Source organism: Gymnoscopelus microlampas, assembly GCF_963454915.1.
Source record: "Gymnoscopelus microlampas genome assembly, chromosome: 12".
Lineage (NCBI taxonomy): Eukaryota > Metazoa > Chordata > Actinopteri > Myctophiformes > Myctophidae > Gymnoscopelus > Gymnoscopelus microlampas.
In genome coordinates, this window is record NC_139949.1 from 36,749,641 (window position 1) to 36,877,873 (window position 128,233).

General features: G+C 42.8%; 2 protein-coding genes across 3 annotated transcripts in view; one reads left to right on the plus strand and one right to left on the minus strand.

Annotated features, from left to right (window-relative positions):
* The first annotated feature begins 8,840 nt into the window (after positions 1 to 8,840).
* dpysl3 (dihydropyrimidinase like 3) lies at positions 8,841 to 60,442 on the plus strand. 2 transcript variants are annotated; one of them, XM_084075131.1, is made up of 14 exons: positions 8,841 to 9,059; positions 23,255 to 23,343; positions 25,941 to 26,125; positions 30,490 to 30,654; positions 31,924 to 31,985; positions 33,221 to 33,301; positions 35,987 to 36,055; positions 38,162 to 38,282; positions 40,004 to 40,160; positions 41,581 to 41,722; positions 42,939 to 43,109; positions 51,261 to 51,440; positions 55,515 to 55,689; positions 60,287 to 60,439. In XM_084075131.1, exons 1-14 carry the CDS (start codon positions 9,012 to 9,014, stop codon positions 60,376 to 60,378), a joined length of 1,737 nt encoding a protein of 578 aa, XP_083931257.1. In that variant the 5' UTR covers positions 8,841 to 9,011; the 3' UTR covers positions 60,379 to 60,439. The 2 variants fall into 2 exon arrangements, with proteins under 2 accessions (XP_083931257.1, XP_083931258.1); XM_084075132.1 differs by having other exon boundaries at positions 8,843 to 9,059; positions 55,515 to 55,671; positions 60,287 to 60,442.
* A 7,998-nt stretch (positions 60,443 to 68,440) lies between these two features.
* stk32a (serine/threonine kinase 32A) overlaps positions 68,441 to 128,233 on the minus strand; it is a 115,041-nt gene continuing 55,248 nt past the window's right edge. Inside the window, exons 5-12 of the mRNA XM_084074901.1 lie at positions 119,004 to 119,041; positions 106,945 to 107,034; positions 96,680 to 96,783; positions 94,691 to 94,807; positions 91,039 to 91,164; positions 89,006 to 89,134; positions 70,172 to 70,236; positions 68,441 to 69,625 (exon numbers count right to left, since the gene is read on the minus strand). Coding sequence (XP_083931027.1) covers positions 69,508 to 69,625; positions 70,172 to 70,236; positions 89,006 to 89,134; positions 91,039 to 91,164; positions 94,691 to 94,807; positions 96,680 to 96,783; positions 106,945 to 107,034; positions 119,004 to 119,041 — 787 coding nt within the window. The 3' untranslated portion in view covers positions 68,441 to 69,507. The remainder of the gene's footprint in view (positions 69,626 to 70,171; positions 70,237 to 89,005; positions 89,135 to 91,038; positions 91,165 to 94,690; positions 94,808 to 96,679; positions 96,784 to 106,944; positions 107,035 to 119,003; positions 119,042 to 128,233) is intronic.

Sequence of the window (128,233 nt, forward strand, 5' to 3'; positions counted from 1 at the left end):
GCAACTGTCTACCAGCCAAACTACAAGGTATCATAAAGCGTCGCAACAAACTTGAAGATCAGCTATATTCACCAAATGTTCGCCTCTGAATAGGGATGCTTGGGTTAATGTTAAGGCCTCCAGGTTGCAGTGTATGGAGGATATCCAATATACAGTATCTTCCTTTGTAGTGGAGTAGGAGGTTGTGGAGATTCCCTCCTCTGTGGGGTAGATGCACCTTCTCTATTGCCACATATTTCAATGACGGAACAGAATGCCCTATATTATTGAAGCATATTATGGCCACTGGGCTTTCAGGATTTGTTGTCCTGATGTTGGATCAGTGTTCACTGATATGGGTCTTTAGGGCTCTGCTAGTTTGTCCCACATAGGCAAGACCACAAGGGCATTAGAGCATGTACTGAATATCATATTTCCCATTGCACATGTGATAGTAACCTTTATTTTGATTGTTTTTCCACTGACTGGATAATTAAAGAATTTTAGAAGTTTAGTGGTGTCCACATGAATTACATTTAAAATTACCACACCAGAATTCCTCAATGTTAATTTAACGCTGAAAATGTTGCTGTGCAGTGGGAGTTTTGTCTTAAAAGGTCCAGGTTCAAAGGGTTGTTGTGTTCCTACCAGGCCAGTGTGGATCTAATGTTGGGTTCTCTTTTTTTTAAACTTGTGGTGGCCCTTTAACCACTTGTACGCAAGCATATCCATTCTAGGTAAACATTCGGCGAAAATAGGTGAACATTCGGATGAAATAGCAGATCTACAAGCTACAGTAGCTTGTAGACCGGCTCTTTTTACCTAAGAGATTTAGTGTAGAGAGAAAAAAGATGGTGTAGACCGGAGGCGATTTTAATATAGGATAGTGAGCATAATAATGCAAATTATGTTGTTGATTTCCTTTCCCAATGGTGAATAAGTCGAGAAGAAGGGTCTTTTCTCCATCTCCACATTCTTTCTACTGGAGTTCAAGCACTGCGACTGGAAGATGTGATGGACTTTTTCCAGTGCATCATGTATCCATGTGTCAGGGTATCCTCTCTGTGTGAAATTCGTAGTCATTTCTTGACATTGTTCCTTGTAGGTGCGGTCTGTGCTACAAATCCCTTGCCCTTGTGGCCTCTATGAGGGAACAAAATTTATTAGGGCCTAAAGACACGTATCAGTGAACACTGAGCCAACATCAGGACAAAAAAAATCCCATAAGCCCACTGGCCATACAATTGAATAATATGGGACACTCCGTTGCGTCATTAAAATATCTGGGAAAAGAGAAGGTACAGAACATTTACCCCATTGAAGAGGGAACATCCACAACCTCTTACTACAAAGGGAGGTATATACGTAGGATATGTAGTGACTTCAACAAATTAGTCATATATAAGGTCAAATTAGTTAAGTGTAGTCAGACACGTGCACAATGAAACAATATGCAGAGCTCTTATACTTTTGATTTGGTGATCCATTTATTTATTACACACCTTTCAGGTTGGCATCAGCCATGATTCCTATGGATGTTTTTTCCCATTCTAAATCCCTTCAGGTAAAACAATATAAATATAGTTCACTCAACACTGAAACGCTGACATTGTCGAAAACTGTGTGGCTTTGCCAAATTTTGTGCACCATGTCCCAATTACCTATTGGGCAGGTGTATACCTATTCACCCTGTGGTGAACAACAGAATAACAGAATGACACATACACACCTAAATAACTAAGAAAAGGTTAATAATCTTATCTTTATTGAAGAGATCTTCATTATACAGCTTTATTCATCAGATGTACTGATCTAAATGTTGTCTATCAAAGCCCCCTGTTAAAGTGATTGCCCCCTTTACTTACAGTGCATTGTGAGTGCAATGCAATGCCATTATAAGTAGGAAGATTGCTTAGGACTGTTGTACACGCACATCCAAAGAGGTGCTGGGCTAGACGTATCAGTGGGAAAGAAATGTAAGAAATGTAAGTGTCTGTATGTCCGAAAGGCTTTTTAGAGCTGATGAAGATTTCTCATAGAAATTTCTCATAAAAAATGCTTTGCAGCTTGGATTCCCTATAGTGTGCACTCAGGCAGGGTCGCTTTACTTTTTACTGCTCTGAAAGAGGCTAAGCTGTCCATAAGAGGGTCTGTCTGTCTGTGTGTCTGTCTGGAGCTCCCAAATTTCTTGTGCACCAGGCTCTTGTAGATCCTCACTAATTGTTGTTCACATTATGTTCTATACACGTTTTGAAACAGCACAGCACAACACAAATGTATGCATTACTCACAAGATATTACGAATCTGTGGCTCATTAAGTCCTTCTCACTTCTTATTGCCCAGCGTGTTATTACTATTCAAATTATAGAATGCTCTCCTATGAATATATACGGTCGGCAAGTAAACATTTTTGTTATTAAATCCAGTGCTTAATGTTTTGATGGGAATTTTATGGTGTTCATTCACTGTCACTGAGCTCGAGTCATGTGACTTAGATTTTAGTGCGACTCAAATCAAAATTTTGTTGACTTTAGACTTGACTTGGAAAAACCAAGATCACTTGAGAACGTGACTTATCCTGGCATGTCTATGACTGGACATGGACTTGAATTTGGACTTGAGGTGGATGACTCAAGAGACTTGTTTTGGATGTTTATAGATACAAATGCAGACACAGTAAAATACTGGCCTATCAGGTGGATGGAAAACACAAATATGGATCTCGCATCATGCCTGTACAAGGACCCTATGTTTTTCCACAGAAGGCAGAAATGTGTAATCTGGGACTTGTAATTTGACTTGACCTGAACATGGTGATGTGGTTCTTTATTCGAGCCTTGCCCTTCATGACTTGCGACTTACTTGAAACTCAATGGTTAATACTTACAGTACAGTACTTACGATATGACATACAATATGACATACAGTACATACAGTGACTCCGTCTCAACTGCTGTCTGTCTTTTTAAGATCTCAGAGTTTGCACAAGTTCATGCTCTGGGCACCAGGAATGATGACTCATGCCATGTCAGTTATGATGACACACACCCAAGTAACTCACACTTCCACAGGCACATATTGTTGCCGTCGGGCAGAAACCTCTTATCTCCATGTTTCAACTTTTTTTTCTTTTTTCGTAAATGAATATCCTACTTTATCATACTACAGCGTTACACAAAAGTATCAAAAGAAGCAGATCTACAAGCTCAAAACGCGGCGCGAAGCGACGCGTTTTGAGCTTTTAGATCTGCTACTTTTGCTCCCTTTGAATTTGAATCCTGTAACAGACATGGACATAATGAGGTTTCCACCCGACAGAGGGGATATACTGTACACATCCACATGCACATACTGTGTACACATCCACATGCACATACTGTGTGCACTCACAAACACAGACACACACACACCAGCAAAGACACACAAAGCAGTTGTATCTTGGCGCAGAGAGGAGAAAAACCATTAGACTAAGTGAGAGTGATTACTTTGTCGTAAACACACATACACAAACACCCCCCGGCCACTGTCAACACCCCCCACCACTTTCCTTTCAGCTAGAAAGAATGACATGTTACACAGTTTCATGGAAGTAACAAACAATTCATAATTTAGTGATATGTCCCAACAACATGTCAACTTCAGTCTGAAATTATCAAACTGAACACACTACACTTGAGGAAACATGCCTGTATCTGTTTTGTGCTCTCTCTCTCTCTCTCTCTCTCTCTCTCTCTCTCTCTCTCTCTCTCTCTCTCTCTCTCTCTCTCTCTCTCTCTCTCTCTCTCTCTCTCTCTCTCTCTCAAACATGGCATGATCTGTATTCAAGTCTGCTATCATTAAAGCCAAGCTGATACAGTCTGAAACAGTGATAGCCAATGGCAGTGTAGCATCTGTCTGAGATCTCCACCTGCAGTCAATTAAATTCAGGACACAGCCTTTATTGTCATTGCTGGGACAGAACACACAATACACAATAACTGAGTGGTATATTTGGGGCATACTTTTTGACTCCATCGATTCTGTTTTCCATTTGGCTAAACGTAATGGCCTCACAATTTACCCCAGTTAATACTTGAAACCATGTTTTCCTTATAACTCAATGTCATCCAGGGTTAACAGTTTGTGAGTGGTTTTCTGTGAAGACACTAGCTAGTCCTAAGTAAGTAAGCCTTGCCGATGCCGAGCCATGTCATGTGGCCCATAGGGCCAGATCTCCTGTTTCTGTAGAGGGAGGCAGCTTGATGTCAAGTACATATGCTATATGTCGCAGCCGCAGGTGGGACTTAACTAGTCCTTAACATAAACTCATTTTGTTACCCTGTGAAAGTCACCCTTTTTCATTACCTTAACTTCAATAACATTTCACTCAAACTCCATTACATAATATAGTCCCTTGGACATGTCTAATGTGGCGTGCTGCTAGGTTCCCCCCATGTGGCCTGAGCATGAAACTGCAAAAGTGCATCTCCACAAGGGATGCTTGACTCAGCAGGAACAGACAGGGAGTGAGGCTATGAGTGTTTTTTGCTTGAATCAGGAACCATAATATGGTGTGAGGACATCAGACTGACAGCACGGACAGGGGGTAGCCTACTTATGTCATTGTTGTTTCCTTTCCCTTGGACTTGCATTGCCTTTCATGCCAAACGAATGACAAGTGCATGGGTCAGCATAGTGCCATCAGCAAAGTCTGTGTACTTTAAAGCAGTGGTTCTCAAACTTTTTTAATTTCAAGGGCCTCCATAACTGACTGTACAAATGGAGCCAACTGGACCCTTACGAGTTCATTTGGTTCCATGTGTACATGAATTAGCTAAATGCCTTGATATTTTGTGTGTGGGAATACCTATGTCAGGACAGTTTCTAGTCAAAGTTGGTATTCATACCGCACTGAAATGAACGGAATCCAATGGCTTACTCTAAAATCAAACAAACTGCAGCATGTTTTGGAAAATGGTCAGCAGTAATGTCAAATATATACTGTGAGTCATAGTCAATGGGCTAAACATGCCAGACCACTGGCATGGTCCTTGAGGCAGCCACCGGTTCTCAAAGTGGGGTCCGGGGACCCCCAAGGATTCTTTGAGGGGGTTCCAGGTGGTCCCCCAGCAAAAGGACAACAGCTTAAAACACTTAAAGCCTTATTACATTTTTTGTTCTGTGAAAATATTTTCAGAAAATGTTGACAAATGTTGACGAATCTTCTCATGTGGGGGTCCTGACACAAAATATTGTGCCTTTGGAGGTTTGTGGCCAAATACATGCTTTAAGCCCATTCAATTCAGAATGTCAGTTTTGTTACTGTCGGTCATATCTCACAGCAGTTTGTGTGTGGATTTTGTCCTAATGATGGAATGGAATAATTTGTGAGTAAAGTGGCACAGTTTACTGAGTTTAAAACTTGGACCACGTTTCATAGAAACCATGTGTGTGGTAATGAGATGATGGAGGCTGATGAGGAATGGCAGGCAGGCCCACAGGACCAGGGGAGGAACGGTCTCTTTGTCCTCTGTCTGTCAGGGTGTTGGTCCAGAGTAGGATGGGCCTTTACACACACACCACACACACACACACACACACACACACACACACACACACACACACACACACACACACACACACACACACACACACACACACACACACACACACACTGACCTAGAAGCAAGCCGTAAGTGTTCATTTGACTCTGTGTGTTTACTGTGCATGCGTATATACATGCACAAACATGCATTCTTAAACACGCAGGTTGCAAGTTTGCACAGACATACATACACATACAAGCATTCACATGTACTGCATGCAGAGACCACCCACACTCCCACATCCCACCACCAGCAAAACACGCAGACCACCAGATTTCCTGCCTGTTACTATGGCTATAATGGCCAAATAATACAGGTGCCAGAATACGTATTCGTAATCCAACAAACCTCTCAATGCTCCTTTCTGTCAATGTCCAGGTGGTTAGCTTGGGTTCGCGTGTTGAGGAAACGTGCACGCCAAATTGCCACGCTCATTGTTGATGCATTCTCCAGGGCCTGAGAATGCTGTGGTAGGCTAATGTCTCAATGTCTTACTGCCATGAAAGGACACGTCAGCAGACAGCAGGCTGGGCGCTAGAGGTAGCCAGGAGTGGAAGAGTAAAGTATCAACAAAACACTCACATATCAATCTTTAACCCATTAAGACCTGAGGCCGATTCTAAAAATGTTTTCTAAATTCTAGTTTTTTGAAAAACAATATATTAAAAAATATATATATATTTTGTTCCAGGGACCCCCAGAAGCAAAGATTTGAGTTACAAATGTTTGCTTTTAAAAATATATATTCAAAGATTTGCACACATTTTCACGATTTTTCAAAAATAGCAGATCTACAAGCTCATAGCACGGCACCGCCAAAGAAATCTAAAATGACACAGATGCGTTCCCGATCTTAATGGGTTAATCGATACCAGGTTGAGATGTCATTGCTGTCGGGCGTAAACCTTGCATCTCTATAAACATTTTCAACTTTTAACTTTTTTTTCCTCCTGTAAATGAATGCCCTACTTACCGTGTCACGCAAAAGTAGTGAAAATAGCCACAGCTGGTGAACGTGAACATTTTTTAAAGTGAAAGTGGTCAAGTCTGTCTGTAGGTCTTATAAATGTTTTACCAGTGAAAACTATTAACAAGAGCTGGTGACTAAATAATAACTACACTGAATCCTTTCCATTTCCAGAAAAGTAACAGTTTTAGACATACATGCGGTTTCCACCCTACACCAAATATATTCAAGATAGGTTAATGTAGCTGCACGCACTCAAACACACGCACGCACACGCGCGCACACACACACACACACACACACACACACACACACACACACACACACACACACACACACACACACACACACACACACACACACACACACTTTAATGACTTGACTATTTAAACATTATACCTTGAAGTTAAATCATCGCCATCTCTATGACTCGACAGCCTTATGTTACCATAATCTTATTTTATCTTATCATATGACTTTCTAGCCTATGATTTAGCAATTTATTAGTGAGCACTCATGTGTACGTACATACATTATACTGGCACATTCAACAGGACCTCATTATGGCTGCATTAATGACGTGTGTGTGTGTGTGTGTGTGTGTGTGTGTGTGTGTGTGTGTGTGTGTGTGTGTGTGGGGGGGTGGGGGGGTGGGGGGGGGGTTAATGGAAGGGGGGGGTTGGAGTAGTGTGGGGGGAGTAGAGAAGTGGGGCTGAGAGCCAGACAAAAGAGGCACATGGCTGGGTGGGGACGGGCAGTGTGTGTGTGTGTGTGTGTGTGTGTGTGTGTGTGTGTGTGTGTGTGTGTGTGTGTGTGTGTGTGTGTGTGTGTGTGTGTGTGTGTGTGTGTGTGTGTGTGTGTGTGTGTGTGTGTGTGTGTGTGTGTGTGTGTGCGCGTGTGTGTGCGTTCACGCGCGTGTGTGTGTGTATGTAGGGTGTGTACTGGGAGGACAGAGGGGCCAACAGCTGCTACTCCAGACCTCTCCTCTGAGTTCATCAAAATAACACTGAGCAGTCCAGACAATAATTAGCCAGATCACTGACACAAAAGATTTATAGACTACTCTCCCTTCAGATTATTAGGATTATATAATAATATAACAAGATCCTCTTTTGCTTTAGTTTTAATATTGCAATAATTGTGGTCGTTCTTTTTTTCTTTTCTTTCTTTTTTTTTCTTTTTATTTTTTTACAAACAATACACATTGTTTGCAAAACATTTACACATGTTTGTCATACATGTTTGTCATAATTGTTACTTCAGTAGCACAGTTCATAGATAGAGTATGAATTGGTCAAATTGCAATTTATTTAATTTTTTTAAATCAAAATGACCAAAACACTAACACAGATTGGGGAATCACGTGTAGGCTAACAGTAGACTACTATTATGCATAGTTTTGATTAGTTTCAGTCCACAGTTACTTGGCAATCAATCTTGGAACCCATTGAAATCTGTTTTGACAGATTACGAAGCCTTTGGTAAATGCTCATTTTATTTCGTTTCGTTGCCTGGTCAAGATTGACTTATTATTCATCGTGCAAGTTTCTTCACAGCTACAGTACACAGAGACGTCTCATTTTTGAACAGAGGCAATGTGGGCTAATCACTTTCTGAGTAGTCAGATTATAGCCCACTAAACCGGTTGCCATGGAGATGACCTTCCTACTAGTGAGTAGTGACAGGCCTAAGGGTCAATTAGATACTGTAACTGACAAGATGGACCCACATGCGGGTCATTAAGGAGACAAGTGACATTGCAGCTGCCACTGGGTGGAAGGTGATGAGATTTTATTTATTAGTGGTTCAACCATCCATATATCAAGTACATAGATTCCTAACACAGCAACAGAACCACACACAGGCACAGCATCATTTGATTATGGGGATAGTATCATGCTGTTCCTGCTGATGTCTGATGAAGATAATCGTGGTGGGCTGCTTCTGTTCTCGCCTATTTGTTACTCAGGAGGACCCCTTTGTCCTCCACTTGTCACCAATTCATCATCTCTGTAATGACTGACACAAATTAATCTTGAACAGATCTGTCCTGTGAACAATATTACCAATCCACAGTAAACCTACCAGGAATGTACGTTTACTATGCAGATAAACGTAGGCTACACAATGACTCAAATAGTTAAACGTGTGAGAAATATCTCTGAAAGACAAATGTGTGTGGGCGCTGTCCCATAGAATGGTCTGTTCTGGACGCCAGCTGCTGCACTGCGCCCTCGTGTGGAAAGATCGAAGCAGAGCAGCCTATTGAGGGAGGGGCCGGTGTTGGATCAGATCAGAGTCAGTAGACGCTCCTTCTTCAGCTCGTTGCGACTGAGACGCACTTTCCATCTGATCGCACCACCACCAACACACTGATTCTCCCATCCAGCCGAGGGCCCGCTCTGCAGCATCCACCCAGCAGGGAATATCACATTTTTTTATTTTATTATAAAGCGTCGGTTAAGAGGCGGCATTCAGCATGTCGAACATGTCGTATCAAGGCAAAAAGAATATCCCGAAGATCACAGTAAGTAGGCTACGACCAATTTATGCCTCAATGGCTCCATGTCTGTCAGTTAACTTGGATGTCTGCTCTGCTGTCTGTCTGTGGAAAACCACTGCATAGATGGTCTGGCTGCCCTGGTGCAACGGTGCTGCTGAGGTTGTTATAGAACTGCAATTATTGTGAACGACAGCAGCTGCGTTAATTAAAGAATTCGGGGGGTAATGTAATGTGTTCCTTTCTCTCTCCGTTGTCGCACATGCATGCATGGCTGAGGCAGCCGGTGGGGGGGGGGGGAAATATGCAGAATGTATATGAAATAGTGTTTGTCTCTGGCTGCCACAGTGACAGCCAGACAGACCCTAAGACAGCCGGCCAGACAGGGAGAGACAAGGCAAGGCGTTTTCTTAAAGGTACCCGGCATCCTTTGTTAAGGTGCGCGTTGCCATGCCATGCATGCACTGACTGACTCCACATGTGACTGACTGCCAATGAGAGTTGAGGGTCCATTTGGTTACATTGTAGCCTAACTAAGGATTTGACTGAGGCTAGGATTGAAAAAATGTGTGACCTCATAAATGGCAGTCCAGCTCTTTTAACGTTGTAATTAATCGTAATTGTAATTGAATCAGAATAACTCACATGATATGACAGAGTATAGAGGCCTTATTTTATGATAATCTCATAATGGTCTTATTTCTTATTTGCCGTCTGTCTGCCCGCCTGCAAGTGACAGCAAGACAAATATTAGAGGCCTACCTACGCATTAAAGTCAGTGCTGATACTATGCAGTCATGTGGAAACAAAAGTAACTGTTTGCTGCTTTAATACTCTTCTGGTCCTAAAGTCACTCTGACCTTGTTTAGCCTTATTAAATCTGATCTTTATCTATCTACTGTACCTACATGGTGCGGGGCTGCTGCTGCAGAGCATCTAGACTGTGTGCAGAGAGACCAGTGTTGCCAGGTTTTGCCAAAGAAACAAGCAACGAGATCTATGAGAACAAGCCCCAAAGAAGCGGCAATAGCCGATCTACAAGTTAACAACGCGTCACGAATCTCGCGATGTGACGTATTGTGAGCTTGTAGATCTGCTTTTTTTATTGATGAAAATGTGAACATTTTTGAAAAAAAATATTAATAACAAATCTCTTGTAGGCCTATGGGGTCCCTGGTATAAAATATTTTCATATGGGGGTCTGCACTCTGCAGACAAATACATATTAATTTGGTGGTCCTTGACATGAAAAAGTTTGAGAACGTTTAAGGAAGCAAACCCAAATAAGCAACTACACTTAAGAAACGAGCACAAAAAACCGCAACCCGCAAACTACCAATATTTACAAGCGACAGAAAAACGAGCCGCTTATAATAAGCGGACATGGCAACGCTGAGGGAGAGGAGACAGAGAAAGAATCTCCCCCACGCCCATGATGTGTCATGAGTTCAGTTGTGATAGAGCCGCTCCTTTAAACGGGCCACTTGGCCTGGAAGGCACGCTGCATCACTAGCTGCAGATTCCTAACGCATCGTGACTGACATTCATGCCGGTTGCAGTAGCGAGGGTCTGGGTTGGCTGCAGGGGCAGCGCGCTGTCCGTGGCGGATGGGTGGGTTTGTGTCGATGCGTCTGCAAGAACAGCCCCCCCCCCTGTGTGTGTGTGTGTGTGTGTGTGTGTGTGTGTGTGTGTGTGTGTGTGTGTGTGTGTGTGTGTGTGTGTGTGTGTACTACTTGTGAGGGCCAGATGTTAAGATAATGGTTGTTTGGTCGTCAACACAGACTTGGGGAGTTAAGATTCAGGTTGGGTGTTAGGATGGGATATTTAGAGGTTAGGTTTAGGAGTTAGGGTTGCAGAGTTATGGCCGACTGAACCAAAAATGTCCAAAAATATCAGCTATGTCTGGCTTTAGGGTTATGGTTAAAAATGTCAAAACCCAACAAATGTTCATGTTCAAACCTGTGTGTGTGTGAGTGAGAGAGACAGTGTGAGAGCAAGAGGGAGAGAGAAATGCTGGCCAGTACATTGTTGCAGCACAGGCTGCAACCAAACAGGCAAAGGGGTGTGTTTCTCCTCCCCGGGAAAGGGAGAAGAGAGAAAGAGAGACACCCTTTGTCTCTGCTCAGCTCTTCAGATTTTTGGGGAGAGACCAATTCAGAGCAGGCCTGTAGGGGTGTTCTAGCTTAGAACAGCATCACTGTAAGCTTCAGTGGTAGATCAAATAGGACAAGCACAGTGTGTTAAAGTAGATGCTGGTTTTCTATAATAAGCACCAGGTCAAAAATGTCCATCTATGTTTTAAAAATTTCATGAGAAAGGATGGAAATTGTGTTACCCTGTGGGGCAGAGGACAGGATATTCTGATGTCTGATGCAGCATAAAACAGCCTTCAGGGAGTGCCAAAATGGTATGGGGGCTATATTCCCTCCCTGGTTATATTTGTTTGTTTTACCTCTGGACCTACATCTGATGCTCCTAGCGAAGCTATGTCTATTATCCGTTAATAGGAGATTAAAGTAAATCATAAAATATTACTCTCATAGCAACTGCCCTGATTAAATCGTTGGATTTAAATGGTCCTCGTGTTTTCCAATCCAGTATCCCAACAACTCTCCACTCTCTGTCATCCAGAGCATTTCTGCCGCACAGCAGAAACATAATCCTGTGTAACAGGGACATTTTTTGCTGATGCACGTCCACAAGATGCATTCAGATCAGAGCCCGAAACACGATCTCCGCGTTTCACCAAGTCGACTACAATAAATCCACAGGGGATTTGTCGTGCTGGGTTTGGGGTTAGAGAGATCCAGAGATTACTGAGGTGCCTTGTCATGCGATCGTGTGATACATGTGTAGCATAGTACACTGCAAAACCCAGAGTGTTCATTTAACTCTGAGGGTATGCAAATGGACCCTATTCAAGGATTTTTACAGTGTACACGGACAGCAGAAGATTGCACACGGTGATAGTGCTAAGCCATAGAACTGACCGTTGGCTACACATACCGCTGGATGTGAATTTGGTTCCATTTGCGCACCCCACAAATTCACCTCCAGCACCCTAATCACCATGTACTGTATATCCTGGCGGTAGGGAATACAGGGCAGCACATCTGTTGCCATAGCGAGAGGACATTGACTGGCGAGCATCTTAGCCCGCACTCAATAATTTTCCTACTGCATTTGCCCGCGCCGCTGTTACGTTCCGTTCCAGCCGTTTCCTCACGTCTGCTCGGCTGCCACGGTGGCTCTGACTCCAAGGTGTGGCTCTTCCCTTTTTATTTATTTATTTATTTAATATATATATTTCCCCCCTCCTTCTTTCATTCGCTAACAGTAGCCACAGTGTTGTAGCATGCTGGTGCATGTCATCAATAATCCCTCCAGCTGGAAGAGAGCATCTGTGGGCAGAGGCAGGCGAGGCCGAGAGTGGATCTCTCTAAACCTCCCCCCTCCCCCTCCTCCCCCTGTTGGCGCGCCACAGAACTGGGGGTCCATGCCAGCCCCACGCGGGCTGTGGGGGAAAGCGGGGCTTGACTGAGAACGCAACGCACACCGCTGTGTGTGTGTGTGTGTGTGTGTCTGTGTGTGTGACCACCCACAGGTTGCCGTGCGACTCACCATGGTGACCGGCATACAGAACTGATGTCAGGAAAAATACACCACCCGCGTCTCAGGTCTCCTTGCGGGGGAAATGATGTGATGCACACACACACACACACACACACACACACACACACACACACACACACACACACACACACACACACACACACACACACACACACACACACCCTCATACTCAGACACACAAAGCCTAAACCTCAGACCACTTGAGAGAAAGTATCAGAACCAAATCAGGGCCTCCGGGTGCCCAGGCGACTAGGACACTTTCAGCCTGTCAGTGTGAGCCTCCAGATTCCTAAAACACCACAATTTATATGTGTGTGATTATATCTTATGTGAGCTTGCCTGAGCAACCTGATTTAGATTGATAAGCCTCATTGTTTTGACTTTTCCAGCATGCAAAAAAAGAAAAAAGAAAAAAAAAGAAAGAAATGAAAAAAAAAGTCAGGGAAAAAAAATCCCATGCGCTCTTGAGAAAAGTGTAAATATTTTGGGGTCACCAGGCAACAGGGCTGAAGCAGAAGCACTGGCGCGCATGCAGAATGACTTTCCTCTTCCACTTTTTCCCCTCCCCTGTGTCCTTGCCATCCCCACCCTGTCCATGCATAGAAATATCTCTCTCTCTCTCTCTCTCTCTCTCTCTCTCTCTCTCTCTCTCTCTCTCTCTCAGAGCTAATGGAGAACTTGTATCCTGTCACTGGCTTCTGGCTGTTTGTTTCTGGCACCGCTGTGTTGCAACATTAGCAGCAACACAGGACACGGTTGTTCTTATTATTTGTTTTGTGCCAGGGAGCACCCCCCCCCCCCCCTCCCCCCTCCCCCCAGCCCAGCCCAGCCCAGCCCCAGCAGCTCGTGTCCCAGTTTACGATCAGGCTTCTTGCTTCATCCTGGTGATAGATGTCACTGTGTATCAGCATACTACTGTACCAGCATATCCTGTGGTCTATTTTTTGATTGTGGTGCAGGGACGGTTTCCTGTGCCGCCAAAAGAGATGTCTTTGTTTAAAGTACATGACAAAACAATAGTTTAGTAAAATCCTGTCTTCATTTAACTCTGAATAGGTTTCAAATATCAGGTTGGTGCTATAGGCTGAAATAGGAGCCTATGATTATTGGAGAATTTCTACAAAAGGCTACTAATCTAAATCTTATGATTCTAGAGAGGTGAAGTGAAGTGAAGTACGATAAATCTAAATTACACTTGTCTTTATCTATAAAAACCTTTTAGTACTTGAGTTTACTTAGTTTTCTAACAAAGAAAAATGGGCTATATCTCAGTTATTCTGGTAAAATGGCTTTGTACTGGGATTTTGTGTTGAGAGTCTTTATCGGATGCAAACATTGACATGGATGTATATATTCATTGATGCATGCCTGGCGCTTACAGACAATCCTGTTGTCATGGCATCTGAACTGATCCTCTTCACCGTATCATAGTGGACTCAAATTCTGCTAGATCGGCAACATTCAAATTCCTTTATGAATGTAGTCTCTACTGTAGCAGCTTGCTCTGAAGGGCGATGACCTGCCTCTCATCACAGGCAGTGGTGGCCTGTTGAACGTTCACACCATTGCACTCTTATTGGTTGTAAAATAGACACTTTGCTAAACACTGGTGAACAGAAACACGCACAAAGGCCTTACAATGTAGAATTATTCTAGAGTCGACAATGTTTTGCCTTCCATTTCCCCTTTTCCTTTGGTTTAAATTGAATCTTGTATCACAAGACCTACAGCAGCCTAAAATACCATTAACCAATTTGTTTGTGTTCAGCGTTGTTTTGGAACAGAGCTTCGGCAAACCTGTGCGGTTGACTCAGAGAAGCTGCGATACAGAATCATGTTGTCCTTAACGATGATCCTTACACAACGTTCGAGTTAGTGGAAGAATCAGAAACATCAAGTCTTATACTGTTGTTCACTACTTAATCAATCAATGGTAGACACGGGCAAATCATTTGGGAAGAGCAAGGAATTTTAATAATCCTCAGGGCAAAAAAATATACTATGCCCACAATTTAGGAGTCGCATGTCATCTCTCAAAACATGGTTACTGTACGAGCACAAGCATTTGACTTATGAGCTTAAAATCCTCTTATGCGCTATATCGGGAGAGCACTGTCTTTGCATTGTTGCACTGCTGAATACTGTACATCATAGTAAATCATTAGTTTATGTGTTGCGGTATATTCCTGACAGTTTTCACATGTTTTGTGTGGGAATCGTAAAGAGTAAGATATTTGCCCTGCTTGTATATCCCTCTTTCAAGAGATGGAATAATGAGTGTGGCCTGTTCCTCTCCTGTGACTCGATATGTTTGAACGTAAATGTGCACTAACAGATGTTCTCCCAAGAGCCGCTGTGCCTTTCAAAGACCTGTCAATGGCTACGCCGACGAGCAACTGAATACCATTTGTCGCCAAACCCAAGGGAAACTGGACCGGTCTTCAATGTTTCCCTCTCTATGGTTATCGATACCCCCCAAAAAAGTGTTAATATACGAGATGACAGAGAAAACATTTTCAAATGTCTTCGATACATTTTCCTTGTCAAAAGCAATAGCCATCAGCCCATTGCTTCGCTATTGGCCCACTCAAGTGACACCAGATCATTTAAAACAATATTTTTGCTCCATTGTGGCTTTAATGCTTCAGCTTTTTTCTATCTTAAGTTTTTAAATCCATGGCAACTGCAGCCTGTGTGCTTGGCATGTTGAGCTTTGTGGCTTATTCTCTAATGGTGCCTTAAATTGTATGTCAAGGTTTTATATCAAGTTTTTGTTTCTCATTTATTTTTCTGTACAGTGTAGCATTTCGATGATTGACAGGCAAAGACATTATAGTTGATGACCTAGTCCTAGTCAAGGTCAGAGCAAATGACCAGCTGAAGGATCACTGATGATGTAATGGCTAAGTCCACTTAACCATGCCCACATCAGAAAGCCTGAGGCAACCTGGGAAAGTTGTTTTGGCTGTCTGGATCTACTGTTTTATACTTTGTAGTACGATGGTGTTACGGGGGAAATAGCTGATCTACAAGCTCACAAGATGAGATGTGTTGTGAGCTTGTAGATCGTCTATTTGGGATTAATGGAGTCTAGGCTGTGACACTGGGTCTTCTTTAAATGTTTCAAATGGACTGGGTGTACCAATACTATCAATAGAACAAACCAAAAAAAGCTGAATATACAGTATGTGTAGATTATGGCAAAATGCAGCACCATGCTGGATTGATAAGACTCACTGTGACAAACATACAGTAGATTGCAAATGGGTGGCTAAATCGTATGGTGGTAATAATGACAAATAATATATAAGTTATATCCTATTCACTCTTATTTAGCAGAAAGAAAGAACACATTCAGAAATTCATCTCATTCACTTTGTCACTTTCTGGAAAAAAAGCAGACTTAAGGCTACAGTTAGTGGTAACCACTTAAACTCTGTGTAGGATCTCCTATTTTCGCAAAATGTTCGCCCCCAGAATAGGGACGTTAGAGTTCAAGTGGTTAAAGGAGAATCATCCAACAAAAAAAAGGTGGAACACGTTCAAATGAAGAAATCTTTCATGGGTTGCACATCAGCAATATTTACTGTATGATGTCATAATGTCTGAATTGGCCATCTCTGAGCAGTGGCATGCCGTCCAAACACATCTGTGGGATTAGGACTGCTATCATGTGAAGCCCACACAAACCTCCATCAAATGCCGTCAAAACGTTCTGCCCGCAGAAAATTAAAAGAACGCTAAACCTAAGCCACTGCCGAATTGACTGGGCTGCTACAGTACATACATTCAGAGAGTGTATGACTCTTATATATATTATTGTCACCCTGTGGGTGATGCTTTGTTACATTTATGTTGTAACAAAGGGTGCATATTTCATGCAACTAACCACAAAGCCATTTCTCTGTAATAATGGTGTAGGGACTGAGGGAGAGGAATGTACTGCTTTCACGAATGAGGGAGTTTGGTTTACAGTTGAAACTGGCAGGAATTAACTAAGCATTATGATTAAACTTTTGGCCATTGCTTACATGCCTTTCTTAGCCAAAACTGCCTTGCAATAATGACTGCATTTAGCCTTTTCTGCCTCAGTGAAACTCTTAATATTATAATAAGAGTTACGTGCATGTTGATAGAAACTGGTATTATGAAACAGAATGTGATACAGTCCGATGGTTCTCAACGGTCCCCAGCTACTAAATGATTGATAATTAGGAACGAAATAGGCCCTTATGAGTCTCTAACTCTGAGAGTGTACACATGAAACCATGGTTTCGTTTGGAGTACAATGTACAATGGTTCCATTTGTACACTGTCAGAGTTCAATTAACACTGAGGACTTTACAGTGTAGATTGGGGAAATCATATCAAATAGGAGTCCATGGCCTAATTCATATCAAAAACCTTGAAATTAAAACTGTTGTGTTGTTTGGATACATTGTGCATAGTATAGTATCTATATCCATTTAGCCACTAACAGTAGCTAAATGGATGGCTGTCATGTGCGTATTATGAAAGGACAAGCATATCATGGTGTGGATGAAATTAGTGACATTTGATGCAGTTGTGACACATTCCTCCTAGAAAAGACACACTGCATGACAACTTTTATGATTGCATTTGGCGTTATTACAGTATGAAGTCTGATAGCAATGATAGAGATAGCAATGATAGAGATAACAAAATAAATGTGTCTTTAAAAAAAGCTCTGACAGTTTGGTCACCCCTCATTGCAGCTCAAACGAGCGACGGTATACTGTATCAATATAGTTGCACACATTTACTACTTGACAAATTGACATAGTTGTTTTTCAGTGCCTAATGAAATTATTTTATAATTCAAATAAGACTCAAATCCATTCCATACAAATTATAAATATGCATGTGATGAGTTGCAGTGAGTCAAAGAGGAAGTAATATTTCACTTAGCAGACTAAGGTTTACGGAGTTATAATGGTAATGGAAATATATTGATCTTTACAGTGACTGTGCTCTCTTTCATGGTGTGGTGGGGAGTGGGGGCTGTGCGTGTGTGCGTGCGTGTGTACGTGCGCGCACACACACACACACACACACACACACACACACACACACACACACACACACACACACACACACACACACACACACACACACACACACACACACACACACACACACACACACACACACACACACATGCATCTGTGAGGGCTTATTATGGCACTGCAGTATAAGGGACCCATGCATCGGGGCACACCCTCCACTGCAGCACAGTGCATCAGGGCCAAGCCTTATAGACGACCCCTCCATCAACCAGCCTGACGGCTAATGAAAGAGAAAGGGCTTGTACCCCTCCCAGGTACTCAAAGCCACACATATCCTCTAGCCAGCTAGATAAGAATTCATATATTGGATTCTATTGGCCTTTTCTTTTTCATGTGCACATGGACGAAACCATGTGTTAGTATACTCATTACTTCAAACACAGTAACACGTCTGTTAACCGTTTTTTTTACTATACTTTGTCTATATCAAGGGGTTTCTCTTTTCCACTGAATACATGGAAGTTATAGTTAACTATAACTAATTGTGGTGGTTGTATTTGGTCTCCCTGGTCTTCTGTTGAGAAATTGACGTCCAATTGTAGAGTCTGACAATTTCTCCCCTCAGTAAGTCTAAGAAGTTGTACTCTATTAGCTCAGTGTTGAAAGAAAATGTCAGCACTTGCATGGTGGATCCGGTTTCGAATCTTGGGTAGTAGGATATCAAGAGCAGCTTTAAGTGGTTAATTGTGTAGTATTCTGCTTGTCTTAAGCTGCTTTTCTTTAATGCTGTAGTGCAGGGTGCGATAACTGGAGCTGTCTACTCTGGGAGGAAATCAACTGTAACCTAATGAGGTTTAACATAGCTGATGATCTATGCTAGAGGGTTGGATGCTGTAATGTGGAGCTCCAGGGTGTGGTAGTCTGGGAAGGAGCGTGGATCTGTTTCACTGCGCTCCATCAGTATCACTTCTACATGCACGTACACACACACACACACACACACACACACACACACACACACACACACACACACACACACACACACACACACACACACACACACACACACACACACACACACACACACACACACACACACACACACCACACACTATCTGTGTAGTTGTGTTGTTTGTTGTGTGTGTGTGTGTGTGTGTGTGTGTGTGTGTGTGTGTGTGTGTGTGTGTGTGTGTGTGTGTGTGTGTGTGTGTGTGTGTGTGCGTGTGTGTGTGTGAGCTCACATCTTGGTCTTACATCACCACATGCAGTACAGTGTTGTGAGGTGTAAAGGGTGGGGCTGCAGACCCTCCTACTGACTCGGCTCCACAGCCCAGAAGACGTAAATCACTGCACACATGATGCACTCATGGGAACATGTAAAATGTGTGAACTGCTATTTCATTTCTGCTGTATTCTGAAAGTCAACTAGAGGTCATCTGATATGGATCTTTCAATGCCTATACCGATTCTGATATTTTGAAGAAGAAGGCTCTCTTTCAAAGAGTCTAATTAATGTAGCAAAATCACCCTAATAGGCATCCTTTTCCACTGTCTGTTTGCACGTCTTTCATTATAGGTTTATTGTTTACCCTATTTTATTTGAATTTTTCTTTTTTGAATGAATGAATTAAATAATTTTGAATTACACTGGATAGTTAACATCTTTATCAACAGTGTATAACGATCTATTTTGAAACAAACAAAAGCTTAGTTGAAATTTGAAAAACAACTGCCATATCGGCATATATGGCCGATATGGTACACCATGCAAATACTGTAAGTGGCCAAATGTAATGGACAACCTCTAAAACCAACCTCTTCAGACTGCACCTCAACCCCCTCAACCCGAGCAAGGGTTGTGTGCCAGGAGCGTTGTTTACCTGATCTCCTAAAATTACTGTCGTGAGTTACATATATGATGATGTACTGTACAGTCAGCAGGATTTTAATTAGAACAGTTACAGTCTGCGGTTCAACTGTTTATTCATCCATCTGATCTTACAGCCAGGAGATCGGCCAGCTGCCTAAACCACTCAGCCAAACCTCACTCAACTCACCATCCAACCCACTACCCTGCTAGCCATGTAACCATTTTCTTTCTACTCAGCAGGCCAGTATAAGCAGGCCACATGCAGTCAGTCAGTAGACTAAGCAGTCCCTCAGTCAGCCAGCCAGCCAGCCAGCCAAGACTCCCTAATGTACCTTCTCCCGGCTCTCCCTCAATGCAGCTAAGCTGTCACCATAGCAACGGCCTGCTAGTGGCCGTCTGCGGCGCAGCGGCAGCATCGCTAACGTCTGACTGTGTCTGTGTAGTCGTGGCAACGCCCCAATCACACCACATTATCCGATGGATGGTTGAAGAGCTGCTCGCAGCCAAAGATGCTGTGCTTGGTGCACATGATTATTTACTGTAGCCTACGTGTGATTCATACTCTTATAGGTGTATGGCCTTATAGAGGCCCTTTATTTACATAGGTACAGCACTGTTATTTATTGTTGTCAAAGGATGCATTTGAACATTTTAACCATTTAGACCATCTACTATACTTAGAAAACTGGACATGAGTTGCCTCTATACTTGGTGTGCTCTTTTTCCCTCTACACCAAATCTTTTTACCAAAAAATAGCCGATGCGTTGTTAGCTTGTAGATCTACATTTTTTTCCGAATGTTCCCCCCTGATTAGGGATGCTAGGGTTCAAGTGGTTAAATAAAAGGGTTGTTGAAAAATGAATCCCCAAAGGGGAGGAGTAGCATTTCTATTCGGTCTGTACTCTGTTAGCATATTAAAGTGAAGCCAGTGATGTATACTTTAATTAAGATCAGGATTTAGGTGTATGTTTTGGTGGATAAATCTCAGCCAGCCTGTAAAATCAACTCCCTTCCCTTGAACCTGTTGTCAGCCGCCCAAGACTATGACTGCTGTAGGTCTTATCAGACAACACCACGAGGAATACGCTTCACTGTAACATTGTTCACTGTTACATTTTAACAGCATTTTGAGAGCTTTTCTTGCCTTTATTGATATAGTTACAATATAGCGGGACAGGAAACAGTGAGAGAGTCAGGGAGTGGGGGGGGGGGGGGGGGACATAGACATAGTCACCTATGTGCCTTAACCGCTTTGGCTATCGGCACCCCATTACTGTAAAAACTTTATCGCTGAGACTGCTGTAGGTCTCATCCAACAGCGCCAAGAGGAACAGACTTTACTACTTTATGACTTCCGTAGGTCTTATTACAGGACACCACGAGGAATAGACATGACTGTAATAACCTTATCACTGTGGCTTTTGTGGGTCTCATCATACAACGCCACAGGGAATAATGGTTACTGTATAAACTGACTCATCATTGAGGCTTTAGTTTTTCTCACCAAAATGTTTTTCTAAAGTGCTTATTTTCCTCACATTTGTGCAGTTCACATTCCAAGGTGCAATCATATTACATTTATTTTCATATCACTTAGTAGGTTTTTACTACTTTATATAGAGCATTAATCATAAATAAAACAGGAGGAGCGAGATCCCAAACCGACCTCAAACCTCGTCGACCGACCGACCGAACAACCGACGGACCGACCGAACAACCGACGGTCGACGACGCTGCCATGGCAACGTCGAGGTCGGTTTGGGATCTCGCTGTCCCTCAAATAAAATGCATTTGATAGAAACTGAATGGTCCTCCATTTGACCACTTTTTATTACCACCTTTTGGTAATAATCTTATTGTACAAGATGATGATGATGATATCATGTGTCACTATATCCTCATTCAAACATTAAGATGCCAGCATGAGGTCATGTGTGAAGGATGATGGTGATTTCTCCATTTGGGCATGTTCTGTAACATAAAAAGACTCAAAGAGGCATGGCCAGTCACGTAAAGACTCAGAGGGGCGTGGCCCATCACAAAGACTCAAAGGGCCGTGGTCTGTCATAGTATGACAGGCCTTTATATTACAAAGACTGGAGTGAGTCGGGTCGCGGAGGTACCAGTTCCAGAAAAGAAACTCAGACTTCCCTTTCTGTGGAAGCCAGCTCTAACAGAGGGATCCTGAGGCATCCCTGGTCAGCATGTAGATATAATCCCTCCACCTGGTCCTCGGTCTGCCCCATGTTGTCTCTTCCCAGCCGGGGTTTGCCTGGAAAACCTCCCTGGGGAGGCGATCAGGAAGCATCCTACTAGATGGCCGAACCACCTCAACTGACTCCTTTCTATGCCAAAGAGCAGCGGCTCTACTTTGAGTCTCTCACGGATGACTGAGCTTCTTACCCTATCCGTAAGGGAGATGCCAGCCACACTCCTGAGAAAACCTATTTTGGCCGCTCGTATCCGCAATCTTGTTCTTTCAGTCATGACCCCAATTTCATGACCATAGTGAGCGTAGGAACGAAGATTGACTGATAGATCGAGAGCTTTGCCTTCTGGTTCAGCTCTCTGTCACATAATGGAGTTTGCATAGGACTGTGAAATGGGATTTACTTGGAATGTACTTACCATAAATCACAGCAACGACAATATGCAGAGTTTGGCGATATTGCAAAGTGTTACTCAAACGTCGGATATACCAAATATGTCTTAATGTTTTCACATTTACTCCCCTTAATTTCACAGTCTGTCATCTGAAATAGTTTGACTTTTGTGGGAAGATACAATGAAAATAGAATTGTGAATGATATCTTGATACTGAATGTTCCACACCATACATTTATGTTGGTATTCAATGGAATACATTTGCAATGACAGTAGGGAAAAGGCTGTGTGCGTGTGCATGCGTGTGCGTGCGTGCATGTGTGTGCATGTGTGTGTGTGTGTGTGTGTGTGTGTGTGTGTGTGTGTGTGTGTGTGTGTGTGTGTGTGTGTGTGTGTGTGTGTGTGTGTGTGTGTGTGTGTGTGTGTGTGTGTGTGTGTGTGTGTGTGTGTGTGTTTTGGATGGGGGGGGGGGTTTGAGGCAGGGCTGTGCATGACAACAGCCCAACTTCTCCCACTGGCTGCTAAGGAAACACCGTCCAAGAGCACATCTGCCGAGGGCGGAAAAAATAGCAGGAAATCAGAGAGAGATGGGGGGAATTCTGATGATGAGTAGCATGCACATCCAAAATGACCTCATCTGAGGCGCAATACAGAAGATCTCTGCACGTTGAAATCCTGCTTGAAGTGGTGGTGAAGTAAACCTCACGATAATTGTCAACACGACAAATGGCGAAAGTAGTCGATCTACAAGTGAAAATAACAATTCTGCAAGCTTGTAGGTCGGCTATTTTTTACCATTTAAAAAAATAATAATTTCAGTGTTTTAAAAATGAAAAATATTAATTTGTTTTTATGTTCTATAATATGCCCAAAATAGGTACGCCAGGTTTAAAGTGGTTAACCTGCACATGGTTTTAACTCAAAGTAGGTCAGTGTTATTAAGGTCGGGCTTATAATGGTTTCTCCCTCCATTTTGTCCCCTCTCTGGCTTACTCTCACTTCTCCTTCCTCCCCGACCACCTCTCCTCCTCTTCCTCCCCCGTCTGTCTGTCTGTCTCACACTGTCTCACTCTCTCCTTCTCTGCAGAGCGACAGGCTTCTGATCAAAGGCGGGCGGATCGTAAATGATGACCAGTCCTTCCACGCTGACATCTACATGGAGGATGGCGTCATTAAGTAAGACCACCACCATTCCCTTCCTCCTCTCCACTCTCATTTCAGCCGTTTCATTTTTATTAACAAAATAAAAATGTGCTTTCCATCTTTCCGCTCCTGCGGTATGGCCGATGTACTTTTGAGCGTGAACTTGATTGTGACCTTGTCTTTTAACGAATTAAGCTTGTCTTCGGGGGCAGCCTTCTAATAATTCTCAACAAGTTTCAGGGAAATCTAGCCATTCGTTATCAATGTTGACCATGATCTTGATCTTGACCTTTGACATTTTGGGCCTGCTTATCATTCATCATTGCCACAAGGCTTCATGGAAATCTGCCCTTCCTTTCTCTAGTTGTTATGTTATATTATATAGGAGGACCGCAGGCTGCACACAGTCTCGTAAGGGGTTAATAACTCCAGTGAGGCTATGATGTGCCTTAAAAGTAATCAGTACAATCTTAAAGCAATCCTAAAAAAGACATGCAACAAGTGAAGGGAAGTTAAAATAATATTAGTTTTAATAATGAAGTAATAATATGTTCTTTTCTCCTGGTTTTAGTTAAAGGTCTAGCAGCTGCCTTTTCTACAATTTGGAGCCTATTGAGTGTTTCTTTTTTAATTATTTTGCTTAAGACATGTTAAAACACCATTGCTAAGGCATGAAGAAATAAAAACATGTATGATGATTTTGGTGTTTTTAAAACTCAAAATTGATCTGATCCTGAATATATTCCTGACATAATAAATCGGGAGATGATTTCAACATCATGTCTATGTCAATTCTAGTATTATCTAGTATAAAGTCATAATTCTAGTATACTGTAAGTTAAACAGTTCTTTCTTTGTGAAGGAAAATGCCCCAAATATCCAACAGACTAGCATTCTGTTTTAGCTTTTTTTTTAGCTCATGATTAAATTTCACTGCACTCTGCTGTCAACTTAGCAAGAAATCCATCACCACTGTCTGTCTACTTGCGCAGGGTCCGATCTAACATTTTTTCCTAGTGATCACATCCACCATACAGCCTACACAGCAACGTGGGGTCCCGGGGTCTCTAAAGGGGTTCCTTGGAGCCCCCAGCTAAATGATTGATAGTTAGGAACCAAATGGACCCTTACGGGTCTGTAAATGTGTCGGTCTGTGGCCTAATGCATCTCAAACTGGGGGTCCTTGAAATTAAAACCAGGAACCTACAGGACTAAAGACTCATGTCTACTTCTCTGCCAATAGGGTCGTTGGGCCAGTTGCTGACGCCCAGCCTATAGTCCCTGTTTTCTATTTACCAGGGAAACTATTTATTTTACTGTCCCACCAGACAAGAGGGGTCGTCACTAGGAAAACATGCTTACTCTGCTCTGAAAGACACTCTCTCTCTCATTCTGGGTCCAAGTTCTCCTCCCTACCTCTGTCTCTGTCTGTCTCTGTTTCTCTTAGCCTGCCCCCCCCTCCCCTCTCTCTCTCTCTCTCTCTCTCTCTCTGCCTGGTTCCCTATACACACCCCCTTGTTCTTGTTCCCATTCCATCTGCCAATTAGGCCTTTTGTCCCCAGTGCCCCCCCACCACACCCATCTCTTCACAGAGGTTGGCGCACACACAGGAACGTCGGACTTGCATAATAATTAGTCTGGATTACTGCTATAGCGGTGGGCTGTTGGCTAGCTCCACGTAATGCTATACACTCACACTACCCTCTGCTTGTGTGTGGGTGTGGGGCTCTCTTCTTAAGCATTGCAGGGGTGTATTTTGTAACCACTTGAGCCCTATTTTTAAAACATTTTAAAACATTTTCAGAACTGTAAAAAAAGATATATGTATGAAAATGTATGAAAATACCGCAAACTAAGCGTTTTCTAAGAATGTATTTTATATGTTGCCTAAAATGACATGCCTTTGACAATAGGGATGTCAGAGTTAATGTGGTTAATGTGATGTGTTGTTGCATCAGGGTTAATTTGTTCCAGGTTCACCCTAAATTCAGCATCTTTCAACAACAAGTGATCGACAACCAATGATGACTTTACAATGTGCTTATTCTACCACTAAACACTCATTTACATTTTTATCCTGAACTACTTGAGAGTAACGAGTTGTGTCTTCTAACTAAGTGGTATACAGTACACAGTGCATTACGCATTGTACGTGTTACAAATATGACCAAGTGGAATACAGCTGGATTTTCCCATTTTGACCACTTCTTTCTTAAAGAGAAAGAATAGATGAAGGCAAGGCAGAGAGGTTAAATAAGAACTTTTATAACTCCATTGAGGTAGGAATTACACAGTGGTTCTCAATGTGGGGTCTGGGAAACCCTACGGGTCCATGAGGTGCTTCCTGGGGGTCCCCAGCTATGTAAATGATTGGTAGTTAGGAACCAAATGGACACTTATAAGTCTATAACTAAGAGTATACAAATCTAAAATGAACCGTTACAGGACAATTTGGTTCCATTTCTACACTCTCAGAGTTAAATTAACACTGACGATTTTTAAGTGTAGGTGGGGTCCCAGAGACACACAAAAACTATTCAACAAAGCCCCTCTGTTAACGTTTGTGTGTGTGCCCTCTGCTGGTGAATGAGCCCCTAAACAACTCCGGTTCTCCTGCGCTCCACCTCCAGGCAGATTGGAGAAAACCTGATCGTGCCCGGCGGAATAAAGAACATCGAGGCCAACGGGCGCATGGTGATCCCCGGGGGCATCGACATCCACACCCACTTCCAGATGCCCTACCGCGGCACCACCACCGCCGACGACTTCAACCAGGGCACCAGGGCCGCGCTGGTCGGAGGAACCACCATGATCGGTGAGCAGGAGGGGGATATAAGGGGAGAGAACGTGTTTTTAATCCCGTGGTGGGGAAATGTAGTTTCAGCTTCACCCAGCTGATAGCGGCTCAGATGGTCAGCTGTTAGGGGTTAGGTGTGTCTTGCTCAGGGAAACTTCTGCTTACCAGACAGCCTCACTAACCCTTATGGAGAAGTGACAGATAGGACTGGTGGGTCTATGAATGGTACAGTAGATACATACAGGACATAGCGGGAGGCGCTGCTTCTCTTTGGTTGTTGTGCAGAAGTTACTCAGACGATATTTACTCATCCATGCTAGCGTTTGATTTACAGCAGGCCTCCTTGGCATGCCAGACGGGTGGGCTTAGCCCCTTATTAGACCATATTTACCAATCCATTCTAGCGTTTGATTTACAGTAGCCTCCTTGGAGGGCCAGGCGGGGGAGGCTAGCCCCCCCCATCAGGCCAATGCAGACATGTCAGTCAGTCACAGACTTAGTTTTGTATGTGCCATTCCCTCCAAATTAAATGTGAAATTAAATTAGCTAAAATAGAGGTATAATAGCTGGAAAGACTATACATCACCCATATTTGGATGAGCCGGAAACGCACAAAAAGAGTGGGTGGGTGGGGTGGGTACGGGGGCAGAGCAGCCAGTCAGATGTCTGTTCCTAAAGGGGGCTGTTTTTACGGGCATCCATCCAAAAGACAGCACAAAGGACAGAACGGTGGGTGGTAGGATGTTTGAGAGACAGACTGGCAGAGACACAGACAGACAGGCCGACAAACTTTACCCCTATGGAAACAGTTTGTGTGTGTGTGTGTGTGTGTGTGTGTGTGTGTGTGTGTGTGTGTGTGTGTGTGTGTGTGTGTGTGTGCGCGTGTGCGTGTGTGTGTGTGTGCGTGTGTGCGCGCGTGCGTCTTAATGTTTGACATTAACGTCTGACATTATGTTTGTGTGTGTGTGTGTGTGTTGATCTGAGACCATGTCCTGGCTTAGCCGACAGCTGCCGGATGCTGCGGTCAGTCTCCTTTTGAACTGACCGCTACTGTACTGCCTGCCTGGCCTGTTGGTTCTGTGCTTCAACAGACAGCCATGCCACTGTAGTCTGGCCTATTCACTGCCTCCATCCATACTGGGATTCAATTCTTGTGTGTGTGTGTGTGTGTGTGTGTGTGTGTGTGTGTGTGTGTGTGTGTGTGTGTGTGCGTGTGCGTGTTTTCCTGGCCTCATGTATTGACAAATGTTGGACATTAGTCTAGGGAATTGGGGACAGCAAGTCAAATTAGGAACAAACTCTGTGTCCCCGATAGAGGCCTTGCACGAAATGTTTGAGCAGAGTAGTTCTCTACTAGCACGGCTGACTGTAACCATGGTAACAACTTTCCCAAAAGAAAATGCCTAATTTCTGTGCCTTGGTAGAGTAGGCAAAACACTGGAAAAGCATGAAATGGCTGTTCCACTGTGACTTGTTAACAAGATCCAGTAAAAAGACGAAAAGACAAATTATTATACTTATGTTGATATCTCATACATCAACACAGCAATAGGCTCTGTGCATAACTGTAGTCCCAGTTTCCAGAAGGTGACATACCTTTTTGCTGTTCCAGTTCATTTTCCCCGTTTGATCGGTTCGGCAGCAGATTTGAACTGGAAACACACATTAAGGTGTCATCAGGTGTTTCCCGTTCAAATCTGCTGCCGAGCCAATCAGACAAATCTACTGCAGTGAAACAGGAAACAGGTATGCCACCTTTTGGAAACCTGGGACATCCGTACAGTCATGCACAGAGCCCACAGTTGTTTTGCACGTTGTTTCTAAGCATTTTGTGAAAGGTTTTAGGGATTCTACTGCAGTTTCATTAAGGGTTAATGTTAGGCATGTATCTGTGAGGGTTGTAAAGGAAAGGTGTGTGTGTGTGTGTGTGTGTGTGTGTGTGTGTGTGTGTGTGTGTGTGTGTGTGTGTGTGTGTGCGTGCGCGTGCATGTGCACGTGCACGTGCACACGCATATGTGTGTGTGTGTGTGTGTGTGTGTGTGGTGTGTGTGCGCCTGTAGGAGTGCAATAGCATAATATGTCTGTGTTTGTGTGTCTTTCTGTGTCTTTGGGTCCACTCTGTGCACCCACATTGTGTGGGCCTGCATGTGCCCATTAATGAGAGCAAGAAAGTGTGTGTTTTTGACCACATGCAAGTGTGTTTTGTGTGTGATCATACATACTGTATCTCAGGGGTCGGCAACAGGCGGCCCGCGGGCCGAAATTGGCCCCCCAGAAATAATATCTGGCCCGTGAGATAATTTAAAAAAAAAAAAAAAAAAAAAAAAAACAATTTTTTTTTTTTAGAAAAATATTTTTTGATTTTTTTTTTGGGGGGAGGGATTTTATTTTTATACAGTATCAGACCGATATCTATTATATCCAAATACAGAAAGATACAGTATGAATGATTTACTGAAAAGTGTTATAAAAAAAGTATTAAAAATTAATGTTAAAATAATTATAAATACTTATTTCATAGAACCTGAACCCACTTTTGAAATCATGCACTCATAAACACGATGCATTTTAAAGGATTTATAACATTTTATAGCTAGATTAGAGGAAAATGAAGAAGAAAAAAAAAATCTCCAGAAAAATCGCCTGTGCTGATATTTAAACCGGAAAAAATGTTGATTTATATTGGTCAAACAGAACCGAATTAGACCCAAATTAGACCCGAATTAGACCGAGTTAGACCCGAATTAGACCCGAAAAATTTGTTTGTTGTGCGTGTTGTGCACGCACAGCATGTTCGCGGGGAGGCCCGGCCCGCGATGGAATGTCTGGGAGTGATATTGGCCCTAGGCTTATCTCAGTTGCCTACCCCTGCTGTATCTCATACATGTGCAACTGCGTCTCTCTTCTTAAACACATACTGACTACCCCGTCTCTATCAACGGTCCATTCCCTGTCATGTCTGAGCATCCTGGCGAACAAGACCGCAGTTCATGCCGGCTCCCATTGAAGACAAAGAGGGCCTTTCTTTGGCTGTGGCTTGCAGGCCTCATCCCATTAACATGCAAAACAGGCTCTAAGCTGATTGGGTCGTCTTTAATGGGATACAGAGGCTGGTCAGATGGTAGACCAGCAGGCAGCCCTGTTCTATACCGCAGAAGAATTGTGGTACTGTATGGTTACGAGGGGATGGCCGTTATCATGCACAACTTAACCGCATGAACCCTAGCGTCCCTAATCTGGGGGGCGAACAATCGGCGTAAATAGCCGATCTAGCTTGTAGATTAGTTGTTTTCGGTGAAGGGGATTTGGTGTTAAGGGAAAAAAGGATCAGACGAAGTATAGAGCCAGCCAGAGCCATGTGGGATCAATGGAGAGTTGGAAGCATACAGTATCAGGTCAATGGAGTATGTCAGGTTTATATGAATATGTTTGTGTATTATTTTCATTAAATGATTCAGCAAAAACCTCTTTGAAACTTTACAAACTTAAAGTGCAAGTAAAAGTGCTTTAGGGTAGATATTGTGACACTTCTGCTGTAGCGGACCACGTCTGTGGGTCCCCACAAATCATGTCAATGCTTTGCGATGTCGCCGGTAGCAGCAGTCCCAAATTCTTCAAGGAACTTAGTGTCAGCTGAGACAAAGACATTGTAAATGTAGCATGACATATGACAGGACTGGTTCCCACTGAGTGAACACTGCTGGAAACGCCGGAGGGTTATGTAAGATAAAAGAAACACCAGCCCACACACAAACACACGCACGCACGCACGCACGCACGCACGCACGCACGCACGCACGCACGCACGCACGCACGCACGCACGCACGCACGCACGCACGCACGCACGCACGCACATGCACGCACGCACCCGCATGCACGCACACACACACACACACACACACACACACACACACACACACACACACACACACACACACACACACACACACACACACACACACACACACACACACACACACGAACACACACACACACACACACACACACACACACACACACACACACACACACACACACACACACACACACACACACACACACAACACGCTGACATCAGCTTTTCTCTTCCCTTTCCTCTTCTGTGCCTCTGTGTTTCTCACCTCCCTGTTAATACCTTTACTGTCCATTTCTCCCTGTTCCATCCTCCTCTCCTCCTATTTATCTTCTTCTTTGTTGATCCTCCTCTCTCTCTCTCTCTCTCTCTCTCTCTCTCTCTCTCTCTCTCTGCACTTTCTCCTTTTCTATCACCCCTCCTTTCTCACTTCTCGCTTGTCCTTCCTGTCCCCCTAACAATGCCCTCTCCCTCATCTGCTACCGTGTTTCCTCTCATCCTCCTCTCCTCTCCTCTCCTCTCGTGCAGTGGACCATGTGATTCCGGAGCCCGGCAGTAGCCTAATCCAGGCCTATGACCAGTGGAGGCAGTGGGCGGATGAGAAGAGCTGCTGTGACTACTCCCTCCATGTGGACGTCACACACTGGAGCGACAGCGTCAAGCAGGAGGTGGAGACTCTCATCAAGGAGAAAGGTGGGTAGTAAATGTTCTCTGGTATCCCATGACCTTTGGGAAGTAAAGACAGAAACATGAATGAAACCACCACCACCAGCAGACCACTCAAGGGTCCTTGCCTGGTTTCCAGGGGGTCCCCAGCTAAACGACTGATATTATGGACAAATAATATCAGTCGTTTACAAATGGAACAAAAAGGACCCTTACGGGTCCTTTCGGTTCCATGTGTATACCATCTGAGATATGGGGGTCTGTGGCGTAATGCATACCTAACTGGAAGTCCTTGAAATAAATACAACATTTCAGAACCACTCTTTTAAGACATACTGCATTATGGGAGGATGATTCTTCGTCTCTGCTGACCACAAGTAGTAGGAAGGCCGCATTGGACAGTCCAGCCCAGCTCACAGTTGACGATTGATAACGTGACCTCAGCAGTGGAAGTAATCTGTGTGCTACTTTGCTGTAGGTTGAAATTGCCTTGGAAGCTCAGTTTGAATCCGACTCCCTTCTTTTGGACTTATTTGTTGAAATAAAAAGGAATCAAACAAATGCATGAGTTTCTACATCAGTAGAAACCCAGGCAGGTGCACTGACAGACAGTGGACTGGAGCTCCATGAGACAGCAGTGCAACGGCCGCCCGCACTGTCCACTCAGCTCTGTCCGAGTTGGGAATCAGTTCATTATCTATCTCCAAATTACACCTTTAGAAGATGGTGCAGTGGTTCTCAACATGGGGTACGGGGACTTCTAAATGTCTAAATGTTCTAAATCCTAACATTTTTCTGAAAAAAAACGTATGTTGCTGTAATATCAGTGGTTCTCAAATGTTTTCATGTCAAGGACCCCCAAAAGTATATGTATTTGGCCGCCGACCCCCATCTCAAAATATGTTGTTCCAGGGACCCCCAGAAGCAAAGATTTGAGTTAAAAATGTTGTTTCAAAACATATATGTATTCAAATATTTGCACAAAATAATGTAAAAGATTTTTCAAAAATAGCAGATCTACAAGCTCGTATTGCGGCACTCGGTCCCATGCTATGAGCTTGTAGATCTGCATTTTTTTAATAGCCAAAGTATAAGATAATGGTTATAGCTCAAATGTAAAATGACACAGATGCGTTCCCAGATTGAATGGGTTAACAGCAGCCTGTTGCAGCCATCAAACCAAAACAAAGATCTGGGGGCAAATCAACAAACACCACATGTGTACAATTACCACGGTGTGTGGTAAATGTCTTTCTCTCATAACTATCCCCCCTGTCCCACCTCCCACCTCTGCAGGTGTCAACTCCTTCCAGGTCTACATGGCGTACAAGGATTACTACCAGATGACCAACAGTGAGGTACGAAGTCTAACATCTAATCCATATATAGGACTTAAACTGACACTTATCTATAGCAGTGCCTCTCAAAGTGGGGTCCAGGGAACCTCAGTGGTTACATTTGTACACCCTCAGATTTATGGGGGTCTTTGAAATTTAAACTGACTATAGTAACTTACTGTAAGTGAGCAGGTAGGGGTTCAAGTGACACGACTCAAAAAAATGAGGAAGGGATCAGAATCTGGTTTTATTGCCAGGTTGGACATACAAGGAGTCTCAATGATGTTAGTGCATTACTATTAATAACAACTATTTACTCAAAATATAGATACATATGTTTGCAAGGATATATAAAGATATAAAGGTAAGCAGAAGTAGTTAGTATTTGTATTAATACACATGTAATAAACGCAATATACAATGTAACATGTATAGATCATGGGACAGTTCCTCCAGCAGTGATTCCGAAACTGTATGAAATTATATGCTTAGGATTTCATTGAAAGCTGAAAAGCTGACATAGATTTCCAGTTATTAATGATTTCAAGGTTGCACCTTGTTTTGACATCATGTGCTGCTGACACTGGCAGTGACCATATGCATTCAAATGTGCCCTCAGACATATGCAAGATGTAAAATGAACTTTTCTGTTATGTAAAGTGATTTATTATGTGTGATATTGCTGTCTAGCATCAATGATGATTTTCGATGTGTGTTTATCCATGAACCCATTGCCTTAGACATGTGTGTGTGACATCGTCATAGCAATTGCCCAAACAATATGACAACAGTAATGACCTGCCCCTAACAAAGGTCTCCTATAAACAGTAACCGGACCACAGAAAGTTAGACTGTATTGTTGTGTTTTCCCAGTCTCCCGTGACCTATTGACTCGCTCCGAGGAAGTACGTTGAGTGAACCATCCTGGAAATAGCGGTGCTTGAAAACTGATTTAATTCAGGATTTGTGGTTGAGCTGGATTATTTACAGCCGTTCATCCCACACAAATTCAACCTTTTCTGGAGACCACACAAAGTAATTGCAGTGCGCCACGGTAGACATCATGTAAATTGTGGGCTGTTTTAAATCCCTGGCTTAACAGTAAAAAGGAGTGTCCCACTCCTGAATAAACAATCTGAGCTTTCGTGGAAATGCTAATTTACTGACATCTCACTGTGTGTGTGTGTGTGTGTGTGTGTGTGTGTGTGTGTGTGTGTGTGTGTGTGTGTGTGTGTGTGTGTGTGTGTGTCCTCCAGCTCTATGAGATCTTCAGCTTCTTGGGGGAGAGCGGAGGCATTGCTCAGGTTCACGCTGAGAATGGAGAGATCATTGCTGAGGTAACAAAACTCAAACAAATTAACTTCTCTTCCTCCCGCACATTTCCTATTTTTTCCTGTCTTATATATTCCTCTCTGATCTAACCTTTCTATCCTACCTCCTCTGTGCTTGAGTTGAGTTGAGGTTATGTTAGTTTACCGTGCGTCAGTATAGTTTAGTTTTGTTACATTTTAGCTTAGTGTGCATCAGTTTAGTTAAGTTTAGTGTGAAGCAGATTAGTTTGGTACAGTTTAGTGTGCATCATCTTAGTGCAGGTTAGTGTGCGTCGGTTTAGGTTAGTTTATTATGCATCAGTACAATTTTGTATAGTTTAGTTCAGTGCAAATCAGTGAATTATTTTGTTCCCTTCCGTCCATTCCACTTCAGTTCAGTTCAGTTTAGTATAGTTAAGGCTTATCACAGTTCATCTCCACCGTCCAGTCATGCATTCCACCGTCGCCACAGACTAAACATACTGTTACTGATGAGAGAGGTACAGCCGGCTTCTTCCCTGACAGTAATGTGTGGGTGTAGTTTATAAAAGCCTGCGCTGTATCTGTGGGCAAATGAAAATGAACGGACAGTAATAGTTGTTGGATTGAAAGGGTTGGTATTAGTCAGAACTCCAGAGTATGTCTGGATTCTGTCTGTGTGTGTGTGTGTGTGTGTGTGTGTGTGTGTGTGTGTGTGTGTGTGTGTGTGTGTGTGTGTGTGTGTGTGTGTGTGTGTGTGTGTGTGTGTGTGTGTGTGTGTGTGTGCGTGCGTGTGTGTGTGTGTGTGTCTGCATCTGTCTGTAACTGTGTGGTGAGCATTGGGGTCTGAATCCCTGCAAATCAAAAGTTATCCTACCTAATCTAAACCTGGTACTTTGAACGTGTCTGATGCATATCGGCTTTTAAACCAAAACAATGTCTGAACCACTAGATTCTATCCTGACCCTGAATTACCTCCAAACTGCTCAGATAGGGGAAGTAGAGTACTGTACGTGTTTAAAGCCGTGTTAATGCACTTTAATCGTTGTAGATAACGTGTCAGAACACGCAGGGCTCACATCTTGCATTCACTTGTGAAACATACAAGTGTTCAGGCTTTCAGCCCAAGCACTAACTATAATAACTATAATAATAACTACTATATCGTTCACCATTGTCTTTGTTATAGTTGTGATGTGGACTCTGCCATTAACTTGACTTTAAATTGGTCCCTTTGATAGGCAACTGCTGGTAAACACTCTTTAATCATTATTCTTATTGATGCTTTAATAGATTTAAAGCTCTATTGCAGTGGAGAGAGACGAGAAAGAGAAGGTTGGGAACGGGGCCGGCACAGCTGGGTGCCCTGCAAACTTCATCTGTGCATTGCCTGTGAGACGGATGCAGAGAAAATGATGTTGTTGACATTTTTGGGAGGTGCATGTAATCCATGCAGACTTTTGGCCGAGCACGGATACCCATAAGGCCCAGCGTGTGGTCTGATGCAGATGTTCAAGGTGGCCTTATTCAGCAGATGTTCAAAACTGCTGTTTCGGTCCTCCGCACCCGACGGAAATAATAAAAAAACTCATTTTCGGTAGAACAATGAAGATTTAAACCAGTGTCTGTCAGCCAGTGGATCGGGTCACAAGCTGGAGAAGATCTCTCTGACAGGGTCATGGAAAAGGCAACACCTTTAACCACTTTCAACCTGGCATCCCTGTCTTGGGTATGTCATTATAGCTGAACATAAAAAACAAGCATAAGACACAGTCATATTATACCAGGTTGCTTATTTCTCTCGCTAAACATGGCAACGTTTTTAGATCCCATATTCTGAGAGGACATTGAGCAACAGTCTACAGACCATAAATATCATAGATATAGAAACCTAGATACCTCATTGGCCTCTGCAGTTCATTGGAGCGACCTGTATCGCAATACCCTTGTATTGCTTCCGCCCCTGGTCCAAGGAAGTTTTTCCCTATTCGTGTGTGTCACAGAAGGGGGCGTTCAGTAGGCCTCTGATTGGCCTACCGAACGTCCCCTTCTGTGACGCACGCGACTGAGGGCGGAAGCTGGTGCGCGCCCGAGATACAGACGCCTCAGAGCCAGAGGAGGCGTCTACCTTTATATGTCTATGATAAATATACATACAGTGGCCGAACACAGTATTGTGGGTCGTCTTTAGATCCCATATTCTGAGAGGACATTGAGCCCTCATTGGCTAGAAGACCAGCCAATGAGGAAAAAATGCCGCAAAAGTTACGACTAGCGAGTGTAGATGTAGACCAGGTTGCAACCTCGTGAAAATGGAAACCATTTTCCAAACATGGCTAAAGAATTCAAAATGTAAAAAAAAACTGAAAATAGCCGATCTACAAGCTCACAATGTGTCGCAACGTGTTGTGAGCTTGTGGACTAGCAAATTTAGCTATTTATCCTATGTCGAAGTATGGTTAATAGAGGAATATATTGCACCTGGTTGTGACTTTGTCAAAGATGCACGCATCCCAACATTCCAGTCTCTGCTGTGAAATTGGTTGAAAACGCTGAACTTTCCGCTGTCACAATTGACACATGTACCATGACCGATCTGTGCTGTGCTGTGTGTGTGTGTGTGTGTGTGTGTGTGTGTGTGCGTGCGTGCGTGCGTGCGCGTGAGTGCCCATGAACATATGTAACCATTCATCTGTGAGCTAACCAGCTGTTATCTACTTGTTTGTCCAACAGGAGCAGGCTCGCATGTTACAGATGGGCATTACAGGACCAGAGGGGCATGTTCTGAGCAGGCCAGAGGAGGTGAGACACACACACACACACACACACACACACACACACACACACACACACACAGACACAGACACAGACACGTACATGTACATGTACATGTACATGTACATGTACATGTACATGTACATGTACATGTACATGTACATGTACATGTACACAGACATACGAGAACACACACAGAACAAACACATTTCACTGCTCACCCGAGCTACGCTGAATTTTCTGGACTGGTCTACACACACACACACACACACATTGTTCTTGTTACACACATCTGCTTTCAAACCCATTAGTGTCCCAGTGTGAAAATTCCCTGGTTTCACCACTTGTTACTACAAATTTTATTTCAATAAACAACAGAATGGATACCACGTGGTCAATGTAAGCGCTCTAGCTGCGTGGATTCTCCCATGTCTGGGGGGTGAAGGGGGGGTGGAGTGGTTTGTGTCTGGGGGTCCTGGTGTTAGAGCGTAGTGCTGTGATAGCGTAATGGAATCGTGTGGAGTGGCGAGGATCAACACTTACGTCGTACACCATGACGTGACACTTCCTCCACAGTCCAAGGAGGAAGAGTGCAATTGTCTCCAGATTGTGTTGAGTCCACCAGAACACTGGAACCCATACAGGAAGTGTATGCAGCAGTGATTCCCAAACTGTCCTTATATAAACATTAATGTCAAAGAAATGTCATGGTATTTTTTCTTTCAAATGTTGAAAAATTAGTTTTCATTGTGATACTAATAAATAGGAGCTTAAAGTATGTTATGTTAGTTAGTTAGCTAGAACACAATCAATTGATTGATCCTTAAAATAAAGCGTGCTCTGATGGACACGGTCCACCCATCTGACCACTTAACACGACAACTGAATGGTTACTGTGTTAAGGTTGGGAACCAATACAGTATAATATATTGTATTGGTTCCCAACCTTTTATACAGTATACATGTGTGTTAATACAGTATACAGTAGCCTACAGTATGTACTGTATTTGCTAGTCCCAAGTGTTGCTTTTGCAGTGGTCTACTAGTACACTGTGTAGAGATTAGGGTTTGTCTTATGGACACACAGACTAATTGGATGAACATTGCTATAGGACCTATAGCAATGTTCATCCAATTAGTCGATTGGATCGATACTCGACTTGCCAGTGACAAAGAAAATAAACAAACACGCCAAAACAATTATAATGTTATTGGTATCGGCCCATTTCCCAATCGGTACATCCCTTGTCTCATCCTTTCTAAACTCTTCCATGTTACCAAAGGAGGCCAAACCTAACCATGGTTGCAGCTGCTATGGGCAGGTGGAAAACTGTAAACACCAGGCCTGTACTTTCATTTGAAGAAATGTTATCCAGTTGAAAACAAGGACAGCCTAGAGGTGTGGATAGTTGAGCTCTAACGCTCATTGCCAACCTTGAACTTTGTGCCCCAAATTGCACCATATGTGAGATATTGAGTCGGAGAGGTGGCTCAGGGGTAGAGTGGCAGGGTAGAGTGAACTGGAAAACCGCAAGGTTCCCAGTTCGATCCCGGGCTGGGGCGCTCCCCTAGAGTTAGTGTCGAAGTGTCCTTGAGCAAGACGCTGAACCCCTAATTGCTCCCGATGAGCAGATTGGTGCCTTGCATGGTTTCCTCCGCCATCGGTGTATGAATGTGTGTGTGAATGGGTTAATGGCACAATCAATGTAAAGCGCTTCGGATAGAAGCGCTATATAAAATGCACCATTTACCATTTACCATTTACATAAGTTGGAAATGTTATTGTGGGATCTTCACTATTTATTACTCCTCCCTGTTTTTTGGCTTTCCTTCATACTTTAAGAAGAAACCCTGTTCCAACTCTACAGCGTCCGGCCTACTTAGGACATGTCGGCTACCATTTAAATTTTGAAATAATTAGTACTTTAAGAGATATTTAACTTTTAAATTAAAGAAATCCCATTCATTTCAATGGGGAAATGCCATTTAGCTACAGAGGAGCCTAGCAACTGCTTGCTTTTCATAACTATTGTCTCTGGGAATTATTCTGACACTGGCCAGTCCCTAAGTGTAACCTCAGTGACTGGAGGTTCAGTAAGCCATGTGTTATGTCCTGTCCTGTCCTGTCTGCAGCTGGAGGCTGAGGCGGTGTTCCGTGCCATCACCATCGCCAGCCAGACCAACTGTCCTCTCTACGTCACCCGCGTGATGAGCAAGAGCGCCGCTGACATCATCTCCCAGGCCAGGAAAAAAGGTACAGCATGCAGCATTTGGTTCATTGAAAATAATTGAATTATTTTCAATAATTATGTCACTTTTGTGACTAACTTCCTTGTGTATTTCACATTATCATCGCTGTTGGGTGGAAACCGTGTATGTAGAAAACCGTTACTTTCCAGGAAATGGAAAGTAACGGTTCCAGTGGATCCAATGTAGTTATTATTTAGGTACAAGCTCTTGTTAATACTTTTCATTCCACTTTCGATTTGAAAATGTTTCAAAAACAGTGAAAACGTACGATCTACAAGCTCACTACGCGTCGCTTTGTGTGACATTGTCATAGGACAAATTTACGGTAAAAACATTAAAAGTTGAAATATGGAGATTTTGCCCGACAGCGACGACATCTTTGCACTTTTGTTTCGTGCAGCAGACAGCAACAAAAAACTATCGATAAAAAACAGAATGCTGTACAACATTTGCAGTCCCAGAACAAAAATTACAGTACTATTTTTTGTATAAAAAAGGCTCCAACCCCAGACCATCAAATGTTATAAAAGTGGAATGTTGTCCTTACTATAAAGGTATCTGACCTCACTTCAGCGGTGTTAGTTCCTTCCTGGTGCATTACTAATGCCAGGAATGCACATAACCCACACTTCATCCATGACCTTATATGAGGATTTAGCTATCTGTCCCCAGGCACCAGATAATACACAGTGCCTCTGCAAGCAGTCATGTGCAAAAGAGGCTACATTTAGAGGAATTCCTATACCTTTATCATTCAGGTCTTCTCCGTGGTCGAACTGTCACAAAGCTGTCTCTGTTTTCCCTCACAGGGAAGAGGATTGGGAAGGCCAGAGGCTCATACATGGGAAAATCCTCAGTGTTCATCTAACTCTAACTAAAAGTGTGTGTGTGTGTGTGTGTGTGTGTGTGTGTGTGTGTGTGTGTGTGTGTGTGTGTGTGTGTGTGTGTGTGTGTGTGTGTGTGTGTGTGTGTGTGTGTGTGTGTGTGTGTGTGTGTGTGTGTGTGTGTGTGTGTGTGTGTGTGAAATCAAAACAGTTGACTGGGGACAGGTTGCCTAATTGGGGACAGAATTTATGTCCCCAGTTTCATAAGCGTTAGGCATGTGTCTGTTTGAGTTATGGTTAGGGTTGTTCACAGATACTATGCAGATAGATGTATGTTGGATTGTTCACAGATGCTAAGAATGTTATATAGATATATGCTAGGTTGTAAATCATGAATTGCTTATGGTTAATGTTAGGGCAATCAGATATGGAATGAATGCAATGTCTCCAGAATTTTCCAGAATGTATGTACTTACTGTACCTGCACGTATGCGCATACCTAAGAGCACGTGTATAGGCACTTTTAGGACATACAATATGTGTGAGTTTGGCCATTTTAGTCTATTGCTTATGCTTTCCAGAATGTATGTCATCACTGGTTTGCTCAAATTGTGAGTTGTGAATATCTTGGCCAGATAAAGACAGGCAATGAGAAGTACAACTAAAAAAACAACTGCTTTAAAGTGCAAGTGAAGCTAACCCCCGCCTGATCCAGAATGGAATCCTTCCAAGGATGATATTAGGACTTTTCAGAGTTTGGACATCGTTGCTCCGCTACAGTATACACCATCAGACAGTTATCCCAAATACTTCAGTGAGATAAACCTTGTATAATCCCTATTGTTGAATTTTTTATTCAAATAGAATGCCACATCACCACCATTTTTTATTGTTTTTTCAGGAAACGTTGTGTTTGGGGAGCCAATCACAGCCAGCTTGGGCACTGACGGGACGCACTATTGGAGCAAGAACTGGGCCAAGGCAGCGTCCTTTGTGACATCTCCCCCCCTGAGCCCGGATCCCACCACCCCAGATTACCTGAACACACTGCTGGCCAGGTACTCACCACACTGACCCCTGCTGGTCACCTTTGTCAGTCCTGGTGCACAAAATGGAACGGCGACATGAACAAGTGCCCATGAACCAAGAACCATGCACAGTGCACACACACCATATTGTTTTGTTGTTGTTGATTCCGTTGTTGGGGATTACCCCATTCAAAGGGTGTTTTCTCCTATTTAGTTCAAGCTATGTAATTGTAATGTAATTGAGAAATGACTATCAGCCCAGGTTAGAAGGTTGAGATGGTTTGGACATGTGAAACGGAGGGATAAGGACATTGGGAGAAGGGTGCTGAAGGTGGAACTGCCAGGTAAGAGGAGAAGAGGAAGGCCAAAGAGGAGGTTTATGGACGCGGTGAGAGATGACATAAAGGTGGCAGAAGTCACGAGGAAGACGCAGAAAACAGAACCAGAAGGAAACTGATGATCCGCTGTGGTGACCCCAATGGGAATTTGCCGAAAGAAGAAGAAGAAGTTCAAGCAATGTAATCCATCGAGTAAATATGGACAATGATAAAATATGAAACAAAGAGGACATACTTCCATGTTGTAAGGCTAGGATCACTCCATGTATTTTCTGTTGCGAAATTTGCCAAAAGGGGAAATTATGAGGGTATAATATTCCCCAAGTGATCCCATTTGCTTTTCTGCAACTGAGTTCAAAATAGGTACGTAAAGGAAATTAGTAGTTAAAACCAAAGCCCTGTGTCCTTCAGGTCTGCTGACTAATCTAAATATATTGCTAAAATGGGATTGTTGGCTTGCCATCTCAATGATAAATGTACTATTATTCCACAAGTGGCTCTCTTCATCATCTGGTAAGAGAGTTAAAGTATGGTCTGGAAACAGAGAACACCCAACAGCCGTTTGTAGAGCAGACGAGAGGCTTTTGGCACGGGGTAACTCACCTATACTGTTGTCCAAGTTGTGTTCTAGTACATGAATCTCCAGCTGCGGTGAAGTAACCTTTTTTTCCAGCTTGGCCCTGTGGGAACAGCAATAAAACCTTTGATATAAAGTAGTTTTTTCCGGTTTGAAAGGATGAAGGATGAATTAATTGCTGTGTTTCATCTCAGGTAGCTTATGTGTCATTTTAATGTTTCTCGTTTTGGCACAAGGACAATGCACAGCTTGATAAACTATAAGGTAAGGGGAGGTTGCCATATTAATGGCTTTTTTGTTTTGTTAAGCATTTTCTAATCAACTTCTCTCTTTTCTCTTATTCTCTTTCTCTTTTCTGTCCCTGTCACACCACTTTTTCTTTATACCCTCCCCTCATTTAATCTCTCTCTCTCTCTCTCTCTCTCTCTCTCTCTCTCTCTCTCTCTCCCCCTCTCTCTCTCTCTCTCTCTCTCTCTCTCTCTCTCTCTCTCTCTTTCTCTCTCTCTCTCTCTCTCTCTCTCTCTCTCTCTTACAGTGGAGACCTGAACGTGACAGGCAGTGCTCATTGTACCTTCTCCGTGGCCCAGAAGGCCATCGGCAAGGACGACTTCACTCAGATCCCAGAGGGGGTCAATGGCGTGGAGGAGAGGATGGCGCTCATCTGGGATAAAGCTGTGGTGAGAAAAGACACGTCACGAATATTTCTTCCATCTGGGGCCCGTCCTGCAAAATGAGGATGTCAGAATCCACGTGAATTTATGGCCATTTCTTTCTGTGTGACATGAAGTATCTCTTTCCGTATTTGCAAGGTACAACAACAGCACAGACCTCAATAGATAACGGCAATATGCACGTTTTCAGTGACATCCAACCAACCACATTCACTTCCATGTTAATGGAATTGGAAAAAATGCTTTTTCTCTGCTTTCTGTTCCAATTGGCGAAAAAAAAACCTACATTCAACTGCCAATAACTATGGAATGGATGGCACACTTTTTTTTTACGAGACACGGATACCTCTTTTAAAGCGATCGGGGGATCGATCATACTGGAGATAAATATTCTAGATTAGTGAAAACACTTGAAAATCGCTGCCAGTGGCTTAGCAAACAATGTTTTATTACTGCCAGTCATCATTTAGGCATTCCTAGCTGCCACTGTTCAGAGTCATTTAGATCAAGTACAGGTCTTTCAAACTTATTATTTATATATTATATTACTTAATTCTCTCTCTCTCTCTCTCTCTCTCTCTCTCTCTCTCTCTCTCTCTCTCTCTCTCTCTCTCTCTCTCTCTCTGTCTGTCTCTTTCTCTCTCTCTCTCTCTCTCTCTCTCTATCTCTCTCTCTCTCTCTCTCTCTCTCTCTCTCTCTCTCTCTCTCTCTCTCTCTCTCTCTCTCTCTCTCTCTCTGTGGGTCTGTCTCTCTCATTCTTTTTGCACTGTCCTTCACCCCCATATACAGCACGTAACGATGTCTCCCATTACCAACCAGCATCCCCTCCTCAGTGTCTTGTGTTGTTCCCTGCAGTCTCTTTGCTAACAGGCAGGGGTTTGTAGATTTAGACAGCTGGTTGTTTATGTGTTTGGGGACTTGGTGGTACACCACTGTCTCTAAGGTTTAGCAACACACATACAAGGTAACACACACATGCATGCTTTGTTTGTGTGTATATCTGCATGTGTGTACTGCTGGGTCTGTATATGCCATGAATGTTGCTGAAACTCTCAAATATCCTCGCCACACATCCGACCTTGATATTTCTCCCATACACCATAGCTTTCAGACTAACCTAACCTGTGTATGTGTATTTGTTTGAAACAACCTAACCTGTTTATTTGTTTGAAACACAACCTAACCTGTGTGTATGTGTTTGTTTGACCCCCCCCCCCCCTAGACCACCGGTAAGATGGATGAGAACATGTTTGTGGCGGTGACCAGCACCAACGCGGCTAAGATCCTCAACCTGTACCCCCGGAAAGGCCGGATAGCCGTGGGCTCCGACGCCGACCTGGTCATCTGGGACTCTGACTCCGTTCGCACCGTCACTGCCAAGACTCACAGCTCGGTGAGTGTCCACAGGTCCAAGAACACGAATTGTGGGTGCTTCGGTCCCCATAAAGTCATATAAGAGGGTATAAGAGGGTGATTACTCTGAGACAGGTCGCTACAGGAGCAGATGTTTAGCAACCTCTCGGCAAACAAAGGCCACAGAACGTTTTTTATGCTGCCAGTGCTATGCTGTACGTGCAACTCCTCGCCTGAAAACTTTCATGCACGTCAAAGGCAATGATACGGATTAAAGGGAACTAAAAACTAGCAATTTTCTGTGAAAAAGGTACCAGTACACCTTTGAATGTATGTGACCACGAAGATAAACAAACGTAACAATTGAATCATGTGATGGACTTGGAAAGGTCGGTACTAAGGTTTTACTTATTTTCTGGAAATGCGCTTCATCCACTTCATTCAATCCAATTTATCCAATTTAATAAGCAGACATTATGCGATATAGACAGGGTCAGGCTATACGCAACACCCTGCACTGTATGTGATAGTTGGCTAACCAGCCTACAAAAAATATTAACTCGTTGTAGAAAATGTTCATTCACAATTAGCACAGTGCACAGTGGAAAATGTTTGTCTTTCACAGTGTTGAAGCCATAACAGTTACAGTAGCTGTTCCTGTTGTAACTGTAACTACTCCACATGATCCATACTTGGTTTTCATTCAATACATTTTGTGCAGCTGTGATTGGACAGGATAAATGTATATGGGCTGAGATGGGGGTGGGGGTGGGGTGGAGCTGTTGTGTAACTCGCTGCGGGGGAAACATAGTTTTACATAAAAAAAGAGTGAGAGAGACGCATAGTTGGCCACCTTCCAGTGACCTCTGAGTTCCTCCGAACAGGAAATGAAGTCCCAGTAGATGTCTATTACTGTACACACTGTGTTCACTCTGCATATGGCCCTTTCATCAGCAGCAGTGTTGCCAGATTTTGCGAGAGAAATAAGAAACCAGGTCTTTGAAAACAAGCCCAAAAGAAGCGACTATAGGCCGCATGACCACTTAAACCTATATGCATTGGCTATTACAGGCTCACAACTCGTCGCTTGTAGATCTGCTATTTTCAAACAAATCTTGAAAAAAAAAACATTTTGAATGTTTTTCGCAACATTTCAACAACACAAATCTGGTAGGGGGGTCCCTCTCCCAAAATAGTTTTAGATGGGGGGGTTCTGACTCCCTTCACTCCCTTCCGTGGACAAATGCATATTAATTTGGTGGTCCTTGACATGAAAATGTTTGAGAACCTCTGGTTTAAGCAACATTAGGAAACAAGCCCAAATAAGCAACTTCATTTTACAAACAAGCCCAAAAACCCACAACTACCAATCATTTACAATCAACTTTACAGACAAACAAGCCCAAAGTCGCTAATAATAAGCAGATATGGCAACACTGATCAGCAGCACAGAATGGACTGATGTACTTCTACTCAAGTATCATACTTAATTACATTTTTTATATAATATAATTATTATGCGATAATTTATGCTTCTACTTCACTAAATCTCAGAGGCAAATATTGTACTTTTTACTCCTCTACCGTTATTTGAAAACTGCAGTTGCTGCTGGTTACTTGTATCGCGACACATTGTCAATGAGCGTGTGCATCGGTTATTTTCATTTAAATAGGCCTTATGGGATTAATTCATGTATCATTCCTGTAATCCTGTACGTCTGGGTCCCAGGGAGACATTTCTCGTTTGTGAACGCCTGATCTGCAGTGTTGAACTCTGTTTATATAAAACGGATAGATCCAGTCCTAGATAATGATTGGCCGAGCCGCATTCGTAGCCATTGTGAAATACTGTTAAACACACACCTGGACTGCATGTATCAGTGTTACTGTGCCAACGGCGTGTCTACAATATCCACCGTTGGGAACCTTCCATGCTGCTCTGGGGTATAGCAGCTTCCTTGTTTGTGCAGACAGTCTTTTAGTCAGCCTTTCGTCAGTGTGGTTATTGCAATGTTTGAGTATTTTTTACATGTTAACTGAGGACAATTTACAAAGGATTGGAGAGTAGACGTAATGTAGTTGGAGGCAACAATCCGATTGCATCCACATTTTTATTGTTTAGTATTCCTTTATTGTTTATTATCCAGCTTCCAGCATGATAAGCTGTAACAACCGCACACCACAGCCCCCCTCCACACGCACACACGCACGCACAAACGCACGAACGAACGCACACGCACACACATTCCCCTGGAAGTGGATGGTGATGCAATGATCTATGTAGACTATGCAGAAGATGAGTAGGGCCTCAGGGAACATCATAGTTTGCAATGCAGAAAACATGGTCAGAAGAATCACGGAATGGGGACATAAACATGGATTTCACATTACAGAACAACACAGAAGTGTGTGGAATTTGGTGATTTGGAGTAGATTCTGAATTTTTTTTAATTAGAATAGTCTGTCCTTTGCATAAATCCGTTTGAGCTTCTACATTTTCCTCTGAAAGTGTGAGTGTAAATCATCAGCGTACAGTAAACCAGTGGGTCTGAAACATTTTCATGTCAAGGACCCCCAAATTTATATCTTAGCCGTAAACTCCTATCTGAAAAGATATTGTGCCAGAGACCCGCCGCATAAGAGGAGATTTGTGGTTTTCACAGTTTTTCACAATTTTTTCAAATGTTTTGAAAATACCAGATCAACAAACTCAAAACATGTTGCAATGCGACACATTGCGAGTTTGTAGATCTCTTTTCTAGACAAAGTACAAAACGGCATGGAGCTGATTTACTTCTGCTCCATGTTAATAAATGCAGCCATTCTCAGTGGCCGTGCAGTGCACGGATGCTCCACTCGTGCATGAAGTTTGTCCGTGCGTATGAAGTGCATAGACCAGACGTCCCGCTGTGGCCAGGTTTGGCGAGAACGGTCACGCACAAACCTGCAACGCAAATTAAGCATGTGGGCTTTATTGCACCCCTGGTGGGTTCTAAGCGTTAACGTGGTTAAACTGTTCCTCATTTTGCTGGGGACCCCCTGAAACCCCCTCAAGGACCCCTTGTGGGTCCCTGGACCCCACTTTGTGAATCACTGGTTTAGTAAATGAAAGAAACACATCATTAACGGCTAAATTCAGGGCAGAATAGCTATCCAAAAGATTTTTTATTAACAAGGGAAAATGGGCAAAAATGCATAACATGCAAATCCCCCCCCCCCTCATTTTTTTTATCATTTAGAAAACCAAACTTGGAAACAAATGAAACAGATTTTATAAGGCCCTGGATGTGTCAGAATAGGCCATGTTAGGAAGCACTGGCACAGGAAGTTTTACCAGCACGCTGCACTTCCTGTTTACGCTGTGATAATTGAGTGAAGAAAAGATTTTAATGTGGAACAAAAATGGCCAAATGGGGGGTGTGTTGAAAGAATGATGATTGAATGGAAGAATGAAAACATTGATGAGGTAATGCACTGGTTCTCAACGTGGGGTCCAGGGACCCCCAGGGGTCCTTGAGGGGGTTTCCAGGGGGTCCCCAGCTAAATGATTGATCGTTTTGAACCAAATAGTAACTCCTAGAGTGTACCCTGAACCCCGGGAGAGTACCCTAAACCCCACGTTGAGAACTGGACCCTGCTCACGGGTAAAGTAGACTAAAAAGGGTGGAAATAAAGGAATAATCTCCACTGCCTTTTTCGAATGTTAGCGGTTCCACTGAGGCCCACAGGTTCTTGCAGAGTGATGTCACCCTCTTCATTTCCTGTTGCGAGTCCCTCCAGATAACAGAGCAGAACATAGCAACGCCACAGCTCCCAGAAAGCATCCACCTTCGGCACGCACTGTATGTCGTACTTTGATGTGTGGCTGAATGGGAATGCTAACTGTTTTACTGCCCACCGTCCAGGGGGACCCCCCCCCCCCCCTGCAGTAAAAATACACACACAGCATCTCAGTCTGTTATCAGCAGGAGTACATCTGGTCTGGATTGCTTATTGTTGTTAGGCAACACCCAAACATACACACACACATAATATGTTATTTGTGTGCGTGCGTGCACACACACACACACACACACACACACACACACACACACACACACACACACACACACACACACACACACACACACACACACACACACACACACACACACACACACACACACACACACACACACACCCCCCCGAGTATTATGCACAAAAAGTGAGCATAGTCACATGTGTATAGCTATGTGTGCGTGCCTACTGATGTGCAAATGGTACAGACAGGCATACAAGAGTTAGCTGCACACACACACACACACACACACACACACACACACACACACACACACACACACACACACACACACACACACACACACACACACACACACACACACACACACACACACACACACACACACACACCAAACAGCTCCGTCATGACCTCATGGCTGGCAGACAGCGAGCCTTAGTTCTGTCCTGTTCTGGCCCAAGTTTGGAAGCCAGTTGAAAACAGAGCCGTGTGCAGAGGAAGAGAGCAACAATGGAAGCAAGGGAGAGAGAGAGAGAGAGGGAGGGGAAAGGGAGATGAGGGGGGGAGAGGGAGGGAGGAAGAGAGAGAGAGAGAGGGAGGGAGGGTTGAGGGAGAGAGGGGGCGTCACAGATTACAAACAAGCATGTCCAGAAAAGAAAGTTGGGTGGACCGACGAGAAGAATGACATAAATCAGCGAGTCCCAACCTGTGGGCCCGGGACCACTGGCGGGCCCGGTCGTGAGGATATTGAAAGTGGTCCCCCAAATAATTGGATATACACTATCATGGTATTTTTTTCTTTAAAACCTTGAAAGATTTGTTTTAGTGATACCAATAAATAAGAACTTAAAGCATACTACGTTAGTTCCATTGATCCAAGCTGGAACACAATCGTTTGATTGATCATTAAAAATAAAGTTGCTGTCGTGTTAAGCGGTCAGATGGGTGGGCCGTGAATGCTTTCCGGATTTTCAAGTGGGCCCTGATGCACCAAAGCTTGGGAACCACTGAGACAAATCAAGTGAGGGAGAGAGAGAGAGGCATAGAGAGAGAGGAAGGTATACTGTCTCATTGGCAAGAAAGCTTCATAGTTGAGTAGGTCGAGTTTTAGGAAATATTGCTGCTTAGGACTCTCATGTCACCATAGGATTCATCTAGTTAGGTTCCTTGATTTGGTTCCTATAGCTGTTCCTTCGCTGCATAGGATATCCCATAAGGCTGTGCGGCAAAGCATTTTTGCATTTTCAGATTCTTCTAAATAAAATGAATAAAACATAAAATGAAAACAAAAGTGTCATCCAGAGTTACATTTCCTTGCGCAAGAGGCTTGATTACTATGTAAATCGTTGGGATGTAGCTGTGAGAATCATATGATGCTAATATCTTTCTGGGTTTTCTCAAATCATGCAACCTTTTGGACAGAACCAGTACCTAAATAAACAATCCTAACTAGGTACCAATATCAGAGGATATGTTCCTCCAAATAGTAGAGAGAGAGAGAGAGAGAGAGAGAGAGAGAGAGGGAGGGAGGGAGAGAGAGAGAGAGAGAGAGAGAGAGAGAGAGAGAGAGAGAGAGAGAGAGAGAGAGAGAGAGAGAGAGAGAGAGAGAGAGAGAGAGAGAGAGAGAGAGAGAGAGAGAGAGAGAGAGAGAGAGAGAGAGAGAGAGAGAGAGAGAGAGAGAGAGAGAGAGAGAGAGAGAGAGAGAGAGAGAGAGAGAGAGAGAGAGAGAGAGAGAGAGAGAGATGCTATGGAGTCATCAGGGGCCAGCTGTTTGTGTACATGCCAAATGGACACGTATGAATAACAGACAGATGAATGACGAGAGAGAGAGAGAGAGAGAGAGAGAGAGAGAGAGAGAGAGAGAGAGGCAGGGAGGGGTCTGATTTCTCTCCCCTCTTTCCCACACATGTTGGTAATTAATACTGAGCCCTATTATCCCTCTCTCATTCTCTCTCTCCCGCTGTCCCTCTCTCATTCTCTTTCGCTCTATCCCTATCCGTTCTCTCTCCCTTTATCCCTCTCTAATTTTCTCCCTCTCTATTCCTCTCTCTCTCTGTCTCCCCCTGCCCCCTGTCCCTCTCTCATGCTCTGCCGTTCCTCCATCCTCAGTTTCTCCAAAACTATAATCTCGCTTTGGTAATGTTTTTGGTTGTAAAAGACTGTTGCATTTTTAATGATAATTTGATATCGGATCTTCCCTTTAATGTTACCTCTCACTACACCCTTGTCTGCTCCTGTACAGTTACGTTAAGTTAACGTAACTCCGATGCACTTGAATCAAAGTAAAGATTCTTCTGGTCAAATATTACTCAACTGCAAGTGAAAGTTGCTCTGCTCAATTTGCACTTGAGCAGTTTCAGTACTTGCTTTTTATGTATTCAAAAGTACATGCTTTCCAAAATAAAAAAACCCTGAAATTAACACACAAAAAAGAAAAGGGCAGATCTGTAATTTTCACTATATTTATTTCCGGTAGGAGACACAAAGGAGACTCTTTGTGTCTCCTAGAGGAACCGCTGCCGTTCATCAAATTATTGGCTTAGGAATGTGACAAAAACAAATAAATATCCATGAATTCAAGTCTCCATGGGGTGACTAATCGATAGAAAATAAGTATTTTTTTGGGTGAACTAACCCTTTAATTGGTTAATTCATAATATACTTTTTTGCTTCCTAGAAATGTTGTGGAGTCAAAAAATAAATAAATGTCTTTGTTGTGTCCGAAAATACGAATACTCAAATAAAGTACAGTTTCTCAAAACATAAGTTCAGTACTCTTAAATACTGTAAAACTAACTTTGTTAATGTCCACCAATGGCAGCCACTAGTCTGTGTTACAATGTTTTACTTCATAGGCCCATTATATTAATTCGGAGTGTCAGATCATAATGTAAAACACAATGGTCAGCTTTGTAGGGCTGAGCGCTGTGGTCACGCATTCCACACACTACACATGTTAGTGTAGTTGATTTTTAACGCATGCACAAACACATGATCACATATGCATGCACAGAAAGACACTTTGCAGTCTGATTTGTCATGAAAATTATGGCTGCCGGCAAGCTTAAGTTTACGTTCTTTAGTTGTGAGCTTTTGCGCTAGCATCACACACACACACACACACACACACACACACACACACACACACACACACACACACACACACACACACACACACACACACACACACACACACACACACACACACACACACAATATTAAACCAATAGACAGGATCGAACCAGGAAGAGCTTACTGAATAGCAGCTGGACCACATTATAAACATTAATGAGTTGAATTGTAACAGGTCCAATTTACAGTACCCATTTTGCTGTTTTTTTCTAATTTAGTTTACTACGTTGGAAATTGTATGAATGTATCATTTATTATTGATGTCATTTTTCGGTATGTCTCTGTTACCCCACCCCCCTCAACATGTACTGTAGCACTCACAATGGAAATGAGCTCTTGAGCTTTTTTGTGTTCAAGTTATATTCAAATATAAGCATTTGTGTCAATAAAAACGTCAATCAAACCCCCCCCCCCCCCCGCCCCCTGATTTTAAAGTGCGAGAGAGAAACGAGAAAGAAAGAATAACAGGATTATGACAGGTCCCACAGATGCGTAGCATTTGTCTGCTGTGTTGTGAAACTCAAGTGCTGCCTGTGCACAGCTGAACAATTTAATTACTACATATTTGGCTGGAAAAGTCTCATTTGATAGCTCATTACATAGAAGATGTATGATAATGACCTGTGCTCTTGCACAATTCTCCAATTCTCTCTCTTTTTTGGAGTAGCCAATAATTTGTTACCCCCTTTTTCTCCCCAATGTACTTGTTATGCCAATTAATTCCTCCCCACACGCATTTCTGTGTTGTCACTGCTGACTCACCTGCCAGTGAGGATCCCCCACCGGGAGTAGGTAGAGCCTTCGTCCTACTCCACCCGCCCAACACTCCCCGGTTTAAATACGTTTTGAAAGATTTTCAAAATATAGGATAAATAAATAGCAGAGCTCAGTATTTCTGTCCATTTCCTTTTTTTTTTTAAATGATTTGATGATATTTGATCGTGACAGCCCTATGTGCATTCTGTATGGGTTGTACTGTATATTTGCTTTCCGTGATTGATAACACAATTCCCTTTCCTGTGTGCTTGTGTGTTGCTTTAGGCTGCCGAGTACAACGTGTTTGAAGGCATGGAGCTCCGCGGTGCCCCTCTGGTGGTGATCTGCCAGGGCAAGATTGTCCTGGAGGACGGCAACATGCACGCCACCTCCGGCGTGGGCCGCTTCATTCCCTGCACTCCGTTCCCGGACTATGCCTACAAGCGCGTCAAGGCCAGGAAGCAGGTGGGTCTTTGTGGTCGGCTTTGTGCTTTTTTAAACACCATCATGATGGACATTTGTTGTGGGGTTCTTTCAGAGAGCTTGAGGCGAGTCAAGTTTATTTGTATAGCACAAGGCTATACAAAGGCTACAGGTGCACAGATACACTCTGTTTACTTTTGAAGTGCACACACTCGTGTGCATCGATTGAATTCTTCCGTGTAGCAGCAGCACATGCACTGTATAATAAGTAGGACTGTAACAAAGGTTGTGTCTGCAGATGGTGTAGAAACACGCTTTTCCCAGTGTGGATAGCCATTTTATAACCAAATGCTTCATTTGGTCTCTTAAAACCCCACTTACTAGGCTTTCCCAGTCATGTCCTAAAGTAGCAAACATGCCATCTCAAGCAGCATAGCTGTTTGTCACAGTAAACATGTTTATTTAGGTTGCTGTGGTGCGGACCCAAAAATGTCTGGTGTTTTTAGTAGGGACAGAAAACTGCTGGCCTGAACAGCAAGCCAGACCCAAACAGAGAAGACAGAATCTGTCTGTCCTCCTGACTTTCTGTCCATCTGTCTCATTCTAGCTCTGTTTGTCCATCTGCCCGTTTGTTTGTTCACAGCTAAGCAGGGATTAATTGCAGTCCTGTCCACTGAATTGTGTGTCGGGGTAAAAATAGCACTGTGAGTGTGTTAAGGCGGATCAGAATAGCCGGAGAATGTGGTAATGGTGCCTTTTATAAGCAGTGTGAGCTCATTTGTCTCGTAGGAGGACAAGGGCGAGAGATTGGAAAAGGAGGACAAATAGATGCGGGAGAGGAAACAGGAGATGGGAGGAAAAGGGGGAAATGGACATCAGATGTTGTTAATAACGCTGCATAATCTTTCTGTTTTCTTCTATTTTGTTGCCTCTGTGGTGAGATCAGGGTGGTCAGGGTGACCTAATTAAATAAAGAACACATAAAAAAGTAAACGCTTTACTCATGGGAATTCAGGCGCATTAGTACTGTATGAATGGCGTACCACTTTCAACAATAGACTTTATTGTGACAATAAAGTCACTATTAGCTTGTTTAAATTAAAGACAAAATGCATGGACATTTTAGCTGTGCTCAACGGTAGTTAGAGAGATGGAAGATGGGAGGGGAGTGAGAAAAGAGAAGAAAGAAATTGAAGAGAGAAGGAGAGATGGAGCCGAGAGAAGGGAGCGGGGTGGATGCGAGGGAGATAAGGTTCATATCAAATCAGACTTTTATAGGTCAACCAGAGGCTGTGCTTTGTCAAAACATTCCCTTCTACGAGGGTGGTCTGATGAGTGTAGAACATTGGTTCTCAAAGTGGGGTCCGGGGACCCCCAGGGGTCCTGGGGGGGGTTCCAGGGGGTCCCCAGAAAAAGTAGTTAATACAGCATCACAATCATTTTATCGATTTATACGTTGGCTATTCAAAAATAGAAGATCTACAAGCTCGCAGCGCGTCACTTCATGCCGCGCTGCGAGCTTGTACATCTGCTGAAAAATATAAAAAATGTTTCAGATTTGGGGGTCCTTGACATGAAAAAGTTTGAGAACCACTGGTGTAGAAGAGGTGCAACGTCCATGAATGTGCATAACTTGTGCGTATCCACACAAAAGGGCTGTCAGTAGGTATATAAGTCATGGCAGTGTGACACGTCCAGACTGCAAGTACTACAGTCAGACTAACTTTCAGAAGAATATTTGGGCGGAGGAATGGTACTTAATCAACTCCTTGCAGCTTTTCTTACTTTGTTTTATATTATGAGGATGAAACAGCTTTTTGATGTGGGTTTTCACTTGTGGAGGTACTGCTGGGCCTTATTTCTATGAAAACCATTGTTCTAGAACTCATTCTGTGGTGAAAGGAAGGACCCTGTTTTGCCCGTCGGCGGTGTAGCGGTCAGGAATACTTTCCTCTAAAACTACCCAAAGCCTGTCCCTGCCATCTGCAGGGAAAGTTATTGATGTAAATAGGAACTATGATACCTCTAGGGATTGGATTGATTATCTGGCTGCTCAACCTGGGACCATTTTTACAGCAGACTTTCTATTTAACATCAACCGTGGGTGTTTCATTTCAGTGAATTTGATGCTGGCACACAGAGAAACCTAAATGAAACACACCCACAGTTAACAGTATTACCTTCAGCTGTGTTTACCTGTCAAAACAGATGCTGTTGTAGCTACACAGGTTCATCAAATGGCCACGCATCGTGCAGATGTCTTTTCTGGGATTTTATTTTCACACAAATTCTCCAAACTCCTTCAAACAGACACTGTGAAAAAAAGAAATAAAGACATTTTGTTCGTCTCAACTTCTGGGACAGTTACAAGGATCCATTAGACTTTCTGCAAGTTCCAGTGACTGAGAAATATTGTCTTTTGTCAGGTCTTACATAATTAGTGTCATCAGCAGCTAAATAAACAGCTATTACAGTTAACGTTTAGAATTTAAAGTGAATTGACCATAAAATGACTTTATTCTCTCCTCTCTAATTACTTAAACTGAATACAGATCTTAATTGTAAAGCCCCCCCCCCCGGCCTGTAAAATCAAACCCGTATGACAATTCCTCTACTCATACTGTAGCTGTTTGAATGATGAGAAAACGGTGCTGTTTGTCAGCGTCGGCCATGGTAACAGTGCAATGTTTATCCTGGTAGCAGACAGTGTAGCGTTTTCTTCATTAACAGATGTTCCTTTTAACTTGGAAGTCAGCTTCCAACCCTTTCACTGAGTCACCCCACTGACAGGAAGACAGTGGAGGGTCTGTCCACTGAGAACACCATGTTTTAATGCTCTGTGTGCGTGTGCGTGCACTGCACACACACGCCTTTACTGTATGAGTCTACTATCGATTGTGATTTTCCCATGGATGTGTGTGTGTGTGTGTGTGTGTGTGTGTGTGTGTGTGTGTGTGTGTGTGTGTGTGTGTGTGTGTGTGTGTGTGTGTGTGTGTGTGTGTGTGTGTGTGTGTGTGTGTGCATTTATGAGTGTGTACATGTACACATTGGTGTGTGAGACTTGTGGTTTAGGGTTTAAGGTTTTTATTGTCACATGCTCTTAAAGTACAGCTGTGGTAACATTGCAGGAAGTATAGTTCTTGTACTTAGAGCCTCTTTAACATTGTGGACATGAATAAAAATACTACTAATACTACTCAAATTAGTCATAACAAAGTAAAAAGGCAGTGCATGGCATGTGTGTGCGTGTGTCCCAAGTGTATCTTAAGACGATTGGATTTAGAGTGTGCGTGTACATGCACGCATGCATCTGTATAGTATAAATCTGTAACTGGTTCTCCGCAACAGGATGTGAAATATGCATATTTCATTCAGGCACACGGTTACACAAACACCCATATGAATGTAATAATAAACAGGTGTGGGCATAGAGACAGCTTGGTTGTATTAAAGACAGCTTATCTGTGGGGGACTCTACTCACTATAGAACATGTCCCTTTGACTCCCGTCAAATCCCTCTTTCCCTCCTTTTTTTATATCAGATGGATATACCTCGCTCTGTTCTGTTGCTTACAGTGTTGGACAAAGTACTCAACCCCAGTACTTGAGTCAAATATTATTCAACTGCAAGTTAAAGTTGCTCAGTCAAATCTGTACTTGAGTAGAAGTGCTGGAGTACTTGCAATTGTTCAAAAGTACAAATTGTAAAGCACATTTTCCTTTTCATATCAATGCATTGCTCTTTTGACATTTTATACCCCAAAATCTGACATTTTGAAATGGCTATAAACTCACAACGTGTCGGATCGCAGCATCTTTTCAGCTGGTAGATTGGATATTTTCACTATTTCTAAATAGGGCTTTAAGGAGTTTTTTGTAAGTTTGGGTCCTCCTGGGTGTCCTTTCCTAGAAATGTAGTGGCGTCAAAAGTACAATATTTGTCTTTGAAATGTAGTGGAGTAAAAGTCACAAGCTAAAAAAAAACTAATACTCAAGTAAAGTACAGATACTCTAAAACCTTTCCCAAGTACAGTACTCAAGTAAAGTTGAAGTCATCAATTTCTGTGTGCGTGTATGTAATCTCTCTCTCTCTCTCTCTCTCTCTCTCCTATGTAGCTGGCGGTGCTGAGGGCAGTGCCCAGGGGCATGTACGACGGGCCTGTGTCTGAGTTCTCCATGTCGCGCGGCGGTACCCCCTCAGCCTCGGCCCGCACCTCCCCCACCAAGCAGCCCGTCAGGAACCTGCACCACCAGACTGGATTTAGTCTAGCAGGTAACCCTGCACCCTGCGGTGAGACCAGCCGTCTTACTCCTAATCATCCCTCCATATCTGCTCGTCCATAACATACACAAATCGAGATGTGGTTTGTTTTTGAAATAGTTGTGTACAGAGACCCATACAGAGCCATACTTTGAGCTTCACTTTATTGTAGTGAGTAAAAGGTTATTTTGAGGTTATATCTGTATGGTAGAATATGTTAATACAATATAACTAACTGATTGTATTGGGTCTCCCTGCTCTTCTGTTGAGAATTGTAGATCCTGTGGTCTGGCGCTGTACTGGTCGACAAGCGATTCCGCCTGAAGGTCAAAATTCAATTTCTCCCCTGACTGTGCAGGCGTGCTCTATTAGCTCAGTGGTAAAATATGTCAGCACTTGCACAGGGGACGCGGGTTTGAATCCCCGGTAAAGACATGAAAGTTACATAGTGCAGCTTTGAGTGATTACAGGCCCACATTCTGACACATCATCTTCTGTTGAAGTTTCGTAGACTGTAGATGAGTCAGCGCCTCAACAAAAAACTAAAACAGGTCAGGTCACTACATGTGTGCACGTTTGACCTTTTCTGGAGTTATATAAGCTCCCTCCATGGTGGTTTTGATCTTTACATTCATACTTAAAGATGAAACCCTCTGGAAAACTATAAAATATAGAGCTTTCAAATGCAGATTACTAAACGCTCGCTGATTTCCAAGACCCTGTAGGAACGCATAACAAAAAGGCTTCATAGACTAAGATATCAGACATCTGTGGAGTTAAGTCATGGTTTATTTAACAAAAGCCTGCCTAATGAGGTTGATCATCATAACAGTGCATATGAGACATAAGACATCTGTTCATTATACAATCCACTGATTGACAGTCTGATTGCGCCCATATGTAAACCTAACATTAGATTACATCAGATTACAGTAAAAAAAAGTTTTTCCTTGAGTTACTTGACAGCGGGAGTAATGCAGAATGTGCAACAGATACAGACTTAATTTCCCACATTGGTCACGGTGTAACCTTCGCAGGAGCTAAATGACACTTGACCCCTATTTACGCCATTGTCCCTATTCTGGGGGAAACGTTGGTTGGGAAACGTTGGTTTCCATCGGAAGTGTAGATGGAAACAAGACAGTACAGAGGCAACTCATGTCCAGTTTACTAAGTCTAGTGGGTTTAAGTGGTTAAGTGGTTGACTAAGAACAACTTTTCTGAACAGTGCAGCCTCTGCATGCCAGGCTGACTCTGGGCATATGGCTGTGGGTACACAGAGGTAGTGGAAATCAATTTGAACACGTCAGCCTTTGGTTGGTTGCCTGGCACACAGAAACCCACACTCCAGTTTAGAATAACAAACACCAGCGTAAACTGACAATCAAGGCTTGAGGAGGGCTTTGCAATGAAAAATAATTAAAAAACTGATAGTTTACTAATTTTCAGAAAAGAGACAGGTTTATTGCGCAGTATTAGTAAAATATACTAAAACAAATGTGGTTATTTAACAGTGGCTTTTACTCTCATGACATCATTCGCATATTATTCAGTTAGTGGTTATGTCAATCTGTGAATTAAAGCCTATATTGTCACTGTTAAGCAGAAACCTCAATATTTCATCTTTTTAAAGTTTTTTTCATAAATGAATGCCCTATTGCAACGCGTTAAACACTTCACGATGCTTCACAGCCCCCACATCTAGAGTTCAGGCCGCTCTCACAGAACGCTCTCACACCTACGTCGCACCACCAATACGACCGATATGCCCATATGGAGATCCCTGATGCGTCAGTATTTGCCCATATGGGCATGCCCATATATGGAGATCTCTGTATCTGCCAGCCCTTTTACGTCCATATACTGTATGGCGATCCCTGATGTCATCAGCATATGACCATATGTGGGCATGGTTATGTCTGAGTCATAGTGACGGCCTGCGGTGGTCTGCCAGCCAGCCCACCGACCTAAGCCCCCAGAACCGAGAAGGATAAGTGAAGCTCAGTGGCCGACTCTGGAAGTGCAGCTTACCACTGCTGGGGCCAGATACATGAACGTGCGAAAACTGTTTCGACCTATGGGCTCGAGTCACAAGCTTGCACATGAGATTGCGCACGTAGGTGACACTACTGCGCATGCGAGACAACGTGAAACGACGCAAAGAAGCCCCGCGACGTCACCGTCAACAAACATGGAAGAAGGGGGAAAACGGGGGTATGCGCTGGCCGAGCAACTCCACGGAAGTGAATGGGCGGGGGTTTCCGGTTACCACTCTAGTTCTTCTATAACTGTATGTGCCGATCCATTAGCCAATTTGAATATAGGATAATGACATTTGTCACACAAGCTTGTGACTATAACTACATGAGATCCATTAGAACATTTCTTGAAAAGTAAAAGTTTTGGACATACAAAAACTCCACCCGACAGCGACGATACTGTATGTAGTTTTTCCTGGTTTGTTTTGAAGAACCAGCCTCCACAGACATCATGGTTGATGTGTGACACAGCAGTTCTTCGCAGGCATCATGGTTGATGTGTGAATACTGGACATCAGTGATGATGAAGGGCAGAGGAAAGGCTGACCTCCACTGGAAGGAATTTCACCATTACAGGGTGGCTAGACTTCTTCCACTTTCCCAGGCTTTGCAATGGTGATGCTGTGTGTAGTGTGTAGTGTGTGTGTGCTTGCGCGTGTGCGTATACAGTATGTGTCATGCAGTTCTTCTGCCTTTATGAGGATTAAATAACATAATCAATGTAATGCAGTCCATGTGGTATAAATGTGTGTGTGTGTGTGTGTGTGTGTGTGTGCGCGGGCGTGTTTGTTTGTGCGCGAGTGTGAATGTCCGCGTGGGCCTCCTCATTATGAGTCGATCATCTACCCTACAGCACGCCTACCCCAGACATCACCTGCAGAGATGATTTACTTGTCTGGACGCTGATGTGAAATATCATTGTCTTAGATGTGGTACAGTACGCCAGACGTACATCATTATGATGCGACACTGGGGGATCAATCCCACAGTACTGTACTCCACACATACACATTCCTATATATCGCTACTCATTGTGATCGTGTAGTAGCAGACTCCTTGGCTCATCCTTTGGAAAAACACAAATAGAGAAAAGACTACGTCCTACATGTATCTAGCAATAGCTCCTTTTGTTGGACAGATGTGAACAATATTTCAGCCGCTTTCAAACAGCTCACACTCAGCTTACCGAATCCATAGCATTTATAGGAGACCACATTACATTTGGTCTGGATACACACTTTATTAATCCCTCATTAGGGGAACTTAAATTAAAACTATAATAAAGCAGTACATGTACATTTGTGTCACAATAAGCATACTGCAAGTATCAGGTTTTCATACCAGTGGCATTTTTGTGCCACGGCAAAATCCTGAGTGTGTTTGACAGTGTGAAAAAAGAAAGGAAGTATTCCCTCTGGAAAGATAGATCTAATCTAATGGTTTAGAGGAAGAGAAGAGGATATACCGTATGTTTGTTTAATCCTGCATCTACAGTAATCCTGCACTGGTCTCATATACCTGAGCCAGTCCATCATGTGGGGGCACGTTCTAAGTGGTCTGTCGTACGTGGAGGTTTAAAAATAGAGACCTATAATCTTGTTTATGTCTTTGCAGATTTTTGACTACACTGTAGACATAAGGCTATGTTGTATTGTGGTGGTAGAGTTCTTTTTGATTGCTAGGATTCAAATTATGATTCAGATTCAACAGAAAGAGACCGGAAAATGAGTGCAGAGAGATGGAAGGACATGCAACAAGCGCAGCTGGAATCAAACTGGGAACATTTGCAATTATACGGGTGACGCACTGACTGGTCAGCTACTGGTGTGCCCTAGTGATTCAGATGTGATTCATCCCATGTAATATGGAATAATGCCATTTTTTTAAATTCTAGGTGTGACACACACAAACACACACACACACACACACACACACACACACACACACACACTCTCTCTCTCTCTCTCTCTCTCTCTCTCTCTCTCTCTCTCTCTCTCTCTCTCTCTCTCTCTCTCTCTCTCTCTCTCTCTCTCTCTCTCTCTCTCTCTCTCTCTCTCTCTCTCTCTCACACACACACACACTGTATCACATATCACACAAATCGTAGTTGTTGTTTTTTTCTTAGCAACTAAATCTGGAATTGAAAGAGCTTGCTTTTGCGGAAGAAGCGTGTGGTTCTGAAGAAGCCTAAATGAATCATATCAAAGGGCAACTTCACTGATATTTATGTGAATCCTATAGTTATATTGTGAAGAAATGTCATCAAGTCGCTGCTGGCCTACATAAAACGATGCGTTTAGCTGAGTTTAAGTTGACAGATGGCCATTTTCCAGCTAGGGTTTAACAAATGATCAGGCAGGCTGCATTTCAAAGGCTACCCCCGTGCAATAGTCCGGTTCAATGTTGTAAATAATGCCAGAAAACATCTGCCGTGTCTTTCTCAGCCCAGGTCAACACTAAGAACATTACTGAACAGTATGATGTGATTCATGATTGTAAAAACTCTCTCTCTCTCTCCCTCCCTCCCTTCCTTCCCTCCTCTCCTACTCTCTCTTTTCTCATCTCTCTCAATCTCTCCCTCCACACAGCCCCCACCCCAGATGACATGCCCATCAGGCCTGCCGGACGTCGTATTGTAGTGCCCCCTGGTGGTCGTTCCAACATCACATCCCTCAGCTAAATGGGTGTAGGGAATGGCAACCACACAATGATGGCAGCCACTGGGTGGGAGGGAGGGAGGGAGGGAGGGAAAAATGGATGGATGGAGAAAGGGAGGGGGGGGGGGAGATGGTGAAGATGATGAAGGAGAACATTAGATTAAAAGTTAAAAGAACAAAACACTGAATCCTCATGCCTTATCTGTCACAATGCTACCTTTGCTCGGTTGAAAACAGTATTCCTTTTCCTGGTTGTGTGTGTTTGGGGGAGGGGGGGGTTATGCCACAAAGCACTGAATATCGGAACTCGTTTTAATCACATTTAATAAGGTCAATCTTGCAACAAAACACACATGTTCGTCACAGAAAGCCAAACTGTAGGAACACAGTGAAAACATCTCAATGTTATCAGCCACATCCAAGCCGTAACGCTATGCTTTGGTGTTCGGATGCTCAAAGTCATTTTCTAAATGTCTCACCTCACATTCATCCAAGAAAGACGTTGCTTGTATTCGTTTAAAGGGAAAATGAATACTGCTTTTCTCAGAACAATGCTACGGTTCTTCCATCCCGTTCGGCTTGTAATGTCACACCTTTTGGTTGCGTAGCCTACAGTTTATCCTCTGTGGTCAGCAAGAAAAAAAATTAAAAGAATGTCTAGTTCCCTCTTTTAGCAATGTAATATCATGCAGTACCATTGATTAGCTCTAGGTGGCATTGTGTGTACAGTAGATGTAACGTAGCTTTGTGAATGATGTTTTTCACACCCTGTGTGGGTTTGTTGGACCAAGGTCAAGGATGAGGTATTTTTTTCAAATCTCAGAGCTGGAGCATTGTTCCATAGAGGGACAGAGCCGATGTGACCCATGATGACATTTGTCATTGGAAATCCCAAAGTCCCGCACTGTTAAACATTGCAATTTAAGAGCTTTGTTTTCGATCCGTCAAAACTCATCCATCCAGGACTTTACTGAAATATTTATTCTCTGGAAAAGTCACGGAAGGTTGATGATGTAAGATTGACAGTGCCAGAGAAATAGCATTTTAGAGTGCCATTCCGGAGTACCTCAGGGCTTTTGTCTTTTCTAGACAGTGGCACTCTTGCTCTGACAAAATTGATTAATTACCATCCCCAGGGCTTATCAATAGCATAATTATGTATGTAAAAAATAAAATAGAATAAACAGAAACATTGAATGAACAGACTTTGTGAACCTGAAAGCGCATGATGGTTGTGGTATTCATGTTTTTTCCCAAAATGTAATTCTGCTTTTTTCCCCCCCTGCGCTTTCTCATGGCTGTAAAAAAATAAGAAAGAAAAAAAAAACATTGTGAGAAGGCATTCTTTGCATTTGCTTCCTGCGCTTTGCCTGTTCATGTCAAACTTTTTAGCAAAACATCTCCAGAGAGGGAAAAGGGGGGGCGGGGGTAAACTCGCTAATAAGTAATACCAAGCTCAGCTGTCTACAACTTGTAATGATGAGCTTTGTAAGCAAGGACAATGACAAAAAAAGCTAAAGCGAATAAACCATAAAGGAATTAAAAACCTGCTTTGATATAACAGTAATGCACATCTGGCTTTTGTTTTTCCTTTTTTAGTTCCTGACAACACTGGGCTTCTGTTTGAGGACAGAGAAAGTGAAAGACTATTCATTCCTTTCACAATCATGAAAAAATGGATGATTTCTAAACCAACATTAGCCCTTGATAGCAGCAATATAGTGTAAAGCTATACACATATTGCCCTGGATTGACCACTATGATGCTATTATGGTGATGGATGGGATATGGGATGTGTGTGTTGTTTTCTGTCTCTGGTCTGTACGCTATTCTCAAACAAGGCAGAGGATCATGGTGCATTTTAGACTGAGCAAGGACGGGGACCTTTTGTTTTGCAGGGAGGGAGGAGTTGAGGTAGGAGAGGGGGATGTTTCTGGTTAGTGGTTGTGAGGTGGAATTCCGAGGCAGTCTGGTGGTTTGTTCTATATTTATGTTCATTTGACTATCTTTGTTAATGTTTTTATGTTCTTTTTTTTTTTTTTACTGTTGTATCAAGAACCCAGAGATGGCAGGTAAAAAAAACGTGGTGTGTCGTGGAGGTATGATTTGTTTCCTGAATAAACATGAGTTACAACAGAGTGGCTGCGGTACATTTTTATTCAATTTTTCCAAATGTGCTAGTGTACAGTATGTGATTTTAAAGAGCTAGGGAAGTGCCAAAGGCGTTTCAACAAATCTGGAGGAGCTCGGGGAGAGGAGCCTGAAGTTGGGCCAGATTTTGACAACATTCTTTAGAAAGGAGGGGAAAGCAACATGGACAGCCAGGGTTTTTATTGGTGAGTAGCATTCTGGCTCAATTACACTTTCAGGCCTTGTGATCATAAATATTGTACAATGCAGCTTTAAATGCAGTTTTTTTTTAGATGCTATACAAATAAATTAGCAGTGGTAGAAAGTAACTAATTTTGAGGTATTTTTCCTTTACTTGATGAGTATTTCCATTTTTCAATACTTCATACTTCTACTCCACTACATCCGAGAGGCAGATATTGTACTTTTCACTCCACTACACTTATTTGAAATCTTTAGTTACTGTTTACTTTGTATATTTAGATTATTATTACAAAACAGACATTAACCACTATTACCCTATTTTATATTCGGTTATTTTAAAATAGCGGATCTACAAGCTCACAACGGGTCACTAGATTTCTACTTTGTGGTATTGCTACTTTTACTACTATTTTTAAGTAAAAATCGGAGTATGTATAATTTTTATATAATATATATATTTTTACTGCCAAAAAACAATCGCCCATTATTCTCTCACATAAGGGTGTACATACCGGTAGTAATCAAGTAACCACTTAAATGAGCTTGTCGATCAGCTATTTTCAGCGACAGCTTTCCCGGCAAAAAAAATAATACTAGTATTGAGCCCTGAGGGACTCCGGTTACCCATATGGGGTTTAAGTAGTTAAATGTGTACTTGTAGTACCTTGTGGAAACACTAGAGGGAAGCATCTCATTGTGGCAGGCAGTAGGTGGGAAGCGTGCACACACATACATTACACACACAACTCTATGACACAGATCCATATCTCATCAAAAGGTCTATCCATGTTTTTTTGTGGCCGTGATTTTGGTTTGTCCAGTTGGTTAGTGGTGTCTATACAGACAGTCAGGGGGTGGTATTAAATGTCTGATATCAGCAGTTCTGATGCAATTAGACTGCATGTGCCTTCATTGGACAATTGGCTCACATGTCCCAGGAATGGGTGGACCAAAGGAAAAGTTCCCAGCTCCATTCTTTATTTTTTAGGATTTATTTTTTATTTTTTACAATACCCACATTTTATGTTTATTTATTTTGAAAGTGAAATATCCCTTTAACTCATCAGTGTTGTTATGTTATGTTATGTCATGGTGTCAGAATTTGCCTACAGCAGTGGTTCTCAAAGTGGGGTTCTGGGGACCCTCAACGGTCCTTCAGTGAGTCCCAGGAGGTCCCCCAGGAAAATTAGCATCAACCCGTTTGGCTGTAGCCAGCTATGAGGTCACCAAGGTCCGGACCTCAGTAATGATTTCATATTATTCTTTCATTTCATATTTCAAATAAAAATCTCAGCTATATAACTGTATAAATAATTAGGGGATGAAAATGTTGAGTGTCTTCCTGCCAGCTGGGTATGTGTGTGAGTGGTTGTGGCCCAAAACTATTCCAAGTTTTGATGCGATGCTGACCATATTTCGAAGCAAATCCAATAAATGAGAAAGAATATACAGTATGTAAGCCCCAAGACACTGTGAACCTAGTTGTTTCCGATAACGTAATTTTTTTTAAATGTTACACTGGGTTTGGAAGCTGATGCTGGAAAACGCACACGCACACACGCACACACTGAAGTGTGGTCCCCCCTGTGTATAATTAGAGTTAACGGGTTTGTGTGTACTGTAGTAATGGCTTGTGTTCAAAACAAGTTAGAAATTGCCCCCCCCCCCCATCACTAAAGCTAATAATATAATGAAAGTTCTGTCAAATCCAATTGGGGACACCAATTCTGTTACCAATTTGGCCTTCTGACCCCAATCGACTGGTTTAATGACCAACATTTTATGTCCCCAAAAGCCTGCCAGGAACACAAATGCGTGTGCGCGCACACACACACACACACACACACACACACACACACACACACACACACACACACACACACACACACACACACACACACACACACCAATTTGGCCATGGCCCTCAGAAATCGGTCTCTCAGTGAAAAACTGTTTCCGAATGTTTTGACTGCTGTATTAACAAAAAATATAACATCAATGATACAAAAGTAGACAATACTAAATAAAGAAGAAGCCATGACAAGGAGGTTGGATCAGAAAAAGAAAATCATTATTTAAGGCACACCTTTATATCTGCTGCTCCATCACATCTGAATACAAGAAACAAGAAACACCCCTATCTTCCCTCACCTTCAACGCTGTGTGTGTGTGTGTGTGTGTGTGTGTGTGTGTGTGTGTGTGTGTGCGCTCGCGTGCGTGTGTACTTGTATTACTACTGTATACTTGTGAGGGTCTAGTGTCCACACAAGTATATTAGAATTTGAGAAATAGACATTATGAGGACCTCACAAGAGATGTGGTTGTTTTTATGGTTAAAAAAACATTTTAGAATTCGGCTTAGAATTAGAAAAACTTTCAACTTGGTGTTAGGATTAGGCATTTAGGTTTAGTGGTTGGGGTTAGTTAATATAGTATAGAAATACAACGCCTGTGCGCAAATGTGTGTGTGTGTGTGTGTGTGTGTGTGTGTGTGTGTGTGTGTGTGTGTGTTACTGTCCTGCCGCTCACTCACCTGGATCATGCACACCTGTCTGCAATGAGCAACTCACCTCCCTCGGCCAACACACCTGCCATCCATCATCTCCTCACCTCTCCTGTATATAAACCCTGGCTCTTTGCTCTCTCTTCATCAGATTCTTGTTTCAACTCCAGTGATAGTGACAGGCTTTCACAGACCACAGTGTACTGAATTAGTAACTTGTGTCTTTGATTCTAGTCTTTTACCTACTGTCTTTCCTTGAGCTCAGCGTCATTCTACCTGCCTGCCTGCTTGCAAGCCTGCTAACCCCTTGCCTGTTTACCAGCTTGCCTTCCATTCTGACCTACGCACACTCGTTCATCACTCCTCAACTCCTGGCCATACAAATAAATCTTCTTAAACCTCACCTTCTCCGCTTGGGCGAAGATCTCCCATCGCCTGGCTACGCGAGACTAACCTCACCATAATCTCTCTGAACTTTGTAACAAAAACACTCAAAGTGACACAAGGAAGATGACAAAACCTTATAGGGGAGGCGGAAGCGTTCACGCACGTGGATTAAATCTAACCCTGGACTAAATTTTACTTTTAAATGGTAACCTCTGTTGAAAAAGGAAATTACCTTCAGGTGTTGGTCAAACAGTATTTGCAAATAACTTAGAGTTGTTTTAACCTGCATGGAGTACTGCATGGGTGGGTTTTTCAAAAAGGACACCTATGTTTGGATCCACAAATTAAGGCTTCGTCCACACGTACACGGGTATTTTCATAAACGTAGCTTTTTATATGCGTTTTGGGGGGTTCGTCCACACGCAAACGCGTTTTTGCTCCATGTAAACGCATCTTTTGGAAAACTCCTGCCACAGTGTAGATTTTTAAAAACTCTGGCTATGTGTTCCCGTGTGGACACGGTAAACGGAGTTTTTGCATTTAGCCGTTAACGTTTAGCCGTTGTCGTGTGGACAGAGAGATTTTTTTAAACAGGGCCGTGTAGACGCGGAGGTTTTCAAAAACGAAAACGAAATATCTGCGTTTATGAAAATACCCGTGTACGTGTGGACGAAGCCTAAGACTTGAAAGTCAATTTCATGTCCTTTTCTGTGAAGGACAGTTTAGCTGACACCTGAAAAGTCCTGAGTCAGTAGACTCCACTTCTTTGGCAAGGTTTAAACAAATTGGAATTATTTGCAAATATTGTTTCACATAAATCTTATTAGCATACAGTCAGGCTTAATCCATCTGTTAAACAGCTCTATGGTGCGATACAGAACAATACATTTTGTACAAGAAACACAAGAAATCACTTTCGGGTCTGAAATTACACCAATGACAACAACACAAAGGCAAGTTGAAACATTTGTACCAAGTACTGATAGAAAAGTGCCAACAGTAATTAATTAATTTTGATAGTAGTGAACAAAGTTTTAAATATTATCCTAAGTATTACAGACTGGATAGGATAGTCGTATTGCCAATACAGTAAGGTCAATAGAATGAATATGCATTAGTAGAAATCACATCACCTACTTAAAAGAGTGGAAAACGCTCCGGGTTGTTCATCAAAGTATCTATCTACAGTACATACTTGAGTTTAAGGGGAACTGAGTATGTACCATTATTCAAAGTAGGCACTCCTACATTGAAAAAAGGCACCCCTCTATAAACAGCTACTAAAGGTCTCATTTTCAAGGTATGGTTTCAGCCAAGTCTGAACACTGAAGACAAACAAACCACCCAGACTCAGGATATCAGCAGAAAAATAGATTCATTAATAACCAAAAGGTTCTGTTTCCAGACACAACAGACACTGAATCCAAAAGCAGCCTTGTGTATTGTGGGGATATGAACCTGTAACTAAACGGTTCAGGGCCAACAACAGGAGCTGAATTCATAAGCAGCCATTCAGGTATGTGTTGTTAAAATGACGTTAAAGGAGTAGTTCACCCAAAAAATTACTTATTTTTTTGTTTTTGTCAGATTCCTAAGCCAATAATTTGATGACCGGGTCATCGGTCAGTAGGAGGCTCAGTAGGAGACTCAACTGAGTCTCCTACCGACCAGCCACCCTGTCATCAAATTATTGGCTCAGGAATGCGACCAAACAAAAAAATCTCCATGAATTCAAGGCTTCATGGGGTGTGTAATAGATAGAAAATAAGATTTTTTTTGGGTGAACTACTCCTTTAAGAGAGACAACATGTCAATTGTAAGTTTATCTGGAAAAGAGGGTGGTTTTGGTTCAACAAAAATCTTGCTACTGAAGTGGAATGCAAAATGTCCCTGTTCTTTTATAGGAACTTTGATAGCACAGACAAGATCGCCTGGTGGCTTTTATTTAATTGCTGTGAAATCAATGCATCAGTACAGAACGACTAGTATGTTTGAGTCAAAGCCAAATTAGATGCATATCTTATTTTTGGAATTGATTTATCCTAGGTTTGGACTTGGCTAAAACCACGCCAGTGAAACCGTCCCTAAGGTAGGAAGTTTCCTTACTCAGCTTTATCAACTAGTACATTGTGCATACATAAATGCTACTATTAATGAAGAAGCAAGTGCAAAGCAAGTTTCAGTGCAAGACACGATATAACATCAACCATCTATCTACCTTTTCCTACTGTTCCACAGCCCTCATTGACCCGTGGCAGATCATGGCAAGCTCCACTGAAGACAACAGATCTATACTTTTTTGGTCACAATTTAAACAATGTAAACCTCCAGGTTAAAAGCATACACATTTTAATTAAACCTGCAGCACAGCTAGCCATGGTTCACATGACGCTTGTATACAAGCGTCATGGTGCCGAGTCCCCCTGGTCTAAAGTTGTGTTCGATTCTTTCACATTGCCATCTCTCACATAAACATAAACGTTCAGATTTCAAATATAAAGTGCTTACCACCGAGCCACGGATGTTACAAGGCGATGCGACCCGCGATAAGTAGCTGTATCTCCCGTATTGTTCAATAAAAAGCATTTTAATCCGATCGCCGGCCATTTTCTTTTTCTTTTTTTTTTGTAATGTATCAGAGTGCATGCTTTTTATTGAACAATACGGGAGATACGGGTACTTATCGCGGGTCGCATCGCCTTGTAACATCCGTGGCTCGGTGGTAAGCACTTTATATTTGAAATCTGAACGTTTATGTTTATGTGAGAGATGGCAATGTGAAAAAATCGAACACAACTTTAGACCAGGGGGACTCGGCACCATGACTGTCATGGTATGACAGTCATGTTTCAGGGCTACAGCACAGCTTGCCCACTATATCTGCCACTGGTGAAGGAGGTTAGACCAAGCACAAAATGTTGTACTCCTATACCATCTTTGTTAGCTTCACTTGCTAAGCTAAGCATAAAAGTCCAATACAACCATATATCTGATGCTAAGATAAAGAGTGAGCCATTCGATCTAGCTCAAGGCTACATTGCAACTTTTATTTTCTTTCTTTGTAGAGGAGTCTGTCACTGCTGCCTTAAAGGCCTCATGCCATCTACGTAATTTTAAATCTAACCTCTCAAGTGTCATTTTGACCAGTCTTCGTTTTTCAAGTCTTTTACACAGTATATCGACCCACAGAAGCATTGCACATGGGTCTGAGTTTGCGTTTGTTAGAATGTTTTGCAATAATTTAAAGCCATCCCAAATGCCATAAGCCAAGTTCATATCAAGTCCGCGTCCATGCAGCATTAATTTAATCTCCGCAGGCCAGCAATACATTTTGTCAACATTATTATTTGTCAAAATCAGTTTGTTCCCCGTTAGCACTGGGCGCATGTAGAATGTTATTCCTTTTTGTCAGCGTAGTAGAGGTTTTCTGTCCAGGGAGCACCAAAGCAGGCCAGGGGAGACTGGCATGGGTCATGCCTCAGGAAGAGTCCCTTTTTGGGTATGACAAGAGTGGGGGGTCTGGGTCAGGCATGGTTGCAGCTCCAGGAGACCATATCACTCCCGCAGTTTATGGGTAAGATTATTACTGGGGTTGAATGCTGATGCACAAAGGTGTGTGTGTGTGTGTGTGTGTGTGTGTGTGTGTGTGTGTGTGTGTGTGTGTGTGTGTGTGTGTGTGTGTGTGTGTGTGTGTGTGTGTGTGTGTGTGTGTGTGTGTGTGTGTGTGTGTGTGTGTGTGTGCGCGTGCGCGTGTGCGTGTGTGTGTGTGTCTGCGCGCACTGGACGTGCATTGTGTGCCCATGCAGTTTACACAGGGGGAATTCAAGACAGGTCTGTGTTGATTTCTAATAAGCAAATCGGTAACTAGGGGTAAAGTGCTGATCTACAAGCCGGGTGCAAGTGAGTTTGGGGACTAAAGTCATTCAGTCTATCCTGATACGAAGGCTGCGGGCTCCACGTTGTTGTTCTGTCCATCCTCGATAGCCTTATTCTTCTCTGTCAAGGACAACTCAGAGGACTTGGGCTCCACCACCACTTTATTTGACCTGCAGGGAAGAGAACATCTTTTATATCCATTGAACAAAGTGTCCTCCAAAACAAGTTTGTGACTATGTCTTTGCTGTCTTTCCAATTAACCACTTAAACACTTGAACCCTAGCTTCCCTGTTCTGGGTCAGAACATTCGGCGAGAAAAGTAGATCTACAAGCTCACATCGAGCCGCGTGGCGATGCGTGCCGCGTGGCGATGCGTGCCGCGTTGCGACGCATTTCTTTTTGCAAAAGGAAAAGGAGCTGACCGTTATAGAGATCTGGGGGACTCAGTCAACTAAGTATATAGGGTGAAAGTGGTTAAACCCTATATACTTAAGTCGCTCAGGGGTCTATATTTGGTCCCCACTTAACTCTACACCAAATCTCTTGAGCGAAAACAGATAATCTGCAAAGCTCACAACAAATCACAACGCAACGCCATATTATAACATGTCCAGGATAGGGAAACTAGGGTCCATTCATGTGGTTAAAGTGAGTTGTTTATGAAAGACGGTTGGATGTACTACTGACAGGGAGGGGGGATGAAATGTGGTCCTCACTTTTCTCTATTGAAGACAAGGAAGTCTCTCTCAACGTTTTCTAGGCGTTGCTGCAGCTGACCGTTCTGAGAACACAAAAACACAGACAGAAAAACTATGTCAGTCAGTTATAATACAACAATAGTCGGAATTACAATAATAGACACTGATAATTAAGTGAAACAAATGCACAGGAAACTTTTCATAGCATATACAACCCTGTACGCCTGTAATATACTAATATACTTACCAAAGTGCTAACCAATGATTACAAAGTGCTTTACAATAGCAAGACAACATACATACAGCCGTAAGGAAAAGAACAACTATAGAGAGTAAAAAGCTAATGTTAAAAAAATAAAATATGAATCAAGGCAAACTTGAAAAGCGATTCACGGAAATAAGCATGGATAAAAGAGGCAATAAAAACAATGAAAAGGCCTTGATATAAAAGATGTTTTAAAAGATGACACTGACTTTGTTAGCCTTAGATCCTCAGGTAAAGCAGATCCAGAGCCTAGGTGCCTGGGCCGCAAAAGCCTGATCACCAGCATGATGAGGCGAGTTTTAAGAACAACCAAGACAGCCTTTTCTGAGAATCTATTGTTATAATACAGTACAGGGACAGACAGTACCAGACCAGTTTGTGTAAACACATTCTTCATTCAGTATTCCACTACTGCAGTGCAGTATGTGCATTCAATGGCAAACAGCACTGGAACAATGATGAGAAAAGTAGCAAGGTACTGGTCCAGTGCACCACAACGTTGTGTATTGGTCCAGTGCACCACACAGTTGTTATAATGAAAAAGATACATCATATTTCCATTAACTTGTGGATGTAGGCAACAAGTTGGCCTAGCTAAAGCAACTTCTTCTAGAATAAAATCTTTGTACAGAATTGGCTATATCATTTTACTTTTTTTTTTGTAGACCTTATTATCCCGTGGAGGAAATTCAGTTACAGCTTCACCCAGCTGACGGCTGCTCAGATGGCCATGATGTGCACTCATCGGGGGAGCATTTAGGGTAAGTGTCTTGCTCATGTATTACTGATTTTTTTGGATTATCTGATGGCCTCTCTATCTGCTAAGCTACCACAGCCCCTTCAGTAAGGCCTTTGTTCACATTCATACACCTACGTACAGGGGTCTTCAAAAGGGGGTCCGGGACCTCTAGGGGGTCCTCAGAGTTACTACAGGGGGTCCGCCAAATATTTGTGTGATGGGGAACATTAGCCGACAACAGCAGATAAGCTCACAGCGCTCACATCGGCTATTTTCGGATAGTGTAGAGGGAAAAAGTGCAGACCAAGTACAGAGCCAATGGTCAAATTGACTAAATATTGAGGGTTTAAAAAGTTTACTATCTGAAAATACACAGAAGCCAACTATCAATGAAATCTATGGAAATGTTTAAATTGCAACACAATTTTATACAATATGTATAATCTCTCAGTTAAGGGGTCCTTGGGCTGAAAAAACGTTGAAGACCTCAGCCTAAGTACATCACAGCTTAGGAGCTACACAGTGCTGCAACAGCTGCTTAACGGGTTTGCATACTGTGTTAACAGCCTGGGGGGGGGGGACAGCAGGTGTCGTGGGGGAGTGGATATTGCCGCTGCGGGGAGTCGAAATAAATGTTGACTCGTGGTGCATCTACTCCTTTAATGTTTAGAGGACACTTAATCCCTCGATATCTGCACCACATATATTATTTTAGCCCTCTTGATCATGTGAGTGCCACTCTGTCACAACCCACAGCCTCAATGTCACCAGCAAAGCAGTCTGACGATGAAGTGAGGAGAGACCTTATTGAGATAAATCATCATCCTGACAGTGATCTCCACGGTATAGAGAAGAAAGTGTGTGTGTGTGTGTGTGTGTGTGCGTGCGTGTGTGCGTGCGTGCGTGCGTGCGTGCGTGCGTGCGTGCGTGCGTGCGTGCGTGCGTGCGTGCGTGCGTGCGTGCGTATGTGTGAGAAAGAGACGCTGAACAAGTGCATAAGAGGGAGAGGAGAACACACGTATTCATTGGTTTCGTCCTTAGGCGCACGCACGCACGCACGCACGCACGCACGCACGCACGCGCACACACACACACACACACACACACACACACACACACACACACACACACACACACACACACACACACACACACACACACACACACACACACACACACACACACAGTCTCTCTGTCTGTAAGGGAACTGTCAAGTGATGATGGGTCATAGTTTTCTCAGATGAGTCTGGAAAGCATCATAACTGGGCCAGCCGACTCATTCACATTCACATGCTTTATGGTTGGAAAACTGAAAGAAAGATGGAGGTGATGCGATTGATTTCCCCAGATTATTTAAGATAATATGGTGTTCATGTGGCACTTCCTGGCGGGAAACTTTCTGTTTCTCAACCAGTGTTCCATGGACCATGGCGTACAGTAATTGCATGTAATTATGGCGTTTTTTTTTTAATGTATTTCATAAGCCCATCAAATATAAGACCAACTTTTAATGAATAGGCGTAGTGTGGGGAAAAAAGCTTTAAATGAAATAATGACTGTTAAGGGCTTGATATACTTTGTTGCACGTGCTGTCATGCACCAAAAATAGCAGATGTGCAAGCTCACAGTGCTAGAGGTCCAGAGCTTCAATAAGGTTGAGAGCCACTGGTGCAAACCGTATATCCAACGCCACATGAAAACACTGTCAGTCTGATCACACAGCAGAGGAGAGTGGTGCAGGTGCTGCCACAGTGGGAGGGGGTGAGGGCAGGTAAAGAGAGAGAGAGAGAGAGAGAGAGAGAGAGAGAGAGAGCATTCACATGAGACCAGTGTTTGGCAAGTTACTACAGTAGTTAATAAACTTAGGAACAAAGGGGTTCAACCGCGCCTCAAGCCAACTTCAGGCTGATCCGGTGCATCTCAGGATCGGTACTGTAGCATTAAGAAGGAAGGCACTGGAGCATCTCAGACAGTTAAAGGCTTTTTAATACCAGGGTGCAAGTAATAAAGAGTGTGACGTTTTGATGTCAATACATCTTCGTCAGGTCATTACTTTACTTATTACGTGGTATCAAAAGCAATTAGTTATGTCATTATATTACCTTTGCTTCCCCACCCAACCTGTTTAGATCCTTTTAGAAGTGAATCTACAGTACTTTACCGGAATGCACTTACTTGGATTAGTAACTGTAATATGATTACTGTTCTGGCGATTGTAATCGCTTACACAACTCATTACTGGTGAAAGTAATAATATTACAGTAATATATTACTTAGTAATAAGTTACAGCCCAACACTGCATGAGACTGACAGAGAGAGGAGACAAACAGAAACAATTCATGTGTTCTTTCGAGAGAGACAAAGAGAGCAAAATAAGAACATGAGAGTGTGTGTGTGTGTGTGTGTGTGTGTGTGTGTGTGTGTGTGTGTGTGTGTGTGTGTGTGTGTGTGTGTGTGTGTGTGTGTGTGTGTGTGTGTGTGTGTGTGTGATACTGCACATGAATGTGCGCAACAGGGAATTTGTGATTATGCTGGAGATCAAGAGAGAAAGGCTGTGTTCTTTGTGTGTGTGGGCGACACAGTAGAAAGGAAGGGTAGGCAGACAAACCCAGAGGCAGGTCTGGCAGGGGGAACGTTGGCGTGTTGGTAGATGAGATACAGTTATGACAGCAACATCACTCAGCTACCAGCACTTTGACATATTACTCTCCTATATTCTCTAAGATCTAGAGGCGTTATAGTGCGTGATAACAGAAACAACACCTTATGTCGCTCTATGAACCTGAAACCTGCCCTTCTGTTTAAAAGACCACAGTGGTTTTCTGAAGATCTCTAGCTGCGTAGTTATATTGGTACTCAAATCGACAGGGTTACTGATTATAAAGTAAATACCTGGGCATCTGGGTTGTATTTTATAAAAACAATGTATATTGTATTGGAATAATGTTTGCTTTCCAATGGCTATCAGAAAAAGATGTGTTGAATGCGTCTTTCTGCCTTGGATTATGGAGACATTATTTACAAAAATGTCTTAAAGGTTTCATGACATTCAGTTTTACAACACATTAAAAAGTAAAAAAAAAAATCCACTCCAGTGATCCATGGCAGGTTTTTTCTCTCTGATTTCTAAAGCCTTTTCAACTGCAATGAAAGAAAAAAAATCTTTGCCTGCGGGTGTCGCTGTTGAGGGATTTTGCCTGTCAATCATCGCTTCTGCTCCGCCCCGCCCCCCCCCCCCCCCCCCCCCCCCAAAAAAAAGGGCCTTGCTAAACACATACGTAATGCAGACTGTGTGCTTAACCGGGTGATCAAAAAATGAATCACGGAGATGAATTAATTCAAGATGTTGAGTCTTGGGAAGAATATCAAGCATTTCCATTGAATTTGCTTAAAAACAGGAAGGCGTGGTGCGACTGCACCTTGCACAGAGAAGTTGAGAATTATTTTAACATTCATGCACGTCTGAAAACCGCTAAACAAACAAAGAAGTGCAGGTAGAACCAATCCAATAAGAAGCCAGTCAACATTTTTGCTTGTTTTTATTCCCTATTGTACAACCTTGATATACTTGTTATAATGGCTATATAAGTGTGCACTAAAAGTAGCATTTAAGCTATATTTTAATCAAGGGACAACTGAAGAAACCCGAACCCTCATTGACTGGCAGGTGGCCAGTGAGAGCCTTTTAATCGGCAGGCGAAATTCATCATAAACTGGATGGGAGTATTGATTTTGAATGCTTGTTGGAGCCAGGGATTTGGGCACTCTCCATCCATAATGATTACTATCGTATTAAAGTGGCATTGTGTCACTCTTTGTTTATGTTTTTGTTTTGTCCAGGGGACTTACCACTGCTGGCCTGGCAATAACTGCCAAACAGGCCAAAAAGCGGAACAATTTAAAACACAGACAAGGTAATCTGCCTGTTTTGCTAATTTGTATTATGTACTGTGAAAGCCTTCCTGAGATTCCTTTTAAAGAAAAACTTAACTTTAGTTTGCCTGGCCATATATGCAGATTCAGGAGACCTTGATATAAAGTGTGCTTTGGGACTGTTAATGGTCAAAGAATGCGTTTGACAGTGTAGTAATTATTACCCTCAGGAGCTTAGAGACTTACCCACAGGCAAAGGGGTAGAGACCGGTGACACTGCTGCCACCTGGCAGTGGTACAATGTAATGGAAGGAGGATTAGTCCCCCCCTGGTTGTTGCAGAAAACCTGACTGCCACTACAGTTGTGGCATGGTCAATGGAGCAAGATGACCCGAATGATGTAACGTGAAAGACACAAATGACGGGTGTAACCCTGCGAATGGTACGATTGACAAACGTCACACGTGAATGACGCAAAATGAGTGAATGTTGCGAAAAAGTGTGGTACATATGGAGCAGGCACTGTACTAGTAGTTAAGGGGGAAACATGTTTTATTTCCAGGTGCACCAGCCTACTTGAAACCTTGCAAGTTGGGAACAATGCCAGTTTGAAATACATGCCCCACCCAGTTATGGAACACCCATTGTACCCGTTTTCAAAGTACCCATTGTCCCTGTCTGTCTGTCTGGTTCCCTTTTATGCCCATACTGTATATGGAGATATATGTGTCTGTCTGCCTATGTCCCTTTTATGCTCATATATGGAGTTCCCTGAGTTCTGCACAGCCCACCGATATGTCCAACTCGACAGCAGGGTCATCAGCGACGCGTATGCCGAGTTTAAGTCGTCCTTCGGACGCTTCTCGAGATACTACAGACACACACACACGCACGTACTTCACACATACTTCACATGTACTTCCATGTGCTTTTTCCCTGCAAATCTTCTAAATAAAGTCCAATCAAACGGACAGATGGACAGAAATTTTGTGTAGGGTACAGCTCCCCAATTGCACACAACTCAGGCATATTTCTTGCCGTGAGTTATGACAAGTTGCCTGGATCAATGGTGGCGATGCTGATGTACGATTGAGTGGTGATTCACCTGTCTCTTCTCGGTCTCTCACCTCAGGTCACTCGCATTTTCCTGTCACCTCATCTCTTTGCCCTCAGCCATCAGCTATCAGGCCAAGCCACTCTCTTACACTCCTGGTACTGTGCCAGTCAGTTGGCTGTTTTTGTCTGTTGATGTCAGCCTGTGTGTATTACTGTGAGAACCTGCCATTTGTTATCTGATGGTTGTTATGTAAGTAACCTTTGTGAATTATGCTGATGTAACCTTCCTGTACCTCCACAACCTTTTTTCCTCATATTATATAATACATCGATTTTTTTTGGTTTCCATTTTAGAAGTTAAGTCAAAGGCAAACGGAACAGGCTGAAACTTGGCCCCAAATTTGGAGTACAACGTCATACTGTAGATGCTAACTAACTAACATCATTCGCCTAAATATGGAGTTCCTCACGGCCTGGCTGGATAGATTGATTTGTTTTATTTGTCTACTGACTAAGTTCGCACTTTTTAAGAGTATTGGCAGATAGGTAGAGGGTAATGCCAAATGGCATTGAAATGAATGTTACAGCATTTATTGGCCAAATGCTGGTAATATAGCAATCAATTGAAAACATAAACTTTGAACAGTCTACCGTCGTCTACCCCACTGGTTTTCAACATCAGATCCAGGAACCACCAGGGTGTCCAAATTGACACTTACGGTCAGGGTCTGTAACTCAAGAGTGTATAAATGTAACCAGGGGGGCCCTTGGTGGGCCCCGGAACAGATGTTGAGAAACAGTGGCCTACTTCATAGCAGTGTTAAGTGTTTAGTCATAGTCTTTAGAATAAGTTGTAGTCATACAGTACTGTAGTCACATGAAATGTTTTAGTTTTAGTCTAGTTTTAGACTAAATATCATAACATTTAGGGTCGGTTGCACCAAAAGGGATTAAATAAAGCCTAGTTTAGGGTTAATCAAAGATTTGTTGATCTAGGATTTATTTTAATTCGAGTTGTGTTGCACCACTTAATTTTAAGCATTGCTTAACAAATCTGTGATTTAAATCCTTAACCTGTGATTAAAACGTTAAACAGTGATTAAAACTTTAAACAGTGATTATTTCATGGATTAAACTTTGTTGTGTGTCCGCCATCTTGGATTTGCGCTGTAAATAAAAAGGAATACTTCTTCTCTTGAGCCAAATATCATTAGAATTACTTTTTATTCACTTTTGAGATAATGTGGGCAGGCGTGTTATAAATATCTCCTGCAGCCAAAAATAATGGCTTTAACGAGACGCTCGCTAAAAACAACAGATATATAAACTCACAACGCGTCACTCGGTGCAGCGCGGTGGGTTTATAGATCTGCTCCCCTCGCTCATCCACGTTCATTCATTTCCTGGATAGTTTACTTTCCATCTGATATATGCTGCCATGTTTACATTTAAACCACCTGTACTGCAAGTTTAAAATTAATCCCTTACTGACATTTAAATTGGAGTTTAAAGTAGTGGTGCAACAGGATTAACATTAATCCAGGTTTACTGTGAAAATGAAAACCAAGATTAAAAGGATGGTTTAAAACTAAACCTGGTTAGTGGAAACTAGGTTTAAAGTTTTGTGCAACTGGATTAATAGATAAACCTTGATTTAAACCAGGTTAAAGCTTAATCCCTCTTGGTGCAACCGTTAGTCGACTAAATCTACAGTTGAGTTAGTCGACAAAAAAAATATTTTGGTGGGCCGTGATGCTGTCATAATGCGTGATTGCTACAACAAGCTGCTATTTTCATAGGGCTATATTTTCAAAGATTTGCAAAAAAAAATCATGATTTCTTAAAAATAGCAGATCTGCAAGCTCATAATGCGGCACTCGTGCCACGCTATGAGCTTGTATATCTGCTATTTTTGAATAGCCAAAGTTAAAATAATGGTTAAAGTGGTTAAAATCTAAAATGACAAATGCTTTTCCGGTCTTAACGGGTTAATTAAGAATTGGAACAACAAAATATGCTGTCCCAAAGCTCTACCCATCTGACCATTAACACGGCAGGAGGACGTGAATGCTTTTTCAGAGCATTTTCAACTGATTCAAGGCCTGATCAAGAAAAGGTTTAGAACCACAGCTTTACATGAACATTATCGGCTGCCGTGTTCAGTGGTCACTGGTCAGATCATGGGTGGGCCGTGAACACTTTCAAGACTTTCAAGTGGGCCCTTTCAAGTGGGCCCTGATGATTGATATCTCCAATAACTTTTAATGAAGATATAGGTGATTTATTTTTCATTTGGAGTGGTAATGTCACAGACTTAAAACAACCATATGGCTAAATGAATTCAAGAATGGAATCCAAAAGGGGGATCTCTGATAATGACTTCAAAGAATTTGGAACTTGCAGAGAGTGCTAGACAGGACAGACAATACAGGGCACAACAACCACCAAACATTTAAGGGCTACACCCACAGAGTGAAGATCATCGGACATGCAGCCCATTGGCTGCACAAGCAATCCCAAACCCCAAAGACACTCCCATCACCATCACATTAGACCCACCCCAATCCCATTCACAAAATACACATTTCTCGGTCATGGCATGAAAAAAGGGAAAGGATATTAGTGTGTGTTATAAAAACACACAGTGAGAATAAAGGTAAGAGTATAAAACACACATTTCCTCTGCTATTCAGAGCTTTATTTAGTGATGCCATGACCCAGAAAAAATGATGTATTTTGTAATGGAATTGGGGTGGGTCTAACATGATGGTGATGGGAGTGTCTTTGGGGTTTGGGATTGCTTGTGCAGCCAATGGGCTGCATGTCCGATGACCTTCACTCTGTGGGTGTAGCCCCTAAATGTTTGGTGGTTTTTGTGCCCTGTATTGTCTGTCTTGGTGAAGGTATAACGACCGAAACGTCGAATAAAGTATTTTAAAATGTTTTGCAAGTTACTTCCAGACAGTGTGCGGGTCCTCTTCTTTGATGTCATAATCAGAGATCCCCTTTTGAACATTATGCACTTTTTGTCCTACGCACCTGTCACCAACCTTTGAGGTGTGCACTGTGCATCGGCCTTCTTCTAAAAAGAATGGAATCCATAAAACATACATTGTCTCGTGATCTTGAACCAGTGAGCAATGGCCATCGGCATTCTTGTGTTTCTTTTTTTGCCCATGGCTGACCGGCCCATAGAGCAGAGATAGATCGACCCACTGGTTTGTTTCTCGCATACTCATTACTTATTGAAACAAAATCTTTGTATTTATTTATTTTAGCTTTAGTAAAATGTAGCCTGTTTCATAATGAAAAACCCCTCTCCTGAAAATGTTGTAATTTCTTTAAGGTCAAAATGACAAAAGTGCACCACAGGAGGCTGGTGAGGGCAGGCCACAGAATCTCATAGGTCACCAAATGCAGTGTAACACTGCTGGCCACCATGATCTGAGAAATAGTCTGATAGTTAATGTTGGAGTTAATGTCCTTGCTATGCCAAAACCTGTACATAAATTGCATTGGGATAACAGAAAAGAAAGGAAAGAGAAGGAGAGATGGCAGCTAGGGGCTTTAGACCCAAATGAAAAATGTAACAACCAAACTTTCTGCTCAGAAAGCTGCTCCCAGTCACAAGGCTAACATTACAGCCAACATTAAGTAGCTAGCTGAGGACATTGCGCTGAGGATGTTTAACTGTGGCAAGAGGAGAGAGAGCCCCTTCACTAAACTGAAAATAATGAAGACCTTTTTTAACTCCATAATGAGTCGGGAGCTCCATCGAGTGTGAAATGGCTAAACAGATGGATTTTAAAGACATTACAAAGGACTTGAACCCAGAGAGACTAGGAAGACGGCTGCATAAAAGGCAAAGATGAAGCCAGAAGGTAAGAAATTGCATTTTCTTCTAATGTGTGGAGTAATCAGATCTGTGTTGACCTTTCTGCTCTGTCTGTATAGGCCTATGTAGCCAGTAACCACCATCACTGAGTAAGACTCGCTCAGTTTACATGTATGTTTATGTTTAGGAGTGTGTATGCAAATGAATGGATATGAGTAAAGCAGTTTCTTTTTTTTAATACTAACTTTACTTGATTTTATTGGCAAACTGTGTTATTATTATGATACAGTCCTGCTGAGTCTGTGCTTTTTTATGTTGCACTCTACGCTGGAAAAAAAACAATTAACCTTTGGGTACAAATAAAGTACAAAGTACAAATAAAGTTGACAACAACCTTGACAGTGTCAGCTGTGTTGAGAGGCTGCAGGCACAATTACGCATAGAGAGCAGTCTGTTGACCCTTTTAGTGAATGAATTGATGCTGTAATGTAGGAATAGTGTGACCAGTGACCACAGTCTGTGATGAGCTCAAGGGATGAATAACATTACGTGAGCCAATTTTATTTTACACATCAGAAGTTTAGCAGGGCTGGATTTTGTCCCAGACTGGATGTTTGGGTGAAAAAAAGTAACTTCTTTACATACTTATGTACACAAAAGATAGAAAGATGTTTCAACAATTCAGCAGTTATCATTCACCAGCTTTAAAAAGGAAATCTAGCACATACAGTAGTCAACTACTGAGGATTAAATCTATTTTTGATTCTGACGGTTATTTTAAAGTGAGGGGATATGAGGATACATTACTAGTCAATATTATTAAGGTAGGCTATGCCAAGTTCAGTGATCTGATCTACTCAAACCTTGTTCTAGAGACATTCTTCTTGCACTGGTGTCTGTCTACCTATAGTCCTATAGCTAAGCCAGTTACATACAGGGTTTCATTTGTCAAAAAAGTAATTCATGTTGGGGAAACAGCATGAGCATGTGTTCACAGCATCTGTGAACAAAAGTGTTCCAATAGTAATCATAATGTGAAATCATCAGTGGCTCGGCAGTTTAATAGTCATAACCACAGCTTGAGTCAACTAAATTACATCAATAATCACGACTCAAGAAGGTGTATTTGTCACTTCTCACACTGGTACAAGCTGCAAAACGCAAGTGTGTGAGGTCTGAAAAGGACTGTGCAGAATAACAAAGAAATATACGTGTGGATACTGTATCTATATTTACCCATGGCCTACCTGGATCTGTTATTGGAGAATTGCCAATGCACATGCATCTTGCCTGAAGCATCCGTGTGGCTATAAATTGTCAATTTGGAATGCTATCCTTACCCGTTTAATGACAACATTGCAGATTCAGCACCAAATATTTTGCGAATCGTGAGTTGACGGACCCCAGGAAGAATAGCCATGCTTAGGCAAGTACTAATGGGGATCCATAATAAAGTATAGTAGTAAGTATAGTAAAGTATAGTATAAAGTAAAAGTTGAGCAAAGTGTATCCTATTTTCTATTTGTTTTGGCAAGACTGAACATATATTAGATTAAAAGCATTTTCCAGTCTTGGAATTTTCGTAGGCTACCTGTTGCCAATTCTCCACCTCTGTCTCTCTTTGTCTCCCCTCTCTCTGATGGTTTTAAAGGAGAGTTCAGATGTTAATTGCTACTTCTGTTAGATTAAACTTTCCATTCATTTTGATGAACCTAGAGGAAGTGCTGAGCTGGATGGAAGCCCAAGAGGGACACACACTTCCAAATGTCCTTCAAGGGTACAGGCTTAAGAAGCCAGCAGCTTGTGTTGATTAAAGCTCGACTGATATATCAGTTTGGCCGATATATCGGTAATTATTTGACATTTTTTATTACATCCGTATATTTTTTTATTCTCTATTTTAGAGTCAAAGGCAAACGGAGATGCGTCATAATTGCGCTGTGGGCGCTCCCCCCCAGCGCCCACAGCTTCCCCGTCAGGAATAGAACCCAGGACCTAGCTGTGAGGCGTGCCCCCGTATATACTTAACCTGCTAACCTCCACCACAGAAAAACTAAATCTCTCTTTTTTACTTTAAAAATATCATTTTCCACATGAGGCCTAGAATAATAGGTTTTGTTTCTGATTTTATACTGGTGGGGAAAGATAGATTTAAAAAAAAACATGGTGTGCGTAGGCAGGCAGGCACACACACACACACACACACACACACACACACACACACACACACACACACACACACACACACACACACACACACACACACACACACACACACACACACACACACACACACACACACACACACACATATATATATATTATATTATATTATATTATATTAAAGTTCATTTGAATCTGAACTTGAACCTGAAAGAAACGTGACAGTGTGCAAGGACACTGAGTGGGGGAGGGCTGTGCTTTGTTCTTACCGCATGAGTACAGACGTTCCACCACATTATCAGTGATTTAATGGAGCTAATGCTACGCTACATTATGAGCTTGGCAGACTCAGAGGAAGAGAGACGAAGGTACTCAAGAGAAAAGAGGGGCAAGATAAATGAGTGAAAAATGAATGAATGGAGGAACAGAGAGGGGGGAGGTGAAGAGTGTGTTTGAATGTTAAAACATAATGGAGGGGATGGAGTAGGAGGGGAAAGGGAGAATGGTGAAGAGGAGGATAAGAGACTAATGAAACGGAGCGAGGAACATTAAAATGAAAAAGATTAGGTGGGAAAGGCAAGTTTATTTGTATAGCAAATTTCAATAACTATAGAGCAGGAATGCCCAACCAGTCGACCAGCAGACCGTGGGCTAGTTGCCAGTGGACCGCGAGATGATTTCGGATAAATGATTTTATTAATTCGGAGGGGATGACAAAAAACACTTTCGGGCGGTCCCGTGATTGGTTATTGATTGCCACACTTACCACTGCTCGATGTATATACTTCAGTATTGCATCACGAGTGTTGTTAGCTTGTAGCTCTGTTTTCACTTGCATAAATTAAGCATCAGGAAGTATGATTAATCAATAAACCAAGGAATTTATTTTAAAAGGAAGAGACGTAATTTTCTCCTGCAATTCCAGCCGGGAGATTCGTCACACTGGGTGGCAGACTCGCACTGGAAGTTCCGTGAAATAACATTGGAGCCTATGAGAGCCGGCTGGACAGCTTACGAACAAACACTATTTCTGAACGATTGAGACCTTTATAAAATACTCGGCCCAGGAAAATAAAAGAAGACATATCACACATTGTTTTCTGCTGTATTGCTTTTCGATGTGGACACTGTATAATTTTATAGAGGTATCTAAAGAGCACAAAGTATGTTTCTGAACGGCTAAAGTATCGCAAGACTGTCCCCTATTTCCTGTCTGGCAACCAAATCTTGCGATACCTCCAAGACAGAAACGATACTGGCCGCTCTTTAGATGCCTCAATAAAATTATGTGCTGTGCACATCGAAAAGCAAGTGATTAGAAAACAACCTGTGATATGTCTTCTTTTATATTCCTGAACCGATTATATGACAAAGGTCGCAATCGTTCAGAAATAATGTTTGTCCATGAGCTGGTCCAGCCGGCTCCATCCACTGCACTGTAATTCATCGATCTTCCGGTGCGAGGTTTGCCACCCATGAGTGTCATGGTGCATCCCCGGCGTCCAGCACGACTTTTCCTTTCAAAAGGTTCCTTGCAATAAATAGGGAAGGTGGGGCTGAAAATATCTGATCTACAAGCTCACAGTGCATTGCAGAGGAGAGGAGAGAGGAGAGGACTATCATTGGCGTCGGACAGAAATCTTGTCTCGATGTTATCATTTCATGTTTTATTATAAATGAATGCCCTATATTTTATACTTTGTCATATGACAGTCTCATGAAAAAGTACTGAAAATAGCCAAAACAATGTGTCGCAATGCAACATGTTCAGTGCATGCTGATCTGACATCTTTGGGCATGTCGCTGCATGGTTATTTCCTCAGTGTCACTTGTCTGGTCTTGCCCGTTCTCAGTGGCTCTTCTGGCCCTTAAAGCTTGCAAATCTCCATATATGTGCATTTGACACGGATCCTGTTGCCTGACATCAGTGCATGTTGATCTCCATAGTATGTGCATTTGACGGGCTTCCGACCCACCCGCCCATTAGGCAATTAGCATTAGGATATTGGGTCAATGAAAAGATATAAACAAGAGCCTGTGACAACTGTAAATAATAACTATATTGGATGCAACACAGCTTTTTAGTTTTTGACATACAAGGTTTCACCTGACAGTGACAAAAGTGACTAAAAGAAGGCAGCGCATCCTTGGGGGCAAATGAGAATCAATTAATCTGCATTCATTGCTTTAACAATGCTGCATGTAAACTACACCACCTCTGTCTCTCTCTGAATCGGCATCGGACCCAAAAATCGGGCATCGGTCAAGCTTTACTTTTGTGATCTTGGCTCTGGTTTACCTATATCTCTTAGACAATATGAGTCACCACACACACATTGCTGTTGAGTGTGCCATCCATCTTGATATTGGCACCAGAAGACAGTTTTTTGGCACCAGCTGGTTGATTCGATTCACCCATGAATAATAAAGTAGGACTTAAGTCCTTGGAATATCATAGTTTTTGTTCCTGGGGACAATTCACTTATTGACATTGGGCTGGGGTTACAAATTTCTGTTCCCCAAAAATGGATCTATGGGATGGGGAAGGGTGTTAATGGGTGTAATATGAATTCCAATAGTCATGCATTCTAATTCACTTAAGGTGCTCATGGATGATTGGACTGATTCCAAGTCAGGGGCCATAGTCTACACAGCAGTGCAGAATCAGCCAAATCCATGGCTGCGTCACTTCTGTTCGTATTTACTTTATTTATTTTTATATTAGGCTGCCTGGGATCATTTGTCTCCATAAGGGTAAAACATATCTACCCTGGAGACGGCCATCATTACTTATAGCGAGAGACTGTCACTTCAGCCGTAACGGACCCTTTTTACATTAGCCAAGACGATGACAGATGTTGTGTGATAGTGTGTGCACAAACAGCTATCTGCCGCCAAAACACTGCACAATTTTGGGCCAGCTCCTGCTTATTATTACTGGCTGGCACAGCCCGCGACCCGGACCACACAAACAGCGTCAGTTTTATCGGAAAAGAGCATCATTTGTTCATATGAGCTGAAGATTTGGAGAGAGCTCCAGAGTTTGAAACAATGACCGATTAACTTAGTAACGGCCCAGACCCATCGACTGGGAGCCAGGTGGCGTGTTTCAGTCGATAGGCTCTGTGATTAGCCAAGAATGTCTCTCTCGCTCTCCTGGGAAAGCGGATTCATGGTAAGGCTTCTGCCCTTGGGTAAACATGTCGAAAAGCTGACTACAGACCACTGCAACTCAGATAAGCATGCTTGCAGTTCCACAGTGGTGCATGGAAATAGATTGAACAGAGTTTAGAGGAGCAAAGGAAAGACCGGAGAAATACATGGTGGATGGAGATAAGAGTGGACTTTGATAGGGAAGTATGGACATGAATGACTGTCGAGTGTTATGAATGAATCCCGAAAGCTCACAATGTGACGCATTGTGAGTTTGTAGACATTTTTTTTTTTTTTAAACCGCAAAAAAAGGGTATTTATTGAATATAGTATATAATATAATTAAATATAAAAATATTTTTTGAAACAGAATCAAATGTTTGCAGTCATGATTCATGGTTCGGTTCCAGGCTTAATATAATAAAAATAAATATTTTCGGAAATCTCTATGTGGAAAATGTATGGGCTTTCCATCTGAGGAACCACAAAATAGCCGCCACTGCTATGCTCTACACTATAGAGTCTATAGCATTGCTACCATCTCACCCCACAGGCCTTCCTCAATGAGAACAGTTAACCTGGAACATGACTGATTAAAGACCAATACAACACTCCTCCCGGTTCGGAAAGTTGAGAGGCTCAGGACATCTGGAGGTGCAACGGGTTCAGAGGAAAAGTTCTGGGACTGGCCTGCCCTTCCGAAGCTCGGAATGACCTCAATTTGTAGATATATCACCTTCCTTTTCTGAAGAAGGGTTTTGAAGGTCGGAAGGAGTATGGACCGTGCTTAATGCCCACTAACACACTCTCAGTGGAATCACTACAGATGTTATCCAAGCTAAGCCACTTCCCATTAACATAGTACGTAGTGTGTGTGTGTGTGTGTGTGTGTGTGCGTGTGCGTGTGCGTGCGTGTGCGTGCGTGCGTGCGTGCGTGCGTGCGTGCGTGCGTGCGTGCGTGCGTGCGTGCGTGCGTGTGTGTGTGTGTGCGACTGTGTGTCATTTTACTTTACCATGGGATCAATTAACCTTGTTTTCCTCTCCACTGTGAGTAAACACCCAGAGGACCACAGCTGATTTATGTAGACAGAGTGAATGACCTGAGGGTATTCCATCACGGTAGATAAAGGAGAATCCTGGCTTATTTTTTATAAGTCTCAGGCTAATTTAAGTGAGAAGATGTTTAGATCCATTACTGTGGCTTATTGGATTCCCCACTCAGTAACCAAGGTTAACTTCTACCGTTGAACTGTCTAGCTTAATTTAGCACTGTTTCAAAATATTTCCAACAGGCAGAAAAGTAGAAGATAATGGCTCATATACATATTGCTCCTGAGCACCTTGGGGAATGATGTCTGATGAGGTCGCCCCACCTATCCCCTCTATTATGGCACTTTTCCACTGCATGGTACCGGCTCAACTCGACTCCCACTTGCTTTTGGTACTCAGGTACTTCATTTTCCACTGCAGATGTAGCTCAATATAGCTGGTCAATATACTGTAGCGCTGTCGCATCAAACTGTTGTAACTTGCAAAGTAATAAAACTACCGAATGAACCAACTGCTTCAACTGCTTTGCCCAGTTGAAACACTTAAACCCATATACTCTGTTGACCGGGGGGAATGCGTGACTTCGGAACGATCCGTACAGTTCCATCTGGAGAGTTTGTTAAGTGCCACTTTGCAGCATTATTTTTGGCAATCGACTGTTCTGGGCTACTAAATGTACTGTGTGAGTGCACACAATGCAGATTGCTCACGCCTGTTTGAGTTCACGTTGACAAGACACGGCTGAATCAAAACAGGCTTTTTCAGCACAGAATTCTTTAGCAACGATGATGGAATAACCCCTTGAAAGAAGCAGCTGGCTGATGGCGTTTTGTGACACCATACAGCAGGCATGGTGGCCATTTATTTTGATGTCGCTGAGACCTGATGGGGCACTAAAACTCGTCCGAGCCTTCTTTTATAGCACCCTGAAAGCTGTTAAAGGGCAAACTAAGAAGCAACTCGTCACCTGTAACAGGCCCAAATACAACCATGGCCCAACTGTCTTTAATGAGTAATGACGGTCACTAAAAATGGGAGAGGGACTCAAGAGAGGCAGGTGTGTGTGTGTGTGTGTGTGTGTGTGTGTGTGTGTGTGTGTGTGTGTGTGTGTGTGTGTGTGTGTGTGTGTGTGTGTGTGTGTGTGTGTGTGTGTGTGTGTGTGTGTGTGTGTGTGTGTGTGTGTGTGTGTGTGTGTGTGTGTGTGTGTGTGTGTGTGTGTGTGTGCGCGCGCGTGTGCGTGCACTCTGGTGATGACATACTGTAAGGCAAACTAACCAGAAAGCAACAAACTTCAACTGTGTTGAATATTTCAACCGCATGAGGTTTCCATGTAGCCTGGTAAACCCCCCTCCCTCCGGAAATCTCATTTGCATTAGGCTGTGAAACAAAATGTGTGTCGCAAGCTTCTTCCATTTGACAGAGTCAGGTTAGTTTCCATGACATAGATGGCTAAACAGGTGAATCCAGGTGAAATCTACCGTCATATTATGTTGATAAAAACAGCTTCAGCCACAAAAGAGGTTATGTATTGCAGATGACGAGAAACAGAAAGATAAAAGAAGGCTTATTCAAAAGGCAGTGTCCTGATATTTAGCAAGTATCAGTAGAGCGTGTACAATTGAAATCAATGGCATTTCCAAACCATATGCTATTTTACAACACAAGGTCATAAGGTACCATGTCTACCCTATACACAGTAAAATCCAGAGACCATCCATAGTTAAATTAACACTCTACATTTGACTGTGTATTTAAATTAACTGTAGGAGCCCTGCTTCGGGACTGGGATCCGGCGGGAGCCGATGCAAATATTGCAGGAGGGAGCAGTTTTTAAATACCTGCAGGGTGGGAATGGCCATTATAAAACAACAACCCTGGGGTTCCTGCTAAATCCCACACCGCACCGCAATAAAATCGGTGTGTCGTGATTTTCTTGAACACATTTATCTTATGGTTAAATGCAGAGAAGAGCGTAATTTTGAAACATTGTCCCCGACAAGTATGGGCATAATGCATCTATTTAATAACCTACTGGCAAGCAGCCAAAGTCCAGACGAGCCCACTGTGTCTCTGTCCGTGGTGCTGTAATAGCCATATCTCTCTCTCTCTCCCTCCCTCTCCCAATATCTCTCTCTCTCACACACACTCTCTCTCTCTCTCATTCTGTATTTCAGTTTGTAATGTTTTTTGGGTCCCAGGGGAAATATTATGGGATTATGCTGTACTAAACGGCACTTACATTTTTGTTGCATGCAGGAGCTGCGGTTAGAAAGGAACTGCGTAGTGGTCAGAAAGGAAACCATTGTGGGAAAACAGAAAACAGTCCAGCGCAGGGTCTACTATGAAGAATTGTATTGTATTGTCTGTATTTGAAGGTTATTAATGACATGTACCGTCTTTCAAAACAAGTGTCATTCTGTTTGATTAATTCTGATTTAGGAACCATGCATATGAATCCTAGGTTACGAACTATAGGTGCCAGACAGGTCAAGAGCACATTTTGGAACAATAATAACCTAGCACATGGCTACCTGATGCAGAGGGAGAAGACTTAACGTGATGCTGCTTAAGAGTTAGATATAGTCTTTGTTTAAAATCTGGTCATGTGATGACAGGCATTCTAGAAGTAAATCTGTTATGGAAGGCAAGGCAATAGAGATCGATTTGATAACGGAACCTTGGAAGGTGAGGTACTAATGTCTGGGGGGAAGGCTTACCTGGGGGGAGCCATCAGAGCCCTGGTCTTTGCTCTTCCTGGCAAGCCTCTTCTTCTTCTTGTGAAGTGGTTTGGTCTCTAGAATCATTTCTTCTAGCTCAAATGTAGGGTCACAGTTAAGCCTCCGCTTCTTCAGACAGACAGACAGCCAGACAGACAGACAGACAGACAGACAGACAGCCAGACAGACAGACAGACAGACAGACAGACAGACAGACAGACAGACAGACAGACAGACAGACAGAAGGGTCAAACACGGCAGCTAAAACATGTGCTACAATATATGAGAGGAAACATTTTGTCAAGCAAACTTGCTGAAATGTGAACTGTAATTTGGAAATTGATACAGTATATGGTGTGCGTTAAATTGTCAAAAAATGACATCTCACTGTATATTATGATTATCCCACTTATTACGTGGCAGTTAATTAAAACAATTATTTGATTTAATATTTATGTTATTAGCTTACAAGTTGAACTAGGTAACAAGGTAAACAGAGAAATAAAAGTGGTCTGTTACTTATTTTAGAAACGTTTTCTCCAATAGAAAGAGAACAGATGAGAATTGAGTGTTTAACAAAGCCATGTAATAATATTGTAAGTGATGATATAATTTAAAGTGATGTATCCAGGCAAAAGAAACAGCATGATCCATCAACTCTGCCAGACAACCTCAAGACAGGCTTGAGACGTGGCGGAACAAGGTTAAGAGAGCCAAAAAGGCGATGGCTGACTTCCCCCTTCATCTCGCCACATTAATAGTATGTGTGTCTGGCCCAGGGAATGAGGGGGGGAGGATAAGGACATAATTAGATTTAGAGAGACTTGTCAATTCCCCATCGATCGTCCGGTGTTTTTTCTCTGCAAGGCTGGCCTGTGACTGCAAAGGCTCTATAGCTGCAATGACTGCAGACTTTTACAGGAATTAGATCCAGTTGTTTACGTCTGTTCTTAAAATGAGACTTATGGTGTTATCCAACAACATTGTCATAATTGAGGTGTCTGAAGGGGTGATGACTGTCATTGATTTGAGTGCTCAGATTACAACACTGTTGTTGACATCTATTACAGTAATATTGTTCATCGCTCTGTTGTGAAGAATTGACCGAGCTGCTCCAGTGACAGATACTGTAATACCATGATGCTTATCATAGCACAGCCTGTATAGTGGCTCCAATAGCAATGATTATTACATCCATTGTTATCACAGTTGTATGGCTGACTAAGCTAGTCCAATGAAAGCTTTTACAGTGGTATCTATCACTGCAGTGGCTGCGTTTGAAGGTCTAATGGCAGACTCACTTCTGCTTAAATCTAGACTTGAGGGAGGCACTGATTCACTTTTGAAGTAGGATATAAAGAATGCTGCCACTGTCATTGAGTCCCACTGCGTTATTGTAACCTATCGGTGCCAGCTGTTCCCTTTGAAATGTAGCCATTGTACATTGGAACACTGTGTATCGACTGCTTGGCACTAAGGGACAGTCCGCTTCTGTGAATCTGCCAGCCAAGCAGCTGGTCTTCCTCGCATACCTAATGATGTCACTTCTTGTGTAGTGCAGCCTCTGACTCTGCCTGTTTATGGTGTTGAAACAGAAAAACCAGCACAAAAACATGCCATGTAAAGGTACAAGGCAACACAGCACAGCACAGGGGACTGTTTATGTGTATGCATGTGCATGTGTTTAGGTGTGTACTGTACATGTGTGTATGTGCCTCTACTGTACTGTACTGCATGTGTGCACATACTGTACGGGTAGTAAATGGCAAATGACCTGTTGTGGCCAGCAGGGGGCAATCTCTCCACCCTGACGAGGGGAAGCAATAGGATGGCGAAGTGTAAATAAACGTAGATACCTTGTGTTTGCTTGCTTTAAAGACCAGGTCTGTATTCATGGGAATGGGATGATGCTGATAAAAAAAACACTATTGTGATTTTACCTTTCCTGTTCTCTTATTGTTTTGATGAATTATCCTGGACATGATGTTTGGAAGACTAGTTGAGTGGAGCTGTGTTGTTTCTTAGACACTTACGTTGGGAATGAAGCCCGGCGGCAGCTGTTTGCTGAGTACCGCATCCCAGTTGACGTCGGACATGTAGTCTAGGTCCTGGAGCTCCGCTAGGCAGGAGATACGCTTCTCAATGTCTATACACAGCAGCTGCAGAAGTAACAGAAAAAAGGGATCCAATTAATCAAAAGCAGTTGAAAATCGTCATTTTATGTTATGAGAATTATGTACCTGTCAGGGATATGTAAGGAGGAGACAGAAGTTTCATAACATATGCTGGGGGTTAAAACATGAAAATCAACCAATCATGTTGAAATCAACTGTAAATGATCCTGTAAAATATTGGCAGATAGAACCTATAGCTGCTGAACTCTGTTGAGACAGGACAGGTCCTGCATTTCCACCAACTCACAGGATGATGAATACTGGAGGAACAGTGAAATATAAGGAAACTGACCAATGCCAGATTGTTGGGTCCGATGCAGATTTCGATTTTGTTAAGTGAAACATTTTCTAATCATTTTTTTTTCTAATCAAAGTTTCTATTTGAGACCATTTAATTTATATGCAAAATAAATAAACGCAAATAACTTTTTATTTAAGAACTTTGGCTCTAATAACATGATGCGTTTGTGAGCTTGTATGTTTTTTTACAATCAGGCTGTCAGGCTGCATCAGCAGCCTAGGTGCCCGGACCACTACACCATCTGGGCCACAGGTGCACATTTTGGAACAGTAATAACCTAGCCCATGGATACCTGATGCAGAGTGAGAAGACTTAAACTGATGCTGCTTAAGACTTAGATATAGTCTTTGTTTAAATTCGGGTTATGTGATGACAAGTATTCAGTAAAGTAGTAAAGAAGTAAATCTGTTATGGAAGGCAAGGCAATAGAGATCGATTTGATAACGGAACCTTGGAAGGTGAGGTATTCATTTCTGGGGGGAAGACTTACCTGGGGGGAGCCATCAGAGCCCTGGTCTCTGGTCTCGCTTAGAAAAACGTAATTATTTTTTAAGTTTCTATTTGAGGCCGCACAACTCTTAGCCTCGATGCAGAAAGTTTAATGAAATGAAACCAACGTTTCGACAAATATAGTCTTCCTCAGGGTTTTTTGAGTCAACATTATTATCTGCCGTGGCCAGCACCTCATCAACACAGGTGTGCGCTCCATACTCTGCGTTTGCCTTACAAGTTTCTATTTGAGACCATATCATTTTATATGCAAAGTAAATAAACGCAAATAACTTTTTATTTAAGATCTTCGGCCCTAATAACGTGTTTCTGAGCTTGTATATCAGCTGTTTTCAAAACGTTTGAAAATGTTTGCCTAAAATGACAAAATAGGGATGCCAGGATGAAAGTGGTATCGGCAACCGATATCGATATTGTAAAAAAATATATATATCGATCTGGTTCTGGGAAGGAGGAGAGGAGGATGAGAAGGAGGAGTGAAATGGCTTGGGGAAGAAAGGATGACAGCAGCAGGTTGATGAGTGGGAGGGTCGGGCATATAAACACGCAAAGAGTAGTCAAGGAGAATAAATATCGGAGCAACAGAGGTCGAACGGAGAGGTAAGGGGAAGAGTCGTGCATTAAGAGAGGATGGAAAAGGGAGAGATATGAAGCATATAGCCCCCCTTACACTTTCCCTCTGTTTGCCCCCTCCACACACACACCCTCTCTTCCACTCTAATAAGCTCTATGACACACACACACACACACACACACACACACACACACACACGTACACACACGTACACACACGCACGTACGTACGCACACACACACACACACACACACACACACACACACACACACACACACACACACACACACACACACACACACGCTTCCTCTCTCATGCACGCCACTGGAATGCCAATGAGGGACATGCAGTCTGTGAGCACGAGGCAATGCAACAGTTTGACTGCAGTGGTTTGCTGCCAGTGCAGAGCCGAGAGACGCAACTTGCGCTCGCAGTTTATCTCTAAGCTTCTCTTCTTCCCTGTAAAGTCCTGTCCCCTGCAGGATGTTTCCACATGCCTGGGAGGGGTTTGATTGATTGAATGCTTTATTGACGAAGGTCCTGGACATTCAGCTGTACTCCAAGCCAATCACCTCCCTATTGCAACTCACTCAAAGCCTTACAACTGATACAGAATGCTGCAGCACGCCTGACCTTCAACCTCCCTAACTTCTCACATAGCTGCCCCCCTCTGCATTCACCAGCTTCCACTTGCTGCCTGCTTCCAATTCAAAACACCTACAAGGCAGTCAAGGGCATGGCACCAATTAGCTTCAGGACATGATCCATCCCTACACCCAACTCACCTCTTCAGAATCTACCTCACTCCCAGAACTTCTCATTCCTCTCATTTCTTGTTGCCTATTTTTGATAGTTATGCTAGTAATACTATGCAGATGTTGGTTACTTGTACACATAAACTATATCTCTGCTGTCCGGCAGAAACCAGCTAACTCCAAAATGTTCATTTTTCAGGAAGAAAAAAGAAAGAAAAAAGAACTGTAGTTAGGAGGTTTTGTTCATCATTGATAAGAACAGCTAAATGGACCTCAAGGCTCACAATGAGGTTGGAGGTCAAAAGGGGGTGGACAGTGGCGTGCACAGACATTTTGAGGGGCAGGTGCTCAAGTAAATTATACTTTTTTTTGTTTACTTGGTCTGCTCTTTTTTCCCTCTACACCTATACCTCTTTGCCAAAAATAGCCGATCTACAAGCCCACAACGCCTCGCAGCGCGAGGCTTTGTGGGCTTGTAGATCTGCTATTTTTGGCTAAAGTTCTCCTCAGAAAAGAGATGCTAGGTTTCGAGTGGTTATGGTAAAAAGAAAAATCATATCACATAAAGATTTGGCGGACCCCCTGTAGTAACTCTGAGGACCCCCTAGGGGTCCCGGACCCCCTGTTGAAGACCCCTGCTGTAAACTTCAAAAGGGCACTTCTGGTCAAGAGGGCAAAGGGCAGGTGCTCAAGCACCACCTAGAGTCTATCTGTGCACGTCCCTGGGGGTGGAGCCTGGAGTCAGCTGAACCAGCTAACTCCACCCCCCTTTGGTGGAGTTAGCTGGTTTAGCAGAACGTTTGAGGATCCAATGGAGTTAGCTGCTTTTGTCAGAAGCGCTTTTTTTACGCTTTTCATTGGTTCAATATTTTTTTTACCAACACACAGACGTAAAGGGTGTTGAATGGCCCTGATTTATGGAAAAAAATGCAAAAGCGTCAAAATGGAGTGGTTTTTACTAGGGTTCTTGCTACTAAGTGCAATCTTGAACTTACTAAATGCCTAAATTACTTTTCGTAAATTGTAGTTTCACATGTGACTCATGTAACGATAGAACCCACAGAGTTCTCGTAAACTTCAGTATCAGCAGTATGAGAAAGCAGTCTGTAACACACTGAATGTACAGTAAACAGTGAATGAGTCTACTGTCCCATTGTTGTCATGGTGTAAGCTGCTCCTCGTGTTTCATTGGTTGAACATAAATGACACTCTGAGTCTCATAAGATGAAAAACTCTCTTTTTGCACTAGATGACAGAGTTGATTCTCATTGAGTGGCATTCTGGCAGTGTTGTTGGCCCGACACTTCAACACAACATGATTAATGGGAGGCGCCCAGATTCTCCTCTATCAACTGACCAACCCTTGCTCACCTTTCTGAGAAGAGACTTGATCTCTGGAGACCAGCACGTGGGAAAGCAGGGGTGGACTTTGTGGAAGGTCTGAAGGATCTCAGTAGCTGGAGAACTGGACCTCATCACAAATGGACGCTAAAGACGAGAGGAGAGGAAGGGAAGGGAGGGGACAACAAAGGAATTGAGTGAGGCAGTACATTATAAAGGAGTTGAATTCATAGCCATGTTGTGTTTAGGACAGAGGAGTTTATTTGATTGAGTGTCTATATTAAAATGCGTTCTCGGCAGACAGTCGCTCCACTTTATCCCCTTCCTCTTCCCTTCTCGCATGCATCCTGCAAGATCATTTTATCTTATGTCTCTTATATAGTATAATACAATTTATGTTACTGTGTGGACGCCAGGAAGATTAGCAACCACTATGGTGGAGGCTAGTGGGGAATCCAATAAAACAAACGCATAGCCACAGCATTGGCAGTTTGCTTCCAGCATGGGGACCTGCGGAGTGTGTTCTGGAATCTAAATAGATGTCACGGTTCATGTATTTTGGATATGCGCAATCTGGAAATGAGAGAGGAAATTATTTTGTTTGCAGCTTCTGATTGGACAGGATGGGTGCGAGCACACATACAGGATACTGATGTGGCAGAGTGATTGATTGAAAGTGTAATTCCTTGTGACTGATTACCTTAGGGCTGTTTACATGCATGATATATAGGAATTTAAAATGCCAATTAAAATTCAATCAATTCAATTCACCCACAGTTAAACTGCACTCAGAGAGAGTTTGCAGTGTATGCTTCCAAAGATAGTTCTACGTCATCGTCTAACTTATGCAGTAATTCCACTTAATAATTAATAATTAAGTAATTCCACAAGTTACACATTTCTGACCGTGATTAAACATGACTAAAATTTTTATCTTTGCCATTAAGGCCAGAAGACATGAAACATTAAAAGGAATGTGAAGGCAATGGAATAGCTATTTTTTTAATAATCTTTTTTAACCACTGTCATGGTCTTGTCAAGGCTAGATCATAGATCTGAGGCTGAGGAGTTAGTATGTCTGTTTTGTACAGGGAGGGCTATTCTAAGAGACAGTTGAAGATGTAGGATGTATTATTCACAGCAGCGAAGCGAGCCGGGCCATGCTGAGCGGACATGAGGTGTGTGTGTGTGTGTGTGTGTGTGTGTGTGTGTGTGTGTGTGTGTGTGTGTGTGTGTGTGTGTGTGTGTGTGTGTGTGTGTGTGTGTGTGTGTGTGTGCGTGTGCGCGCGTGTGCGCACGCGTGTGTGTGCTTTTATTACTACTAGAGGTTCAGGCCTCACGTCTAGAGTTCAGCCTATCCAACCAATATGTCTGAGTCATAGTTAGTGTCGGGGGCTTTCTCAGAGTACCTGTTGTACCCATCTGTCTGTGTCTATTTTGTGCCCATATATGGAGATACCTGTATCTGTCAGTCCTTGTCCCTTTTATGCCCATATATGGAGATCTATTATGTCATCAGTATATGCCCATATATGGGCATGCTGATATGCCAATATAAAGAGCTCTCTGTATTTGTCTGTCCTTGTCCCTTTTATGCCAATTATGGATAATCTCTGTATCTGTCACATATGGAGATTCCTGATATCATCAGTATATGCCCATATATGGCATGCCCCCTTTTGGTCCTCACAAGAGCAATGGTTGTTTTATGGTTTCAAAAGATTTAGGCTTACAATTAGGAAAAGATTCAGGTTGGGGTTAGGAATAGTTGTTTAGAGGTTAGGTTAGGGGTTATGCCTGGTTTGTACTTAGTTGTATCCTGGTGTCGTGCACCGGAAATAGCAGATCTACAAGCGTTGTGAGCTATTAGATAAGCTATTTTCAGCTATTTTTCAGCTTTAGGCACACGGCTAAAAAGAAAAAAAAAACGGTATTCATAAAATTGTAGCCCTAAAATGTTGAAGTCCTCAGAAGTACAGTATATGTGTGAGTTTAATTTGCATACAGTGAGTGTAGTACCTGTCCTCTGAGCAGCTCGTAGGCAGTGATTCCCAGGGACCACCAGTCCACAGCGAAGGAGTAGCCAGGATGAGACCCCTCGAACGGTTGGAACAGCTCTGGGGCTGGCGGAAGAGGAAAAAACACACAGTCAACCCAATACATGGCTTTGTTCCAAAATGAGTTTGAATCCTTTTCAAACCAACAGTCTGGAAGACAAAAGTGCCACTCACTCTAACAAAATTATCGATTGGGGGAATATAAAACCAAACTGTGTAACCTTTTTCAAATGGTAAAAGAATATTCCCGCAATCGACTCAACCACATGAGCCCTGGCATCCCTATTCTGGGCATGTCATAATAACATTCAGTGACAATTCAGCTATTTTTGCTATTGATGTAGAACTATGTATATAGGGTTTCCGTTCAGACCGTGGTGGGCAAACTCTTAAAGGCAGGGCAACAGAAGAGGGACAACTTCAAATATTTACATAATACAGAATATCTGCTGTAGATAACAGTATCAGTTTCTTTTTTCAATAAAATGATATAGGACCATTGTTATAGGACCACAATGGAAACAAGTCCCCAGGACTTATTTGTGTTATCCTTTTAGCTCAAATGTCTGACTGTAGGCCTACCTCGTGCTGTTAACATTTATGTCTAATAAAGTATTCAATCAATCAATCAATCAATCAAAGGACTGCAGAGTAATGACGTCACACGTGTAGGAAGTTGCTGTTCTACATACTGCACTGATTGTACAATATACAGTATTGTAATATAAATGGTATAAATGTCTAGCATTCAAAGCCAGCTACACTCGGAATGCTCTGAAAGCCATTTCTACTAATAAATATAAAATTAAATGTATGTTGATGACATAAATGTCCCTGTATTTGACATCAGGACTGGTAATAGTAATACCAGTCCTGATGTCAGGGTGTGAGATGGGCAGAAACATGCTCAGGAGGCCATTGACACTCCAGAGAACTGCGCTTCTTCCGCATAAGAAGCTCAGGCGACATACTGTACAGTAAGTAGGCTGAAAGGATGCTAGCAACGGCAACGACTTCGAGGTCTCCGACAAAGAGGACAGCGGCACTACGGCCTCCTGCCCGCTATTGGACACTGCTACTCTGAGTTGGGCTGACCGCCAACTCACCACTCGCAACAGGGCAACCGCAGAACAAGCCCCGAGGCAATTTCTCAGTCTCTATGTCTGTGGCAAAGAAATTGTAAATGGACTACATTTACATAGTGCCTTTCCAGTCATCTCGACCATTCAAAGCACTTGACATTAATAGATGAAAAGGAAGCCCTTAGGCTAACTCCAAGCACACTCCAGACGAACAAGGATAATTATGATTAAAGAGCCTTTAATGTCTCATGGCATATACAACATTAAAAGTCTTAAAAAGACTTCAGTCCTTACCTGGCACCAGACCATAGATTCACTCCATTCCACTGGGTGGACAACTTTCACTTCAGTCTGATATCAGGCTACCTTAACCTGGCGTTTAAACACTTTTAAGATGTTATACATGCCCTGAGACATTAAAGTATTTTTAATCATATCCTTGTTCCTCCGGAGTGTGCGTTGACTTCATGAGCACCTCTTAACCACATGGATTGGAATTGTTACCCATTGCACCGTTACTCAATGTCGGGTCCGGGGACAACCAGGGGTCCAAATGGGCCTTTACGGGTCTGTAACTCTGATCGCCAACATTGAGAAACACTGACCTATTGAACTCTAACCAAGAGCACCCGGGTTGTCTGCACTTTATAATTAGCGTCACAACAGACACATTCCTCAACCAGGTGGGGGGGGTCACACGGAGAGGGACGGGGCCTGACTCAGCTGCGTCAGCTCAAAACAATTACCTAGAGCTCTATTATGGATATCTCAGACACTGTATTTCCACCCTCCCCATGCAGGGACCACAGGGGCTGGTTCACTGTGACAACATGACTGCAGTAGCATATGTCAGTAGCCAAGGGGGCATGCACTCACACCTCCACCGCCTAGCTCACAGACTCTTGGCTCAGAGCATCCATCACTTCCTGTCGTTATGCGAGACCCATGCTCCGGGTATTCTGAACACGGGCACCCGGATCTGCCGTCAAGGGGAAACTATGTTCGCGCTCAAAAAGATGACAGGAAAGCCAAAGAGGAGCTGAGAACAACATGCACAGCAATTCCCTCTTCCGTGGCACAGGGAATAAAGAAAAAAAAAAGGATCCAAACATCAAAGAAAGAATGAATTCCCGCTCACACTGATCACCTCTGCATTAAGTGGAATAAAAATACATCAGTGTTTCGGTCGCAAAGACCTTCCTCAAGATATTTTTGGTCTTTGATGCTAGGAAAGCTAAAGAGGCTTTTAAATAGTTTTCAGAGAGGTTGACCAGAGTACAAATGTGTCAGCCTGTAGCTATCCTCAGTGTACTAATAGCCTAATTTCACTTTGCCTCTGAATAACCTTCTACAGAGTCACACCTGTTGCAAATACAGTGCTTGACCTAATTTGTGCCATTGTAAATATACGCTTTAAACCATCAATATACATTATACAAAGACATAAAGACATTAGGAAATAATATTGTAAAATTCACAATTGAAAAAAATACAATACACAATAGCCATAATAAAATCATGACTATTGAACTAATTATCCTCTTGTATATTATTATATCAGGACAGGGGCTATTTAAAAACAGATAGAAAAGTAGAAAAAAACATTTACGTATACTTGGTTGTTGGTCTGTCACAAAGAATAATCAGGCTTAGACTCCTCAATGTTCTCGTTTTTGCTTTCAACGGCCTGATTGAATCTTTTGTCAGAATAGATTATCTTGGGAGTGAAAGAGTTGTTTGTGAACCTGCAATTAAAAGACCTTGGTTTATTTTATTTTATAGATTTCTCAACCAGGTGTTCTCATGGCAATCACAAAACTCAAATAACTTTTGATATAATGGACTTTATTTTTTATATTGCCTCTAAACACTAGTTGCTGTTTGCCTTGTACGGCCAGTTATAGGGAGCATACTTTTATTAGGCTGTCATTTTCTTTCCTATGTTGAAATTATGGACTAACTTGGGCAGGTACACACTACAAGACATTAGGTCCGATATTGCTGTCGCCGACATTTTTTGGCGCTCGCCGACAAAACCTCCCGACCTGACGCAGATCGGCCTTTGATCGGCGAGAAAATGCTCTGTGTGTGTGAAAGGCTCTGCGACCCGATGTGGCCGCGATTCTCCGCTCTGCGACGGCTTTTCAGATATCTAAATTGTTAGATATTCATCTCTGTCTGGGACAGGACAAGAGACAATATCATACAGTGTGAAAGGAGCCGAGACCATTCTGCGAGCAAATCCACGCTGCAGCCAATGAGAGCACATTACAGCAACCGTGGCTAGGGGAGCGTCGCTGGATCTGACCACAACAAACAGTCCCTACCACAATATTACCTTCCAGTCCTGTATTAAGTTAACATTATAAAACTAAATGAGAAAGTGAGCGAGCCTGGTGGGCTGTTTATTTTAGAGGAATTGTACAGAGAGACAGAGACAGAGCGAGAGCTCTCTCTCTCTCTCTGTGTGTGTGTGTGTGTGTGTGTGTGTGTGTGTGTGTGTGTGTCTGTGAGTGCAGCATGCCTGTGACACACGCTGTGTCTGAACAGCGTTGCCAGATGTTGCGAGAGAAATAAGCAACCAGGTCTATGAAAACAAGCCCAAGAAAAGGCCACTTGAGCACTTTAAACCTATTTACAAATACATTGGATATTTGAAAATAGCCAATCTACAAGCTCACGTTGTAGATAGGCTATTTTTAAAGAAGACATTGGGGGGGGGGGGGGGGGTTGTGGAGTATTTTCCAAATCCACACAGATCTTGTATGGGGGTCTATGGCACAACATATTTTCAGAAGGGGGAGGTCTGCGCATCTGCGGACAAATATTAATTTGGGGGTCCTTGCCATGAAAATGTTTGAGAACAACTGGTTCAAACAACATTAGGAAACAAGGCCAAAAAAGCAACTACACTTTCAAGCAACTTTACAGAAAAATAATCCCAAAGTCGCTTATAATAAGCGGACATGGCAACTGTCACAGCGGAATTAGCGCACTTGCCGTGCGAGAGAGAGAGAGAGAGAGAGAGAGAGAGAGAGAGGGGGGGGGGGGGGGGGCATATCCAGGGGCGTCAATTGGGTATGGCAGGCTATTGCAGCTGCCATACCCTGGCTCCAGGGGTAAAAAAAATAAAATGTAGGCCTACTTTGCGTTTAAAATCTTGATTTTATCAACTAACTGGCTGTGCGCATCGGAGGAGCAGCGGAGCCTGTCATCAAGGGGCGGGCCGTGTGTGTGTGTGTGTGTGTGTGTGTGTGTGTGTGTGTGTGTGTGTGTGTGTGTGTGTGTGTGTGTGTGTGTGTGTGTGTGTGTGTGTGTGTGTGTGTCGAGACACGAGAGGAGAATTAAAACACTCGCCCCAAAACACACTCGCCCCTATGTTTTTCGCCGACCGAGGCCGCCAGATATACCCGGGCGAGTGTGTTTTGGCTTTTGGGGCGAGTGCTTTGAACAAGCAGTGAATTAAATCACGTGTCGCCGGTGGAATACAAGGAAAGAAAATAATCAGGAGCTCAACAACATATAAGAGGATACATGAGCTATAAATCTGTGCTTGATGCAAAGTGTGCATATTTAAGCAAGTATTTTAAAACAGTGAAAGCTACCGAGGAAAAAGAAAAAAAAAGTGATAAACCCCCGCCGGCCGCCACGACTCAAACTAACGACCACGTTGTGAATAATTATAAACAAACTGCCTCCTGGTTGGGGGGTAATTTGACCAAAACCGAAGGTATTGAAGAGGAGAATGTTATGGTCATCAGAGATCAGAGGATCTAGCAGCTGCCATTCTGATAATGTTAGGAGCAATGGACCAGGCAACAGTGATACTACGAGCAGGTAGGGTCCCGTCCAAAGTGTTTCTAAATGGACTGCAGTCTGCACAGAACCCTATCCATCAGATCCAAAGTATTATTATCATACTCCTATTACAGAGAAGATTTCATACCCCCCACTTTTTGCAAATTTAATTGTGTTTAATCTTTTTGATAATAAATCGGTAAAATCAGGCAAAAATAAGAATTAAATAGCATAACCCTAACCTAACCCGAATCCTAACCCTAAAACCGAAATAAAGTAACCAAAAACTGGAAAAAAACGAACCCAATCCGCCCAGAACCGCACAAAAATTTCGCGCGCGCGCTTCGCGCGCGCGCACGGGGGGCTCATGAGCTGCCATACCCTAGCTTTCGCTGAACTGACGCCACTGGGCATATCACGGGATACCTCGATTAAAATGAATTGGAATAAACAAAAATGTATGTATTGGGTCTGACTCTGGAGATAGCATCCTAGTGAACTATCCTACAGTGTGTCAGCCCTTGTCGGGGATCAATCGTGCTGTGAAGACCACAACGATATTATGACAGCCGATTTCAAGGAATAAACTCCTGCAGTGTGTTATGCTTAACGATCAGATGACCCCCCGACAACTTTAAGGTCCTGCAGTGTGTACTTGCCTGTATTTCTCTTTTACATGCCTCCTAGCAAGCAGGATTTGTTTTTCCTAACAGCTGAACCTTTACACGTTTGAATGCAGGAGGTGAACATTTAGTAAAATATTTAGAGTCTAGTCTAAGAGGTACTGTAGTTGGTCATTGATTTATGGACCTCTGGCAGGTCATACAGTATATACTATATACGCATCTGCATCTGCATGATTCAGCAGTCACAAACTTGTCATGCTTGAGTAGTTAATCGTAATTTATACTTAATCGAACAACTGCATTGCCCTTGTCTTGAGTTCTTTCGTTTTTTTCTTCAAACCCTGTTATTTTTGCAGGCCGATGCCACGGTCACTTTGTTAACCTACAGGAGCATTCCCTGACCATGGTGGTAGAGTGATGTAGTCTGCCCGTATGATCTGTCACCAGATCATATGGGGTGCTCCAGAGCCATATAAGGAGAGTTGGGTCGCCTCCGTTCACTACATTGGGCCAGGTCTTCTACATAGCTAGCCTTCTATTGGTGAATAGTGACAAAGCCCTGAATCGGACGTTTACGGAATGCACTGGAGTCTATGAGCGTTTGTCACTATTTCGAGTTTACATGAACCACGTGACCGGCGTTGTTTCTGCCACCTCATTGACGTAACTCTCCAATAAAAGGCTCTGGGGTGCTCCCTTGAGAGACTATACACAATCAAGCTGCTCAGGAAGGCAGCCGCGCTGTGCTCTGTTCACAGTGTTGCCTGAAAAACACGGCAGTCACCGTAATTACGGTAATACTGTATGTTATGTGTGTTGTTACCGTTCACATTTGACACAATGGTATACAGCACTGGTTCTCAATGTGATGAAAATGAATTTGTACACTCTCAGAGTTAAACTGAGCATTTTACCGTGTAGATTGGGGTCCCAGAGATTGAAACTGGGGGTCCTTGAAATTCAAAAGTTTGACAATCACTGGTATAATAGTAAAACTGCTATACCATCACATTCGTCAATGGGAATAACTCTCACATGGAGCCTCAGGGATCATTCTACTAGGGCATGGCTGCATCAGGGGATCTATTCCGTGGGGGCAGGAAATCTCTTCAGCCGCATGAGTGCGTTTCTCCTCTGACTTTGACAAGGTTGTATCACCTCGATGTAACAAGGACGCCGGTGGCACACACAGCTATGGAGGTGGGCTCTTTGTGAGTCAGTACATCTGCAGTATTAATCATATAAACATTTCATCAGCATCTATCCTAGCATATCAAATATCCCATCATATCAAATGACGCACTGCTCTGTAGGTGTATGATAAAAGTATGAATGATCTGTATTATATAGATATGCAAAACATGCATGCACACGATCCACACCAAAGTAGAAAGGCAAACACAAAAGAAAAAGACAGACACTCGTGCACACACATCCCCGAAACTCAAACACAGGCACGCACAGAAACACACAAGCACTCAGAATATGAAGCAGCTGACTGTCTCAAGAGGATATCTTCCAGATTTCATTAAACTAAATGCAACCTATCTGAATAGGAGAGGGCCTTTGTAATAAATAATTGCGTCTTTGCCATGAATAATGGTTTGAATAGTGTCAGGGAGACATCCGCCTCTGGAAGCTTTGGATTACAAAGTTCCCTTTCCTGTTCTCTATGCAGCAGGAAATGAGTTGGGCTATAAATTATCTATTGTGGTGAGAAGACAAGAGTGAGAAATGTAGTTTCTGGTGGTCAAGATGTCAAGATGAGTCTATAAGGCCTCACTTGCCTCTAATTCTCTGTCCAGTTTTACATTGTAGAGAGTCTCTCTCTCTCTCTCTGTACATTTCCCCCTCTTTGTTTCTTAGTCTCTATCTTATAACCTTTCCATCTGTCTCTGTATCTCCCAAAGTGTATCTCTAAAGCCAAATTTATAGTTGCATGCCAGTGCTGCACACCAAAAATAAACAATCAAGTGAGCTTGAGAGAAAGAGACACACGCACGCACACGCACGCACGCACGCACGCACGCGCACTCTCTCTCTCGCTCTGATATCTCGATATTCTGACCTCTGGGACTGATCAATATTGATCTGCTGCCACAGCACTTAGTGGGCAAAGTCAAGAGATAGATAACTGAAATCTGATATGATGATATTTGAGGATAAATGCTATCCATTTCTTTTAAACACTGTGGCTTTGTTTCAGCTCTACATCAAAAGAGCTATTGTTTTCTGGAGCAAGCTTCTGTACTTTTTTGTAAAAAAAAAAGAAAAGAAAAAAAAAAGAAATCAATGTACTGTAATGTTGACAGCTTTCACAGTCATCTATCTATGGTAAATGGTGCATTTATATAGCGCTTTTTATCCAAAGCACTTTACATAGATTGTGCATTACATTCACCCATCCACACACACATTCATGTCGCCCTGTCCCTGTATCTCCCAAAGTGTATCTCTAAAGCCAAATTCTCTAAAACGTACAGTAGTTGCATGCCAGTTTCTATCTATCTATCTATCTATCTATCTATCTATCTATCTATCTAGTGGCATTGACTGTAACTAGCATCTGCAGACCATCTTGGTTGTTCTGGTCTAGAAAGTGATGATACAGTACGTGATTTCTTATGACAGTGGATGCATTCACATGGACTGTGCTCCTACTCTCACCTGGGTACTGTGGATGAATTGAGCTATAAAGTGGAGTGATGCAAGTATGTTGTAACAGGTTACCTCCCGGTCTGTCTTGTGACAGAAAATCTATGTGCTTGTGGTTATGAGGCACTCTGTAGATTTCCCGGAAGGGGCGAATACGTTTTGTATCAAAATGGAGGCAGTAAAAGCTCAACATCCACAAGGGGAGGGCTATTGATTGATTGATTGACATAAACAGATGTACAACAACAAAAACATTGCACAAACGTAGTCATTAGGATAACACAAAAAAAGCTCTAAGGCTTATTTCCATTGTGGTCCCATTGGTGTTAATGTGCGACCTGGTGGGGTGACAAATAACAGGGTTAAGCACATTACCATGTACATGACATAAGATAAATCAAAATCTCTCCTGTATTCTTTACACCTTGTAAAAAATGTCAGTGAGCTCTCACAATCACAATCAGTCCGATTGCCACTGAAAACACATTATGAAATGTAACCTCTTAAGTCCTATTAAAACATTTTTAAAAAATGCCAATATACAAGCTCCCAATGTGTCGCATTGTGAGCTTGTAGATTGGCTATTTTTTTTACATTTCTCAACGTTTTTGGCTATGCTGTACCTATAATGACATGCCAAAAATAGAGATACCAGGTTCAAAGTGGTTAATGACAGAACATCTTAATATAAGCTCAGCAACTTTCATCGCAATCTACGTAGGAATTTTAAAATCTTGTTTGGGAGAAAAGTGGGTGCAAGTGGAATGCATGGCCTAATGGGGGTGCTAGAGGAAAGGTCATGGGGTCACTAAATTCAGTAGGAACCATCCTGCTGGGAGCATAAAGGTGCTCATGCCAAAGGGAAAATTGCACCCATAATCACAGAACTTGTAAACCAGCATGTTATGCATGATAAGCTGCAAACAGCTTTAACATGTTGGTCTAACCGACAGAGTGGCTTATACAACTAGCTTATACCCCAGTTAATCTTCTTTTGATAAAAATGTCCTTGTGGGTGGGTTCATGGTGGGTCTCACAAATGTAGGAATTTGATTGGCCAACCCAACCCATCGGCCATCAAGCTTTGCGTGTTGTAGTGAAAATCGAGGTGCTGCCTCAGAGTTTGCTATTTTAGAAGCTTAATGTGGCTTAATGATATCAAATCAAAATAGATAAATTCACCTTTACTTCAGGCAACTGGTGGACACTAACAATGTAAAGTGAAAAGAAATTCAACAAGGTAATAAAAATTGTTTCAGCTATAGAAAGTGAATGGAAATAGCTGAGCTTAACAACCTAAAACTGATGTGAAATTAGTCTGGGGAAAATCTTATCCCATGCCCTCATTTATCGTTATATCAGGAAAAAACACACATTAAAGGTAGGGTAAGTGATATTTTTAGGTTAAAACAAAAAGTATTTTGTTAAAAGGTTAAAATACTATATTCTGATAGTAATCATTGCTATAGAGTGTTTTTTCAGTAACAGATGTCTCCCTGTCTCTCCAGCGCTTTAATAAACAGAAAAAACATTTTTCGGTAGGTGTCAAAATCTCAGCCAATCAGGAGAAAGTACCCATTTTTAAGCTTAATTTGTATAGTGTTCCAGTTCCAATTTTGCCTGCTCATTTCTTAGTGTCATCACTTCCAATTTCACTTGTTTAATCTATATCCTGATTGAGTTCTCTATCCTGATTGGATAAAATTGAAAATGAAACTGAAACTGAAACGAAAATGCATTTTCTGTTTTATAAAGAGCTGGAGAGACAAGGAGACTCCTTTTACTGAACAAACACTCTATAGCAATGAGTACTATCAGAATATAGAGGTATTTAACAATTATTTTAACCAACGCAAATCACTTACCCTACCTTTAACTTACTTAATTACCCCAGAACTGGCTAAATTAGGAGCTTAATGTGGTTTAATTCCATAAAATCTAAATAGACAAATTCTACTTTCATTCAGAAAACTAGATGATATGAAAATGTATTGTTATATGTCCATCAACATATCATTGAGTCAAATCAGTCATAAAAAGAAAAGAAAGAAAGAAATCATTGTTACCCATATATGGCTTGGTCCCAGCAATAGAGGTGGCTTTCAGGTCCTCCTTGACAATAGCTGCAATGTTGAAGTCCGTCAGATGGACATGCCCTGGAGAACAGAGATAAAAATGCATAAAGAAAGTGGTCTCCACCTCTCTGGACACAGCTACCGTATCACACAGCTACCAGAGCTATGAAGTGCCAATCACAATCAGATTTAAGGCTTTTTTTGATCCCCTTACAGGAGCTGGGTTTTACAGTCCTTTTCCACTGCCATCCCTGTGTACTTAAAGCCACCCTCCAGTACAGCATGTTTTGGTTTCCAGTGCCAACCTGAAGTGCTGTACATTGATTTCAATTTAGACAATAGATATTTTGTCTAAATATATACAGACATCTGACCTCTTAACACTTCTCGTCTCTGATCTTTTCCTGAAAAGCCTTTTTTCTCCCTTTGTTGTGCCTGATTTGCGTTTTAGTGTGAAAAGAGGCCAATTCGCACGTGGCACCATTTCACACAGCAAATCCTGCCCTTTGGCCGACCGTGACAATTCTTGGACAATTCACTGAAGGTTCATTGAAGTGCCAATGGCAGGGTCTCTGAAGAATTGTGCAAAAAGATTTACATTGTACGCAGTCCTTGAAACAGTATTTGGATAAAAGTGATATACTGATCATATCTTTACATCAAGTACATTATTCCCACTGACACGCAACGACTTTGAATTGACTGTGAGAATCGACCTGCTAGTCCGCCTGGTTGCCATGCTGTAGCAGTTGCTAAATATGATTTCAAGCCACAACCCCCTTGTCAATCCCACTGCTCTACTGTGCCCCCTCCTACTGCTCTACTGTGCCCCCTCCTACTGCTCTACTGTGCTCCCTCCCACTGCTCTACTGTGCTCCCTCCCACTGCTCTACTGTGCCCCCTCCTACTGCTCTACTGTGCTCCCTCCCACTGCTCTACTGTGCTCCCTCCCACTGCTCTATTGTGCCCCCTCCTACTGCTCTACTGTGCCCCCTCCTACTGCTCTACTGTGCTCCCTCCCAGTGCTCTACTGTGCTCCCTCCCACTGCTCTACTGTGCTCCCTCCTATTGCTCTACTGTGCTCCCTCCCACTGCTCTACTGTGCCCCCTCCTACTGCTCTACTGTGCCCCCTCCTACTGCTCTACTGTGCTCCCTCCCACTGCTCTACTGTGCTCCCTCCCACTGCTCTACTGTGCCCCCTCCTACTGCTCTACAGTGCTCCCTCCCACTGCTCTACTGTGCTCCCTCCCACTGCTCTACTGTGCTCCCTCCCACTGCTCTACTGTGCTCCCTCCCACTGCTCTACTGTGCTCCCTCCCACTGCTCTACTGTGCTCCCTCCTACTGCTCTACTGTGCTCCCCCCCACTGCTCTACTGTGCTCCCTCCTACTGCTCTACTGTGCTCCCTCCCGCTCCCTCCTGCTGCTCTACTGTGCTCCCTCCTACTGCTCTACTGTGCTCCCTCCCGCTCCCTCCCGCTCCCTCCTGCTGCTCTACTGTGCTCCCTCCCGCTCCCTCCCGCTGCTCTACTGTGCTCCCTCCTCCAGGCGCTCTGCCTGTTGCTTTGCTGCTGATGCTGACGGGTCCATCTCCACCTCCTACTGCCTGTTCCCCTTGTGTGCCTGCTGTCCTGCTGCTAGCGTGCCTTCGTCCCAAGTGCCTCTTCTGGGAGTTTTTTGGTCCTTTATTTAACCAGGGTAAATCACATTCAGATTTCCATTTCTTTTTCAAGTGGGCCCTGGGGCCTTTTCAGCAAAGCCCTGCTTCAGAGTCAAACAGTCACACACATTGACACATGGGAGCTGCCAAACCACTGTCTTATACTGATACACTGGAGCAGTAGTGGGTTAGGTGCCTTGCTCAAGGGCACTTCAACTGCAGGTGTTGAGGGAGGGGTGACTGTTGGTGATTCAGTTCCTCACCCAGATTTCTTCTGCTGGCCCGGGGATCCCTCTCCCGTTCACTCAAACACACAAACTGAACTGAATGAGTTCAAATGAAAATACTACTTGCATTGTTCAATTTGTTTTCGCTATGGCCCACACATGACCTGGTTGGAATTTGGGTCAACGGACACAGATCATTTTGTTGTGTCTGAAACATGTTGAAACTCTATAATGTAAATAACTACAGGCCGCTCTCCAAACTGTATATTTCAACAAAATTACTTGAAAAGCTTGTCAGCAATCAAGTGCAATTTTATCCAATCTGGATTCCCCTGCTTTTAATCAAATGTCATACGATGAATTGCCGATCTATAAGCTTGTAGATCTGCTTACTTTCGTTTGAAAATCTTTGAAATGCCCAAAATAGGGATGCCATGGTTGCTTAAAATAACAAACGGCATCATTGAGGCAATATATTGTAAAGAAATAACCTGTGCAGCACTCTTTATTGATTTGTTGAAAGGGTTCAATGCAGTTGACCGTAATAAGCGCTACGTTGTACCATTTTCATACTGACAATACTATTATTTATTGCTATTCATTCATTCTACAGTCTATTTGATGTTGCAGTCCCACCTGCAGCAACTAAAGTTGGTATTAAATACAGACACAACTTGTGCTGTTTTCCAATGTGAGAGAGTTACCACCAAATCCTCCAAGTAATAACTTCCCAAAGAAAAGTGATTGAAATAGTTCTCAGGCATTCTCATTGATCGCCAGTTATCTTTTAAAACCCACCTCTTCAATATGGCTTTCCGCAGCTAACTCCACCCAACCCCTTTTCTCATCACTCCACTGTTTCCATTGATTTTCTTCCTTAGTCTTAGCCTTTTCTTAGTGTTTTTTCCCCTAGTAACGTTTGCTTTTCTTTGTTGTTTTCCCCTCCCCATGTAAAGTGTATTTGGGTACTTAGATAAGCATTACATACATTTCAGATATTTTATTTTTATTATTTTAGCTTCACATTACTAATCTAGTTTCTAGGCAAAGTTAGGCTTCTACTTTAGAAATAAATCCTGATCCTATAGAGCTAGAAAATACCTTGTGTCCACAACCTTCTTGCCGTGACTTGTTGTAATATGAGTGCTTCTGCCCAATGTTTTCGGTCGCTGGACACTGCGTGTCATTGTGTCTTGCAATTTGCCACTGTTTGTAAAAATCATACCCACCATTACATTGTATGCTAAATATGATTGGCCACATGCTATACATATGCTATACAGCTATACGGTGTACTGTACATATCTCCTCAGAAGCCAAGGCAAGCATATTCTGCAGTTGACTGATCTGTGTGTATGCACTGAGCTGGATAAGGATGCTTTTTAAACATGCTGCCCACTTTGGCACCCTCCAGAAAGACTTACTGTTGCCAGAACTGATTTCATATGATGCCTTTGTTTCAATATTAAAGGGATTAGATTATTGATTCATAATCACATTTACAATATATAATTCACATACAAATTTACAAATTTGATGAATTTGCAGATACACAAAGTAGCTGGCCTAATGTAATGGCGGGTGGTTTGCAACACAGACTTTCAACAGGTTCTGCACAACAATAATCCAATAGAACTGATTTACATAGTCGAACAATGACCTCTCTTTCACCTTGCCGCAAGATGGGCATAAGTTTTTGCCATGCACACCGAGCACTTGCTAATGAGCTGTGTGTGTGTGTGTGTGTGTGTGTGTGTGTGTGTGTGTGTGTGTGTGTGTGTGTGTGTGTGTGAAACACAAGTCTCCGCCATGTCAGGAAGGTTATTCTGGGCCAGCAATGTTTGGAATTCGCCAGTCAGGATGGAATATGAAAATTCTGACGGATTCGTCTTGACACTTGACTAAAACATGTGTAGGAGTAATATAATGTTTTCTTCCTGGTGGCACTATAATAGGGCAATGTTAAAAGGATGTCATTTGTTGCTCAACTTAGTGCGAATGTGCGTGCAAAGTTTCACTGCAATCGGACGCTGCGTTCATGATCTGCACACCGAGCACTTGCTAATGAGCTGTGTGTGTGTGTGTGTGTGTGTGTGTGTGTGTGTGTGTGTGTGTGTGTGTGTGTGTGTGTGTGTGTGTGTGTGTGTGTGTGTGTGTGTGTGTGTGTGTGTGTGTGTGTGTGTGTGTGTGTGTGTGTGTGCGTGCGTGCGTGCGTGCGTGCGTGCGTGCGTGCGTGCGTGTCAGAGAGAGAGAGATAGAGAGATTGGGAGAGAGCATGCACTCCTGACAATTTGTCTTGCCGCATAGCAATTGTTCGGTTGAGTGGGTGTCCTCTTTTCTGTTCATCCCTCCTTTTTTTCTCCCTTTCTTTTCTCCCCCCCTTTCTTTACTCCACCCTTCTCCCCTCTCATAGGGTTTCTTCTCATCACTTCTTTGTTTGCTTCTCTTCACTCCAGCCTCGCTCCATCCCTCTCTTTTGCCCATCTCCTCCCCGTTGCGTTGCCGACAGATTCAGGGCAGTGAGTCTACAGGAAGTCTCACCTCATGAGCATCTATCTATATTAATGGTTCTCAAACTTTTTAATTTCAAGGCCCCCTAATAACTCTGAGAGAGTTATCGGCTTTATGTGATAATATATTGCAACATGTGCGCACAATGACACATTCATATTCTCATAAGATCCCCATCCCACACTTCATTCTAAATAGATTTATGTCATAAAAATGCTCTGTAATCTGCTAAGCCTGATTATTAATTCCTTGTGTCAATTTTGTTTATCAATCAAATATAAAAAAAAATAATGTGCCGTGCTTTTCGCTGCCTACACCAGAGAGAGAGGGGGGAGGAGTAATATATCATTATTGCCTGTTTTATTACAAAGCCAAAGCCTACGTCTCTTAGATTAAAAAAACTGCCTATTAATTTCAACTTGTATTGTTTGCGTTTTGTGCGTTGTTGTCCATGATGCTGAAGGGCATGAAGTGGGGATTTTTCTCTGCCACGGGAGGGGGCTTGCGCTCTGCACCCCACACCCCACAACCCCTGGTCTAAACGTCTTCCCCATGGCTATGCCTGTGTCTATTAGTTACACTGAAGAAGAGTGGCTTGCCCCAAAACGTCCATGTGGCAATTAAAAAGTCAAGTTGTGGTGCTGTCCTAGTCTTTCTTTTTCATTGTTTACTACTTTAAAGATAAACACGAGTTGAGCACATAGTGTTTTATTTAAAACTAGAAAAGTATAATCCTCGGAGTGCAGATCCCCACCAGGCCCGGTTGCCTACCCAGGGCTGTGTTATAGTACCACCATGAGGCCGATTTGAAAAGTTTGGGGGCAGAGGTTCTTCCTTGGCCTACTGCAAGTGTGCGTTTAAAATTTCACACCGATCGGCCCAGCGGTGCCCGAGATATGCTGCTCACAGGCAGGCAGACAGACAGATATGGACGGACTCACAGGAGTGAAAACATAATTCTTCACCTTCAGCCATTCCAGCCTGGCGGGGATAATAAAATACAATGCCATCAAAATATAATGGCCAGATTGCCATGAAACTTTTCATGCTTTGTGACACTGTGACATTTCCTCTACACGTCTACAGCCATCCTCAGGGCCAAAATGTCAACTTACTGCATCGAACACAGCATATCTCAAGTACAAACCATTTCAACTTCAACACAGCACTCATCAATGTCACTTCAGAACCCTGTCAACCAATAGGAGTGAAGCAGAGGCGGGACCAGAGAGAAGTATCAACGGTCTGTCCGTCTAACAAAGATTATGGAGCAACTTCACACTTGACGCTAATGCTAACGTCTCAACTAAAACAGGTCGACACTCTGCACTAAATAGAGGTTGCCGCAGGTCTCCGGTGGACAGAACTGGGACAGAGACAGTAGGGGTGAGGCCCAGAAAGGAAGACTCTGGCACCATTCAGTCCTTGGCCTGTAGGCATATGCTTGGTTCTGGTATACATCTTAACCACTATCCATGCATTGGAAAATGCCCTACTTTTAAAAAGATGATTCTACTGTAAACACAGAGTCGGGGAGTTGCCAAGTCCAGACAGATGGAACACCTTGGCAGAGAGAAGGGTCATTTTTTGCCAACGGTCAATAGTCTCACCCAGGGTGAGACTGATGGTATGACATGCCCCTCCCCCCTGCCCACTTCAATGCAGCTAATCAAAAAGATGTGAAACTAGAAAAAGTGCTCCTCGAAGCACAGGTCTCCGCCATGTCAGGAAGGTTATTGTGGGCCAGCAATGTTCGGAATTCGCCAATCAGGATGGAATATGAAAATTCTGACGGATTCGTCCTGACACTTAGTAATGTATTTTTTTCTTCCTGGTGGCACTATAATAGGGCGATGTTAAAAGGATGGCATTTGTTCCTCAACGTAGTGCGAATGTGCGTGCAAAGTTTCACCGCAATCGGACGCTGCGTTCATGATCTGTGGCATATTGTTCAAAACGGGCCACTCCTGCAAACCTTTGAAGCCAATCTTAGCCAATCAGGATGGAACATGAAAAATCTGAAAGACAAGTTTAAATGGCTATGGCTATGGATACTGTGTACCAATTTGTGTAATGTTTGGACAAAATCTGTAGGAGTACTGTCAAATTATTTTTTTTGCAAAAATCGGCCTCCTGGTAGCGCTGTAACAGGCTCATGTGAAAACTTTGGGTCAGAGGTTCAGCTCTGGCATCCAGGGAGTGTGTGTGCACAGTTTGGGTGCAAAACATAGTCTCGGCCATGCCTTTCAGCCTGGCGGAGACAACAATGAATGTGAATAATAAAGGGCTTTTCAGACAGGAAAAGACATACACGCCAAGTCATTCATTTTCAATGAGAAGGCAGGGAGGCACAGGCAATCTGACAGGCAGAGCGACAAACGCATGAAACTGTCACATTCGTGCTCATTTTACACACACGCCCACCCACGACAAGAGTTGAAATTATGAAATGAAAGCTTTTTTTTAACGCAACACGTTAAAACGTGTCTTTTCACAATCTATTATTCAGAGCCTTGTAGGCAGGAAATAGCATTTTTAAAAATAATGTATTTTTCATTTACAACTCTACTCTGTTCACCCTTGTGTGGCCGACCCTATGTAACATGAGCCAGGGACATAACAAAGAAGGACCAACAAACAATCAAAACAAGACGGGTCTGTAACAGCATGGCCTGTGTTGATGACTGTGTTGAACTCTATATTTGGGCAAGATCGATTGATCGATTGGTGTGTCTGACAATGATGAATTCACAAAATGTGAAAAATATTCACACCCCAAAAATATATTTATTTGGTTTAGATTATTTATATTTGGTTATTTGTTTCCTTGGCCTACAGGCAGTGTGCAACTGACATTTGGCGCTGACCGGCCCAGTAGTTTGCAAGATTAGCTGACAGACAGACAGACAGACAGACAGACGGACGGACATGGCCGGCTGGACGGACACATACACACACGCACACAGACACACGAATGCTCTTCTAGACAACGATTGTATACTACATAATGTATTCCATGTGTTTGTACAGAATGTGTGAAATAACCCAGACAAACATGTTCTCCCTCGGCTGGTCTGTGCCGCCCAGGGGCCCGTACGACATTTAAACAATGCAACCTCACACGAGCATGAGTAAATTGTTTTCCCGTGTAAATAATGTAAGGCAACTCCCTGCAGGGAGGAGGGATTGTCTTCCTGGAAAGTGCCGTGACATCAAAGATATATAGAATATAAGGTATATTTACAGAGGAAGGAGGTGTGGGGGTGGAAGGCAGAGGATGCTACTACCAAGGAGTTCAAGGAGTTAAACTATGCTCACTTGTATTTTGAGGCCAGCCATTCTTTTAGTATAGTTTGGGTAGGGAGTCGAGATCTATTAATGGGTTTTGGTAGGTCATTCCACATTGTGGTGGCAGCATAGTAGAATGCATTTTTCCCCATGTTTGAGCCGAATTTTGGGGCGAACGAGGTCAGAAGTAGTTCGATAGGTATCTGGGCACTGATCCTCTGAGTCTCTTGCTGTACTGTTTGCAATTTGTTAATAAAGTATTACAAAAAAATAAATAATTATAGTCACCCTGCCCTGATCCCCTGATGTCGCCGCATACTTGAGTAAAACAGGGTGAGGGAGGGAATGAGAGGGGACCAGGGCTTTAGAGCACTGGTTCTGTGCTCTAAAGAACCAGAATATGTATTAGGCCACAGACCCCCATCTGAAAACATTTTGTGCCACAGACCTCCATTCAAGTTTTGTGTTGTTTAATAAAAAATATCATCATTTCTTCTGCCCTGAATCTTTTTCCAAGATTTTTTGAAAATAGCAGATCTACAACCTCACAACTGATGTAAATGCTATTTTAACTATTTTTGCTGGAGATCCCATGTAGCCCCGTCAAGTACCCCTAGTGGTCCCCAGACCCCATGTTGAGAACCAGTGCTTTAGAGAGAGAGGGGGATAATCCTGCATGTGTGTGTGTGCATGCATGCAAGTGTGCATGTGTGTGCGTGGTATGCATGATGGCAACCAATCAACTTTGTCATAACATCCAGCACAACCACCTTATTAACATATTGATGAAGGCTAATCAATCTCTCTTTGTCTGTCTGCCTGTGCTGGCATTTCTTTTGTTCACATCAGGAACATTGCTGACAATTTACGACAAAAGATTGCCTTTTTATATGGAAATAAAGCCAGTTAATTATCCTTTACGTAGGAAGAATATTGTTGAATCAACTTTCCTACAGATTCTGGATATGGCGATGTAATTTCTATAGACAAGCTGCTGCCTTCACTGGCTGCGGCCCTTAGATTATGTTTACCACTCTTCCATGAGGTTTATTGCTATAGCTACAGCTATAATACTCACCAATGTATCCTGTATGATAAGGTCGGTTGGTCTTCTCTGTCTGAGAGACACAATAATCACTGATATCTGTATATCGTTGCTGTCGGGCAGAAACCCTTTATCTCCATATATCCACTAAATATTAACTACATTGGAACCATTTCAACACCGCTTCTTTTTTACATTTCCTGAAAAGTAACAGTTTTGGACATACAAGGTTTGTCCGATAGCCACGATATCTATAAAGCCCTCGGCAGAAAGTTACCATCGACATTGCATCAGAACTCTTGGTCCACTTTTAACCTTTTTAACTCTCCAGTGGCTGGTTCTCTGGGGGCCTCATGCTAGAACTGGTGAGAGACTGCTTTTAGTGCTAGTGCAGCAGAATCCCTCAGAATGTCCTGCAGCCTGACTTAAAACTGAATTCTCTTGTTCCACCTGGCCGCTTCGCGATTATGCTAGAAAATCATCCATTACCTGCAGCAAGAAATTGAAAACCAGGTTTACAAACATAAACCTCAAGGTGAATGACACTCTCATTTCATCCAAACGGGAAGTGAGTAAAATCCTCAACATATTCTTCACGACCGTGGCCTCAGAGTTAGTTGAAAAACTACCCCCTCACTCTGGGAGTCATGGTGGAGAGTATGTTGATTCATTTTACGATAAACAGGGTGTACGCAAAGATGATTTTAAACTCTCCCCTGTGTCAACAGATGAGGTGTTTAAAAAATTGAGTGCACTCCAACAACACAGAGCCACAGGTCCCGACAACATCCCCGCTAAATTTCTAAAAGACTCAGCCGCCTCCATTGCCCCAATCATTACCCACATAATAAACCTCTCCATCATACAGGGACGGGTCCCTAACGACTTCAAAAAAGCAAGAGTGACCCCTCTGTACAAAAAAGGAAACCAATTAGACCCTGGCAACTACCGCCCTATTTCTATTCTTAGCTCCATCTCGAAAGTCATGGAAAAAATAGTCTATGAACAGGTTGATAAGTACCTTGCCGAAAAAAATCTAATTTACGAATTCCAATCTGGTTTCAGAACAAACCACTCCACTGACACATGCCTTCTCTATTTGAACGACTCTATCAAACAAGATGTCGACAAGGGCAAATATTGCGGCATGGTCATGCTGGACCTCCAGAAGGCTTTTGACACCGTTAATCACCCAATTATGATCAATAAGCTCAAAGCAATAGGCTTTGATGACACGTCGGTGAACTGGATGAGATCCTACCTGGAGGGGAGGGAGCAAGTGGTGGAAGTAAACGGCACCCAGTCCCCTCCTCTCCCAGTGACTTGTGGTGTTCCTCAAGGAAGCATACTAGGACCACTACTGTTCCTGATATATGTGAATGATATGTCCTCAGCTTGCGACTGCAAACTGTTCCTGTTCGCAGATGACTCGGCTCTGCTGGTCTCGGACAGGGACAGGCTGCAGGTTGAGAAAACTCTCAGCACTGAACTCAACAAGATCTGCATCTGGCTCTCCGACAACAAACTCTCATTACACCTGGGTAAAACTGAATCCATCCTCTTTGGGTCCAACCCTAACCTTAGAAAGGCTGAGAGTTTCACGATCAAAGTGGGTGAAAATGTTATCACAAGAAAGGAGGAAATTACCTACCTGGGTTCCATCTTGGAGGCAAACCTCTCAGGTGACAAAAACGCTGAAAAGACGATCAAAAAGGTCCACAAAATAACACGGAGGATGTGGAGGCTTGTTCGTAAAGTCAGTAAGAATACTCTGAAGATTCTTATAGGGGCCCTCATACAAGGTCATTATGATTATGCATGCACTTCATGGTATCACAACACCTCCAAGGCCCTAAAAACAAGGCTCCAAACATCCCAAAACAAACTTGTAAGGCTACTTCTTGGCCTCAATTACAAAACCCATCTAACCCCTGATCATTTTGCTAGGCTTGGATGGCTTAGGGTTGAGGACAGAGTACAGCAACTTGCTATGGGCCTGGTCTTCAAGATACACCACAACATTGGGATCCCCCTGTATTTGTCAAAATACTTCCAAAATGTTAATCAAGTCCATGATCATAACACCAGAGGCAGCTCCACAAACCATGTTCAACCCAGATTTGGCACAACAAAGGGAATGAACTCTTTCTCATGCTATTCATCTAAAATGTGGAATGCCCTACCAAAAGGAGTAAAGGAGTGCAAAACCCTACTCACTTTCAAAAATGCCCTAAAGATACACCTTCAGGAGGCTGCAATTCAAAAATGGCCCCTGTCCAAGTCCTAACCTACCCCATGTCCTAACCTAACCCCCCCCCCCCTCTCTTTCTTTTTTGTACATATTTTTCACCCTTCATACCAGTAACCTGTAAACTGATTGTATGACATTCTGTATAGTAGTGTGTATATCTGTCTGTCTCTTATATGTCAACATGATTTGTGTGCATGGGGATCTCATCTTAAACAAGCTACGTGCTTAACTGAGCTATCCAGTTTAGTAGACCTTGTATTGCGAATTTGTACTTCCATGTACTGTTATGTACTGTCATGTACTGTTCTCATGTCTTACTAAATAAAGTACATCAATCAATCAATCAAAACCTGACTGTAAAGGTTTTACTTCTGTATACCGTTGCTCTGTGTTGTTGATGCTATTGTTTTTCTTTTTGCCTTGTATAGCTGTACACGACAGTACTATTTATTTTCCTTAAGCTTTACCTGTGGCAACTGAATTTCCCCCATGGGATAAATGAAGGTATCTATCTATCTAATGGTTTTAGATGGGTTTGTTGTTTATTTGTACGTTTACTCCTTTCATTCTGTTTATTCTCTTTAACCGTTCATTCAACTGTTGAATATCATATTTAGAAAAGGTTTCAGATGGGAAAAAAGCAGAGATCAGGGGAACCTTCTGAGACCTTCCAGAGCAAAGATTATTGACTTCAAAATCTCAAAATCGCCCCGGACTGACCGCTACGACACGTGTGTTAAGTGGTCAGATGGGTGGGCTGCGAACGCTTTCAAGATTTTCAAGTGGGCCCTGATCTATGACCATATCAATGGACTTGTCTCCATTGTATTCCATAATTGTATTCCACGTAATGATACGTGTTTGTTTATCTCAGTGGGGTTGCGGTCACTAAGTATTAAGTCTGGGTTTCAATTCATTTTCTGGCAGTTGGCTGGAAAGTAGCAAGGGCTCGGCCAAAAAACCTTGGCACTCCTGTCTACTATGGCCATTATGGCCAAATGACTGTATGTCCATATAGTTACAGTAGTCTGTCTTGGTGAAGTGATTGATATGAAGATGTTATCTTACCGTGCTCATCCAAGAGGATGTTGTCTGGTTTGATGTCTCTGAAAAGAAAAAAAAAACAGACAGAAAACATAGTGCCATTAGTTTAATTGGCTACTAAATCACTGTGTGTGTGTGTGTGTGTGTGTGTGTGTGTGTGTGTGTGTGTGTGTGTGTGTGTGTGTGTGTGTGTGTGTGTGTGTGTGTGTGTGTGTGTGTGTGTGTGTGTGTGAGAGAGAGCGCATGTTTGTGCATGCATAAACACAGCAATCAGTATAGAGCTCTTTCTGCAGATGACATCTACTGGGTAAACAGCTCTTGGTGTCATTTGCAAGGAACAACAAGACGTAGGCTAGTCTGTTGTACGTCTGTATGCACAAGTGCGTTGTTACCATGACAGTCAGGCAGCCATCTGTCCCTCATGTTTACTGAATCAACGGAAATGCAACAATGCAAAGTGGCACTAGGCAAACATATTATGCCAGTGTCACCTTTCAAAGCAATCAAGCTCAAGGTGTTGCTGAATCATGTTGATCACGATCCAACCCTAAGCTGGGCTTAAACACACAGACGCACAGCAAAGCAGCTTCATCCACAAAACACAGGAAGATGATGAATACAAAGAGTGGAGAGGCAGAAAATGAAGACAGATAATGATACTGAAACCCTGATTCCTAACAGACAGTGACGCTCAATATTTTGTTCTGGTTTTCTCAGACAAATAGAAATACCCAGGCGTGCGTGCGTGCGTGCGTGCGTGTAGAGTAAGTGCCTGACAGTGCACAGAGTTTGCTTTATTGTTACATCTTGTGTACGGTAAGAGTACAATTATTTTGTTCTGGTTTTCTCAGACATTGTAGCAGCAATGAGAGTAATGGTAAACATATACAACAACAAGGAAATAACAAAAAAGGAATTATCAGAGAATCAAAGAATAGCAGGAGTATCAAGACAGTTTGTCTATTGGTCCTATAGCAGTTTAGGTGCTTGAAGGTACTTTGTGCAAGGTTCTCACTCCTAAGTTATAAACTTCTTTCATTCTGTCTTTCTTTCTTTCTTTCCTCTGTCTCTCATCCCCTCTACTGTACATGTACACACACTACTTTACATCATACTATGATAAGGCTCTCTGTCTCCCTGCTATCAGTCATTCAGACCAGGCTTTTCTCTCACATCTCAGTCAGTCACATCACACTGCCGGCTGTCGTGTTTAAATGAAGGCAAATAAAAGTAAATCACTGTGTGCGTGCGTGCGTGTCACAACTGTGTCATAAATGTCACAGTTGTCAGGCAGGGTTTCCCCGATACAGACTGACTGAGTCTGGAGACTGAGCGCTGTTGAAGATCTGCTTCATCTACGCATGATCAGATGGGACGGAATTCATTCAGCTTGATTTGAACTTTTGTTCTTGATGATTTATCTATTACATTTGGGGCCATAGAAATTGCACAAATGTCCCCTATTTGTGCTATTTGTCGTATGGCAAATAGAAATACCCAGGCGTGCGTGTGTGCGTGCGTGCGTGCGTGCGTGCGTGCGTGCGTGCGTGCGTGCATGTAGAGTAAGTGCCTGACAGTGCACAGAGGACAGTGGAATAGTAATGATGGACAGGTAAGCAGATAGGAACAGACACGACTTTGAACCAACAAAGTCCGGGTTGGTGCCCTGGCCTGCATCAGTTGCCCCAAGGCTTAAGTCAGTCTGTTCTCTCTGTTCCTCTTTAAACGCAACATCAGTGCGGTTCACTGTTCAGTGTTTGAAAAAAAAAAGAATGTTCAAAGTTTTTCACATTCTTTTTGGAAAGTAGGACCTACCAGCTCTACCAGCTCACAACGGGTCACATTGCGACACATTGTCAGCTTGTAGATCAGCTATTTTCACCATGTGACACCATCCTATGACAACGTATAAATTAGGGTGTGTTTATCTTCTCTCTCATACAGTATTGTGTGTGCATTTGTTTATTCATACTGTAAATGTATGCTTTATTGTCTGCTTGCTGTCAGTGACATAGAGTTTGTGATACAAGAGTTAGCACAAGACAAGTACTGTAGAATGAAATCTTGTTTTCTTTGATTTAGGATTATTCAATGAAACTGTAGAGCATTTTATGGCTGTTGATCTATGGAAAGAAGCAGCAACATAACTGCACTAATGTAACTGTGTGGTGCCAACTGAATTTTCCCTGTGGGTTCAATAAAGGTCTGCCTGTCCATCTGTCTGTCTACAGTATTCAAGTTGTTGTTGTTGTTTTAGTCGTCTGAACTTGGACAGGTTTGCATTATAAAATGCATGGGCTAAGGTGTAACAGCAGGTTAGGCTGTGGGAACTGCAGCGATACCAGAGGAGAGTGGCAGATGTGATCCCAGTGCAGGCTGGGGTGGGGGAGTGGGGATCAACCTGAGGCTTTTACCGTTTCAATTTTCTCTCCTTTTTCTTCAGCTCACATAGTTGGTGGTTATGTCAGAGGAGATGTTTTTCTGAAGCTCTTAACTGGAATGAATTGCAAAGTGAAAAGAGGTGACTGGTGTGTTTTTGTTCCACAGCTTTTAACCACTTTTAACCAATTTCATCCCTACCATGGGCAGGTCTTTATAGGCGAGCGTTAAAGCATTCCAGAGATATTACACTTTGATCTTTATGCAATACCTTTGGTCAACCAGTAGGTGTCCCACAGGCTCTGAGTTAGTTATTGCGAACGCGATAACTAACGCGATAACTAGCGGCGAAGCCGCGCCTCCGCCCAAGTGGAGCATACTATGAAACTCTGCTCGGCTTGTGTGTGTGTGTGTCTGTGTGCAATACTGTGCGTGCACTGCCTGTGTGCAGCCACAGCGTGCGCCAGAGTGCAGCTACAGTCAAAACACACACACACGTCCTTAAATACACAATATTTTGGAGCTGCGTTCGCTTCCAGCGTTCGCGCGTCTTACTTGTTAACTACATTGGTTAAAATAGTGCTTTATTCAACAACCAAAAAAAGCTATGGATTGACGATTTAAGCTCACACTCTGTTTCAGAGCGACTCTACAGTGTCTATTGTTTAAGCAGTAGAAAAATTGTGAATCCAGTTAAACAGCACAAACTATAGTGAAGTACAAATGGATTTAAAGGAGAATGGACATTGACCTACAGTAAGTGCACACATCACAAGCGCTATGGAAAGGGGGGGGGGGGAGAAACGCTATACTTGGGCAAACAACGTTTTAGGTGCAGGCTGGGAGGTTGTTATATATCATAGACACGTCCCAAATAAAATATGTTTTTAAAAATCCACTACAAGAACAAATTTAACAAGAAAGTAGTTCCTGGCTTCCCGAGACTGAGAGCACAAACCAGAAAGAGCAACTTCTTGACAGAGACTATAGTGCCTGTTAACTCAATTGATTGCCTGTTAACTCCATTGAGATGGCTGTGTGCTAGATGTCAATTATTCCCAGAGAAACACATAGAGAAACAAAACGTAACTGTTAGCTCAATCTCATTGTAACGAAGATATTTAAAATAAATTCTTAATTTTTTAAAGCCAGATTTAACTACTACGTCCGTGAACTTCACGTGCTAGCTTAGCTGCTTACTTAGCATAGCGACCGAGACTCCAGCACAGATGGTTTTGGAGGAATGGGGAGCGCTTGTTTTCCTTACAAGTCCGAAGCCCCTCAGTCACTCGCCGTCCCATAGACATACAAAGGTAGACGCCTCCTCCGACTCTGGGCCGTCTGTATCGCAGCCGTATATTTGAGGAGGCACGATTCCTGGCTACTGGCCTATCACAGCGCGTCTTTCCCAGGACTTGGCAGAATCTAGTTGCATAAAAATATAACAGGATATTTATACAACAAGATTCTGACAAGTCCCGGAAAAGACGCGCTCTGATTGGCCAGTAGTCAAATATTGCGGCCGCGATACAGGTTGCTTCAATGAACTGTAGCGGCCAATGAGGTATCTAGGGTTCTATATATGCGCCGTCCTACACGAGCGGTGCTTAGAAGCCCAGAATGGCCGGGGCTTGTAAGGAAAACAAGCGCTCCCCTTCCCTCGTTCAGTTACAGATAAGCTAGATCACTGTAGAAACAATTAAAGCACCTGTGATAGATATAAGCTGATCTAAGGAGAAGATTATAGTGTGTTTTATCACATCTACAAAACGTAAACCAGCCAATCAGAATCAACGATTGGGTCTATTTGTTTTAGAAACCAGCGATTCCCAACCTGTGGGCCATAACGATATTGCAAGTGGGCCCCCAAATAACTGGCAAACTACTAACTTAGTACTAAGTTAATAAAAAAAAAAAGTAAACAATGTCATGGTAATATTCTTTAAAATCTTCATTTTAATTGTGATACCGATAAATAGGAAATATGAATGTTAGTTCCATTGATCCAAGCTGGAATACAATCGACTGATTGATCAGTAAAACAAACATGCTCTGAAAATGCACACGGCCCACCCATTTGACCTCTTAACACGTTAAGTGGTTAAATGGGTGGCCCACGAATGCTTTTGAGATTTTCAAGTGGGCCCTGATCCAAAAAAGGTCGGGAACAGCTGATTTAAACCCAAAAGGCCATTCATCCACCTCCTCAAAAAGTGTTATTTTATGTACAGTACACTGACAAATTCCCTGCTCTCGTTTCCGCTTCAGTGAACTGGGGTGTGTGTGTGTGTGTGTGTGTGTGTGTGTGTGTGTGTGTGTGTGTGTGTGTGTGTGTGTATGTGTGTGTGTGTGTGTGTGTGTGTGTGTGTGTGTGTGTGTGTGTGTGTGTGTGTGTGTGTGTGGGGGCGGGGGGACAGACGGACGAGAAAGGTCAGCCATGTAGCCTTTAATTAGCTGCCATTTGCCTCAAGGAATGCCACTGTGGGAGAGAGGAAGAAGGTTCCATTGCTTAAATGCAGGTGGTGGTCAAGAGAAAGAGATGAGTTATTACCATAACTCATTTTTGACCGAAGTTGTAGGTGTCGTTGGGTCACACTCACCATGATCATCATCATGTGTATTTTTCTGGGTGGTTTTCAAGATCTACATGGCTGAAAGAGTTGTGTTACAAAAGTGATGGGTTGCACTCAGAATGGCAAGAGTGAGTTTTGTATGTATTTTTGTATTTTGTATTGTTGTTTCATCTCAATGTCTTTGGCTATAAAGGACAAACGTTTCGGCTATCCAGCCTTCGTCAGTTGTGAGCATGAAAGAGTTGTGAGCATTGTGTACTGGCATGTGTGTTCAGTCAAATGAAAGTTTTTTTGCACTAAAGCGATAGTGCAGTGGTTAAGGGCCTCCTTGTCGGGAACGCAGAGTACACCCCTGTAGAATTTAATCTGGAGAGTGTTTGTTCCTTTACCTCCTCCATGCTGTCTTGTTCCCTCAACTTTAAAGAAAATGCAAGTGTCTAGTCCCCATCTTAAGTTGAAAATGTAATTTAAAAAACTGGGGTAGAAAAAACTGCCCGGGGCACAACGTGTCATGACGGTTTGCAGAATGAAAGCTGTTGCTTATAACCAGGAAATAGAAAACGATTGATGCCTTGGGTGTAGAACGCTGATATCCACACACAGTGCACCACCTGATGTTTTAGACTCATCTCACTCTCTCCATCTGTTTTCCCCTTCTATCCCTCCCTCCCTGCTCTCTCTCTCGCTCGCTCTCTCACACACACACACACACACACACGCACGCGGGCGTACCCGCACACACGTACCCGCACACACACACACACACACACACCATCCCTCCTCCTCTGTCAGGATGAAGTTCACTGTACAGGAGCTGTCTATGCTGGCACACAGGGTACGGTCACACATGCGCAAATTACATATTTGCCGCCCGTGCACTTCCATTCCATGCGAGCGACAGGGACGGAGCCTCTGGTAACAATCGCCTGAAAGAGTGCTTCCCGTCTTGGTACTGCAATTCTGTTATTTTTGAAGTTTCCAAATTGTGTCCCAGTTTGAATTTTGCATTCACCCAGACGTATCAGTAGGCAGAGATCTCAGATCGGCTGGCTATGCGAGACTACCTAAATATTTGATCCTCAATAAACTGAAGTATAACTGAAAACCAAGCCTTGTGAGCCAGCTCTTTGTTTGCTGAATGGAACCAAATGAACTGGCTCCTTGTAAAGACTCTAAATGCCCATCAGATTTGACCCAATCTCAATCATGTCCTGTTCATGGTGACGGGCAACTTGGCAGCTGGCCGTGCATGATGTCACTCGTTCATTAGCCTACTTTCGTCCAGTGTGGCGGTGCAATGGCGTCCATTAGCGGCATGAAGCAGATGGGTCTGTCTCCGCTACAGTTTGGTGCAAGTGCAGCGCGGGAAAAGGGAGGAGCGATCTTTCAGGCGATACCTCGACCATCTGCCAACTCTCTGAGCGATACCTTGGGAGGTGATGTCCTCGCAAATGGACATGTGTTACATAGAAACATGTAGCCTGCAGTATGTGCTACCGCTGTCACGCTAGCACAGAATGTCTCTCTGGCCCTTCTGCTAAGTCTTATGTCTGTCTTCTTCTTGCTCTCTTTGTTTCTTTCCTTTTCGTTCTTTCTCTCTTCATTTATTTATTTTTTGTTCTATTTTCTTTATTACTCATTCTTTTTTGTTCCGTTCTTCCTCTCTATTTTCTTTCTTCTTCTTTTCTTCAGAAAACAGAAGTGCAGAGTGAAGCTTTAGGTTGATAAGCTGATTTCTAGTACAGTTTTCAGTTTTGTGTCATTGGTATGTCATCTCTTTGAACACCAAACATAACAATTTCAGCACAAGGCTACACATTTTATTGTTCTTTCTTTCTTTCTTTCAGTCTTTCTCTCCTTCATTTTTTAGGCCTTCCGTCTTTCTTTATGCTTTCTCTCCCTGTCTTCCTTCTTTCTTTCTTTCTTTCTTTCTTCCCATCCCGCTTTCTTAATTTCTCTCCTTGATTTTTTTCTTTCCTCCTTTGTTCTTCCATTCTCTTGTCTATTTCCTTCTTTCTCCCCCACTCTTTCACCGTCTGAACTCATACTTCGTCCAGAGACCCAGAATGGTGTCAGTGAATCAGATATGAGAGAAAAAATGTAATTACTAATCCCATTGACTGCACTCTCCATGAATTTAATCACATCACTTGGATAAATGAGGGAAAACAGAGGGCAGATATGGGAGCTGCTGAAGGATGAATTGAGCAAACAGTTGATAAGCCAACAAACCAGCGAGGCCTCAGCTAAAGGGACCGGGGCAGCGCAGAGTGCAAGCTGATCCTCTTGGCTTTTCTCTCAGTTGACTGACCCTACAAGCTATTAGCAGGATCTAATGGCCTCATTACAGGCAGCTATCAGTGGTAGAGGGGTAACTGAACCCCCTACCTGGCCATATGACACGGCACTGATACCAGAGCACACAGACACACCTGGGAGCTGACACTGATACACACATGACACACACACACACACACACACACACACACACACACACACACACACACACACACACACACACACACACACACACACACACACACACACACACACACACACACACACACACACACACACACACACACACAGGCGTACACACGCATACATGTTATGCACACTTGGGCAAACAGAAACACACTGATACACACATGACACACACACACACACACACACACACACACACACACACACACACACACACACACACACACACACACACACACACACACACACACACACACACACACACACACACACACACACACACACACACACACTCCTCCCAGAAACATCCAATTATGCACATACAGTATGCAAAGATGGGCACACAGGTGCACACATTTATGCACAAATACAAAGCTACAGGTTAAAAATATGAGAACACTAGGGGTCTAACGTAGATCTTTGAAGAGGCACATTACTTGCCTGACATGATTGCACATACAGCTCTACTGTACTGTACAGACAGCTATAGCTACTGTAGCTAGAGATGCATGTTATTATTGTCAAATTCTACCACGACCATAACCGTAAAAGTGTATTCAGGCAGAGTTTGATGGTTGTTGTGTTTTAGGAGCTTGTCTCTTCAAGCTGGGGACTGTGTAACAAATGACCCTTCTGTCACACTACACAAAACACTAAGAGAGTATACCAACAAACGCACGCATGATAACACGCACGTTTGTATTACTATACTTGTGAGGACGTCAATATTTTAAGAGGGTGGTTTTAAGAATGGCATGTCATTTTCTTCTACAATTTTCAAATTGTAAGCGCCCGTCTCCCCACATATTTTTTACAATAAAACAACCATTTCTCTTGTGACAACCATGAAATTCTAAAGTACAGTAAAGTAATACAAGACACACACACACACACACACACACACACACACACACACACACACACACACACACACACACACACACACACACACACACACACACACACACACACACACACACACACACACGTCCACTAAAAACACCCATTCAGCAAAATCAACGGTTCAGAGTAGCTTTCCCAAAGTCAGACAGACCCTGCCTTTGAAAGCTAGCTGTGCCTGCCCTGATAACGAACACACTCTCTTTCTCACTTCTCTCTCTCACACACACACACACACACACACACACACACACACACACACACACACACACACACACACACACACACACACACACACACACACACACACACACACCCTCACCCTTTTCTCTCTCTCTCTCTCTCTCTCTCTCTCTCTCTCTCTCTCTCTCTCTCTGTCTCTCTCTCGCTAACACCATCCCTCCTCTCTGTCTCATTCTTGTCAGCTCTATCTGTCAAATGAGAACAGCTCTGAACAGTGAGTGCTAACATAAGAACGTGAAAACATGTGTGTGTGTGTGTGTGTGTGTGTGTGTGTGTGTGTGTGTGTGTGTGTGTGTGTGTGTGTGTGTGTGTGTGTGTGTGTGTGTGTGTGTGTGTGTGTGTGTGTGTGTGTGGATGACATTATCTAATTTGGACCGGTGTTCTTCTTCATTTTGGAGAAGAAACCAACAGAAGGGGGGCGTACTGTACACTGATGCCACCCAGTCAACTCAAAGAACGCCATGGCAAAGAAACCTCACAACACAATTATCAGTGATGAATAATTCACACTCGCTGTTCAGGAAAAAAGTAATTGTGTCAGCTTTGCCTTCTATCTATGCCTGAGGGCCCATTTGGGTCCATTTTCACACTTATATTATATGGAGGATTCTGGGATTTTGCAGTGGATATCTGTCTCGCTCTCTCTCCTGAAAGGCGCAAAAACCTCGCACTCTC

Excerpts from the sequence above, each read along its gene's own strand:
- dpysl3 (XM_084075131.1), top strand. The coding sequence starts at position 9,012 with ATGTCGAACATGTCGTATCAAGGCAAAAAGAATATCCCGAAGATCACA. Across the intron at positions 26,126-30,489 it reads CGGAGGAACCACCATGATCG|TGGACCATGTGATTCCGGAG; the intron begins GTGAGCAGGAGG and ends CCTCTCGTGCAG. Across the intron at positions 38,283-40,003 it reads CTCCCAGGCCAGGAAAAAAG|GAAACGTTGTGTTTGGGGAG; the intron begins GTACAGCATGCA and ends TTGTTTTTTCAG.